This window comes from Ursus maritimus, unplaced genomic scaffold (assembly GCF_017311325.1).
Source record: "Ursus maritimus isolate PB19 unplaced genomic scaffold, ASM1731132v1 scaffold_3, whole genome shotgun sequence".
Lineage (NCBI taxonomy): Eukaryota > Metazoa > Chordata > Mammalia > Carnivora > Ursidae > Ursus > Ursus maritimus.
Window position 1 is genome coordinate 90,078,646 of NW_024425563.1, and position 144,179 is coordinate 90,222,824.

Consider the following 144,179-nt stretch of genomic DNA (forward strand, 5'->3'; position numbering starts at 1 on the left):
CCTGTCATGAAAGGAAAGAATAAAGCTCTCCTCCATATGGCCTATACTTCGACTACACGGCCAAAGTATAACGAATGTTTATGGGCTAAATATCCCTGTGAAAACTCAGCTCATATCACAACACGACATATATACATACATATATAGGACATGGGCAACTCAGATATTACCAAACTACACACATACACACATGATATGTGTCAGTGTGTGCATGCATACATATATAATACAGATCTGTTCAGGGGACAAACTTGTAATAAAGTGATCCAAAAGTTAAAAGTAGGGGCGCCTAGGTGGCACAGCGGTTAAGCGTCTGCCTTCGGCTCAGGGCGTGATCCCGGCATTCTGGGATCGAGCCCCACATCAGGCTCCTCTGCTATGAGCCTGCTTCTTCCTCTCCCACTCCCCCTGCTTGTGTTCCCTCTCTCGCTGGCTGTCTCTCTCTCTGTCAAATAAATAAATAAAAATCTTTAAAAAAAAAAAAGTTCAAAAGTTAAAAGTAACAGGCCACATAATTTAATATCAGACAAATACAACTAAAAAGGACATGGGGATGACAATGTTGACATCAGATATACACAGACTCAGAAAAGAGATCACTCATAAGTCATCACTGGGAAACCTGAAGAGCTCAAAACTAAGAGGTAAGTTAAAACTAGAAACACAATATGGGCAAGACCAAAAGCATAAGGGTCCCTGTGCATGCCAACATCAGTTAAATACATAGACCTCAAAATACATAACTATTAAAAACATGATTATAAAATCTAAAGGAGAAGTTTTTAAAAAGCCATGAAAAGTGATTTTTTTAATTATAACTCTCTGTATCTTTCCTAGCCTACCCCCAATGTCCCCTCTACCAACTTAATCTTAGTTAGTTCTTATTTAATCTGGACTTACAGACACGGTTTACTACATAATTATTACTAGGACACGGAGCTGCTTAGAATATAGTGTTTGAAGAATTTTTAATGAAACTCATTCATTTATTTAATATATATTTATTGAGGATTATACCAGGCAAAAAGGATAAGACAGTTAACTAGGACACAGTGTCCCTGCCTCAAAGAGCTTATCAGTCTAGTAGGGAAGGCGGACAATTAAACATTGATAATATAAGGTAGTAAAGACCATAACACATGTAAGAAGGACAATTAGCCAGAAAAAACTTCCAAGTAGGAGTGAGATCCAATGTAAGTAGCCTTTGATGAAGGTGAGGTCTGCATTTCTAGGCAGAGGAAAAATTATTTGTCAAAGGCCTGAAAACGGATTGTGTGCAAGTGAAGAGTGGCAAGAAATGAGGCCGGGATGCAAGCAGGAGCCGAGCACATAAAGGCATTTGGAGTTTACCTGGAGAGCAATCAGAAGGTAGTCCAGGGAATTAAGCAAGGGATCGTCCTATCCATTTTGCTTTAGGAATAATGCTCTGACTAGGGAGAATGGATTGGAAGAGGGACAGGACACGAGGCAAGGGGGACCAGTTAGGAAGCTGTTAGAATATCCAGGTAGGACAGGGTAGTAGCCAGGGAACCAGGGAAGTGGCAGTGGGAATGAAGAGAAATGGACACAAATGTACAACGCGGTGAACGAGCAGATGCAGGGGTCATTCAACGAGCTGCACAGCCTCTCAAACTTGACACAGCATATGAATCACCTCTGACCCAATAGGTCTGGGATGGGACCAGTCAGAGCAGCAAGGCTAAGAGGAGGAAGGACTCTGGAAGAAAAAAAGAGATAAATTCAGATGTAATGCACTGAAATCCATATGGTAAATTTAAGTGGAGATCTGGTCCTGTAGGTAGAGACATGAGTCTGACATGCAGAGAAGAGCTGGGCTGGAAGCAGAGGTTTGAGTCACCAGTAAAAATATCGTGGAAGTTGCCCCCACCCCCTCACTCTCATTTTAAATGGAAGAGTGGGGTTGGAAGCCAGATGGCAGAGGGTTCCAAAGTGAAAGGTACAAAGGTGGAGACACAGACTCAAGAAACTAAGTTGTAAAGGGAAATGAAAGCATAGAGCAATAGCCGGAGGACAGTGTGGAGTTGAGAAAGGATTTTTTTTTTAAGATAAGACTGACTTGAACATGCTTAAATGCTATTAGACATAGCTGTCCATCAGTAGGCCGTTGGGAAGATCAACCAGCTTCCTGTCTGACATTTCCACTTCATCCTTTCTAATATTCAACAAACATTCCGTATTGGACTAATAATTTCCCTGCTAGCTTTGACAGCTATATTAACTCCAGTCTCCTATAGACACAGTACTATAAAATAAAGAAGGCTCTTTCTCTAGAAGCCATATATTGAATGTTTTCCTATCATTTTCACCACGAACAACAATTTTATTTTTTATATTACTGTTGCATATATTACATTTTATATGCCCTTAGAGCAAACCTGACATAAGCAATTGAAAGACAGCAACCAAGGGTGCCTGGGTGGCTCAGTTGGTCAAGCGTCTGACTCCTGATCTCAGCTCAGGTCTTGACCTCAGGGTCATAGGTCCAAGCCCTATGTCAGTCTCCATGCAAAAACAAAAACAAAAACACGGCACTCAAGGACTTAATCACTGAATACCACTGAGAATCGTAGAACGTATAAAAGTTTAGAAAGGACAAGGAAAAGTGGAAAACAACTTCGCTGGGCATATGGAAATTAGGAGTCCTGCTGGCTGGCTGCCAGAGACTTAATGATTAAAGCCAGTATGCCAGAAACTCGGAACAGAAATGGAGAAAAGGTCTGTGCCCTCTTAGAGTTTATTACACTAGCTACAAAATAGCAGTTTGCAAAGGCACAAATAAAGTGTGGAAGACTGAGATAAAGAATGAAACTTAGCAAGAGATGGGGAATAGAAGGACATAAAAAAGAATTGTTGAAGGCTTTGAAAGAAAAGACAAGGATGAACGATAAGCAGAAGAACAGGAAAAGAATAGAGTGAATCCTAAAGGTTGACCTCATCACAGAGTATTTATATAAGAGATAGGGAGCTGCAAGATAAATACTTTGAGTAAGTTCACATTGTGACACCAAATTTATGCAGATGTCATTGTTATTTACAGTTCATTAAAAAAAAAGGAAAAGGATAGCTATTTTGGGGGGAAAAAATGAATCACACACTTGAAAGGACCTTGAAAGATCATCTGGTTCTTGACAAAGGAGTACAGCTGTCAGCCTCCAGCTGTTAGCACCTACAAAATCTGTCTCAGACTTCCAGCCAAGATCACACTCTTCCAGGGCATCGTCCAGCCCATAACTGGGCACGGCAGGGCTACCAAAGTCTGGCCCTGCGCACCTAACCAAAGCCTCCTCTTTGCCCTCGGCTCCTGAGGTCCCTTCTATGTTGTCCAGGACTCTGTGAGGTCCCCGTATCTCACACTTCCTATCACAGGGATCAGATCAACATCGCTTTGCATAGGCTTTCTCCACCTATTCATGCCTGCTCAGCTTTTTACCTTTCACAGGCATTGTGTGTTCCTAAGCCCCCAGGAAATTTCATGAACTCCTAACTCTGCCTCCATGGCTATCTCCCGATGGATAATGCAAAGAACATATTCATAATTCACGTATCTGACAAAGGACAGACTCTACAAAGAATCTTTGAAATACAATAAGACAACCCAATTTTTTTTTTAGATGGACAAAGACTTCATTTAAAAAGATATGCAAATGGCAAGCAAGCACAGGAAGAGATGTTCAATATCATAAGCCAGCTGAAAAATGAAAAGTAAAGGCATAGTCAGATAGCACTACACGCCTGTCGGAATAGCTAATATTGAAAAGACTGACAATTCCAAGTGAGAAAAAGGATGTGCAGCAACTGACATTTGCATACGTTGCTGGTGGGAGTATAAATGGTACAATCACTTTGGAAACCAGTTTGGCAGCTTCTTATAAAGTTAAATTTGTATTTATCATATGACTCAACATTTACGCTTCTAGACATTTACTCCAGAGAAATGAAAACTTGGACACAATGCAACTTGTACAAAAATGTTCACAGCAGCTTTATTTACAATCGCCAAGAACTGGAAATAATCCAAACGATAAGTGAACAAACAAATTACGGTGTATCCAGTCCATGAAAAGAGTACTTTGCATTTAAAAGGAGCAGCGTACATGCAACCACGTGAATGAATCTCAAAAACACTGAGTCGAAGTGGCTTCTGCGTCAAAGAAACCAAATACTTAAAAGGGCTTATATGATTCCATTTCTATGAGGTCCTAATACTGGCAAAACTTATCTTGGTGGGGGCACCTGGGTGGCTCAGTCGGTTAAGTGTCTGCCTTCGGCTCAGGTCATGACCCCAGGGTCCTGGGATCAAGCCCCGCATCAGGCTCCCTGCTTCTCCCTCTCCCTCTGTCCCTCCTCCTGCTTGTTCTCTCTCTCTCTCAAATAAATAAATAAAATCTTAAAAAAAAAAAAAACCCTAATCTTGGGTGATAGAAGCTGAATCAGAGGTTGCCTCAGGTAGTGAGGGACTGACTGCAAAAAAGTACGAGGAAATTTCCTAGGGTGATGGAAATTTCTATACCTTGATTCAGTGGTGGTTACACAGAGGTATATATTTATCAAAACTCATCAAACACTACATGCAAAATGTATGCATATTACTGCATGTAAATTATACCTCAATAAGATTGATTTTTTTAAATGTATTACTGCCATGTATAAATACTATACTAAATACTAAACAAATATATAAATACTATATCTAATAGTATCTGTTGGTATTGCAAGTGGAGTATTTATCTCATTTACATTTAGATGGTTATTGCTAGAAAATAAAGAGGCTGTTGGTCTGTTTCTTTTTCTTCTAGCCGGCGGCATTATCAAATTCCCTTATTCTGTTGTTTTTAACAGAATTCCTTGGGTTTCATAGGCATAATCATATAAACAGCAAAAAGAAATAACTTCATCTCTTATTATCCAACATTTTATAGATTACTTTGTTTACCTCTCTTATTGCATTTACTAGTCTTCAAAAGAACATTGAATTATAATGGGCATCACTAGATGGCCCTTCTTTTCTCCAGCTTCAAGGAAATATCTGAGTGTTTAGACTACTACTCGCAGTTGGATTTTTTCATAAAGTGTTTATCAATTTGTAGTTCCTTTCCATTTCATTTTATTTTGCTAATTTTTTTCAAATGACTTTGTGGCTTAGATAACGGCTGTTCTGCTTTGAACTGTTGATTCCAATGAAATATGCTTCTAGATTTCCTAATATTGCAAGTTTGCTTCCCTTGAATAAAACATCTTGAATTACTCTTTTGATATGGTACTGGACTCTTATTTTTAAGGTTTTATTTATTTATTTGACAGAGAGAGAGAGCACAAGCAGGAGGAGTGGCAAGCAGAGGGAGAGGGAGAAGCAGGCTCCCTGCAGAGCAGGGAGCCCAACCGGGGGCTCGATCCCACCTGGGATCATGACCTGAGACAAAGTCAGATGCTTAACTGACTGAGCCAGGTGCTTTTAAATACCTATTCATAGTTAACTTGAACTGTGGAATTTTTTTTATACTATCTTTATCAGATTACTATAAAGCTGGCTTCATAAAATGATTTAGGGAGTTTCTTTTTCTTTGCCCTAAAAAAGTAAAAAATATATAATTATGCATTGTTCTTTTTTTAAAGATTTATTTATGTGAGAGAGAATGAGAGAGACAGAGGGAGGGAGGGAGGGACAGAGGGAGAGGGAGAATCTCAAGCAGACTCCCCATTGAGCATGGAGCCCTCCGTCTCAGGGCTCGATTTCAAGACCCTAAGATCATGACCTGAGCCAAAGTCAGAGGCTTAACCAACTGAGCCATCCAGGTGCCCCACCCATTTTTCTTTAAAGTCTTCATGCTATTTTTTATAGTGGATATTTAATCTCCAATTTTTCTAGGGTTATTAGTCTCTTTGTGTTTTCTACTCATTGGGTCAGTTTTATTAGAAAGTCTTTCACATCTCTTAGGTTTTCAAATGTGTGGCTCTTGAATTTTATTTACTATAGTACTTGAATTTGTTTCTGTATCATTACCTCCTTTCTCATTTCTACCTTGTATAATTTTGTTCTTTTTTTTTTTTTTTTTTTTTTTTTTTTTTTTTTTTTTAATCACGGTCGAAAGAGGATTATCTAGGGCTAGGTGCCCTAGTTGGTACAGCATGTGACTCCTAATCTCAAAGTCAGGAGTTTGAGCCCCATGTTGGGCATAGAGCTTATTTAAAAAATAAAAAGTAAAAAATAAACACACAGACACACACATGGGGCACCTGGCTGGCTCAGGTGATGGAGCATGTGACTCCTGATCTCAAGGTAGTGAGTTCAAGGCCCACGTTGGATGTAGAGCTTACTAAAAAAGAACCAGCTTCAGGATTTATTTATGTAAATTTGGGGATTTTCTATTAATTTCAATTGGTATTTTTATTGCTTTTCTTACTACTATTTTGTTACTAATTAAGATACATAATAAGTATGTCTTTTTTTCTTTTTTCTTTAATTATAAAGACATTTAAGCCTATAGAATTGCCTCAGTACAACTTTCATTTGGCCCCATGTTTTCTGGTAGGAAGTGTTCAGATTTTAATTGCTTATTGTATGCCATTTTAGTTTTTATTTCCTTTTTGATCCAAAGAGAAATAAGGGGATTCTAACACCCAGTGTAATAGTTTAAATTATTGGAGTCTTTTATTATTATTTATTACTAATTCTGTTGGATTGTGATCAGAGAATATGACTTATAAAATATCTGGGTTTTTAAGTTTAAGATATTTTATGTGGCGAAGTATAGAGCGTTTTTATACATATTCCATGGATCTACCAAGTAAATTATATACATACATATATATGTATATGCTATATATGTAATAAACATATATGTTTAATTACTATATATATATATATGATGCAAAATTCTGAGCATTTAAAATTATCACCTAAACCACCCACTCACCCTCACACGCATGCTCATGGTTCCCCTTAACTTCGCTTATTTTTTTTCATAGCATGTATCCTTCATGACCTTGTAACAAACTATGTAATTTACTTATACAGTGCTTAATTGTTTATCCTGTCAATTCTACAGGAATGTAAAGCGGAGGAGAGCTGCTAAGTTTTGTCTGCCATTCATTGATGTATCCCAAAAGCTACAACGGTGCCTAGCACCGAAAATACATTAAATAATAAATCATCATTACCACGTGACCACACAAAAAGCAAAACAGCAATATTACTGGTGTCCATTCATTCACTAACATCTGTTTCAACATCTGCCACGTGTCAGAATCACGCTGGTGCTAAGTATTTGTAGATAAACAAGTCCCCGTCCTCACCCAGCCAATAGGGGATCTGAAAAGGAACGGGAGCCACTGAAAGATACCGTGAATCAACGAGAAATGCATTCTTTTCATAAAAGTACTCTTTGTACGTACTGATCTCAAAATGGCTGCAGTGGCTACCTTTTCGACTCTATTGTTTCTTTGCTACTAACAATTAAAAACCACTGGCTGTCAAATCCCTAAAATGTACTGAGGGGGCTTCTAAAAGAGAGACGTTGGTCAGTAATCACCCACCCACTGAAATGCCTCGAATGGTTTTCCCAAGGCGCGGGGCTCCAAAGCCCACAACACTGCACAGACCGCGCCGGGAATGCAAAGATTTTCACTGAGCGTCTCAGCTGCCCTCCGTAGAGATCAAGGTCGGACCGGCCCCGCCAGCAAGGAATCCGCCTCGCCCACAACAGGCGCTGGCCAACACTCTAGGTCCATGGGGGGAGCCCCAAACACCAGGGAGGAAAAAGCACAGTCCGCAACCCAGATTCACCCGGCAACACCCAGCAACAACCGACACCATACACGCACGCGCATAAGCCGCCGCCGCGCGAGCCCGACTCGCAGCCTTCGCCCCGCCCCTCAGACCGGAAGAAGTTGCCGGCGCTTCCGGCGCCCAGCAGCCCTGTGGTTGCCTCGGTGATGTCGTGGGTTCAAAGGGCTCCCTTGGTCCGGGGTCCCGGAGAGGAGGGGGACGTGTTTGACGAGGAAGCGGACGAGTCGCTCCTGGTGCAGCGGGAATGGCGGAGCCACATGCAGAGACGAGTCAAAGTAAAGCTGCGTGGCGGGTGCGGGGGAGAATATCCAGGGTTGCGGGGAGAGGGGCGCGGCGCTGTCAGGAGTCAGGGTCGCGAGAGTAGAGGCCAGAGTGGTCCCAGTCCGGCCCGGCGCTGCCCTCCCTACTTCTGCCGCCCAGATCCTGCTAGGATTTTCCACTTGAAAGCGTGTGAAACCACGGGGCGCGTTAGACGCTGGAAACAGAGCAGAATAAAGTAGGTCTAGACTGCAGAGATTGCAGTTTGATGAGGATTACGGAGAAGGTGGGGGAGGAACATAGACACTGAGTATACTAATTATGGCTGTCAAAGGACGTGTTTACACGGGTTGCTTGAACGGGTGAAGAGCGTAAGGTTAGGAGTGGTATTAATCGAGACATCCGGAAAAAGTGAACTTAGGAATGTCTAAGAACAATAAAGGAAAGCTACTGTGGAATACTGGTGGCTAGGTGAAGGAATACCAAAGTTGGTTTCTGATTTATTAGTTAGGTGTGAATTACCCATCTACTTTGTCTCACTATTCATTGAAACTAAGCTTAATAGCACACACTCAGTTTCCAGTTGGAGCACTCAGAGCTGAGTTCCCATGGTGAGGTCCGCTTCCACTTAATATCCTTGCCAACCGTTATATTGCGCCCGATCTGCCCTTGTTTGTTTCAATAAAATGTTTGCTTAGCCCAACAACCGTGTTATCAGTTTCAGAAATGCTTTATGTGAGGCGGGGGCTAGACCAGTAAATGGTGATCATCTTTGGCGTGCTGTGGCACTGTGGGAGATGCAGGACAAAATCCCTGCCCACAGAGAATTTGCAGTTTATTTGAATTTAGATATCAAGTAGAATTTCTAAAACCACACTTTTCATCTTTTTACTAACACATCTTTCTCCCTACTTGAGTTGATTATTGAAGACCTTTTATAACCTATTTACTGCCCTGCCTTCTCACCCACCCACATCAGTCAGTGTTGCCAAGGGGCCAGACATGTAACTCTCTCTGTTTCCTTTCTGTAAAGGCATTGTTAACACAGGGTTTTTAAAAACTATGTAAGAATCAGTATTTTCACATGTGCCAAATAAGTCGACTTCAAAAGTAGGATATGCCAATAATAAACCTTTATGAAAAGCATAGTCTGCTTTGGTTGTGTGGCTGGCTATGCCATTTGTTGTAGAACCATTATGTTAAACAGTAAATAGTAAGTAGTAAAGGCCTATTTCATCCATTTTCCAGATTGGTTCTATGACTTTCTAGAAAAACCTACAGTGGTTTACTTGGTGTTAATTACAGCTGCAGTTCTTCATTACTTATTTTCAGGAAGGTTATAGAGATGGAATAGACGCCGGCAAAGCAGTTACTCTTCAGCAAGGCTTCAATCAAGGTTATAAGGAAGGTGCAGAAATCATTATAAACTATGGACAACTCAGAGGAACATTGAGGTAATTTTTTAAACTTAAATACTGAGTCATTTTAACCTCAGTACTACTGGAGGACTTTTATAAAAATAGTATGTAAAAATAAAGCATTTAGACCGAAGTGCTTTTTCTGGTGTTAAATCCACAAAAAAGTACCATGGAGCATAAAATAAGATTGCCTTCAAAAAGTCAAAATCATCAGTTCATCCACTTTAATATGTGAGTCAGGTGTTGTCCTTCATTGCAAAGAAATGATAGGCGGTGTATATTTTTTGCTACCTGAACTACCACTAATTTGCATCTCAGGTTTTGATTAAAGCTTTTAATCTTGCTCATGTGGCAGAACACAGTATAACAGACTTCTAGACTAGAAGTGTATGCTGAAAATTATAACTGTAATAGAAAAATGATTCCATTTACTTTAGTGCTGAATATTGAATACCTGTCTAGATTCCATAGTAATAATGGCATATATCAGAGCCAAGTGGTCAAATGGCAGAAGGAGCTCGGAGCATGACAGGCTTGTCGTCTTTGATGCTTTATACCTTTTAAATTGCACTCTATAGAAAAACAAAACATAAAACAGTTCAAAGAATCACTAATTTTTTTTTTAAAGATTTTATTTATTTATTAGACAGAGATAGAGACAGCCAGCGAGAGAGGGAACACAAGCAGGTGGAGTGGGAGAGGAAGAAGCAGGCTCACAGCGGAGGAGCCTGACATGGGGCTCGATCCCATAACGCCGGGATCACGCCCTGAGCCGAAGGCAGACGCTTAATCGCTGTGCCACCCAGGCGCCCCAGAATCACTAATTTTAAAAAGAGTAGGAAACAAAAAAATTCACTGTTGGAGGTTTTAGAAAATTCAGCTATCAGAAATCAGAATTTATAGTCTACAGTAAGAAAATGATCAAGTGTTCATTTTACATCAAGTTAAATCTTTTACAAGCTCAGAAAGTTTATTGCTAAATCTTTTATATCAATTGATTCCATTTTTAAAACATGATTACTTTTCAGGGCACCTGGGTGGTTGGGTCGGTTAAGCATCCGACTCTTGATTTTTGCTCAGGTCATGATCTCAGGGTTGTGAACTAAGCCCTGCGTCAGGGTCACCACTGGGCATGGAGCCAGCTTAAGATTGTCTCTCTCCCTCACTCTTTCTGCCTCTCTGTCCACCTCTCTCTCCCTCTCTTTAAAAAAAAAAAAAAAAAAAAAAAAGGATTACTTTTCACAACAACCATTATTTTATATCATGATTACCTGAACAATCTGAAATGTCAGAAAACAAAAGTATTGTCTGTACTAGAAAAATAAAGAAAAATATCTATTAGGACTAGAAGAATTCTCTACTTCTTCAAGAAAAGTATTAGCGCAACAAACAGAGAATACTCTATAACAAAGTTGGGAAAGAGAAGTTGCCACAAAACTTTTTCTTCTAGCCTTTAGTTTTGATGACAAGTAACTGTATTGGTTAGAACAATTGTTTTCAAACTTGGCTACGTCTTGATATCAGCCGGGAAGCTCTAAAAAATAATACCCCCAGAGATTCTGGTTGCATTGGTCTGGAATGTAACCTAGGCCTTGACAGTCTTAAGAGCTGCCCAGGTGATTCTAATGTACACCCAAGTCTGAGAATCACTAGTCCAGAAGCTGTGTGATGTCCTTGAAGGAGAAAAATCCCTCTTCAGCGGAAGCTACACAGTCATAAAGAAAAAATCTAAAATCAAGAAAAGTGGATGTAGAGTTGTGAAGGAGGTGTTAGGAATATAAGCAATTTATATGATTACTTCCAGTTGTTTAATTTGTATCAAAAGATAATATCTTTATATACTTTAAAATCCATTTTAGCATCATTACTTTCCTGATTTTGACTTGCATTATTATTGATTCATTTTCGCATGGTGTTATCTGGAAAAGAAACATGTAGGGTTTAGCATCAAAAATTTGAAAAGCCTGTGACTGTGTAGTTTTTTTCCTGTTTAACTCTCGTTTATATTTTCATTCAGTGCTTTGCTCTCCTGGTGTCACCTTCATGATAATGGTTCGGCTCTGATCAGTAAAATAAATAATCTTCTGGATGCAGTTGGCCAGTGTGAAGAGTACGTGCTCAGACATCTAAAATCAATCACTTCTCAGCCCCATGTGGTAGATTTATTGGACTCTATTCACGATATGGACCTTTGTCCTGTGGCTCCAGCTGAGAAAAAGACGGATGAAGCTAACGATGAAAGACTCTGTGAAAATCATGCCGAGCTTCACGAAAACTGCAGCAAGAGTCTTGGTGAGGCAGGTTGTTCATCTTTAGAATGTTGTAGGGTGCCAGAGCACGGACATTCCGAAAACCCAAGCCTCGCGTGGATTTTGGAACAGACAGCTGGTTTAGTAAAACAGCTGGGGATATCACTTGACATATTACAGCACCTCAAACAACTGTAAAAATCCTCTTCACTTGTCTAATGAAAGTAATGTTCATAACAGTTCTTAGAACATTTTGTTTCTTAACAAACTAACCAAAATTTGTACCAGTTTCTACGTTGAACCCATCACTTGTCGGTTATCCTTCACGGAAATTTGCAATATCTTCACAATTAACACTATTAAATGTAGTAAGAGCTTTTCTTTCTCTGTCATTGGTAATTTTTATGTCGTTTAAGATACGCTCAGAAACTCAAGTTGCCGTTGTCCTTTTCAAGTTTCTGATCAAAATCAAGCATTTTCAGACTCATTAGCAAAAGTGAACAAGAATCAAACACATTTTGTAGGGACCTAACCGTGCTTTCTGCTCTCGTCACCGTCAGGTGGTTAGGACCTTACCACCAACTAATCAGACCAAAGGTACCATAAATAACCTAGTGGATAACATTGTAAATAGACACACACAGATATACAGAAATATATATATATTGAAATTAAGAGGCTATAAGTGTAAGGAACTGAAGAAACGTTTATACTGATGATTAAAAACAAAATATTGAAATTCATTTTTGTTTTTGTCTCTTTTATTCTCAATCTCTACACCGAGCATGGGGCTGGAGCTCGCAACCCCCAGATCAAGAGCCGCATGCTTGTCCAACTGAGGCAGCCAGCCGCCCCATAAAATTCATTTTAGTTTTATGTTAGAGGCAAGGACATACAATTCCATAGAAAATACAAAATACATTTCATGCTCAAGTACCTGGTTTTTCCACGTATGGAGTTAGTAGTGGTCCCTAACAATGTGCCGGATTATTCCAAACTGCAGTTTTGTTTCACATATTCACATGGGAATAACACTGAAGCCACTGACTTCTATATTACCTTGGAGCAATATTCTTAGTCTAGCATGGACAAAATTAAGATTCAAGCTTTTGCTCTAGGACCTAAGTATATGAGAACAGGAAAGGATTTTTCAGCGCTTTCTTGGTTAAAATACAAAGTTTTAGGAGGTGCCTGCCTTCAGACCAGACCTTTTCTCTAAAAGATAGACATACTAAGATAAGAGAATCTGATAAGTCTTTCAAGAGATTCATAAAGTATTCTGTGATCTCACAACGTCCTTCAAGTTCACAGAACATTAAAAGGCGTGCCTGGCTGGCTCTGTCAGTGGAGCATGCGACTCTTGATCTTGGGGTGGTGAGTTCGGGCCCCAGATTGGGTGTAGAAATTGCTTAAAAATAAAACCTTTAAAAAAAATTCACAGAACATGAAGAAATTAGAGCAAGTTTGAAGTCAGAAGATCATATACTGGGGTGCCTGGCTGGCTCAGTCGGAAGAGCAAGTGGTTCTTGGGGTGGTGAGTTTGAGCCCCACACTGGATGTAGAGATTACTTAAAATCTTTTTTAAAAATTAAAAAGAAGACCACATACTGTTTGAGGATTTCTGAAACATGTTGACGATATCAAATGACATTTGACAGTTACTTTTAAAAAGTGGTTACGGGCACCTGGATGGCTCAGTTGAGTGTCCCACTCTGGTTTCAGCTCAGGTCATGATCTCAGGGTCCTGGGATTGAGCCCCACATTGGGCTTTCTGCTCAGTGGGGAGTCTGCTTCTCCCTCTCACTCTGCCTCTGTGCTCTCCCTCTCTCTCTCAAATAAATAAAATTTAAAAAAATAATCTTTTTTTTAAAGTGCTTATATCTCTCTAGGTATAAACACTATTTCAGATATTTACTAATTTGTCTTGATATATATATTTTTCCACGTTTATGGACAGCCAAAATTTCAAATCTACATGGGATATTAATACGCAGTCGCTAAAGTCTTAAGTGTTGTTCTGCCCTGCGTATTAGATATGAAATCTCCATCTCTAATAATGTGTCTCAAGAAAGTCACACCCGGAGTGGAAATTTCACCAGTGCAGTAAACCTTGAGATTTTATCTGGGCTCACCCTGCTAAAATTCTCTGAAGATAATACCCCTTGCCACCACTGAAAGTGTGTTTTTGTGCAGATGTTCACAGAGCAGGAAATCAAGAGAATTAGCTGAATTGATGAGGCTATTTGGTCGAACATATCTTTTAAATCTGCTCTGCCTTTTAAAGAAGTTTCTGGACTGCAGAAATGAATGTTAATGGTATGCCCATTATACCTGTGTCTAATGAACACAAGCCCCTACTAGAACCAGCAGGAGCGAGGGAAAGAAACCCCACTTGCCGTGTGTCTTTTGTCCTGACTCATGCTATAGGCCTGTCGGCTGTTACCACAGAAGGACCTAGATGAGCATAAAGGTAAAGCAAGACTGTGCCAGAGCAAGCGCAGAACCCACACATGAGGCCTGAGCGGTGTGGCTTCCTTACAAACAGAATTTTCACCTTAAATAATTTCTAGGTGCTGAAATCCCTGGAGCTTATTTGTTTGTTTTAATGGGAGGAAGAGTCCACAATACTCTGCTTTTTGGACATCTCAGTTGCTGGAGCTGCTGAGGCCACCACAATGTGTGTGATAGACAAACAGGAAATGGGCAGCTGCATTTACCTCCCCGCATCCTTATCTCATTTATATCCTTAGCACTGCTTATGAACTGCTTTCTTGGAACCAAGTCCAAGTTGGGATTCTCACCCATCTTCAAACTAAAGCCGAAGCTTTGTGTTCGAGTCTAAGAGAGGCATATAGATGTATACAAGAAAGGTCCTTATTTTACACCTTTCTAATTTCAATTAAATAAAAGTGAAAATCTTACTAATTTCAGACCGATGGATGAAGCAAATGTCATATGCTATGTTAATAAACTACCGATCAGACTTCTGGCTAGACGGAAATTCTCAAATCTCCACCCTGATGGTACTTGTCCCACAGTCGGCCTTTCTTGCCTCTTCCCGACAAAGTACCAGAAGAGGAGCCTGCTGTCACTCTCAGATTGCTTCCTGCCCATTCACTCCTCAGCGTCAAACTGCTTCTTGCTAAGGTCACCTGTGGCTGAGGTTCCACAGCAGCCCCTCCCTGACTTGTCTCCCCCGTCGCTGGACACGGTGACCATCCCCGACTCTCACAGTCCCTCCACTTGCCTTCTGCAGCAGCACGTTTTCTTGTCCTGCTTACACTGGTCTCTCACGGTTTCCTGTCATTTTGCTAAGTCTCCCCTCCTCTGCCTGCCTGAGGATTCCGCACTTTCATCCTTGGACCTCTTGTTTTGTACTCTAACCAGATCGTCTCCCTTGCTCCCACAGTTTCAAATATACTGACTATCCCAAAGCTGCTGTTCCCACCCCTCTTTCTCTCCCAAGCTCTAGACCTGTATTTCCGACTGCAATTGCACCTGCCTGTCTCCGGGCTTCGCTGCAGAGCGCGTCTAAAACTGACCGCATTTCCATCTTCTCCCCTCCCTCCCACCCAAACCGCTTTGCCTTTTGTACTTGCAATCTTTTCCTGTCATCTCTGTTCACTCAAAGCCAGGAACCTTTTTTAAAAAATTGAGATATAATTGATATATGACACTGTATTAGTTTCAGGGGGACGGTATAATGACTTGATATTTGTATATATTGCAAAGCGGTCACCACAATGAGCCTAACTAACGGCCATCACCACAAACAGTTATGATTTTTTTTTCTTGTAATGAGAACTTTTGGGATCTACTCTCTTAGCAACTTTAAAACATACAATGCAGTATTATTAACTATAGTCACCATGCTGCACATTACATTCCCATGACATTCATTTTATAAGTGGTTTGTAAAAGCTAGAAACGTTTAAGTCTTTCTCTGCTTTTCCTTTGCTATCGTACCCTACTTCCAATGGGGAGTTTATCCGTCCTACTTTACAACATGTCTTGGGGGGGTGCCTGGGTGGCTCAGGTTGGCTCAGGTCATGATCCCAGGGTCCTGGGATGGAGTCCCCTATCAGGGGTTCCCTGCTCAGTGGGGAGTCTGCTTCTCCCTCTCCCTCTGCCCACCTCCCCGCCCCCACACTCATGCTCTTTCTCTCTCAAATAAATAAATAAAATATTTAAAAAAAAAGCATGCCTTGAATCTGGCCCCCTTTCATTCTAACCACCAGATTTTAGTTAGCCTTTGCACCAGCCTCGTCACTAACGTCAGTACCTCCAATCTGGGGGTCTTCCTGTCCAGGCTCCCTGCCACCATTATCTACCAAAACAGGTTCCTTCTAGACTTTAAAGCCTGTATTTATTCCCTTTTTTCTACTGGCTAAATTATAAACTGGAATTTCATTCCTGGCCCCAAGCAGCATTGTCAGTGTGATTTCCCATCCTGCCCTCCGCTTCCCCGTGCACCCCACGCTTCTCGATGCTTTAGGGACACTTCCCAACTTCGACTTTTATTCATGGCTGACCCTTCTCCCCAGATTATTCTATTCCACCTCCTTCCTTCCCAGCAAATTCCTGCTTACCCTTCAATCCCAGCTCGAATTTCAACTTCCTTAGGCAGAGTTAGCTGTTCCTCCCAGTATTCCCTCCGCATCATTTTGAGTATCTCAGACTTCACATTTATTCAGGGAAGAGCCTTATGCATAGTTAATCCCCAGCACTTAGCATCATACCTATACTTACAGGCATAGTGTTTGACTCAAGAATAAGCGAATCTACTAGACAAAAGGAAAATAAAACCAGAAATTTAGGATTCAAAATACATCACGTTCTTTTGTTTTTGAAAGGGAAAAGGAACCTTTGTATTTAACTTCAAGAAAAAATATTCCTTTCATTTTGCATGTTAATAAAATCCACATACCCAAATTGTGTCATCGTCTTATACCAGTAGCATTAAGACGACACTACTTACCAGGGCACCTGGGTGGCTCAGGCAGCTGAGCGTCCAGAGTCTTGATTTTGGCTCAGGTCGTGATCTCAGGATCCTGATCTCAGGGTCGTGATCTCAGGGTCCTGAGATCAGGCCCTATGTGGGCTCTGTGCTCAGTGGGGAGTCTGCTTGGGATTCCCTCTCCATCTGCCCCCACCAAATAAATAAATAAATTTTCGGAGGAAAAAAGGCAATACTACTTAGCAATCATTTAAAATTGCACTAATGAATAAAATTACAGTATAATTTTTAAAGATACAAAATTACATTTGGAGTACAGTTTCAGCTATTAAGAAAGGACAGAAAGAAACCACAAGAGAAAAAAATGGAAAGAAACAAAAATACTTGTTTCTAGCAGGATGCCTGGTGCCTAATCTCTGATAGCAGCAAGGAGCTGGAGGAAATGGAGGAGTGGGGGAAAAAATAGTTAACAAATACAGTATTCATGATATACAAACACTGTTCCGAAAACTTTGCATATATTAATTGTCTTATTTCTCACAATAACCCCCTGCAACAGAGCTAATAATTATCCCCATCCCAGCGACGAGGAACCAGGGCAACGAGAAGACAAAATAACTCTTCCAAATCACCATTACTTACCTGGCCCAGATGAGATTTAAAGCAAGCAAAGCTAGCTCCAGAGCCTGTGCTCAGGGTAGATGTGCACTGAGTAATAGCCCAGTAGCAGGGGTTGTGTTTGGTAGAGGGACTATGAACTGTATTTTCCCCTCACTGTTCATTTCTACTTTTCTGCATTTTTCAAATCTTCTCCAGTCAAGTAATATTTATTTTTAATAAAATGTGCATAATAATCAGCAACTAGAGGGCACCTGGGTGGTTCAGTCGGTTAAGCATCTGCCTTCAGCTCAGGTCATGATCCTGGGATCCTGGGATCGAGTCCCATATAGGGCTCAGCCCCAGATGTCTCCCTGCTCAAGGAGGAGTCTGCTTCTCCCTCTGTCCCTGTGCTCTGTCCCTGACGCAAATAAATAAAATCTTTAAAAATAATAACCAGCAGCAGCTACAAAGAACGATGAATTTACCAGAAATGTGTTTGCTATACCCTAGAAAAAGAAAAATACCATTCCCTACTGGGGGCCGGGGGTGGGGGGGTGGAGAATCTGTCATGTAGGGACTGGTACAGCAAGGTGCACTTCGCATATTCAGAAATTAAATTCTCCTTGGACTCCTTAGACTTTCTACACTCCTCATGGAGAGGATAATTTGTGCCACCTATTCTGTGATAATATTCCTTTAGCTTTCATAAATTTCTACTGAAACTTTCACAAGCAGAATGTTAGCTCACGGCTTACAAATATATGCATTCCTACACGTCTGCCAAAAAGAGCCAAGAGTCCTTAACGTACACAAAACTCCATTTCCTTGCCCTATAAGTAGTCTGATCTTTCCAGAAAGAAGGTGAGCAAAGTACAACAAGACCTACCTGTGATGGATTCAATGCTGCGGAAGTTGAGAAGTTGAGTTCTCGGTTCTTTCAGGCACGTGTGTGCAATTCGCGGCCGGCAGAGAGGCCGGAGAGAGGCCGGGAAGGTCTGGATCCTGTTTATGTTCCCAGGAGCTGTGGAGTTAGTTGGCCACTGGGTGGCGCTGCTGCCTCCCGAAATGTAATGTGCTCTTTGGTCACAAGGACAAGAAGCCAATGATGATGCCTAAAGCTATGCCAGACAGATTGAGTCGTTTGTAATACTGGGAAGGTTGGGGAGTCAAGAAACTCAAGAAATGGGGATGCTCCCCTTTTTAAATTCTAGGCTGGAAATTTTTCTAAATCAAAATAACCAATCCTACAGAAACCTGTTCACAAGAAAAAAGCAGCTTTTATTCTCCAAATCCCTGATGCCTAAAAATAAATACCTAGAACCCAAAGAATACGGCCTGTAATGAGAAGTGATATAAAATTATAATTTCACATGCTTGAAGCATCTCTATTTTGTCAGGCGGGACTATGGCTAAAGTGTTTCAAACAATCTTAATCTCTCCCTCTCTCTCCCTCCCTCTCTCTCTTTTCCTCTTTCCCTTCCTCTCTCTCCCCCCCCTTCCTCTTTCCCTCTATCTCATCTCTATCTGCATTTCTCTATTTCTCTCATACACAAACACAATTTCTCAGGATTTAAAGGTAAGGAGAGACAACAACTTACTTTGCTAACCTATCCAATATGTCACAACCCTTGTCTTTTTCATCAACGAGTCTTCAGCAAGAGCTTTTCCTCACATCAGATACGACTCTTTCCAGCTACTATTAAGCCTGTTTCCTTGGGAGTTGCACAGTCACCGTTATGTAATTTTTAACGTAAAATATAAATAGCTTGTCAAATCTTTTGTAATGATAAGAGTGATTTGACAACAATAAGAGTGATTTGACAGTCCTTGCCAATAAAGCAAAACTGGACTGCAGTGAGGGTATAATGTAAATAACCTGAAAATAAAAGACCTTTCTTTTTCTTCTTTGGAAACACTACAAAACATTTCTTTCAAAATCAGATCCTAAAATAACCAGGGACTCTCATTTGTGATTATAAACTATACCATAAAACACTAAATCATACTTTAGGAACCTTCAGTGATGAAGTCATTTACTTATTAAAAACTAACCACAAATGTTTCATCTGTACTGGAAATTATGGTCATGGAGTTGATTATAGAAGGAAAACTCATTTAATGCACTTAGACATTTAAATCCCAAGCGAGAGCCAATTAAACTATTGTCATTTGAAATCACTTTGTTTTGCTATTCAAGATGCCAAATAATATATTATTAGTCTGTGTTTTAATCTTCTTATAGGACTGTATGAGTTTCCCACAAGGTCTGCAATCTGGCGTTGTTCATTACGACCCCATTTGTCAGCTCAGAGACCATTTTTATTTCTGTCCATATGCTAGAACGAAGGACTGCCTTCGTGAAGGGAGCAGCAGCCCTGAGGTCAGAGATGTGATCTGTGTTCACTGAGCTGCTCACGGGCTCTACCTCTTTAGTGTGAACATGAGACTCCTGACCTCATCCCAGGTTACTGCTGTCTCAAGGGAAGCAACCAAGGGACGAGTGGAGAAAGGTCAGGCAGAGTCGATGGCCATGGACAGATATTGTTCAGTGGATGGAGAGAATGAGGAGAGAGGCTGACAAAGACGCGTGCTGAAGAACCATACAGCTTTCAGTCTGATATGGCGGGGTCTGTATCAAATCAAAGATATCCTGCTTCTAGGATTTGATCTAAAGAAATGATTGAACAGGTAATAAAAACTCAGCACAAAGATACTCATTGCCATATTCTATCTAAAGTGGAGAAGAATTAGAAACAACCTAAATGACCAGCCAGCACTAAAAGAATAGCTAAGGGGTGCCTGGGTGGCTCAGTTGGTTAAGCACCCAACTCTTGGTCATGACTCAAGGTATGATCTCGAGTTCATGGGATTGAGTCCTGCCCTGGGCTCCACGCTCAGCAAGGAGTCTGCTTGAGGATTCTCTCCCTCTGCCCCTCCCCCTGCACACGAACTCTCTGTCTCTCAAATAAATAAATCAATCTTTGAAAAAAAGGATAGCTAAGTAAATTATAATCCATCTATTCACAGCACTGTTACACACCCATTACAGGTTATCATTATGAGAAACAAGAGATACTTATGGGGTATTTTTAAGTGAAAGCTTAATGTTACATACCAATGTGGACAAATTATGTTATGTTGAAAAACGTGTACTTTACAGATAAAAACCGGAAGATTATTCTCAGATATGGTAATGTATTCATGTGGTAGGATTCGAGGAGTTTTTTCTTTTTCAGAATTTTCTTTTATGTTGTGCTGTTTTACAACAAGAAAAATATTTGGAAAACTATTCATTTTTAAGAAAAGGAACCACATGTGCTTTATCCTGAAAATCAGAATCCAGAAAAAAAGCAAATGTACTTAATTCAAAACAGTGGATCAGGAAAAGATCCCCAGACTGCTTACTATCTGGTGAGGATGCATACAACAATAAATCAAAAAAATTAAGTTTATAATTTTTTTCATTTATATCGAAACCTAATATTTTTCCTTGAAGTATACATAATCAACTTTAAACCCCAATGGAAGAGAAAGGGGTTTGGAAGAGAAGCCATTTCTATTTGCCTTTCGTGCGTTTTCTAACAGCCCTTGTAAGGTTTGCTTCAGCTGCCACTAACAATTATGCCAGCGAGGTGGTGCCCCACGAATGTGGGTACATTCTCAGTAGTGTAAGTAGACTGGACTTAACAAAACAAAACAAAACAAACAAAAATTAAAACTAAAAAGTGTTTTATTGGATTTGTCACAATATTGCTTCCATTTTAAAAGAGAAAGATTGGTTCACAAAATTGGAATTCCTATTAGCTCAACTGAGTTCTTTTTCATTGAGTCCCAGGGAAAACCAATATCATACATATGAATCACTGTCCGCAATACATCGCACCCAATAATAAGATACCCAGAACCTCGGGGCGCCTGGGTGGCTCAGTCGTTGAGTGTCTGCCTTTGGCTCAGGGCGTGATCCCAGAGTCCTGGGATCGAGCCCCACGTCAGGCTCCTCCGCTGGGAGCCTGCTTCTTCCTCTCCCACTCCCCCTGCTTGTGTTCCCTCTCTCGCTGGCTCTCTCTCTGTCAAATGAATAAATAAAAAAAATCTTTAAAAAAAAAAAAAAAGATACCCAGAACCTCAAAAAATCCAACAAGAAGTGACTGACTGCTAAGTTAGATTTGGAAGAGAATATATACATTCATATCATTTCTTTGGTTCTCCATGTTGATTGGATTAGGGCAATAACTGGTCAAATCTGCCATTATTTTGTGCATGTTAATAAACCGTAAGCAAACATACCTACTATGCTGTTCTGCTTCCGCAAACACCTGAGCCTCCTAATTCCCACATCTGTAAAATGGAGGTAATGGTAGCAAGTTCACTGTTTCTCTGAGGATCGCCTGCCGTAACATAGGCAAGTAAAGTGCTTACTCGGTGTCGGATGCCCAGGAAACGCTCCGTAAGGACAGCTGGTATCCCGGGTGGCTGAGGATGGCAGATCGTCCGCTCTGAAGCTCCATCATTTGCAAGTTCTTCTGCCTGTTCCTTCAGCTCTGAAATAATGGAGCCTACGCCATAGGGTTGTCGAGAAGAATAAATGAATCTGTAAATGTGCAGCACTTCGGACAATGCCTGGTACACCTGCGATGCTCACTACACATTCGCTGTTTATTTTCTGTTCTCCTGAGCATCGTACCTGCTGTTTGGATAAACTGCAACAAGAGCTTTAGCTGTCTTTAGACAACTTCAGCTATCATGAAATTCCGCCATGGTTCAGACGCAGCCACGCTTCCCACTGCCATGGCTAAAGGTAATTAGCAAGATTTCTTCCTCTCTTTTCTTTTTTCTTTTTTCTTTTTTTTTTTTTGTTTGTTTGTTTATTGGGGGTTGGGAGGAGGGATGGTTACAGAGAGAAAAGAAAATGCATATTAGTATAAAATTAGTATATTAATATAAAATTATACCTTAAAGTGATGATTGGTGGGTAGTTTTTGGAAACTTTGGGGACTTGTTTTTGGTTTTCGGAGTGATAGAGGAGGGTGCCACTGGCAATAGTTGGAGGGAGAGGGTGTTGTACGTACTGCAAAGCCCAGGTCAACCCTTCACGACACAGGACTGTCTTGCACCTCTTGCGACGTTCAAATGCCCCAGGCGACATTCGTGTAAATGGAAAATCTGTTTATAATGATCTAACCCTAGAATCTAACTACTTATTAAATATGAACACAAATAGGTTTTTCTTTGTTCTAACATTATCGCTTTTCCAAATTATAAAATAATTAGGTTCCTCGTGAGGTGTTTAAACATTACAGAAACAGCGTAGAAAATATTATTCAGGAAAAGTAAATCTGCCATATTGCTACCTGTTATGGACTGAATTGTGTCCCCCCGAANTTCCTGCTGGAACCTTATTCCCTAATACCGCAGAATGTGACTATATTTGGAGACAGGGTCTTTAGAGAGGTGATTAACTTAAAAGGAGGCTGCTAGGGGGGCCCTAATCCAGTCTGACCAGTATCCTTATAAGAGGAGGAAACTTAGACATCCACAGAGACACAGAAGAAAGACCATGTGAGGACACTGGAGAAGAGAGTTGTCTGCAGGCCAAGGAGAGAGGCCCCAGAAGGAAACATGCCTGCTGACGTCTTGACCTTGATCCAGAACTCTGAGGAAATCAATCTCTGTGGTTTAAGCCATCCAGTCTGTGTAAGCCTACGCAAACTGATAAACCACCCCTCCAGATTCCTCCGGGATCTTTCTAGGTACACACTAGCCAATGGCACAATTTTATTTTATGAAAATTCATTGCTTCAACAGATACATATTAAATATGTGGTATTTTCGGAGAGGATACTTTGGTGTGCAGAACAAAATCCCTACTAAAATGAAATCATACCAAATATACGAAAAACAGCTTTATCTTTTCACTGCATCATACATCCTAGGTATCAGCTGTGTCTGCAGTGGTAACTATCATTTACCGAGGGCTTCGTATGTTCCAGGCACTGGAATAAACACTTTGCTTACAACCTCTTACTCCCTGTTCCTTGAAGCCAGATGAGATAACATACTTGAGAGCCCTTTGGAAACTCTAAAGCTCAAACAACATGTAAAGGATGTCTCCCCAACAGTGACTGGAAACCATCAAGCCTAGAAGGAGATTCAGTAACCATACGTGGGAGGAAACTGAGACCCAAGGGAAATGGCACGTGTCAGAGCTCATGGCTAGGATGCGTACAACGGTTCTGGTCAACGGAAGCCCCAAAAATCATTCCTGGCGGGATCTTGGGAAGCCAAGGAAGGACCAAGCTCAGGAGGTTGAGGAAGTGAGTCCACAGCTCGCCGACCCCTGCAAGCCCCCAGGCAGCGTGGGCTCTTGTGTCTGCCATTTGCCTCAGCAACACCACTGCCACCTAATCCAGGACTACTCCAGGGTTTTCGTCCACTCCCTTCAGATTCTAAGTCCTAGGCAAGAGTGTTCAGTTCATTGTTCTGTCAGGGACAAGCAGAAGCACTGTGTGGCGCCTCACATTGCGGGGGAAGAGCTGTGTCTGCCAGCAAGCCTCAGACGGTGGCAAGATGCCCCAGCAAGGACGGAGCCTGAGATGCTGGGCACAACATGGCCCGTGTGCACCACCAAGAGGAAATTCAGGCTCAGCATCAGGTGACCTGACTTTCAGTTCAACTTTTGTTCTACAACCCCTTCCTTTACTACCCTGGTACCATGGTTTCTTTAAAAACATAAGATACCTTGTGTGTGTGGGTGTGTGTGGGTGTGTGTGTGTGTGGGTGTGGGTGGGTGTGGGTGGGTGTGTGTGTGTGCTGTTTAGTACACACAGAATTTTTCTGGGACTACAGCAACTACCTAAAAAGAAAGAATGTTGTAATAGGTTGTGTTTGAAATTTTGCCAACTGACAACCAGCGGCTCCGGGTATCAAGTCACCAATGCTGCTAACTTCTCTGTCACGTGGCCCCTCTCAGCTGCTGACTGTCATGCCTTGGACACGTAGTGCCCACACACTCACATCTTAAAATACTGATGTTTTTGCGTTAAGTATCTTCTTTTACTTCTCCTTTATGTTACAATTACAGCCCTGTAAAAAAAAAAAAAGAGATTTTACTTCTTTATTTATTTGAAAGGGGGGGGAGGGCAGACGGAGAGAGAGAATCCCAAGCAGACTCTCCATGCTGAGCTCTGAGCCCAATGCAGGGCTTGATCCCACAACCCCAAGATCATGACCTGAAGAGTCGGAGGCCCAACCAACTGAGCTACCCACGGGCCCCCATCACAATTTTTTAAACTATGTCTGTAGGTAAGTTACTATAAATTTCACTTCAAGGGAGTCAAAGATGCATTACGACCTATTACTCATGGCAAAGTGAGCAGACACATGGGTCAACGTGGGTCTAAATACCAATGCTTTATAGGTAGCAACTTAGGATAAAATCTGGAAAACAAAAACTTTTGTATGTATCTTCCTCACTACTTTTTTTTTTTTAATTCAATTTAGTTTTTTTTATTTCCTTTTCTTGGCTAATTGGCTCCAATTTATTCTTAGTCTCTTCTGGTTTCCAGGGCTTCTTTTATTCTTTTTTTTTTTTCCAGGTCTTTTTAAAGCTCCAGAACTATATCTGTCTCTGAGAGATGTTACATTTTCTCCAGTCTTTCTTTTGCTCCAGCCTAGATTTAATTAACATGTTACTGTGGACTTTCTGGTTTTGAAAAGCTGGTGACACTTGGTCCTTTGTACATGGAGGGAGCTTGTAAACTTGGCAAAGCCTGGAAGAAGGAAAAATCACAGCTACCCCCCACACTGCCCAGCAGGGACAGGAATTTCCAGTGTTCGTTTTCTGGCAATAAGTGTCCTCTCAAAGGAGAAGGCTTCCCCACTCCTACCAAGTATGTGGCTATTTGGTTGGAAGCTGTTTGCTGATTACATCCACTTACTTGTTCTTCCTAACACACCGGCTTCCTGTTTATTCTCTTGCTTGCTTCTGATTTCTAAAGACATGACCCTCCGTTTTTAGAATTTACTTGAAAAACGAATACACTATGCAATTTTAGTTTCAGTTTAGTGTAAAATAAAAAAGTTATAAAGTCAGTCACTTGTGGTCGTTTTAGAAGCAATAGAAACTAATTTACCTTGGAAATTTGGCCTCAAGAGTGTGTGGATTTTAGGATCTGAAATCTGAAATTGAAGCTATTTGTTGTTTGGGAAGAACGTCCCTAAACATATATACAAAGAAGGACTGGTGTTCTACTCATGTTCCAAAACTGAAATGCGTCCTTCTGGTGGGATGTCAATTTTGCAGCATCGGAATTGCTTAATTAGAATACAGTAGTGGTCAGACTTACTAATGTGTATAAAAATACTTACAGATAAATTATCTTTTCTTATGCAGTTGAGGACCCCAAATCCTACTGAGTTTTAGTAAAAGTCCCCATATTCCTTTTGATAGAATATAAAATAGCTCAAACTTGGTTCTTAGGTGTGCAGGAAACCTGATTTTCCTCAAGCTGGTGTTGAACCAGCAGAGTCTAAATCCGACCACCCTCCCCCACCCTCCAAAGGCAGTATTCCCTTTTGACTCCCAAACACCTGAGGAATCCTGGTGTAACAGAAAGCCTGTTTCCTACCTATCTGGTAAGGCAACCGTTAGACTTCAATACGTAATAGGCTACCCTCTCTTAAAATCTTGTCCGTGATTTAGACTATCTCCTGAACTCCAGGCAGAGACAGAAGTCTAAGGTCTAATAAGAGATAAACATATCGAGTTAATTGTTCGCTGATTGTTTAGATGGATTTGAGAAAAAGGAGAATCAACGCAGACATATTTGTTGGTATGTATCCAATACTGTCCTAGGGGGAAAAAATTTTCTTTAGCTGAGCACTCAGTCATGCCCAGGGACAGATGTTAAATGCATTGACTTTAACTTCCACTGCCTTACCATTTTTGCCTGTGCTATGGGAATACTGTCTCAACTTCCCTACTTACTTCCCATAGTCCCTCTGCCCTGCACAATATTGCCAGAAGGATCTTTCTAAAACCCAGGTTTGATCATATTGTTCTCTTCCATGTGTCTCCATGACTGAAACTACGGTCCCAGCCTTCCTTTTCATTTCTTTTTTTTTTTAATTTTTTTGATTATTTAAGTAATCTCTACACCCGACACGGGGCTCGAACTCCAACCCCAAGATCAAGGGTCGCATGCTCTTCCCACTGAGCCAGCCAGGCGCCCCACCTAGCCTTCCTTTTCAGTGTCATCTCCTGTTAGCACAACAAAGCCTCACCCACCAGTGAGAGTAACACACGCTCTTCCCTAAGTACCCCGTGTTCTTCTAAGTATTTATTGCTGTGCCTGGAATACATTTTTTCCACTGTCTTCTCTTTTTCAACTAAAGTACCATCTCGAGGAAGCCATTACTCATTCTGCCAGGGCTAAAGTAATAACTTTCTCCTCCATGCCTCCCTGGGACCTCCTACATTGCCACATCACGTGTCATAATTAGTCCTCAGGGTTGCCCCACTGGTCCGTGCGCTCTTACAGGGATTGAACAGATTTCATTAAAATCTGGATCCTCAGTGTTTAGTGCGCGGCTAGACATCCAGTAAGCACTCAGTCTACATGTATTGGACAAGTAACATTCCACAGGATGAGTCTTTACTCTCCCACTGTCTAGATGACACTTCCTTAAATTCATGCAAGTCCCCTTTATTTTCTGGGGAAGGATATCTTGGACGTCTATGAGGATTTTGCCCACTGGGAAGGTATTAATGCATAAAGTGACATAATTGCTCTGGTGTGTTTAGGTCTCTTGAATTTATAGTGTCTATGACTCAATTTGCCAGAACTTGATTGCTCTGAACCGAAGAAATAGAATTGCTGAACACAGAGTAAGTAAGAGCTTATCAAGCACCCAAGGGAACCCACCAAGACATAGCCCTTGTGGGAACATTCAGATGACTGTTAGATTTTCCTCTTTTATTTTATTCCATCCCTAGAATTTTGTCTTATTAAATCTGGTGGCTATCTGGATCCATTTGGGATTGCTTGTTGGTGCATGGGTTTAAGTTTCCAATGGCCAACATTCCTTGACTCTTCTGTGCCATTATTGCCCAACCATTTTCGTGGTAGTTTTTTTGATTATGTGTCATGTGTGACTGTTTCTATTTTTGTTTTTCTTCTGGTTTTGGTCAATCATTTTCCAAATTGGAAATAATTTGCCAATCCCTGACTCCTCATCTGGGATTTGACTATGTCTTTGACATTTGCTAAATGCTGGGAATTGTTTTTATTCATTGTTCTTTCATAATTTATTCCAGATATTTTTGTTGATTGAAATAATTCTTTCAAATGTAAAAGTAGTAATTTTTTTAAGATTTTATTTTTAAGCAATCTTTACACCCAACATGGGGCTTGAACTCACAATTCCAAGATCAAGAGTCCCATGCTCTATGCCACTGAGCTAGTCAGACACCCTGAAAGTAATTTTTTTAAGTGTACAGTTGACCCTTGAACAATGCAGGGATTAGGGATGCCAACCTCCCGCAGAGCTGAAAATCCAAATGTATAATTTTGACTCCCCAAAAACTTAATTACTAATAGCCTGCTTTTGGCTGGAAGACTTACTGATAACATACAGCCAATTAACACATAATTTATATGTTTTGGGTATTATATACTGTATTCTTACAATAAAGTAAGTTAGAGAAAAGAAAATGTTATTAAGAAAATCATAAGGATTTACATTTACAGTACTTTACTGTAAAAAGAAAAGGTGCATAAGTGGACTCACGCAGTTCAAACCTGGGTTGTTCAAGAAATAATTGTATGTTATTCACAGTTGTGACTCCCCCACCTAGACTAGTGCTTGGTGATATGTGAGCATAATAAATACCTTAAATGAGTGAGTGAACATTTTAAATCAAATCCTTTTTTTTAATCTCCCAGTTCCTAGTACTGTTTATAAGACACACACAAATTGATTTTTCCCCATCATTGAAATCAATAAAACGTTTAACATGATTTTAATAGAAACAAAACTATTAAAGATGTGTTTTCGACATTCTCTTAAAGAAGAATTTTTTTTTAAAAAGCGACTTGGCTCAGGATGCCTGGGTGGCTCAGTCAGTTAAGCATCAAATCCCACATCAGGCTCCTTGCTCAGTGGGGAGACTGCTTCTCCCGCTTCCTGCCACTCCCCCTGCTTGTGCGCACTCTCTCTCTCTGACAAATAAATAAATAAAATCTTAAAAAAAAGAAAAAGTGAATTGGCTCTTTCAGTTTCAGGTGTGTGACCTGAAAATTGTTTTTTAAAATGTGAAAATAGAACTTCTGTATTTAAATTTTTATTCCTCTTAACTACTGCTTATGAAAGGATAATCCGTTTTTGATCACTAATGCTGTTATGAGCCTGTATGTTTTCCATAACTGAAGGTGATTTACTTACGTACCTGATACCGCTGTTACAAAGTACTCTCGTGTTTGCCGGGAATCACCATGAGGCCCATCAAGGGCGATTCCAGGAATCTGGCCTCGGCGTCTGGACAGCAGCAAAGCCGCTGTGACCAGTCAGCATTTAGGGAAATGCAGCCTTATTTCAGGAAGCCATGCTCGGAGGGGAGGCAGCAGGCAGACAATAAGGTCATACATCATGAGACACCGAGACGGTGACTCACCAAAAGTCCCTTTCCAAACCTTGGGCCTTAGAGGAAGTAAACACCTGACATGTGTCACTGATAAAATATGTGTTATACTTGACAGTATGTGATTGTTAGAAGCAGGAAACTCAGAACACAAGGGAGTGTAATTGCAGTACAGCCCAGCCCCATCAACATGAAAATCACATGTGTATGTAAATGGATTATCACCGAATAGATACTATGTATTTAAGTATTTAGTATATTAAGTATTTACTAAGACACTATGCTGAACACTTATAAACCACAATGCTGGAGTTAAGATTCTCAACACAAATTTTAATCATTTCAATAAATGGAGATATTTTAAATGGAATTATCATCACTTACACTAATCTCACAGAGTTGTCATGAAATGATTATTTAGTATTTATTTAGTATCTATTTATTAAATGATAAAATCATCATAGCACCTAGATTATGTCAAACACTGGCGAAGGGTTTCAGAGGGAAACTGTTATTTTATTCTCATTAAGAGCTAATGTTATCCCTGTTTTACAGCTAAAGGTTGAAGCCCTGTCCGCCTGGGGGCAAACGTTGTCCCCCTAAACGCTGTGATCTTTAGCAACGTCCCCTGGGGCCTCTCCACCGGATGCCCCCCTTGCCCGTCGCCCACGGAGCTTCACAGTACACCTTGCAGTGGCGGCCCCTGTGTCTTCCCCACTTTTCTACCGTGTTCCCTGGGACCACCACCCACTGTGTTCGTCTGCTGGGCCTGCCATAACAGACTGCAAGAGTCTGAGTGCCTTACCCAACGGAAACGTGTTTCCTCATGCTCCTGGAGACGCGAGATCTGAGATCAAGGTGTGAGCAGGTTTTGTTCTTTCTGAGGCCTCCATGGGAGGCTTGCACATGGCTGCCTCCTCCCTGCGCCCCCCACGTGGTGTCTCTCCGTGCACCCACGTTCCTGCTGTCTCTCCCCATGTCCATGTCTCCTCTTCTTATAAAAACTGCAGTCATATTGGGTTCAGGCCCACCCTGAAGACCTCCTTTTAGCTTAATCACCTCTTTAAAGTCTTTATCTCTAAATACAGTCACGTTCTGAGGTACCAGGGATTAGGCCTTCAACTTATCACCGTGGGAGGGACCCAGTTCAGCCCATAACCTCTACTAAATACACTACTTTGACTGAAACTTCGTTCCATTCCTGGCTTCTTGGGAACACAAACAACTACATAAAACTTGAAGGATACTGTTTGACACACAGTCCCAAATATTTCTTCAGCGTTTTTTGTAAAGTGCTATTGTACGGCAATGGAGTCTCTTAGTTTTCATCGACGTTAAAAGGCCTTTATTTCATTTTTATTCTTGAAGGTATCTTTGCCAGATGTAAAACTGTAGATACTTTTACTAGATATAAAATAGATATAAAGTTCCAGGTTGGTTTTTTTTTTTTCTTTCAGCCCCTAAAATATGCCATTTAATTGCCTTCTGGCTTCCGGTAAGAAGTCAACTGCTGTTATGTATCATTGCTGCCTGTTCACAATGTGTTCTTTTTCTCTGGCTGCTTTGAAGATTTTCCCTTTAATTGTGGATTTCGGTAGTTTAAGGAGGATGTGTCTAGGTGTGGTTCTCTTTGTACTTAACGTGCTTGGGAGTTTGCCAAGAGTCTTGGATATTTCACCAAACTTAGAAACATGTCTCTCTCTCTCTTTCTCTCCTTATAGGACTCCATTTACACACAATGTTAGACCTCTTAATATTGTTCAACAAGTCATTGGAGCTCTGCTCATTTTTTCCCAGGCTTTCTTGTTTTTTCAGATTGGATAATTTTATTGACCTATCTTTAAGGGTACAAATTCTTTTCTTCTGTTATCTCCAATCTGAAGTTAAAGTTATCCAGTGCATTTTTTATATCAGGTATTTTAATATCTAGTTCTAGAATTTCCATTGGCTATTTCTTTCTTTCTTTTTTTGAGTACCCTCCACACCCAGTGTGGTGCCCAATACAGGGCTTGAACTCACTACCCTGAGATCAAGGATCAAGACCTGAGCCAAAATCAAGAGTCAGACACGTGGGACCCTGAGTGGTTGAGTGTTCAACTCTTGGTTTCCACTCAAGTCATGGTCTCAGGGTCGTGAGATCAAGCCCCATGTAGGGCTCCACGCTCAGTGCAGAGTCTGCTTGAGATTCTTTCTCCCTCCCCCCTCAGCTCCTCCCCCCATCTACCACTCGTGCACGCTCTGTCTCTCTCAAATAAATAAATAAAATCTTTTTAAAAAAAAAAGAGTCAGATGCTTAACCAACTGAGCCATCCAGGTGCCCCCATTTGGCTATTTCTTTTTAATTTCTGTTTCTCTGCTGGGACGTCCTATATGTTTGTTCATTGCAATTATATTTTCTTTTATATCCTTAAGTATGTTATAGTAACTATCTTTGAAATCCTTGTCTGCTGATTATAATCAGAGACATCTAGGGTTGGTCTCTATTGATTATCTTTTTCTTTGAGTATTGGTCACACTGTCCTGTGCCTTCTTCATTCTAGTAATTTTGGATCTTGCGCTGGACATGTTGAATGATACATTGTAGAGACTGAACTCCAGTATGTTCTCAAGACTATCAATTTTTGTTAACAGAAGACGGTTAACTTGGCAGAACTTAGGCTCCAAACTCTGACTTTCCTGTGTTGGGCAGCTTCGGAAATCTCTGTTCAGTTCTCTTAGCATTGTAGAGGCTGCTTGGATTCTGGCCTCCACACACGTAGTGCAGGGATCAGCCAGAAGTTCATGCAGAGCTTATACTCATGAACTGGAGCCCTCTCTATGGCTCTCTCCTTTCTGGATTATTCGCCATCATGTTTCAGCTGTAGTTGCTCCAAGCACTGGTTCTGAATATTTAACCTGTGAGATTACAAGCTTCCAAGCCTTAGCTACACTGCCTGATGCTGACGGCAGTAGAGTCGTCAAAAATGGAAAGCTCATCTAATGTCCTGCCCTTCTTCCAAGTGTCAACTCTCTCCACTTTCTGCCTGCTTTGGTCACTTTTCAATGCTTTCATACAGTTGTTTTCTTATATTTTGCACAGAGCTTGAAAGTGTTACCTATGGAATGGTTGATCTGATACAAGCTACTCAACCATTAATGGAAGTGGAACCTCATTTTTTTCCTTTAACCAAGAAAAATCTGCTCCATCTATAGACATCTGTATTGTATTTATTTATACCAACCCTGTTGCTTGCTACCAAAATATGCTTTGATTTGTTTTCTCACCTTTTAGACATGAAATATTTGGAAAGAGGACAGCCTCTCCCCTCATCTTCTGGTGCTGCTATTTCATTTCTCTGCTGGAAAGAAGCTGTCAGGCTACTTTTTCCCCAGAACCCACCTACTAATATGATTTTTACTTGTCCTGATTTATCCTTCCAATTCTATTCCTGTGGATTAGTGAATAGAAACAGTATAGATGGGGGATTATTTTCCCAAGGTTGAGGAAGTGCCTGGGAGCATTTCCAAGCATTCCATTCAGTTGTTCTCTTTCTATTGATAAAAACATTTAAGTAGAGTTTTTCTAGAGGATTGTACAGTCAATTTCTGAATTAAGGGGATTTTGAGTTCATATCTAATGGTCTAACCATGAAAGGAGAAAAGATTTTCACATGTGCCAAGGAAGATGGAGAGCCCTATAGAGGGACAGAAGGAGGCCATATAGTCTATTCAATTTAAGAAACATTAAAGGAGGGGGAGGAGTTGGAGGAGGGGAAAGGGAAGGGGAAGGAGAAGAAAAATCTTTATGTGCCAAACTATGCTGCTGGTCTCATGGGGCTGGCAGTGGGGGATGACATTGGAGCACACTATAAATGTCTTTTTAAAACAGTTTTTTGGGGGCACCTGGGTGGCTTATTTGGTCAAGCATATAACTCTTTATTTCAGCTCAGGTCAAGATCTCAGGGTTGTGAGATTGAGCCCCATGTCTCAGGCTCTGTGCTCAGCGGGGAGTCTGCTTCTCTCCTTCTTCCTCTCCTTCTGCCCCTCCCCCAGCTCTCACTCTCTCTCAAATAAATAAATAGATATTTAAAAAATAAAGCAACTTTATTAATATATAATTTACATAGTGTACTATAAATTTTTTAAGGATGAATAGTATCTGAATAAATGAATAAAAAGTTTCTAAACAACTTCTTCAGTAACTGCTGTATTACAAAAGGAGGGGGAAATGGGCCCCTCACCTCTGACTCTCAAGTACAATTATTGTTGCTATCATCACACTTACTCAAAGCTGCGTGTGGCAGCAGTAAACAGATATACGTGGCCGACTTTCAAGCCTAGAATGATTGGGCTTAAAGATGGAAAGAACAGAGATTTGGTATCTAAGGAATGCATTTGGAAACTGTCTCACATTAAGCCCTCCTGAAATGAGAAGGAATCATACCTGCTTTTTTCTGGTTAAGACCATAAATGGGATATTTCTTCCTCTAACTCAAGCAGTTAAGCTCCTGCCCAGTTGTTAATTTTCTCCATTGAATACATCTTTTTCTTAGTGTCTCTGGCCTTCATTAATTGAGATAGAAAAGACAAAGGAAGTCACACATGGCTGAATTCTCCATCATCAAAATAATTTTCTTTTTTTTAGAGTTTGCAAAAGGAAGGCACTTATTATTTGGGACACTTGGGAACTGGCAAAATTGAGTTTAACAGATCTGGCGATCTGTAAGTCATCTCTGACAATAGATATTACTCATTGAGTTAGTTTAACTGTTTCCGTCTCCTGGACCACTTTCCTGACTCCACTCACCTCACAGCCTGCCTTAGGTTGTGGCTTGGGGGCTCCCCATACTTGCGTCCTATCGCTTGCCACATTGCACTGAAATGCCCTATTTACCTCCCTGTCTCCCCTATTCGGCAATCTGCTCCTTGAGGATAAGGCTCTTATCTCTCACTTTTAGGGGAGATACGAATAAATGAATGTGCCCAAGACACAACTAATGTAGGGAAATCAATTAACATTACAGTAAGTAGATGGGTCATGTCTATGCAAATTTCAAGGGAAAGATTTGGAAACAAATATGATTCTCCATCACTGGACTTGACCTTCTTTCAGTTTGTGCTTCCAGTGATATTTAGTACCTAAACTTTAAAAGACATTTCTGGAATAAGTCACAGTAAGTGTGGGGTTTGCCATCATTTAACAGATTGGAAATGCAAGGCTTGTCCCTGGAAGGGAGCTATTTTTGAACTGTGCCTTCCTCACAATAGAAAGGATCCTAGTAAAGTCTTTAGGAAATGCAAAAAATACATATAGAGAGAGAGAGAGAGAGAGAGAGAGACTAGATACCCTTCTTGTATTACGCACAATGCACTACATAATCAAACAGAATAGTTTCACCCTCAGAATCATGTCACTTATTAGAAAAGAGACAGTGGAATGTATGACTGGGCACCTGTTTAATTTATTATGCGTTTAATTTTGGAGACTTATCAGCTCAAAGAACCAGGTGGCCTCAGCTTATCACATTTTGTTTTTCTTCACAAAGGTGCCGTTACTGAGTTGTTTTTGCTTTAAATCCTGGGGAAAAAAAACACACCTCTGATCAGCCAGCAACCCCTTATCTACTTATCAAAGAAACCAGTGTCAGCAGTAGCACTAAGATGCTGGGCTTTTGATAGAGGAAGGGGTGGGATCAATAGATACACTCTGAAAACAGGATTGTTTTTGATTCTGGAAAGAACTGAATTCCACCCCTCCTCTTTCCAAAAGGTTTATCTCTAAAAGGTAAGATGCTCTCTGTTCTTTGTCCTAGAGTAGTACGCCAACTACCTTCCCATTAAACTTCTCTGTACAGAACCTGGATTTAGCACACTCTGCAGTGCAAACTCACTTTCTGGGTAGAAAGGAAAGCCCTCTAGGGAAAGGGGGAAGAAAGGCGAAGTAAGATACATAGGAAGAAATGCTGACAAAAGAAACAAGTGGATTTGTGCATGTTGACAAGTCAGAAAGAAAGCAACAGAGAAAGAGAAGAAATTCTAACCCTACCCTGGATTAACCCTAGGTATTACTTTACACACTGTTCAAAGGTGATGGAAAGACATGTTCTCAGGGCCACCTGGGTGGCTCAGTCCATTAAATGTCTGCCTTCAGCTCAGGTCATGATCCCAGTGTCCTGAGATTGAGTCCCACATTGGGATCCCTGCTCCAAGGGGTGCCTGCTTCTCCCTCTCCCTCTTGTTCTCTCTCGCTATTTCTCTCTTTCTCAAATAAATAAAATTTAAAAAATAGAAAGAAGGAAAGGAAGGAAGGAAGGAAGGAAGGAAGGAAGGAAGGAAGGAAGGAAAGAAGGAAGGAAGGAAGGAAGGGGGGATGGGGAGGGAGGGAGAGAGGAATAAAAAAAGAAAGGAAAAAACAAGAAAAGAAAGAAAAGAAAAAGACACGTTTCAATTCTTCCCACCATTACCAGATGTTATGTAAATGTAGGGATCAGGTAGCAGGAGAATCCAGCTCAGGTGCCAGACCATCAGGTTAAATTCTCCCACGGCCATCTGTTAGCCCTCCCAGAGCTTCAGTTTCCGTATCTATAAATGGAAGTAGCAGTTCCTGCTTTGTAGTGTTGTTTTAAGGGTTCAATGAGATAATTTACAGGGCGACACTGCATGGTGTTCAATGAATATTGGCCGTTACTATTGCTCTTAGCTATCCTGCCTTATGGTTTATGATCATTGATAGTCCCTTTGCGCTTTATTTCATTTCCCCGGAGGTGAAAAGGGGCACAAATCCATGGACTAAAGTTTTTTGAGGGCAAGGCGTGTATCTTTTTTATTATGTTATTCCCAGTATCTAGCACAGTGCTTGGCACACAAATGGTAAATATTTGTTGAAGGAATGGAGGAACAATTATTACAAAACATGATTTTAATTACAAGCGTTAAGGGTAGAATTGTGTCCCCCCCCCAAATTCTTTTTTTTTTAATTTTATTTATTTTGAGAGAGAGCGAGAGAACAGGGGGAGGGGCAGAGGAAGAGGGGGAGAGAATCTCAAGCAGACTCCACGCCCAGCACGGAGCCTGACACAGGGCTCCATCCCAGGACCCTGAGATCATGACCTGAGCTGAAATCAAGAGTTGGACACTTAACTAACTGAGCCACCCAGGTACCCCTCACCCCCAAATTCTTATGTTGAAGTCCTAATCCCCGGTTTGTGATCTCATTTGGAAATAGGGTCATTGCAGATATAATTAAGATGAGGTCATACCAGAGAAGTGTAGGCCCCTAATCCATCGTTACTGATGATCTTATTAAAAGGGTGGATTTGGGAACAGACATATACACCAGGGAGAACGCCACGTGAAGATGACGACAGCTGTGGGGTGATGCATCTACAAGCCACGGACCACCCACGATTGTCAACAGCCCACCAGAAGCCACAGAGGAGATTCTCCCTCACAACCCCATCCTGGCAGAAGGAGCTAACCCTGTCCACACCTTGAACTTACACATCTAGCCTCCAGAACTGTGAGGTTCTCTTGTTTCAGCCACCCAAGTGTGTGGTACTTTGTTACGGCAGCCTCAGGAAATGAATTCAATAAGTTCGTTGCATCATCATCTTTAAAACAACTGTGTATGTTTATTTACAAGTGTAGCTCTTGGTGGTTAGAATCTATTCTGAAAGAGATGCTTTGGTTAGTATTATTTTGCATAAGCAAACATGGTTCAAACCAAACACAATCAAGAGCAAAATGAAATTGCTTTTGGGGTAGGCACAATTCTAAAAAGTTATCTAAGGTTTTTTGGAACTGGCGTCATATTACTAAACTCTATGCCACGAGCGTGCTCAGTATCTAACATTACAGCTGACTCAGTCGGTAGCTACAGTAAGCAGACTGAGATCAGCAACAGAATAAATCTCATTGTTTAATTTTATTCAAGTTGGAGTTCTGTCATCACCTCTACTACTTTTATGAAAACACTGTAAAATGTTTACAGAGCCAGGCAACACTAGTAAACAAATCTGTGTATGGCACTATTTCTTTTGATTCTCAAGAATAGCTGACAATGAGTGTAACAGTGAACTCTAAAGAAGAGCCCAACTCCCTTGACCTCACTGGTCTTTGTTGCGTTGAATCCCATTTGAATTCTTAGGAGGAGCATTGTATCGATTTGACACTGATATGAAATCACCGGAGTTTGAAGTATAGTCATGAGTATTCTAACTTCAAGGAGAGTAATGGTGAGGCATACTCAGCATATAGAAAACAATAAATATTAAATGAAGGAATGAATGACAAAATGAATGGATTAAGAGAGCCGATTACTTTTGAAAATGGAACCACTAAAGAGTAACTAGTGGGATTTTTTGTGGAGAATTAATTGGTCCTGGGATCATGCGTGCTACCTCCATCCTTTCTAGAAGCAGACCAGAGGGACTCAAAAAGACAGCCGGTCAGAAAGGAGACCTAAGAGAATATCTGGTTAGAGAGACATGGTTAAATTTAGACCAGACTAAGCATGTACAGTTTCTCCCCGAAAATTCACCAATCTGCTACTGCCAGAAAGACACTGCATCCCAGCCCAACCCATACACCGCTGAAACAAAACCAGTGACATCGTTGGCTTCCTTGATACCTAAGAGACTTGCAGAGAGGTAGGTAGACAACACATTTCTAAGAGTTTTTAAAAGCCAAGTTTTATTTTACTCAAAGTTTTACCATAAGTAGAAATTGGTGATGAAATGAGGAATTCCCATGCCACAGAGGTCTTTAGCAGACAAAAAGATTCAAGGTTTCTGAGAAGATTCACTTTGCAAATGTTCTCACATAGTCCCTGTATTAGCATTCTTGTAATGCTAACCCTGGGGGGACATATTCTTTAAAACTCACAGTGACTTTGGGGCGCCTGGGTGGCTCAGTCGGTTGAGTGTCCAACTCTGGGTTTCAGCTCAGGTCATGACCTCAGGGTCGTGGGATCAAGCCCTGCATCAGGCTCCGTGGTGGGCCTGGAGCCTGCTTAAGATTCTCTCTCTCCCTCTCCCTCTGCCCATCCCCCTCCCCCCACTCCACTCACGTGCTCTCTCTCTCTCTAAAATAATAAATAAATACAAACAAACAAATAAAATTCGCTGTTACTATAGCTGTTTCTTTCTTCCAAGATGAAGTGGAAGAATTCCTATCAGTGAGAACATTACTCCGTGTTGCTTCCTTCCTTTGGCAGACACTCATAGAACAGGATGAACGGACAGACTGAAGTTTTCAAGTATCTGCCACCTTTTCCATGTTCCCAAAAAGTAAGACCCAAAGTAAATGGTTCTTAATTTAGCAATGCATGTAATGAGTTTTGATACGTGAAGTTAAATCCCAGTCCCTAAGTAGATGGAAAACTAAATTAATCTGAAAACAAGGTCTGAGAATTGTGAAGAAGTGCTTCTTCCTGAAGAGATTAGCTTGGAGATTGAAACCAGAGACTACTACGGAAGGTGATCAGTGAAAATTTCCAATAGACAGAATTCCTGAGGGTGTTTAAAAACAAGAATGTCTAGGGGCGCCTGGGTGGCACAGCGGTTAAGCGTCTGCCTTCGGCTCAGGGCGTGATCCCGGCGTTATGGGATCGAGCCCCACATCAGGCTCTTCTGCTATGAGCCTGCTTCTTCCTCTCCCACTCCCCCTGCTTGTGTTCCCTCTCTCGCTGGCTGTCTCTATCTCTGTTGAATAAATAAATAAAATCTTTAAAAAAAAAAATAAATAAAAACAAGAATGTCTAATAATCCATTTTAAGGTGTTTTACTGGAGTAATGTAAATTCTATTCCCTTATCCTGAACCTTCAGTAAAGTTTGGTGCGTGCATGTGCACACACACCCACCCACACACACACACACACACACACGCACACACACACAGAGCCCTGTGTGTCTGACATGAATGGATTTTTTTATACTGAGTAAAAGAAGTCATGTTCCACGGCTGGATGAACACAATGCATAAGGAAACACTACGCCAGTGAGATGAGATGAGTGATCAAGAATTCAATAGAATCAAGAAGTTGGACTTGAAGAATGTCAGTCTGAGGAACTTCAAAGAAATATCGGGAGGATTTTGGATTTTCCACCAATGGTGAGATGAGAGTTAACTCAGTTTTTGAAATAGATCAAGGGCAGAGTTTGTCAATTAAGATGACTTTGGATACAAATAACAGAGAACCCTGGTTCAATCTGACTTAAATGAGAAGGTAGTTAATTATCTCATATAATGGCAAAAATGAAGGAAGGGCAGAAAGTATGGAGGAGGGGTTGGTTGACATTAAGGACTTAGGTGCTTTCAATATCTTCACTCTGACATTTCCAGCTGACGGCAAAATGCAATTCCTGGCAATACATCCTGATATAATATCCAGAGGCAAGAAAGAGGCCATTTCTTGGAATCTCCTTTTTATGAATGAGGAAATCTTTCCAAGAAGCAACTGCAGCNCCCTACACATCTAATTGGCCAGAACGGTATCACATGCCTGCTGTTAAACCAATGTCCTGATAAGGGAGACTGCTTCCATCCAGAAACACCCTAACTGGCTTAGACCAATCCAGATTTACTCCTGGGTTGGGTATGAGTCATCTTCACCTGACTCACAAGGCAGGTATAGGTTGATACCTAAAAAAAATCAGGATTTTAAGAATACAGTGTGACTTTCACAGGTATTTGAGTCTCAAGGAAAATGATACATTGCAGGATGTGTAAGAGGTATACATACATCTACATATATAGTTTGTAGTTTGTGTATATATATTTGTATGCACAATATATATAGTATATACTATATTAAGGCTAGTTTAATTATTAGTCATAAATAATGGTTTTAGTGGAGTTGTAAATAATGGCTTTAGTGGTTCTCACAACAAGAAGTTCCTTTTGTTTTATGTGAAGAATATAAACAGAGATTCAAAGTTGATTTTTTTTTTCAGCATAAGGAGGTAGAACCCATTTAGAAAATGTGTTCAGTTCAAGGCATCATATTTTATGAAACCTGAGAAAAGTAGAGTGCATCAAAGAAATCTTGTACTATTATGAGGATTAGAAGAATAATCTGGGGCTATTTAATTTGGGGGGGGGAACACTTGGGAGACTATAACAGGAGTCTTAATTTATTTGAAAAGTTAGTATGTGGATATCGTATAGACCTATTCTGAGTAGTTCCACAGGTTAGAAGTAGGACAATTGGCTGAAATTACAGTGAGACGCCCTTCAGGTCAAATGAACATAGCCAGGTTACAGCAGTGCTATTGAGAGATTCTTGCTTTGGTGGGAAACCAGATCAGGTCAAAATGACTTTGTAACCTACTGTAAGTTGGCACCCTACCTCATGGGCTATGATGGTGAACTTTATGTGCCAATTTCGCCGGACAACAGGGTGCCCAGATTTTTGATCAAACATTATTCTGAGGGCGAAGTGTGGTATTACAGAAGCTAAGCGAACAGATTGCTTCAAAAACAAAGGAATGCTCAATGAATTCATACGCTGTTGAAACATTAAGAAGTTAGAGATATCATGGGGCACCTGGGTAGCTCAGTTGGTTAAGCTTCGACTTTTGATTTCGGCTTCTGTCGTGATCTCAGGGTCATGAGATCAAGCCCCGTGCCTGGCTCTGTGGTGGGTGTGGAGCCTGCTTAAGATTCTCTCTCATCCTTTGCCTCTGCCCCCCAACTCCCCTCAAAAAGAAAAGGAGGTAAAAGATATCATAAAAATAGGAATAATATTGGTGACTTTATCAGAGTAGTTTCAAAGCAGTGTTGGGAATGAAAGCCTGGTAACAAATGGTTGAGGAGTGACTTGGAGGCGAGGAAGGGGAGATAACAAGCACAAAAATTCTCTGGAAATTTTTCTTTAGCAAAAGGAAGGAGAATTTGGGTAGAAGCTAGAGGGAGGGAGGATGTGAGGTAGATACTTTTCACAAATGAAAATACTAATGGCAAGGAACAGGTAGAGTGACAGTTTGAATACACAACAGAAAGAGAACAATTGATGGAGCTAGGTCCTCCAGTAGAGAGGAGTTGAGATTCAGAATACAGACAGAATGATGGTCTTCTATGGTGGAAAGAATGAAGAAGGGATGGATATGGTTCAAAAGATGTGGGTTTGATTATAATAACTAACATTCACTATCTCATTTAATTTTAATTCTTATAATAAACTATACAGTATAAGTATTTTTTTTTTAAATATTTTATCCGTTCATCCATTTGAGAAAGAGAGAGAGCAGGAGCTGGGGGGAGGAGCAGAGGGAGAGGCACAAGCAGAACCCTCGCTGAGCGCAGAGCCCAACCATGCTCCCATGATCCTGAGATCATGACCTGAGCTGAATTCAGGAGTCAGATGGTCAACTGACTGAGCCACTGTGGCGCCCCTAAGTATTTTTTTTAAGACTTTAAGTAATCTCTACATCCAACGTGGGGCTCAAACTCACAACCCTGAGATCAAGAGTCACACGCTATATCAACTGAGCCAGCTAGGCGCCCCCAGTATAAGTATTTTAAAAGGCAGAGAATAATAGGACTTGTTCAAGTGTCTTGCTTATTAATACCATTTTCTCTGACTTCCAAGACTCAAGGCACCTAGATTTATGAAACCTAGCCAGGCATTCCTTCTTTGGTAAGGTACCTGCTACAAAGTCTGAAATATACTAAATATTCAATAATAATTCAATAAATACTAATTTAATTCCTTTTGTTGGCTGACTCTGGACTCTGGTAGTCAGCTGCTTCACCACTAACAGCATCTAATTCTCCCTTCCGGCTTCTCAGATCTGTACCTTCTGGTCTAATCCTCTCTACCTACCAGGTCCCTCCTGACTTTATAAATACCTTCTGTTACGGTCTATCCCCACTTCTGGAAAGGTATAGCATAATTCACTTAATGAAGTATATTAGACTAAATTCATATTCTGCATGAAGATGTGAAGGCATTCTGTGTATGTGTATGCCCCCCCCCATACACAAAGGAATACAGGAGCCACTAGAAATCGCTGCCAGCTATGCGATAATTCCTCTGAAAAGTAATACAACTTATAAAATTGAACAAAAACTAAGATGGATATCAGTTTTTATAGTCACAGATGCTGACCAAAGGCACACTTTCACAGACTTTCTCAAAATATATCATAGAGCCCTTAAAAATATCAAATTGGGCTCTTCACTCAGGATGAAAATGTACAATTTTATTTATAGTTAACAAGTATAAAAATTTGTTCAAGTTTGAAAGACTACAAAGAAACCTTGTAGGGACACCGGGGTGGCTCAGTCAGTTAAGCGTCTGCCTTCAGCTCAGGTCATGATCCTGGGACCCTGGGATCGAGTCCGCATCAGGCTCCCTGCTCGCAGGGAGCCAGCATCTACCTCTCCCTCTGCCTCCCGCTCCCCCTGCTTGTGTGTTCCCTCTCTCTCTTTCTCAAATAAATAAATAAATAAAATCTTCAAAAAAGAAACCTGTGGAGAAGTAGAGAAATTAATAGAACCAAGTTTATGTATTACCTCGTCCCAGGGAATTATTTCATTTGACAGGTCAATCCAAGCAGCCAATGGCTTCTAAACAATGAATACTTGATTACACAACAATAAGAATCGATTTTGGAACTACTTTAGTGATACGAGGACAATGTAAAATATAGTACATCATCTCATGTGCCTTAACTATAACTGTATCTTAAAGAAAATGATATGAAAATACTACACAGCTACAAGTCCAAAACTGTATTTAATAGGTATATTATTAACATTTCTTTTAATATGTCAAGAAAGATTTAAAGAAACAACATAGAAATACTTTCAGCTATACAAATTCAGAGGTTCCATGACCCCCCCCCAAAAGACTGAGGATTCCAACATTAATTACATACATTTTTTCTACACAGAAAATGTCTCTTTCTAACATGATTTTACCAGTTTTAACCCTGGGCAACGGGAGCACTATAATTAGACAACAGACTATTATTTAACACTTACACTACTAGTCACATGCCAAGTGGCACTCTACATATATAAAGCACTCTACGGGTATGAACTCATTTAATCCTAAAATCACATAACAGAGGGGCACCTGGCTGGCTCTATCCGTAGAGTATACAACTCTTATCTTGGGGTCGTGAGTTCAAGCCCTATGTTGGGTATACAGATACTTAAAAAAATAAAATCTCTAAAAAAAATAAAACCATGTAACACAATATGGTAAAAAAAAATAACTTAAAAAAATTGAAATTGCTATTTTTTGTCTCCTACTTCGTCGTATGTAGTCAGTTAAAGGACAGTAAAGGGTCAGTGAAAAGATCTTTAACTAGGACTTAAAAGATTTGAGTTTGTTTCTGGCTCTTTTTACGGTTGTGGGTGACCTTGAATAAGTTAATGAAACTAGAGCTTCCCAAACCTGATGATCAGAATTCGAAGGAGGGTGTTATACACGCACACATACACACCTGTTTTGGAGGTGATTATATATATGGGTTGTTTTTTTCTGATTCAACTGATGATCACAATATACTTTCTATTTTCATCCCTAAAATACTTTGAGTATTTATGCCCAACATCATGACAGATACACAGATGAATACAACAAAGTTTTTGGTGAAGACACAGCCATAAACATAAGAACAGCAGCTTAAGTTTTAAAAATTTAAGTCTGGCTGAATTTTAGATTCTGCAGGCAATCAATCTAAGCCAGAAATGTCCATATTATAAATACATTCTGGCATTACTGTCCTATCAAGCTGGTAATCGCGGTATCAAGTACTACAGGGAACAGTGCATTGGAGAGTCTCAAAAGTTTGACTTTGACTCTGCTACTCGACAATTTGTAGCAAGTATTTAAGCCCTCTGAGCCTCTTTTTTTGAATAATGTGTGCCTCACAAAGTTGTGAAAACAAAATGAAGTAATATAAATGTTAAGGTACCATGGGTATTGTAGATAACATGTATTTTGAGTTGCTTTTCCAACAATAGTGACAAATTGCTAATAACCACTGCTTTCTTATCTGGCCAATACACCCAAAGAGGCTTTTGTTGTTACTATTGTTACTATATGTGTGGTTAATGTACATTCACATCATATTAAATTGGTACATAATAAGTTATGTGTATACAAATATGCACATTATATAGCCATGAATATGTTTAAATGTGTTTATGCATATATCTTTCAAAGTAGAAATACTGAAGCCACTAATCTAATAGGCAACATTTCATCTACTGTAGGGTAGATATTGGACAAAACTTCACAGGCCCATACATTTTATTTTGTATTTCTGATTAAACAACGATGGGAATGACTGAAGATTCACAGGAATGCTTCATGTGTCAGATAAACATGTAATTGCAGGCAAAATTCTTATTATTCTATAGGGACATGAGTAATGCTTTCATAGACAATTCCAGTAAACTAATTTCAGTAAACTAATCATTAATTCTACAAGATTCTGAAAAGCATACTTACCTATACATCCCCCCAAAAAACATAGATTAGCTGTAACAGCAGTGAACATAAGAATTGTAGTGACTAAAAATTTCTTTTACTTTTTACTCATACTATATTTAATACACAAGGTTTGATCATAATAAAAATCAAACTCACAAGAAGAAATCTCTTTTTTTTCCTTTTGTAATCTAAGCCTATTTTAAAAACAGAATCCTTCATGTTCTCTGAGTCGCCCAGGCAGCAAATTTAGGAACGCTCATGAGTTCTACTGGATATTAGTGCTAATTATTAATGATATGTAGTTACAATTATACCCTTTCATCCAAGTACCTCAAAGAGCTTTTAAAGCACTAATTTGTTATTTCTTATAATATCTCTGAGAGGCAGGTCAGTAGAGGGTTATTATTATCTCTATTTTACAAAGAAACTAGGGCATGGAGAGGTTAAGTGACTGTGCTAGGGTCGTATGGTGAAGTAAGAACAAAAAAGGGCCTTGAGATCATTGTTCCCATTTCCAGTTCAGTATGGTATCCATTACACGGTTTAGTACACCTACATGTATTTCTACTCCAGGAAAGCTGAGAATAATGTATTTGAATAATCTGTGAACTAAAGGTGAGAGTTCCTTATTTTTTATGTTCAAAATGCTGAATAAAAACTAATAATTGGTTTGCCACTGTAGCTCTTATTTATAGGGCTTTTGTTATTTGTAGCTTTCTGAAGACTCGCTCAAAATGATCCATTCTATTTCTGACTGCTTTCAGCTAGGTAAGCGTGGCTATCAACAGGCAAAAAGCAGCTGAGACAGGCTGACTAATGAACTTGAGGTTGTCTGTCATTGTGTTCCCATTGCTCACTCTTCTTGAAGTCATCCTCCTCGTTCTCCATTCAAGAGATATTTGTGCACCCTACTGTCCTCAATCCTTTGTGGCTGCTTTAAAGAAGCTGTTTATTGCAAGGATTAAACCCATAATTTTTTAAAATTAACAATGATATTTCATCTTCTGAGTTTGTGCTGCTATACTAGTTATCACTGTCATACTCGGTTTTTTGTAAGCCTGACCTTCCTGGTCCTTAACAAGAACATTAAACATTTGAGTATTAGCATGTGCACGGGCATACGTATCACCACGTGGGGACTTTAAAAATGTAATATTTCAGCAATTTTCCCAAGAAAAGGTAGGGAGAAAGTGGTTTTGAAACTGTGCTCAATGAAGTGAGACTGCAGTGGGCTTGGATGTGGTGAGACAAGCCTGTGGTGTTTCTAACTTCCCCCCAGAATTTCCCCAGAGCTCTAGACCCATGTAGCAACTGCCATTAGACAGCACCACTGGTACTTCAAGCTGGCCAGGTCCAAAATCGCACTCGTTTTCCACATCCCTTCCCCATCCCATCCCGGCCATTCCCTATCTCATTTGGTAAATTACACCTTTACCTTCCCCTAAAAGCGAAACAAGGCATCATGTGGCCACTTCTATTTGCTTACCCAGAATCTGCCCCCAGCGATCAATTACAATTATGATCAGTTGATTTAGCATCCTGATATTTTAGGAATCCCTCTTCTTTGAGTGCTCCCTGACACTCGTGTAATGGTCCTTACCCTTTCTCTTGATTTGTCACGCCCCTTGTCTACAAGCCCTCTTATCCTTCTCCTCCCCTCAGCTAATGGCCTCTACCAACAGCCTAAATTATAAAACTGTCCAGGGTCATTCCTCTATTCATTGCCTCACCAAGGAGTTCACAATTTGGTTCCTATCTGCTTCTCCAGATTCATCTTTTTCAGCAACTCAGGCTTGAACTTTAAAGTCCGGTAATTATTATCCAGACTTCTAAATACATATTATTTGTCCCTGTGCTGCATGTCCTTTTTGTTAGGATCTGGATTTACCATCCCACCCCCTTAGGTTTGTGTGGGAAAATCCCTTATCTTGAAAATCTAACGCAGGTACGAGTCATTCACTCTTTCCTCTGTATACCTCGATATACCATACTTCCAATCATAATTATTTGCTCTCACGTCTGCCCATTAGACTGGGCACTCCTTGAATGAGTTGTGCAAAGCAGGGAGTTGGTACTCAACAGTGGGAGGAGATAAGGGGATAAATGTAAGACTCTTTAGTGCTAACGGATGTTAGGCAAACGATCTATTTCCAATCTGTGGAAGGACTCAAATAAAGCAACCGATTTAGTGGAACTACTTCTAACTTAAGCTACCAAATCACAAGATGGGGGCGCCGTTTGGTCTCAGCGCCGCACCAGACAGCAGACCTGCGGTGTCCGGGAGGCTTGAGCCCCCTCAGTAAAGGATCACAGACCACCCTCGGGGCCGAGTTCTCCAGGGATCAGCAGTTAGACACGAGGCCCAGGGCACTGCCGAAACTCTCCCGCCAGGGCAGGCAACTGAGCACACCATCTCCAAGGATTCGGCCCGCAACGAGCCACGTCGCCAGCTCCACTCTGGAAAACCCCGGCCACGGGACAGAGTGGCCTCCACCCTTGGACAACGAGGGAGAAGCAGCTGCCCCCCGAAAGCAAGATGGCGGCCTCCGCTTTTCCCTCCTTCCCCGAGAACCCCCTCCTGGTCCCCAGAAAGAGACAAGGACGTCGCGGCGCCGACGCCGAAATCCGGGAACCTCCGCGAGGCTTGCGGCAGCGCCCGGACCCCGGGAGACGACTCCACCTCGCCCGGCGCGAGGAGCCGTGGGTGGGGCTGTCCATAGGGCAGTGCAGCCAGCTCTCGGCACGCAGCGGGTGGACGCCGCCAAGCCCGCGCACTCGTGGCTATTGTTCTCCGGCCTCGGCCCCCAACACCCTCCTCTCCGCCCACGGACAGGAAGTTGCTCCCCAGCCGGCCCCGCCCCGCTCCCCCAGCGCCCCGGAAGTGATCTGCGGCGGCTGCTGCAGAGCGGCCAGGAGGAGGGTGGATCTCCGGAGAGCGGAGCGCCCCGAGTCCTCCTCCTCCTCCTGCCGCCCAGGCTCCGCCGCCGCCCGTCGGACTCGTCTTTCTGCCGCTCGCGGCGGGGAGCCTCCCAGACGACAGGGGCCAAGCGCTTTCCGACCGAAGCCAGCTCAGCCGCGGCTTCCGGAGCCCGCGGGGCGGCGGACCGGCTTGCGGTGCAGGTGAGCAATGCCTGCCCGGGCCGCCCCGGGAGGGGTTGGGGCCGCCGGGGTGGCGGCGGCGGGGGTGTGTCCGGGCGGCGGCTGGCCGAGGCCCAGGCTCAGGGCCCGGACGCCGAGATTGCACATCCCGCGTTCTACCCGGGAATGAGCTGCGGGACGAGCCCGGGCTGGAATCCGGGACGCGGTGTTCGGTGCTGTGCGGGCGAGCGCACCCCCGAGAGCCGGCGGCTGCGGCGCGGTCCTCCGAGCCCAGCACCTCCTTGAGTTGGCCTCGTCGGAAGGTCACCCTGCATCTCTGCCCCGCCGCGCCGAGGTCCCCGCCTGGGCGGTGCCCGCGACCTGGGGGGACCCGTCGCCACCGCCGCAGTCCCCGCGCTTCACTCCGCCCCTCTCCCCTCCTTTCCTTTCTTCCACTCCTCGCCTGTACTAGAGCAGTTGCTTTTTAAGCATCTCCGCCAGGGTTTTGTGCCAGTTAAAGGAATGGATTTTTCAGACTGAAATCATTAGATGCTCTGCATTGAACTGCACAGGTTCACCCATATTGGGGTAATCTAGCCTCTAAAGAGAAAGAGAATATAGATATTTTTTTGAGTGAGGGGGTAATTCCTCTGTGATTTGTTCCTTATGGTTTTCCAGGAGTGGAAGATGTGATTTGTAGGTTTTAGCCTGGGTATATGTGTGTAAGTGGGCAGGGATGACAGCACAGAGAGGTGGCAGTGTTGTTTCAAGGTTTAAGGAGAATTAGGGAGTTAACTGGCCTTTGCTTGGGAAACCTGAATGGCCAGACTTGTGAGAGCTTATCCAAGTGTCTTTGGGATTGTGTGAGAACTCCAGTGCCACGCCCTACGTGTCAAGCTGAAAAGCACCCAATTTACAAATTGTGTTTGGTGTGTGTTGTGGGGCGGGTGGAGTGGGGAGGCCTTTCTAAAACATGTGTCATAAGTTAATTTTTGTCCTGAAAGTACATGACAACTTTAATCATGTTCCCAAACTCGGATAACAAAATTTGTTAATACTAACTGGCAGTAGAAGGCCTTTTTTTTTTTAAGCTTGTTTGTTAATATATTTAAATGTATCTTACTAGTTTATGTGTTTCTGTGTCTATTAATACAATATTACTATAAAATGACTCTTGTGACTCTTCAGACATTATTTTTAGACTGAATATTTTCAGGACAAGAACCATGTCTTATGCGTCCCTGTGTTCACAGTGATGACTGGAACATAGAAGTTATTCCCATATTTCTTCACTAAATGAATGAATGTGTAGGTGATCCCACAGTTGCCTTAGGAGTCATTTATTTTGTTGGTTTTTTGTTTGTGTTCCTATTTCTTGGAACATACAGACTTTGCTTTGTCTTAATGTTTTTTTAGCGTGGTAAAAGGACAATTCAAGAAGAATCATTTTCTGTCCTTCCAAAACTATCCTCCCTGAAAGGTTAAAATTATATTTGGGGTATTGTGATTGGCATTAAAATAACTTGTATTCCAGTCTTCAATACTTACTACTTAAACATGATTATCCAGGGTTATTAAGAAGAGATTTCCTAGTGATAGGAAGTTTATGTTTGGGGTTGATAACCCTACCATATCTTATAAAAAAGAGGAAATTGGGAATCACCACTGTTCGGAAAACATGATACATCACAGAATTGCTTATAGTGGCTTATTTCTCCCATGGGTACATGAAATCCTCTGACATCCTGGTATGACCTTGGCGTGATTTACCAGTAGCCACTTTCACATTTCTTTGCAGAGATCCAGATGTTCTCTAGTGTGTCTGCTGAATGTGCAGTCATCTGTATCACGTATTTTAAAGTAGTTTCATACAACCCTTTCTTTACAGGGCTTTCAGGGAGAAAAGGGCTAATTATAGGGAAGAAGCTTGTCTACCATTTGTGTGGGGGAATAATTTTTGTCTATAGATGGTTGGGTTATTTTCACTTTGGAGAGGTCCAAAAAAAAAAGTGCTGATGATATCTTCTTTCCTCTCCAAATGTCTGGTGGTGGTCCTGCACCGGTTTTCCAAGCCCAGCTGCTGCAGGATATAAATGAATGTACCAGAATCACTTCTTGTATGCGTGTGTATCACTGTTATACACACTTGTAATCCTTATAGATGGGTGACAAGGACAGTCATTTTAAAAATAGTATGTGTTTTTCATGAGGAAAAAGATTATGATTTGGAAGTAGTAGGGAGACAGTTTATGGTTTTTATTGTTTTATAAGATGTTTTAACTCTTAGACACTAAAGAGAGGGAAGCCTGCAGTTTCTTACCTCAGCAACATCACCACTATACAGAGGTCAGATCTCTCTTTTTTAATTCAGCAACTCTCTTGGTAATAACAATCCGTATACATTGATTGCCTGCCAAGCACTGTGATAAGAGCTTTAGTTATATTATTTTTAATCTCCACAGTACCTCTGTAAGGTAGTTTTTCCGTACTTTACTAAGCCTAAGTGAAGCTGTTGACTAGAGGCTAGTACTTAGTATTTAGGAGAGTCTGGATTTGAAAGTAACGATTTCCGAGAGCATTGTGTGTTGCAATTAATCCTAAAAAGCTGAGGAAAAACAAGTTTCTGATTGAACTGAGCTCCAGGAACATGAATCTAATGATCTCAGCACTCTTGGCCATCAAGTGGGCCCTGGGGTTACCACTGGTTATCTCCAGCGTGCCTGCAAATACGGTGTTATCATCCGCTGTGTGTGCCATGATGAAGTGGTTGGGTAATGTTCAGATAAGGGTCCTGGAGGAGTAAAGTTAGGAACCAGCGGTGGTGTTGATTGATTACTGCTTTTTACCTCTAAATACCTGAATAATCCCTACTTGAGGGGACTATGGAAAACCTATTTTGTAGTGTCCTTTCCTGAAATCTTGTTTTTTAGTTCTTTCACTAAAGAAGGTAGTGGGAGAATGTTGGGGAAGAGGGGGCGGAATTGGGAAGAATGGTAGAAGAGGCAGAGGTATCCTGGGTCTGTTTTTACCGTTTCAAACCATGTATCGTTTTCACTTTGGTTTTAATATAGAGGCTTAAAGGTGGCAGGGTTCTTGTAAGGGTCTAATTGCTATTCAGTACTGGTAGAACTCTCTTTAACCTTCCCAAGCCTGTGCAGTTTTTTTGAAAAATGCACTTTGAATGGGCTTAATTTGAAGGATGTGTTCAAACAGTATGTAGGTCTAAGTAAAAAATGGCTCATTCCCAGCCCCCATTAGGAACCATTACTCTTTGTTTTTTCTTTGGCTCTAAGGCACCTTTCTTAACTACCTTACTACACTCAAAAGGATTTAGTTACAATATAGAAAAAATGAAATTAAAGCTCTATGAGTTTTAAGAGTCATGTGAGTAAATTTTAGAAGAGAATTTGAATCTTTGATGTAATTATACCTGAGGTATAATTCCTCAACATCAAGAGGGTAGTCTGTACAAGCCAAAAACAGCAAGCTTACATAAAATATTAGGATACTATTCTTAAAGTCCTTCACAGAATTCCCTATTAGATGCAATAGACCTAACGCTTGACACACAATCTTTTTGAAGTCTGGGATCCAATTGGGTTGCTGAATTCACTTACTGAAACTAAATGTCAGGGTTTGACAATGTCATGTTGGAGAATAAAACATAGCAACATTATGAAATGACTTCTACTCCCAGATGCATCGTGAAGGGCAGGCAGAGATCCCCAGCTTCCACAAAGATCACGACTGTAGTTGTCTAAGCCACAGGATCCCTGCTTTCTAGTGCAGTTGAGTAGCTAGCATAGTAACTCATTGAAAATGGAGGTCGCCCACTACTGATTGCAAATGTTTTGGTTCAGCTGCCCTGTCTAGATCTATTCTGGATTACTGCAGCAGCCTATTAGCCTTTTGCTGCCCACCCCACCCGGATCTGTTCTCCACACTTGGTTAGAGCAGTCGTGACACTCCCCTGCTTAAAGCCTGTTTGCAGCTCCTTCTTGCCCTTTAATAAAATCCAAACTCCTTTCATCCTTAATGTCATATACAAAACTTTCAAGACCTGCTCCTTCCCTAACTCTCTAGCCTCATCTCTCCTCTTCTAGGATATTCTGTTCCAGCAATACCAAGCTTCTAGAATGCTTGCGTTTTCTTAGTGCGCCATTCCATGTTCTTCTAGTGGCAGCCATTCCTCCTTACCCCCATCTAGTATATGCCTGCTTGTCTTCCAGCACTCAGTGTAGCTTGTACCTCTCCAAAAACTGTATCTTGATTAGATTCTTTCTCTTGATCTCAACCCTCAAAAACAAGAAACCAAAAAACCAACAAGTAAAAACCTCAACAACTTTCAAGACTGGGCTAGTTGCTCTTTTTATGGGCTGCCATAAAATTCATCATAGCACTTTGACCACTATGGGCAGTGCCTTCATTAGTCTATTGTAAATTTTGTTGACCACAGTCCATAGTACCTACACACATAACTCATAACTACACACATAAATACACTCTTAAAAGCCTTCACAGGCCTTTACCAGAAGTTCCCAAACTTTCTTAGTGCATGGCATCCTTATATCAATTTTTTCACAGCATCCCTAGATCAAAAGAGACACCTAACGGTTTGATTTATTAAATAGACCCAAGCAACTTAATAAGTATTTAAGTCCTAAAAATTTAGTAGCTATTTGAAAAAAGATACATGTAAATTAAAATAAATAATTTTCTTTCTTAACTGCGTAGTACTCCATGGTTTATTCAACCAGTCTCCTGTACTTGGACATTTAAGTAACTTCCAGTATATTTCAATTACAAATGACGTTATAACGAAAATCTTTACGTACATGTGTCTTTGTATTGTTGGAAGTAAATATTGAGGATAAGTGCATATATAAGATTTGTTAGATATTGCCAAATTCCTCTCCTTAATGAAGCTATACTATTTTGAATACCTACCAGCAGTGTGTAAGAGTGCCTCCCAACAGAGTGTATTGTCAAGCTTTTGAATTTCTGCCAATCTAATAGGTGAGAAATGGTATCTCAATATAGTCTTAATTTGTGAATTGAACATTTTGTATATTAAAGGGCCATTTTTCACATTTTAAAAAATAATTGTTCACGTTATTTGCCCACTTTTTATTTTTATTTTATTTTTTTTGAAGATTTTTATTTTTATTTATTTGAGAGAGAGAGAGAGAGAGAGCACAAGCAGGAGGGTGGCAGAGGGAAAGGGAGAACTAAGCAGGGAGCCTGACGTTGGGCTCCATCCCAGGACCCTGGAATCATGACCTGAACCAAAGGCAGATCCCTAACCAACTGAGCAACCCAGGCACCCCATCAAATATATTAATCTTAAATTTATTACATCTGGATTTTTAGTTATTATTAGAGAGCCTTTCTTTATCCCCAGGTTATAGAGGAATTTACCCATGCCTTTTAATACTCAGTATAGTTCCATTCTCCACTTTTAGTTTTCTGATCCATTTGGAGTACATTTCTGTATTTGGTGTGAGGAATAGATATAATGTTATCATTTTCTACATGGCTATCCAGTTGTCCCAATGGCATTTATTTTTAAAAAATGTTTGCTCCCGGGGTGCCTGGGTGGCTCAGTCATTAAGCATCTGCCTATGGCTCAGGGTGTGATCCCAGAGTCCTGGGATCGAACCCCGCATCGGGCTCCTCCACTGGGAGCCTGCTTCTTCCTCTCCCACTGCTTGTGTTCCCTCTCTCACTGGCTGTCTCTCTCTGTCAAATAAATAAATAAAGTCTAAAAAAAAAAAAAACAACAACAACTTTGCTTCCTTTATCATATACTAGATTTCTATATGTAGTTGGGTGTATTTTATTCTGTTGGACTGTCTGACTATTCATGCACCAATAACACACTGTTTCGGTCATGGAGGCCTTGTATATGATTTCATACCATGTAGGACTAGTCCCCATTATATTCATCCTCTTCATTGTTGTCCCTGCTACTGCATGTTTTATTTTTCCATATGAACTTTAGCATCAGTTTATCTAAGTCCATTTATTAAAAAGCTTATTGCTATTTTTATTGAGATTGCATAAAACTTATGATTTAACTTAGAAATAATTTCTTGATGGTTGGAGACATCTTAACCTAGAATAAGCAATATTTTTTCAAAACTACTTTTATGTCTTTGTGGAATGGTTTATAATTTCCTTCATACAAGTTTTGAACATTTCTTGTTAAGTTTATTCCTAAGCATTTTATCTTTGTTGTTGTTGTTGCTATTATAAATAGAATTTTCTTATATATTATTATGTTCTAACTGGTTATTACTCATGTATATGAATATTACAGATTTTTGCTAAACTCAACATTTGAATTACTTTTATCACTGCTTCTTTTAGGCTCAGATACTATTATATCACCTGCAGAGATTTCAATCCTTTCTTTTCCAATGGTTATGCCTCTAATTGTTTTCCTATCTAATTGTATTGATTAATATCTTCAGGACAGTTAAACTGCAGTTTAACAGTGTCTTTAATAAGAGATGCTGATTGCTTTATTATTTTTTTCTGTGGATATATACATATTTTTTTCTGTGTCTTTAATAACAGATGCTGATTGGTTTATTATTATTTTCCTGTGGATATACCCAGAAGTCCCTTGTACATTGTACTAGATATTAACTTAGATATGGAAGAGCATTTCAAAGACTGCAGTCCTTCACTGTCTCTGTGATTATAAATGGAGATGCATGTGGTGAGAGGCAGGAAAGGTGGACTTTCTTAGCAGGCAAAGTACAAAGATAAGCACAGTAAGGGCTGATGTGTAGTTTCCCAGTTCATGCAACTAGTCCTAAGTTTTGTTCTTACCTTGCCGCACAGTTTTGTCGAACTTCATTGTAGTTTTTTCTCAGCCAGTCATGGATGCCACAGGGTGACCTCCTTTTCCCCTCTAGGCCAAAGCTGCCATGTGTCTATGATGATCTGAGGGTGCCCTTCTAGGCTTTCGCAGTCTCAAGTGGTTTCTTTGCATTGCAAAAAGATAAATTAGGCTTACCTTGTATTGATGTGGTCATGGCTTGGGTTCTTGGGGCTACAGGCCATATGGCTAGGCAGGTTTGTAATTAGATGAGTTTATCCACCTAACGTACACAGATGTGGGGTGGTTCCAGACAAGTCTGTAGGGTCTGGATCATCTGTTCTTTCTCCAGAATTCATTTTCTTTTTTCTTTTTCTTTTTTGTTTAAGAATATGCTTTGTTTTGTTTTTAAGATTTTATTTATTTATTTGAGAGAGAGTGAAAGCGAAAGACAGAGCCTGAACGGAGGGGGTGGGACAGAGAGGGAGGGGGAAGCAGACTCCCCACTGAGTGGGGAGTCTGATGTGGGACTCGATCTCAGGACCCTGGGATCACAACCCAAGCCGAAGGCAGACGCTCAACTCACTGAGCTACCCAGGTGCCCCAGAATTCATTTTTCAAAGACTTAGTCCTCTAGCTGGAAGCAATATGGTTGTGTGGAATCAAGTGTTGGGCGTCCAGCGCACGTTCCATCCCCATGTCAGTTATGGATACACACCAGTGCTGCCTCCCAAGTTCTAGACGGTGCTTTCATTTTACTGCCATCTAATTCACCCAGAAAGTTTAAATAGCATGTTTTCTGTAGATTTCTTATAATTTCACAATTATCTAGGTCCATTTGTGAACTCCCAATCCACATCCTGTTGTCTTTGTCATTCTAAGTATTTCCTTTCCCAGGAGTGCTGGGTGATAGGATATTTATTAATTTCTTGCCCCTTATTCTGAGGAGCTACTCCCCAGAAGTCCTTCCAAGTCATAGTCCATGGCCTGTTGTCCATCTTCACTGTCTCAGGAGCACTGGTGGGTAGAGTGTTTAATAATCTCTTCTTGTGCCTAGGTTGAAGAGCTCTCACTCACCAGCTAAGTGGTCCATTTGTCCAACTCCACTTTTCCTGGGACCCATGTTGCCTTTTTCTCTCTGAGTCATGTAGTTCAGTAGAACTCACTGGCATGCAGTTCAGCCTCGACGGGGTGTGGGGACTGCCCTGCCTTGAAGACCCTCAAGTCCCACCCTCTGGTACATTGATGGCACCTTGATGGCAGAGCTTGGGGAGGAGGCTGATTTTTTTTCTATTCCTGTTTTTTTCCCTTACTTCACCTACCCCCACTTTTAAGGCTGAGGACAGTCTGTCTCCCCTCATCCTTCTGCCTAAGACATTTTGTCTGTGACAGAAAATCCCCATTCCCTGAGGTCTTTGGTTGTCCCAGTCTTAATGCCTGGATTATTGGTTAACTTTCCCACTACCTTGTTGGTCTCCACAGTCTCCTTATTTCTGTGTCTCTGTGCTACAGCTAAGATCATTCTCTGTGTCTGTTACTTCATTTGTTCTTATTTGCTGCTTGTGGGTTTTAGTAGCTTTCTTGATCCCTCAGAATAAATAAAACTTGATCATTTGGTCTGCTTATCTCTTCTTATTCTTTGCTTTGGCTCTTTTGCTTTTATGAGATCATAAAACTCACTCTTTATATTTTGTTTTGTTTAAAGTTTATTTGGGCACAACTGCTTAAACTCTTTGTACAGTAACTGGTCATTTATATTTTTTGTTCTGTAAATTGTCTTTTTTTTTTTTTTAAGATTTTGTTTCTTTGTCAGAGAGAGCATGCACACAAGCAGGGGGAGTGGCAGGCAGAGGGAGAAGCAGGCTCCCCACTGAGCAAGGAGCCTGATGAGGGACTCATTCCCGGGACCCTGGGATCATGACATGAGCCAAAGGCAGACACTTAACCAACTGAGCCACCCAGGCGTCCCTCTATGAATTGTCTTTACGTCATTTGCTTATTTTGGGTGAATGGAGGGGCTGGATTTAAAAAAGATAACAGATTTATTGAGATGTAATTCACATACCATAAAATTTACTCTTTTAAAGTATAATTCAGTGGTTTTTAGTAGTCACAGCATTGTACAGTCATCACCACTGTCTGTCTGATTTAAGAACGTTTTCATGACCCCAAAAAGGAACTCCATGTTCATTAGCTATGGCTCCTGATTCCCTCCAGCCCAGGGGAACTACTTATCCACTCACCATCTCTACAGATTTTCCTGTTCTGGACATTTCTGGATTCCATAAATGGAATCATACACTATGTGGTCTTTTATGTTTGGCTTCTTTCACTCAGCATGTTTTCAGTGTTCATCCAGGTTGTGGCATGTACCAGTACTTCGTTCCTTTTTATGGCTGAATAATGTTCCATTGGATAGATATACCACATTTTGTTTATCCATTTTTCAGTTGAGGGACAGATTTGGGTGTTTCCACTTTTTGGCTTATATTGAATAATGCTGCCATGAACATTGATGTGCATGTTTTGCATGGACGTGTGTTTTCATTTCTCCTGGGTATATATATATAGGAACGGAATTACTCAGTCATGTGGTAAGTCCATGTTTAACATTTTGAGAAACTGCCAGACTGTTTCCTAAAGCACCTGCACTGTTTTACATGCCCAGGATCCGTGTATGAGGGTTCCCAGTTTCTCTGCCTCCTCACCAACATTTGTTACAGTCCTTCTTTTTAATTACATCCATCACAGTGGGTGTGATTATCTTCTTTCATCTGCTAGAATACTTTGTCTGAGCTGCCCTGTGAATGTGAAGTAATGACATCTTAGTATATCATGTCTTTTTCTTCTTAGATATTTTACTTTGAGGCCCGATTGCAAGAATGTTTTCTTTATTGTAAAAACTATAAACGTGGCTTTTTGTTTGAACTTCCAAGTGAACTTTGCTTTTGATTCATAACAAGATTTCTGTTTTACATTAGTGTGTTTGATGAGTTTCAAGCTGTTACAACTTTAAATTGTTAAAAGCACACTGTCAAAAATTGTGGCATAACAAGTAGAAAGAAAAAATGCCTAAGTTACAGAGTGAAGGGGAATCATTCATAATGAACACAGACAGTGTTATGAAGATCTGTTGGTGCAGTGTTGACTACAAAATTGAGGAACACCAGTTATACGCAAGAGTAACCAAAAATGATGCTAGGTTTGATCCTATGTTTGTGTTCCTATTCTTACCAGGAAGGTACAAAGTGTAAGTGACTAAATTTTTTAAAATCGAAACAGCACTCTTGTGTACACGATCTCATTTGATCTTTGTATCAGCCAAGAGATGTAGGTGGAATGGGTGCTTTTTGGGATGGGAAAATTTATTGGCCTTCATTCAACAATGTTTTCTTGGCTATACCTATAACTTAAATATTTCCACACCAACTAATAACTATGTTGCTTTGTCTTAAATGATTATTTCAGAAAGTATTGGTTAGTATTAGCATGTTCATAAAGCTCTACCTTGCTAAGTCTCTGCGTAACTATTTTATACTTTTAGTTCCCATATGTTCCCTGTTATTATCTGTATGTTAATAAAGATAATATGCCTCTTTATGTTAATAAAGATAAAACTATATGCCTCTTTGTGAAATACATAGAGAACTGCATTGGTGATTCTTTTACATTTGGTTATATTTTGAAAGGAGAGTGTTCTTTCCCCGCCCTCCCCGACTTTGTATTTTGAAATATTCCAAACTTATAAAAAAGTTAAAAGAGTATTGAACACCTGTATTTCCCAATCACCAATTACCAATTATCATTTTGCCCCATTTACTTTATAAGTACAGATGCTTTTATTTTTCTCTGCTATTTGAAAGAAGGCTGGAGACAACATGAAACTTCACCTCTATATACTTTATCTTGCATCTTCTGAGAATAAAGGCATTCTCCTGTATAACCTTAATGCTATTGCAACACATAAGGAAATTAGTAATAATTTTATAACATCATGTAATACATAGCCCAGGTTCAGATTTCCTTCCCTCCTTGCCACCCAATGTTTTTAATAGCTGTTTTTCCTCTGATCCGGGGTCTGGTCAAGGTTCATGATTTCTATTTGCTTATTATGTCTTCTTTAGTCTCTTATTTCATTTTTTCTAATTAAATTTTTTGAAATATAATTTGCATACCATAAAATTCACCCATTTAAGTTTACAGTCATTTTTAGTAACTGATTGCGTAACCATCACCATAATCCAGTTTTAAAACATTTTTATCACTTCAATAAAATCCCTTTGCCCATTTCTAGTTAATAATCTCCATTCCCACCTCCAGCCCCAGGCAACCATTAACTTACATTCTATCTCCACAGATTTGCCTTTTCTGGGCATTACTACAAATGGAATCATTCCGTAAGTAATCTTTGGGGGTTTTTGTTTGTTTGTTTGTTTCTGGTTCATCATGTTGTGGCATGTGTCCATAATTCTTTTTATTGGTGAATAGTAAGTAAGTACTCCATTTTATGGATATGCCACATTTTGCTTGTCCATTTACCAGTTGATGGACATTTGGGTTGTTTGCCCTTTCTGGTTATTATGAATAATTCTGCTCTGAACATTCATGTGCAGGCCTTTGTGTGGTCATATGTTTTTATTTCTCCTGGGTATATACCTAGGAGTAGAAATGCTTAGTGGTATGGTACAGTTATGTTTAACCTTTTAAGGAGGGACTAAACTTTTCCAAAGAGGCTACACGTTATTTTGCATTTCCACCAGCAGGGTTTGACAGTTCCCATTTCTCTGCATCTTTAAGAGTGGTTATAGTCTTTTTAGAAATTATTATGGCCATTCCAGTGGGTATAAATTGGTATCTCATTGTGATTTAATTGGATTTCCCTAATGGCTAATGGTGTTGAGCATCTTTTCATGTGCTTATTAGCCATTCACAAATTTCCTTTGGTGGAATGTCTACTCAGATCTTTTTCCTATTTTTTTAAATTGGGCTATCTATCTCGTTACTGAATTGTGAGTTCTTTGTGTGTTCCAGGTACAATCCTTCATCAGATATGTGATTGGCAAAGATTTTCTCCCAGAGAATGCTGTTTTGTTTTTGTAACGATGTTAACCACGAGCCTTGCTTAATTTTTCTCATTTGCCATGGGGCGTTTTTAGACAATTGGAATAAAAGCTAAATCTTTTCTCAATTCTTCCATATGTCGAGCTAGTACAGAAGCGGAGTAAATAATTAAAGACAATGATAGTCACCTTCATCTTCATTCTGCAATTAAGCGCTGAGAAACTTCCCTCCTGAACTGTGAGAAGCCGAGATACTGCAGATATTAGGGCTCTTTCAGTTGTGAGAGCCAGAAATTCAGTTTAGACTGTCTTTTTTTTTTTTTTTAAGATTGTATTTATTTATTTGACACAGAGAGAGAGAGCATGCACAAGCAGGGGGAGAGGGAGAAGCAGGCTCCCCACGGGACTCGATCCCACGACCCTGGGATCATGACCTGAGCCCAAGGCAGTCGCTGAACCAGTTGAGCCACCCAGGCGCCCCTAGACTATTTTAAGCAAAACAGAATGTTGGTGTTTTTCTCTCCCTTCTTCAGCTCTGATTCTTTCTTCATTCTTTTGGTGGACTCCTCACATGGTGGCCACTTTCATCCCCAGATTCAGTTCTTCCCAGCTCAGCAGAAAGAGCTAGTCTTTCTCTGTAGCCCAGGGAATGGAGCACTCTGGCCAGCCTGGGTCTCTTGCCCACTTTTGAGAGGGGCGGAGCATCCAGATTTGCAGTACTGTTGTAATGCAGTAAGTAAGGAGAGGGTGGGTCCCTCTAGGAGAAGGGATGCTAGGCAGACAAACCATATGTCTGCTGCTTTAGGGGTGTCGGATCATTTTTTGCCCACCTTTGTGAAGTTAAACCAAGAGTAATACATAGAAACTCAACATCTGGAGTTTTTGAGAAAAAAATCACATTTGTTATCTGATTAGTTTTAATGCTAAATGAGCCTTTACTAGGAGTACTTTTCCTTATCTAAGCAAACTGATGGATATTTGATTTAAACTAAAACATTCCACACACCTCTTTCCCCCTCCCATGAAGGTGAGGAGCAACCAACGTTAACAATGGTAACAACTTGGGAATTGTGGCTGATTTCTCTGTACTTGTCTTGAGTGTTCTTTCATGTAGTTTTCTTTAGCTCTCTGAGTGGGGGTTATATCCAACTGTCTTGGAGTTTCTACATTCCTACAGATTGCTGAAATCAATTTTTTATAATTAGTTTCCTTCCTCTCCTCTTTCATTTACTTGGGTTCTCAAGCTCTGTCAGCGTCCATATGTTGTATGATTCATCTCCGAAGTGATTTTTTTTTTTAAAGTAAGGATAGTTCCCAATTCCTTTTTGTGACATCGAGTGTATGATGCGTGTGGTGATAGTGATGATGCTGTTGATGTAGTTGTGATTTTCCTGCTCTAAAAAGGAAATTATTTTTATCGCTTAAAATGTTTCTTATCTAAAGTCTTTAATAGATAGATGCAGCTGCTGTATAAATACTGTCCCTGAAGTTGAACAAATAACTCTGGATACTGTGTGGCTCTTATGTTGCTTGCATACTCTTCCAGTACTCTTTAGGATTTGTTTTCAATATGAAAGTGAAATGCAGTATGAAAATGAAATGCATAAAATGTATCATCTGTCACTGAGTTAGAAGAATGGGCCTTGAAAGGTTTTCTAATGTATTCTTCGACCCTTTACAAAAATCCCTTCAAAACTACCCAGCCACTAGCGATTGCTTAAGCACTTGCGGTGATCTTGTGGAAATCTGGGTCATTTTTGGATGTTTTCATTTAAAAAATCATTCTTGTTTTGTCCTGAAGTGTATTATCCTGTGACTTCTCTTTGTGGCTGGTTTGCTCTCTGAAGAAGCACTTAGTACACAAACATATTTTTGAGCCCTCGTTAAGCAGTACATCTGTTGACAGAATTGAGAAGGCATTTTACAGATACCTTTCTTCAAGTAATTGAAGATGGCAGTGATACAGCTCCTCTGCCAGCTTCCCTAGTGTCTGCCTGTTCAGGCCAAACATCCCTCATTTCTTTAGTTAGTTCCTAACTATCCTGATCACAGGCTTCCAAAAATAATGCAGTAACATTCGTTTATTTCGAGGTGAAATTTTACAACTTAAAATATGAAACATACTTAAAGAGGAAGGAGGAAACTAGAATCTGTATATTCCCTTCTGTGGCCAGGCCCTGACTCTAAACAGTTTCAGATTCATTATTTCCATGTAATTGTCCAGATTCAGCCAGATGAGGTAGAAGATGAGGAAACGTAAAAGCTATTAGAGTCAAGAAGTAAAGTTTAAAAACAAACAAATAGAAAAAACAGCATACCTTTGAACATCCACAGTAGAAAAGCAAGGTCCTAGCACTGAAGGCTATTATGCATCTGATACTCAAGAGAATAATCATGCCATCTTTCAGAACTCTTACTTTATATCTAATTACAGTAAGCCTAGTAGTTTCTGTCCAGACAAGTTTTAGGCGTGCAGGGGTGCTGCTGAAGGCAAGCACATAGGCAGTAGTGATCAGCGAGGGACAGCTATGAAAGGAAGGCAAGAGGCAGCAAGATACAACATAACCATAGGAGAATTCAGAGTTCCACATTCTAAGGCTACTGAGTCCAAGGAAAACTGCCCTGAATTCATAATAGCCTCTAACAGGAGAATAGTTGCTCATTATGGTTCTGGGTGACCAAGGAATTTTTTAAAAACTATTCGGTTAAGTTGAGGAATTTGTGAGACATATAATTCTGAACTCAAAATCTTCGTCGAATGCACCTCAAAAATTAAAATACCATCCTATCTGGATACTGCTTCTGGTGGCTAAATCGCTTGTTTCTCATCGATTATCATCTCTTTACTAAATTCCCATGATGATGATTTCTTTTAACGTATGTTAAGCATTACGTAAAATAAGGTCCACAGTAAATAGTAGCTGTTCACTTGTTGATGATTGATTGCAGAGGGCGGGTAATCTGTACAGTTAGAATTTGTCATTTCCTGTCATCTTGGCTGTGTTAAGGTTTATTATAGCTTGTCTTCCTTTTGTGTGCTAACACATTTGGTCCACTTCCCCAGCCATCAGTTGATAAATATTTAGAGAATGCTGTTATTAGACTAAGCAAAACAATTTAAATTTTCATATAAAAATGTATGTGAGTACTTTTAAAATTACCTAGTTAGCAATTGCTTTCTTTTGGATTGGGAAGTAAAAGTATAAGATTGTATTACTCCAGAAATTGCTCTCCTTTTCTTCCAAACCCCAGGTGTTCATTTGGTTGCTGTTTTGATGTAAGTAGTCAACTGCCCTTTATTCTTGTAAGTTTCAACTCTCTAATATTATTACATCTTTAAGTCTTTGATGCACATATTGACAATCTTCAATCAAAAACAGATTAAAATGTATAGTGCCAGAATATTGATGGAGTCTGTTTGTTTGTTTGTTTGTTTGTTTTGGTTGTTTAAAACCTAGCAGTAATCTTGTCAGAGCATTGCTACCGTTGAGGATTATAAAATAGTAAGCTTATCTGTGCTTTCAGTGAAATTTTAGTAAATTTCATGTTAAGAACAGTTTGTCATGCAGTATAGAATTACCTGACAGATTTGTGAAAAATGTAGGAAACCCACCCTCTGCTTATAAATTGTGATGTTTCTTTATGTTGATAGATGAAGAAGTATGATACATTCAGACTTTTCAATGACTTCCCTTAAAAGTGTGAAGTGCTCTTTGGCTTAAAGTACTGAGACTGTAATTATAACATCATTTGGGTTCAGAACTCAGGACTCAGTTTTTCAACTTACTGTCAGTATAAAATATTTTCACTTACATTAAAGTATTTGGGCCAAGGATAAACAGCAGCAGGTTTCCTTTTTGTAGTTTATTTTTGCTAGGTTAGTCAGTAAACCTGTGTTTTAGGGCAGGAGGGTTCAAAAGGAAGCATTCCGTGTTTTTTGAATTTTTTTGAGAGCGAGAGCACACACACACTTGGGAGCGGGAGTGGGGGATGAATAGGGGCAGAGGGCGAGAGAGAATCTTAAGCAACCCAGGGCAGAGGCTTACTTGGGGCTGGATCTCACGACCCTGAGATCATGACCTGGAGCCGAAATCAGGAGTTGGACACTTAACCGATTAAGCCACCCAGGCGTCCCAGGAAGCATTCCTTTTTAAGGCAGTCATATGAAAGTAATTTTCAGATGAAAGTTGTTACTAATGTGTGTTTTCTTCATTCCAAAACTTGGACATGTTGGCAATAATGTTTCATAAATAAGAAAGGGAAGCTTGATAGTAGTTGAGGGAGTTTTTTCCCTTTAGAAATTATCATTTGTTTTGTTTATTCTTTAATATTTGAAGCTGATAGACATTCATTTATTTGTCAGTAGAATGAAACATTTTTAAAACAAGTATAGAACATTTTGGGGGAGACAGTGTGGTATGGTGACATGAGTGTAGGTTTTGTTTAATAAAATGTTTGTTAAATGAATAAGTGCCTGTTGTGTGCCAGGTTCTGTGCTGGACACATAAAAGGACAGGCACTTAACCTAGGCTTAAGGAACAAGGAGAGTTTTCTGGAAGTGACCACCAGGAAGATGAGTAGGAATTTGGTAAAAGAAATCAGGAGGGTTTAGGACCAGGGAATCAAATTCATGCCATGAATTTAGAGTGAGTGTGGTATATTCCCGGGGGGTAAGGAGGGGAAAACGCAAGGCTCTGAGGAAGATGGTTGGGAGGGTTGTAGACAGATCATAAAGCCCCTCATCTCAGGCCGTTGGGGAGCCATCAAATAAATTTAGGAATCGTTATGATCAGATTTGTGTTTTGATCATTCTCTATAGCAGTGCTCCTGAAATTAACTTTGGTGAAGGACTATTTTTAAAATTTTCATTTCGGGGGCACCTGGGTGGCTCAGTCCGTAAGCTTCTGCCTTCAGCTCAGGTCATGATCCCAGGGTCCTGGGATCCAGCCCCGCCTCGGGCTCCCTGCTCAGCAGGAAGTCTGCTTCTCCCACTCCCACTCCCCCTACTTGTGTTCCTTCTCGCTGTCTCTCTCTGTCACATAAATAAATAAAGTCTTTAAAATAAATACATAAATAAATAAAATTTTCAATATATATCAGACTGAGAAGTTTGTAAAATATAATAAAAATGAATTACTAGAAAAATGAGATTTTAAAAACAGAAAACAAGCCCATTTCAGAAGTTAGATTGAATAGACATAAAATTACTTTTAAGTTTCTCTGTAAGTTTCTGAATGTATACTCTAAAATTTGTTCTTTCCTGGTCATTAACTAGTTAGACTTTGAGTACCTCTGCTACAGAGGAGTGATCTTTTGATCATTATGCCCCGTCACTACAGAATTCTAGAAACTCCCATTTTTTTTAATCCCACATATATATACTGCTGTGCAGTTATACAGTATACATTATAAATCATAAAATGTAAATTAGAAAATAATGGGAGGTTATATAAGCTATTTTAAATTTAAAAATTTTAATAGTATAAAAATTTTTCATTGGCACTAAGACATTGTTTAATGAAAGCCCTGTAATCAAATGTGGTTTATTATCACTTTTACAAGTCTTGGTTCATTCATACAACAGATAAATAGTATGTTAAATCATCATGTTGTGTACAATTTCTGCAAATAGAAATTTGTCAATTTTACCTCAGTAGAGCTGGAAAACAGTAAGTTAAAAAACAAGTATTATTTAGGCCCTCTTATAAGTGCCGGGGGCTACAGTAGACCATAATATATACCCAAAAAAAAATCTCTGCTTACATGGTCTTCATTCTAGTGAAAGTTAACACTTTGTGAAATGGTGATTCAAAGGCTTGGTTTTAGGTGCAATCTGTTTTATATTTAATGCTTGTCACATTAGAAATAGATGCCTCATTAAGATATAGATCAAAAATGGGAGAATGATGTTGTTGATTGTGTTGGCTTAATGATAGTCTTCAGTTTTTAATTTTATCTAATAAATAAGGACAGATTCTTCATGAAATTTGTCTTGCTGATTTCCATTTTCTCTGATGTCAGTCAGTTCTTGCAAATTCATCAAAATGTGTTTCCTTTTTTGTGTGTATTTATAATGTTTTCAAAATCCAGTGAAACTATAGATTTAAACAGGTTAGAAATTAATTTTTAAGTTGGTGTTCAGGTGAGATTATCTTTTAAAGTGGGGTACATTTACATTCATAACAGTAAAAACTTGCCAGCTCCCGGTGTATCCATTCACTGATGTCATACTATCTTAATTACTGTAGCTTGAAAAAGAAGTCTTTATAGTCAGTAGAATGGGAGTCAGCAAAGGTTTTCTCAAAGGGCCAAAATATCCAATGTAGGCTTTGCAGGCCATATGGTCTCTGTTAAAACCACTCACTTCAGCTGTTGTAATAAAAAGCAGCCATAGTCAATACATAAACAGATGGGATGGCTATGTCCCAATAAAACTTTATTTACGAAGAGAAGCATTTTGCCATAAACCTAAAACCGCCCTAAAAAAGTAAAGTCTATTAAAAAGAAATGTGGACAGAAGAAACAGCATCACTTTTGTGTTGGTCCTATGGAAGATAATATAATCTGAATCTAATCATCAGACAAAACTCAATTAAGAGACGTTCTATAAAATAATTGGTTAGTAATCTTCAAAATTGTTGAGTTCATGAAAGTCGAAGTATGAAGAGTCGTTCCATACTGAAGGAGGCCAAAGAAAATGCAACATATGATTCTAAGCCAGTGCAGAATCTGGGATAGGGTCTGAGGATTCTATGATAGGACTATGTTAATGTTCATATCCCAGTGGTGATGACTGTATATTGGCTTGTAGGGGATTGTCCTTGTTTGTTGAAAATAAACTGAGAAGTATTCAGGTGAGATGAAGCATCATATCAGCAACTTAGTCGTCTTTTTTTTTCTTTAGAGAGAGAGAGAGCAGGGGAGGGGCAGAGGGAGAAAGAGAATCTTAAGGAGGTTCCACGCCCAGCATGGAGCCAGGCGCCCAGCTCAGTCTCAACCCCGAGATCATGCATGACCTGAGCTGAAATCAGGAATTGGACACTTATTGGGTGCCTGGGTGGCTCAGTCGTTAAGCGTCTGCCTTTGGCTCAGGGCGTGATCCCTGTGTTCTGGGATCGAGCCCCACATCGGGCTCCTCTGCTGGGAGCCTGCTTCTTCCTCTCCCACTCCCCCTGCTTGTGTTCCCTCTCCCGCTGGCTGTGTCTCTCTGTCAAATAAATAAATAAAATCTTAAAATAAAATAAAAAATAAAAAGGAATTGGACACTTAACCGACTGAGCCACCCAGGCGCCCCAGCAACTTACTCCTAAATGGCTTAGGGAAAAACCTTTCTGTATTGTACTTGTAACTTTTCTATAAATTTGAGATTGTTCCAACATTTGAAAAATACATATCATTAAAAGTAAGTAAAATAAATTTATTATAGAAAAAAACCCAAGCAGCCTAGTTTACCAACCACTGGGTACTTTGATGACTGTTCTTCACAGTTGGTCTTGGATATTATTGGTGTTACTGTTTCCATACAAATTTTTTTTTTAAGATTGTATTTCTTTATATGAGAAAGAGAAAATATGAGTTGGCGGGGGCGGGGGGGAAGCAGACTCAGTGCTGAGCGTAGAGCCTGAGACGGGGCTCCATCCCAGGACCACGATACCATGATCTGAGCCGATGGCAGATATTTAACCAACTGAGCCACCCACGCGCCCCATGTTTCCATACAAATTTTAAAATCAATGCCAGGTTCCACCAAAAACCTGCCGGGATATTGATTGGGATTGCATTAAATCTGTAAATAAATTTGAGGAGAATTGACCTTTTTTTACAGTAATGAGTCTTCCAATCCATAAACATGAACTAAAGCATTATTTAGGTCTTCTTTAAATTTTCTCATCCCTGTTTTATAATTTTCTTTTTAAAGTTTTCTGTGGTCACCATCCTCCAAATTGCCCACCAAAGATTGTTGCCTCTTTGTTCCCTTTCACATTGACCAGGTGACATTGTGTGACTTCCAAAGACAAGGTCATAAAAGACGTTTTGTCTTCTGCCTTGCTCTTCTGGAGAAAGCAGCTGTTATGTTAAGAGAACATTTAGCAGACCAGCGGAAAGGCCCAAATGGTGAAGCGCTCAGAGGCTTTCTGCCACAACAGGGATGTGAGTGAGCCATCTTGTAGGCAGATTCTCCAGTGTGTAAGCCTTTAGATGATTGCAGTTTGATGGTGTCTTGACTGTAGCCTCAGGAGAGTCTTTGAGCTAGAACCACCTAGCTAGGCCACTTGAACTGTAGCATAATAAATGTCTGTTATTTTAAGTCACTAAGTTTTGGGGTAATTTGTTGTGCAGCAAAAGACAACTAACAGTCTTATACATACTTTTAAGTTTTCATTCTCAAATTCTATGTAATTACTGGTTTTGTTTCCTTTTTTTGTGGTAAAATACATATGCCATTTACCATCTTAACCATCTTAAGTGTTAGCGGTATTAAATACATTCACGTTCACGTTGTTAGGCAACCGTCACCACTGTGGTCCATCCCCGTAAGTCTTTTCATCTTGTAAAACTGAAACTCTGTACTCAATAAATAATCACTTCACATTCTCCCTTCCCCTTAGGCCCTGAACCACCACTATTCTTGCTGTCTTTATGATGTTGATTGCTCTAAATACTTCATATACATGGAATCTTATAAGTATTTGCCTATTTGTGTTAGCTTACTTTGCTTAGCATAATGTCTTCAAGGTTCGTGCATGTTGTAGCCTGTGTCAGAACTTACTTGCTTTTTAAGGCTGACTAATATTCCATTATATGTATAGACCACATTTTGCTTATTCATCTACCATGGACAATTGGGTTGCTTCCATGCTTTAGCTGTTGTGAATAATGCTGCTCTGAACACGGGTGCACAAATATTTCTTCAAGACCCTGCTTTCAATTAATTCTTTTGTGTATAAAGCAAGATGTGGAAGTGCTGGATCCTGTGGGAAGTCTATTTTTTATTGTGGGGGGAACTGCCATACCGTTTTCTACAGTGGCTCCGCGATTTCTCATTCCCACTGCAGCGCACAAGGATTCTGATTTCTCCACATCTTTGCCAGCACTTGTTTTCTGGTTTTTTTGATAGTGGTCATCCTAATGCATGTGCATGGTATCTCCTTGTAGTTTTGATTTGTATTTCCCTAACACTGAGTGATGTTGAGCACCTTTTCATGTGCTTGTCAGCCACTTGTTTATCTTCTGTGAAGAAATGTCTGTTTGTTCGTCCTTTGCCCATTTTTAAACTAGGCTGTTTGGTGTTTTGTTTGTTGAGTTATAGTTCTCCCTGTATGTTCTGGATATCAATCCCTTATCAGATATATGGTTTAAAAATATTTTCTCCTGTTCTGTAGGTCGCCTTTTTAACTCTGTCAGTAACATCTTTTGATGCACAAAATCTTCTAATTTTCATGAAGTCCAGTTTGTCTATTTATTCTTCTGTTACCTGTGCCTTTGGTGTCATAGCCAAGAAACCTTGCCAAATCCAATATCACAAAGATACTTTTGTCCTTTTTTTCTTCCAAGGGTTTTATTGTTTTAGGTCTTACATTTAGGTTCTTGATCCTGTAATTACTTTTTAAATACTGAAATATAATGTTGCAACTTAGGACCACATTTTCAGCAATTTTGCTAAATTCACTTGTAAATATTGATAATTTGATTCTTTTGGAATGTTGCCTATGAATAATCTTAATTTTGCTTCTTCCTTTCCAGTCTTTTGCCTTTTATTTCTGTTCTTGCTTTATTGCACTAACTAGAATTTCCAGGACTTTACTGACTAGCAGTGATGATAGTAAGAAGTCTTGTCTTATCCTTCGTCTCATGGGGAAAACATTGGCTAGTTTACCTGTAAAGTTTTTATAAATATTATTTATCGGGATAAAGAAGTTTCCCTCTGTTTCTCGTTTGCTAATAAGGCTTTTCTTACGAATGAATGTTGAATTTTGTCAGATGCAATTTTTTGTATCTGTTGAGATAATCTTATGATTTTCTCCCCTTTTATGAATTACACATCAATTTGTGAATAGAACCTTGTATTCCTCGAATAAATCCAGTTGGATCATGATATATATATTTTTTCAGTATCGTTGGTTTTGGTCTGCTCATATCTTTAATGTTTTTACATCTTAGTTCCTGAGAGATTGGCCTGTAATTGACTTTCTTTTCCTTTTCAGGTTTTCATACCAAGATTGTGTTGGTGTTAGAAAATGAGTGGGGTTATGGTCCCTCCTCTCCTCTGTGTTTTAAGGGTCTTATTTTTATATAATGAACCATATTAATGGCCTAACATTTTGTGCACTAGCTGTGAATTATGCAGAGAGTGAGTTTCAGATGTGGTGCTACCTCTATGTGCTTATCCTAGAATCCTCCTCCTATCATCCAAATAGCTCCATCAGTGATGCACCTACATAGTTTTTCCATGTAGCACATTGTTTTTATGAAAGAAGTAACTTACTTACAGAGATCTCGTCTCTGAAAATAAAAAGCAGCTCTTGTGTGTTATGTTATTCTAGAATCCAGCAAATACTTTAGCCGACACGTTAGAAACATTTGTACTTTAATCTACCTGTCCAAGAATCTTGTTAACCTAAAACCTATATGGTTTCCAGCACTGTTTGTTGTTAGTGAAATTCAGTTGTGTCAGTGAAATTGTTGTTAGTGAAATTCAGTTAGTGAAATTTTGCCTTTTGTTTTCTGTGTTACTTCAGGCGTTTTTACCATGGCAGGAAGAACAAGTGTTAATAGAGTATAATGTGGATTTTGGTATTAAGTAAGAAGCCTTAAGATGCTTATGAACCTTTATGCTTAATTTTAGAGTAATTATAAAAGTTTCGATTCAGTATTGCATTACTTTAAAGATGACTAAAAAAACATGGAAATTTGCTCGTTCTAGCCCTTAGTTTTTAAATACCTTAATAATTCTAATCGTCTCATACTACCATTCCATAATCCTTTTATCCAAAATGGATGTGTTTTAGGATTTGGAATCCTTAGACTTTAAGAGAGATAATTTTATGCATATACTAAGTATTTCATCATTTGTGGCAGTATCCATTAATCAGATAATATTTCTACAGCAAAATGTATGACTGTTCACACTAAATAAATCAATAGTACAAAGAGTCTCTTGTCTGTCCAGTTCAGGTTTTGCCTCATATCAGTTTGTACCATACTTACCTGGAAAAAACTTCATCATTCAGACCTTTTTGTGTTTTGGTGCGGTGGCTGACTCTTGGTTAACAATGAGGAACAGAAATGAGGGTTATTGTTTGTACGTTGGAGACAGCTGATCTCAGTGTTCCCCTTCTTTTGTAAATGAACTTCCCGGATACTAGCAGGGTGTGCCACTGCCCAGGACAAAGTCTACAAATCCCCAGCTCCCTTACAGTTAACCATTGTTCAGGTGACTCTTTTCTGGCCAATGGGATCAAGGTGAAATGATTTGTGAAACTCCAGGAAGGGCTCTTAAAGTTGAGAGGGTTGCACACCTTAAACTTACTTGTAATGACTGGGGATCCTCTGCACCATGGGGACAGCTGCGCCCTAGAAAACTGGAAGCATGCTGGTTGCTAGATAACTTTGAAACCATGGAGCCATGTTGTCAGCCCTTGATTGCCCATCTCTGTTATATTTCCATCATCGTGGAAAGTAATTTCTGTTTTTAACTGTTAGTTGGGGTTTTCTGTCATTAGCAGTGAGACCTAAACCTAACACAGAATTAGATATATAAATCCACATTACCATTTCCGTCTTTCATTTCAATTTGGCCTACTTCTCAGAACTGATGTACTTTGTCATTGTTTTCTTCCATGAAACTGATGAAGAGCTTATCCTAGAAGCAAAAATGAGTTGACGCTCTGCCATTGTCTTGTTGCTCACCTGCGCTTGCGTGAATCTTTTCAGTTCATGGTTTCTTTTCAGGAAGCTTATTAAACTATCTATCTTGTAAAAATGTTTTAGGTAAAACTTAGATTATATTTTTTATATCTATCTACCCGGGTCACGTAAACTAAAATACACCCTAATATCCTGACAGTGAACCACTCTCCACCTCTCTCAGATTGCTCGCTCTCCTCTCAGGTCCGACCCCTCAAACACCACATGGACCTTCTCCCTTTGACAGAGACCCAGTGAGGATGCCACTGTCAGTCAGCATGTTGGCTATTAGTGAAGTTTAATTTCTTTCTCATTTTTTAAGATTAGAAACATATGTAAATACAAGTTCTGATATTTTCCCCTATTCCAGTGGCTCATTTTCTATTCATCCTGGAGTGCATATAAGCCTACTCTCAAGGTCAGTATTCTAGAGGATGCACCGGAAGAGGTCAGGCTATCAGGCGGGGATAATATGATTCTTAGAACAGCCCAGGCTGATAGGATAATGTCCTAAATAGGATCAGGGGGATTAAGAAAAGCAGCTGATTTGAAATACTGAGGAGGTAGAATGTGTACAGCTCAGAGTGATTAATTACACATGAAAAGTTAAGGAGAGGCATCAAGAATAACTGAAGTTTCAGGTGTGGGTCTGTGAGCCTGAATGGGATCATCATTTGAGTTTCAGTTGTCTGTAAATATCCAAATAGATATGAGTAGTAGCACTGGGAAACAGATGGACTCTGTTCACATCTCCAGTCAGCTTGTTAGTATCAAAGATTTCATAAACCTGTATTTGAATAAATGGCTCAGCCATTTAATAGCTGTGTGACCTTGGACATGATACATAACTTTGGGGGCTCATTTACATGGTCTATTACAAAAATCTAAACAAAGAAAATTCCTGGGGTGCCTGGGTGGCTCAGTTGGTTAAGCATCCAACTTCAGCTCTGGTCATGATCTCAGGGTTCTGGGATCCAGCCCCACATCGGGCTCCTTGAGGAGTCTGCTTGCCCCTTCCCCACTCATACTGTCTCTCCATCTCTCAAAGAAGTAAATAAAACCTATAAAAATAATAAATAAACCAAGAAAATTTCTATCTACTTTCCAGCATTATTATTGTATCTAACGTAAAGCCTTGGACACTTAAAGCCCTTAAGTAAGTGTTTCACGTCGGTGTCACCAACGTATCAGCTGCTCTGCCACTTCTCCTTATATAGCATGACATTTTTTCCAGGAAGTCAGACTTAATGCTTCCCTATCAACACACCTTTATAGAGGCTGTGGTCAGATGCCTGTGGGCTTGAAGAGTATCTGTCATTGCATAAGTCTCTGAAGTCATGTACAGTTTTGGATGTTGGTCAGTTTTGAAAGGGTCCCAGTTTCCTAGTGCAGTCCTCATTTTACATATGTGAAAACCATGGTCATTGAAGAAAAACTAAAGACTTTAGAGGCTGGTAAGTGGCAGAACCTAGACCAAGGACTCAGATTCTAGTCTTTTTTACGCTCTAAGTTACAAGGGGCTTTGATTATATTTTAAAAACCACTCAAAGTAGGAAATGAGAACAAAGTTAACGTACCCAGTTTGTTTTACCAGTAACTTTTCCATCAACTAGAAAGTATTGTTTGTCATTTTTCACAGTTAACTCATTCATTCCACAAATACTGCGTAAGGATCTACTATGTGTTATGCACTATATAAAGTAATGGAGATGTAACAAACAGTAAACCAAGAAAAGTTCCCTGCCCCCACGAATCTCATATTCTACTGAGGGGAGTCCTAAGTGATGTGAGGGAGTGAGCCATATGTTTTATCTTCTAGTGGAAGGAATGGCAAGATAACTTAGGACCTTACATTTCATTGTGAGACTGTGTTATTCCGGGTAACATGGAAATTCTTCTCAGGAGTAGATCTATTTTGAGGGTAGAGCTTACAGATTTGCCAGCAGATCAGATGTGGGCTGTGAAAAAGGAGGCAAAAATGACTCAAGGGTTTTGGCCTGAGCAACTCAAAGAATGGGGTTGCCGTTTTACTAAAGTAAGGGGAAAACTGAGAGAGAGGTAGGTTGAGGTAGGTGATACGAGGAGTTTAGTTTTGGACAGTTTGGAGTTTGGAACACAACCAGTTGAAGATGTCGAGTAGGCAGCTGACTCTAAGTCTGGCCTTCATGGGAGGGAGGAAATCTGGAGGTATAAATTTGGGTGTCGTCGCATTGAGAAGTATACTGAGTGAGTTTATGAAGAAATGAGTATAGACAGAAAACAGAGCTTCAAGTCGAACCCTGAGATCCACCACACTTAGAACAAAGGGGATCAAAAGGGAGCAGCCATAGAGATTTGAGGAAAACCAAGTGATTATGGTATCCTGGAAATAAAACAAGGTATTTTAAGAAAAAGGGAGTGATCATCTGGGTCAACTGCTGCTGCTAAATGAAGTATAATGGAGGTTGAGAATTGATGGGCTTAGCAAACTGGAGATCGTTGATGATCTTAACAAAAGCCTGATAAGAGTAGGCTTCGGGAGGAGGAGGGGAGGAAAATTAAGAGTGAGTTGGAGAAATGGAAGCAGGGTTGAGAGTGTTTATGTTGGTTTTGTTTTGTTTTTTGTTTTTGTTTTGTCTTTAGTTTTGCTTTTTAAGAAAGGAGAGAAGTAACATGTTTATATTCAGAGAGGGACAAATTGATGCATGGGTTTTCTGGGCTTTCTGGAGCAATATTTGGAATCAGCTAGAGGGAATGGGATCTACTGCATGATTTGGAAGCATTGATCTTACTCGTTTTCGTTTATAGCATGTTGGCAAGGCACAGTTCTGGAGCTAAAATCAGCCCACCTACTGTTATTGAAATAAAGCTTTATTGAAATGCAGCTGTGCCCATTTATTTAGCTGTTGTCTATGGCTGCTTTCAAGCTGTAGTGATGGCTGCTACAGAGAAGCCTAAGATATTTCCTATCTGGCTCTTGCAGAATGGGTTTGCTGACACTAGATTCACAGTAACTGAAAGAGGAGATGAAATATGAGTGGGAGAGGAGAAGTAGAGGCAGTTCTAAGGAACTGAGCGTTTTGAGAAAGGTATTCACATGTCTTTTCTGGTTTGGGTCAGACCAGAAGGAAATCAGAACCGTGAATTTAGAGCAAAAGGAGTTACAGCCTCGGTGCTTTTTCAAGCTAAGGTGGGTTCTTAGAAGGACTGCAGTCTCCAAAGGTATAAGCTAACCATATAATCAGCCATTGCTATGTTACAAATGACCCCGATTTTAGCGGCTTTAAACGACCAGCAGTTATTATCTCACAGTTTCTGGGGGTCAGGAATCAGAAGCAGTTGAGCGGTATGGTTCTGACTCAGTCTCTCATGAAGTTGCAATCAAGGTATCACCCAGAACTCCCGTCGTCTGAGACTTGGCTAGGTCTAGAGACTTGGCTAGGTCTAGAGGTCTGGCTTTCCGTCTCGCTCACATGGTGCCGGCAGGAGGCTTCAGTGCCTTGCCACAGGGGCTTCTTCATGGGACGACTCACAGCAGGGCTCCCCAGAAGCGAGTGATGAGAGCGAGTGCCCAGGACAGATGCCTTAGTCTTTTATAACCTAGTCCTGGAAGTGAGATGCCTTCACTTCTGCTGTATTGTAACCGTCATACAGATCAACCCTGGTGCATTATAGGAAGATACTACAGAAGGCTGTGAACACCAGGAGGTGGGGATTGTTGGGAGTCATCTTGGAGGCTGACTACACAGACTCACTTGCACGTCTACAAAACTATGTTGTGTACCTCCAGCTTTGCCGGGTAGGGACCAGTGTTTTCCTAACTGCCCACAGCAGCTATTACTGACAGTTTGATTATATTAAAGCCCAACCACAAACACTGTTATAAATATTTTTTCTTTTTTCCTAAGCTTTTTTCGTTTCTGATTACAGAAGAAACATTCGTGATAGAAAACTGGAATTCAGAGAAGTAAAAGGCTCTGGAAATTAAACATTTTTCATGTGCCTCTGTTTAGATTACTCTTACTGAGATTTTATTTTGCTATCTGATGTTTTTCCTGTTTGTACTAATATGTAATCTGTTTTCATATTTCACATTATTTGTGAGCTGCTTTCACATATTTTGTGAACATTTTTCAGTGTCCTTCAGTACTCAGTGTCATTTTTAAATAATTGTTTTATAATCCCATTTTATGGCTATCCATAATTTAATTCATTTTTTATTATGAGTAATGTTACAGTAAGTATCCTTGTTAATTCTTTGTGCAACCATGATTATGATAGTCTTTTTTTCAAGTATCAGTTCTTACTAATAATTCACGTACAAATCCAACAAAAGCAATAACTGTAGGTATAAACTTTGTGATATTTATATTAGTTTTAATAGTTATAATAGGACGATGGTGAGGCTTCTGTGTTGAGGGGTCCATAGACGTTATTAGGTTCTCAAAAGTGACTGGGATGTTCACATCCTCAGTTGATTTGCAAAAATAGGTCAGTGACTATAAACTTACCTTACGTAAACCTCTTGGGTTGGATATAAGAACGTAGCACATCTAATGTCCCCCAAACTCCTAAACCTTATAATACATATGTAAGGTAAGAAGCAAAAAATGTTTGTAGAGATTTGCCACTTGCTTTAAGTGATCTTAGTAAATGATCTCATTATCAGAAGATTGAATTGCTTTGTAGTCAGATGTTATATAACATTGACATGGTTATATTTATTTAGAAAATTGCATGAAGTATCTGCTGAGCTTAGAATTATCTCTGACTATTCCATTTAATTTTTTTCCTGAGGCTTTTTTTGAACTTTAGTCTTGGAAAAGCTAACTTAGCTTCTGAGACCGGTGTTTAATTTGTCCATAATGCATAATACATTGTAATTCCAAGTAATACAACATCACATTATCAGATGTGGGAGCAGCCTGACTGTCTCTGCTGCTGGCTCTCCTTTCTCTGCCCATCCCCTCAATCAGCATTTTCTTTTTCATTTTTTTGACTGAGAGAGGGAAAGAGAGAGCATGAGCAGGGGAGGGAGGGAGGGGCAGAGGGAGAGGGAGAAGCAGACTCCTTGCTGAGCAAGGAGCCTGATGTGGGGCTGGCTCCCAGAACCCTGGGATCATGACCTGAGTAGAAGGCAGACGCTTAACCGACTGAGCCACCCAGGCGCCCCTCAATCAGCAGTTCTTAACTGGAGTTCCTGTTCTGGTTGGGGGAATATCTCAGGATTTTACCAATACTGATGACCTGTTCTCCAGTCATTTTCCAGAGTTTGATTTCTTTTTCAAAAGTGTATGTATGTTATTTGCTAGATACCATGCTAGATGCTGGGATTTCAGAACTGAAAAAAAAAGCAGTTTGCTATTGAAAAGCCCCCAGTAATTAATGTGGTGTGAAGCACTGGTAGAAGTTATGTCCAGAATGCTCTAGAACCACCAAGGAAGTAGCCACTCAGGCCCCAGAGAGCAGTCGGAGGCTGGACATGCTTCACAGAAGAGGTTCTGTTTAAACAGCTTTCTTTACGTATACATTTCGCATACAGTGTTTTCATTGAAAATGTTTTGATCAAGTTGTATGGATCAAGAACTTTTTTCACCATTGATTTAATATGGTATCAAATATGCATTAAATTAGTCATCTTAGAAATAGCTAAAAAGTACATTTATAGAGTAAGAAGTAATTTAAATTTAATTACCTGAGTCTCTACCACCCTCTTTCCTACTGTTTGAATTCTTTATTGGGAGCTTATAGACAGCTCATTCATTTTTTACCATAAGTAATCAGAAAGAATCTGCCAGTGAGCCAAAATTTGCCTTTTTCTTTTTTATTATTTTTTATTTTTTTTAAAGGCTTTTTAAATCTATTTATTGGAGAGAGAGCACAATCAGGAGGGGCAGAGAGAGGGGGAGAAGCAGACTTCCTGCTGAGCAGGGAGCCCATTGCTGGCCTGATCCCAGGATCTCGAGATCATGACCTGAGCTGGAGACAGCCTACTAACTGACTGAGCTGCCCAGGCACCCGTTTTCCTCAGTATTTTTAGTTTTAATTCTAAACATTTTCTCCCAGGCTGTAGTTTATCCTTTCATTTTCTTTTTTTTTTTTCCAAGATACTATTTTAAAGTAATCTTTACACCCTCAAACATGAGGCTCAAGCTTACAAGCCTGAGACCAAGAGTCACATGCTCTGCTGACCGAGCTAGCCAGGCGCCCCTCATTTTATTTTTGAAAGGGAAAAAAATTTTTTTTAATTATAAACTTAATCCATTTGATTTATCTCAAAAGATGCAATACTTTTCTTCATTTATCAATAGTAGACGTTAGAAATTAGCTTTAAAAAAACTCAGCAAGTGGCAGACAAATCTCCTTGGAAGTCACAGTCACATACAGAGTGCATTCCAGAAAAGAGCAGGGGCAGGTCAGCTACCACCTGCTTTTATGAGTTTCATCAAATAGTGGACCTATTCAAGGGTGGACAGAAAAGTCAGCTCTCAAAAAGGGGTATGTTACCACAGGAGGCTTTTACTACACACCTTCCTAAGAGCATGTTTGGGGGCCGGGGGGTGCAGGGGTGGGTGGGGAGACATGTTTTCTAAATTAGATCTAGGACGTGGAATCAGTTTGTTGTCTACACCTTAAGGGCTATCCACTGGTTAATGACTTTTTTTTTTTAAAATAGACTAAATAAAAACAAACTAAACACACACCCCCAAAATGGAAAAGAAACAAATACCAGTAAGATGTCCCTGCTTACTCTCTGGAGTGGAACCATGAAGCAGCTTCAGTCCAGATGAGTCTGTTACAGAGTCCTCACAAGACCACAAGCATGCCTTGCTTTTAAAACAATAACAAAAACATTTGGTTGTTTTTGTTTTTTTGAAACAACAGATCAAAAGCTTGTACCAATCACTTTTCCGACAACATAGAACTCTGCAGAATTAACCAGTACTGGGAGAGGCAGGAGGCCATACCGGTGGGCCTTGTGTCACACAAGCACATGTGGGAAGGTGCAGGGCATTTGTCGTCATTGGAAAGACAGATCTTATTTTCATCTGTAGCTTGAGTTAAACATTGCTTTTAGTACGGTGCTGACGCCAGCTGTGGGGAGAGGGCTCTGGCGAGACGTTCACAGCAGCACACACCTGCAGCCCTTCCTCGGGTTCCCCGCTGTGGGGCAGCCAGGATCGCGTCATCAAACACGTTCTTCAGGCCTTTCTGTATGAGTTCAAAGCACTCCACATACTCGATAGCCTTCAAGCGGTCTCTGGAGTGATAGGCTTCTATTTGTTCTGAAAGCTTCTCAGTAGGAGAGGGGTCATCTCTGAGATCAGTTTGGGTCCCAACAAGCAAGAGAGGAGTCTTTGCACAGTGGTGAATTATCTCAGGCACTCACTTTTCTTTCACGTTTTGAACAAGGACAGAGAAGACAGTGAAAAACACAAAAGTCCAAGAGCATGTGGCTCTCCACCAATCATAACCAGGACTGCATAGTTGTCAAAAACAGTTGGTACATAATTCAGATGGAAATGTGTGGTGTGGGAAGTCGGGAGACACATTTTACCAGCGGCACCATCACCCACTTTATTTGTCGGCAGCGCTGAGACTGTTTTGTATCTTTTTGAATATTTCAGATTTCGTGTTGACCTCAGCTTTTCCACTGGGGCCTTTCTGTCCTTTCATTTTCTTCTTCTGTTTGCATCATTTTTTAAAAAATAAGCTCCACACCCGATGTGGGCCTTGAACTCAGGACCCCAACATCGAGAGTCTCATGCTCTCCCAACTGAGCCAGCCAGGCACCCCTCCTTTCATTTTCTTAACTGTCTTTCATTTTTTGAAGGCCAAAAATATGTTTTTAAAAAAATTTTTGAGTATGGCTGACACACAGTGTTACATTAGTTTCAGGTGTATAGCACAGTGATTGAACAAGTCTGTGTGTTATGCTGTGCTCACCACAAATGTAGCTGCCACTTATCACCATCAGGGAGTGAGTACATCACAGGAGTAAAAGGCACACCATAGGAATGTAGCGGATGATGGTGTAACCATTTACTTAACTCTCTTAAAGAGTAGGAGTTTTTAATTTTGACGTCCAGCTAATCAGTTTGTTCTTTTGTGGATTCTGCTTTTGGTATACTAAGAAATCATTACTTAACCCAAGGCCACATGACTAATTCTGTGCTTTCTTCTAGAAGTTTTTCAATTTTAGGTTTTACATGTAAGAATGATCCAATTTGAGTTAACTTTTGTATGTGGTACTTTCCTTTTTTTTAACATATGGATGTCATAATTGTTCCAATATCATTATTGAAAAGACTGTCCTTTCTGTACTGCATTGCCTTTTGCACCTTTGTCAACAGAGGTCAAAAACTATGAACAACCCACTTGTCCACCAGCAGGTGGGTGGATAAACGAATGGTGGTGTATCCATAGAGTGGAGTGCTGTGCAGAATAGAAGGAGAAGAAGGGCTGCTGATACAGGCAACAACAGGGATGTATCTCAGAATTACGGAATGAAAGAAGCCTGAGGAATACATATTGCATAATTCTAGAATGTCTCGAAAATGCTAATTAACCTATATAGAAAACAGTGTATTTCATTCAATGTATTAAAGGAGGCTGGCAATGGAAGGGGAGATTACAGTGGGTCAGACTTTCAAATAGGTGCAGTTTATTGTATGTTGTACCTCAAGAAAGCTGTTACAAATGAAATTCTAAACATATTATAGGATAACACAATAAACTTTTGATAGCTAAAATTTTTCTTTTCTTATTCCTTAATCTTTTCATAAAATAACCCCCACTTTATTATTCCTATTAAAAAATGGTGTGTAGATCTCAACATAGCATTCAGAAAATGTGATCATTGTAAACTCACTTTCAAGTATACCTTCTACTTCTTTATTCAAGTCCTTATGTCATGTCAGTTCCTACAGGGTCTGTTCTCTTTCCTTGGTACCATTGTTCCACTACGTACAACCCACTTTGTTATCCACTTAACTCAAACTCCCCCAAATGTCTAGACATATTTCACTAGTAGAAACTGAAAAATGCATAGGATCAAGATATATAAGGTTTAAGGGGAGAAGTGTAAAACAGGAAATGATCAGGGGCAGATGTCATAGGGAGACAGTATTACAGAATTTAGATTTCAACCTAAGAGCACTATCGAGACTTTGAAGAATTTTAGCTAAGCCGTGTCAGACTAATGTCCCTTTTAATGTGATAGGTTGTGGTTACATAAAGAGGCAGGCAATATTAACAAGGAGGGGCTTTGTATCAGTCTCTTTGGTATTTTAGTTAATACATAGTTTTTTTGGGGGGGGGTGGCAGGGTCAATACTCTTCTTCTGATACTTTATTCCCAGGCTTTGTACATTATAGTTGCATCCTGTCAAATGAAATATAACTAGCAATTCAAAGTTCAGAACTACTTGAATTTTCTTGCTTCTGCTTCTTGGATTTGTGAGAATGACAACTATATTTAGGCTTAAGAATTTAGTCTACTGGAATTAAATACAGGCTTCATGTATGTATCCTTGCTGTTTTTCAGTATGAAATCTTATAAAATGGTATGTAAGTGGTTTTGGTATTTTATTTTTCTTCCTTTCAAACCTGTAGGGTCAAGGTTCACTAATTTGGGATTAGTTATGATTCTCAGTAAGGCCCTACAGATGCTCGATGACAGCAAGAGATGGGAAGAACCCAGAAAGGAAAAAGGTGATTTAGGAGCAGCGGCTGGTTTTCTGGCAACGGGAAGGCTCTGTTGTTAAAATGAGTTTCTTGTTAGAAGTTTCTTTGTGTTCATATAGCACCTGTCACTGCCTTAACCAAGACCATGTTTTTCAACACCTGACATAACATGAAACTACTAGATCGTATGAGACCAGTCCTTCCGGAGGTTAGTTGGAGCCTGTGGAAGCCCATAATAGTAAAATAAACATGCTCAGCCCATCGCTTGAACTGCACCCTGGGTTTGGAGATAGAGCAAAAGAATGAGGATAGGGGCACGGGCTCCAAAGGTCATGTGTGGGTACTCAGTGCTTTCACATCTGCTCTAACTACACTGACAGATACATGGATTCTGCTGGCTGGTACCATCCTGGGTCAGTCAGTTCTAGTTTTAACTTTACCACAGCTTTCTGCAGAATTTCTTGCAAGTGACTGAACTCATGTCTAGCCCTTATTTCTTCTTATGAAAACTGAGAGGATGGACTATTTTAAGACTTCCTTCTGTAGTTCTTCAGTGACATTGTATTTACTTGACTTAACATCTTGCAGTGAAACTTCTAGGTAAAAATGGAAATAACTTGTTAAATCCTATCACATGTAAAATTGGAAGAAACAGGCTAGTATACCGAAGGGTATATTGTATTGAATGAGGTCCCTAGGTAAATCTCACTTTCTCTGCGGTCTGGACCTTCCAGATGTTATCTCCAGATTGTCCTCTATACTGAAGCCTATGAGCCTTACATGATAATGAGGTGCTACAGCTTTGCTGCTAACCCCCCAGTTTGAATTTAGGTGCACATGTTTAATGTTTTCATTTTAATATATGGTTGGCTTTTGGTGATGCAGTTTAAAGAGATGGGAAGCTTCCTTGTGCATGGGCCTGCTACTCAGCCTATGATTCCCAACCATTCCTGATGAGCCCTGACTATCCCCAATCAGCACCTTCTACCCACTCGCGCTCACCGCACCCACCCCCCAACTCCACTTAGAGTAATAGGACATGCATCCTGCTCTATGTTCTGGCTGTTAGACATGTTGGAAATGACAGAGGAGGCTTGTCCCTCCTTGACCACACGGACATTTGCTGTATGTGGGACTCATTTTAAGTTAATGTTGTCCAGTCTCTTCTTCTGCCTCCATCAATCCGTCTAGAACCCCAGTGGTGCTTATTCCAGGCATAATGATGATTTACCCTGTGGTGTCATCCCTGATTCCGCTCCTCCTTTTCTCAGCTGCCTTTCTTTCCCCCTCACTTCCCCATACAAAGTCCAGGTATATTTTTGCCCACTTCTCGGCTAGTGTTAGGAAACTTGCAGCAACAGGTGTGCAGAACTTAGTGCCTGGTACAAAGTAGTATATTCAGTAAATGGTAGCTGTTTTTAGTCTTGGCCACCTTCTATTAAATGAATCATATGGAATTGCTGTTTTGTAAGTAAAAAAAGAAATCTAATGTTGGCAGTTTTATATCTTCAACTTTATAGATACGCGGAGTGATGGTTTTTAACCAGGATGCAAATTCGAATTATCTAGTCAGCCTTTTACAGTATGTAAATATACACTGCCCTCAACCTAGCCCATTGAATTAGGATCTTCATGCATGGGTCCTGGATAAGTACTTTTTTGGGAGGGGGAGAGGGAGCACGAGCAGAGAGGGGTCGGTGCACAGAGGGAGAGAATCCCAAGCAGGCTCCACACCCAGTGTGGAACCCAATGCTGGGCTCAATTTCACAACTCTGAGTTCATGAGCTGAGTCGAAATCAAGAGTCTGGCACCCAACCGACTGAGCCACCCAGGCGCCCCCTGAGTAAATGCATTTTTTAAAAATATTTTATTTATTCACAAAAGACACAGAGAGAGGCAGAGGTAGAGGGAGAAGCAGACTCCCCGTGGAGCAGGGAGCCTGATGCAGGACTTGATCCCAGGATCCTGGGATCATGACCTGAGCCAAAGGCAGACGCTTCACCGACTGAGCCACCCAGGCGCCCGATGGTAAATGCATTTTTAAAAAGCTCCCCAGGGGCGCCTGGGTGGCACAGCGGTTAAAGCGTCTGCCTTTGGCTCAGGGCGTGATCCCGGCGTTACGGGATCGAGCCCCACATCAGGCTCCTCCGCTATGAGCCTGTTTCTTCCTCTCCCTCTCCCCCTGGTTGTGTTCCCTCTCTCTCGCTGGCTGTCTCTATCTCTGTCAAATAAATAAATAAATAAAATCTTTAAAAATAAAAAAAATAAAAAATAAAAAGCTCCCCAGATGATTCTCATTCATATGCCTGCTAAAATACCTGTCAGATAATCTTCCCTTCAGGTTGTTTTTCTTTTATGTACAAGTTCTTTTATACAGACTTGTATGTTTTTCATGTAATCCATTATCTGGTCATGAACTGAAATTTTATTTTTATGACTCCACAAATTACTGTCATTTTTAACTTTAAGATATGATCAAATCTCAAATTAATATTTATCAATACTCAACCTTGGGAAGGAAAATCTAGGTGCTATAAGATGTTTTCATGATTTTCAAGGAACTTCCAAGTATTTTTTCCCCCAGTTATGAAAGATCACTTCACATTATCTTTCATACAACTTAAACTTGGGATTTTGCACTTTTCCAATATAGTTTTGCCTTTTCATGCAAAAGAGAATAAACGGTAGTAAGCAGGCCACAGTTTAGTTTAACTGCCTTGACTCACCTGACTCACGATGGCAGCTTACCCACATAATTTTAACGTAGCCAAGAGAAAATGGAGGCAGATTCTTTGAACAGCAGCTTTCTCCCCTTCACTGATAGTAATTTGTGTCTTGTTCTTTTATTGTTTTGTTTTTTAAAGATTTGATTTATTTATTTATTTGACAGAGAGAGACAGCCAGCGAGAGAGGGAACACAAGCAGGGGGAGTGGGAGAGGAAGAAGCAGACTCCCAGCCAAGCAGGGAGCCCTATGCAGGGCTCGATCCCAGGACCCTAGGATCACACCCTGGGCCGAAGGCAGACGCTTAACGACTGAGCCAGCCAGGCTCCCCTGTTCTCTTACTGTTAACCAGTGTTTTGAAATCTCTGGGTAAGTGGATTCTAGACAAGCCCAAAATTATGGGCAAAATTTTTCTGTTCGTTCATTGACAGCTATAGACAAGAATATTAAAACCCAGAAAAGAGAAATCTGAGCTTTTTTCTACTTCCCGCCACCATGTTCTCTCTGATTTGCACTCCTTAATCCTTTAGTGGGCTGGCTTTAGTGGTATATGTACTTTCTTAAAAAACAGAGAAGGTTTAGTTTCATGTAGCTCCTGAAGAAAAAGGACTCTCAAATTTGTGAAGCATTTCATTAAGTCTATGTAAACACTAAACAACATGTACTCTTTGCTGGTTACCTCAAAAATGTTTTAGCAGGAAGGAATATTGAATTTTGCCTAATGCCTGTTTCTTTTCTCTTCTGTTGATTATATGGGTTTTCTCATTTGGCTTATTCATGTGATTAGATCGTATTCTAGCATTCTTAATATTTGGCTGTTAGTATTTCTGGGATAAAACACATTTAACTGTAATGAATTATTCATTACTAAGAGGTAAAAATCGGGTATTTGTATTTTATGAAATGTCTGTTCTTTAATGAAATTATAATGTGGCCTTCTTTTTGGTATGATTACTGCTATTTTGGTACCCCTGGCTTCTATTACCCAAACGAAATGAATGGGGTAGCTTTTCTGTGCTACCCATGAGGATTATCTTTTTATGTTTAAGAGAAATCGCCTTTAAAACTGTCTGGGGTCTGGGGTATCTGGGTGGCTCAGTGGGTTGAGCTTCTAGCTCTTGGTTATGGCTCAGGTCACGATCTTGGGGTTGTGGGGTCGAACCCCACTCTGCTCAGTGCCAAGTCTGCTTCAGATTCTTTCTCCCTCTCCTCCTCCTCTGCCACTCCCCACTCACACTCTCTCTGTCTCTCTGTCTCTCAAATGAATAAATAAAATCTTTAAAAAACAAACACTGTCTGGGGCCTGAGCCCTGTAGAAAGGTGATTCTTATCAGTTTCTTCCATAATGGTAGTAAAGTTTAGATGGTAAACTCTTAGGATCTGGATTCTTAAAAATCCTGGCTTCACACAAACAGTGTAACTTTGGTCACCTTCTAAAAACTCTGTGTGGCTGAGCTGTAAAATGTGGGTTATAGTTTTAATGTCCTTTAAGAGTTTCTTGAGATAATCAAGTAGTTGAAAAAGTGTCCAACTTAAATACTCAATAAGTGAACATATTTATTTACCTCCAATGTTATTGTCTTATCTCCGGGTATTTTTTTTAATTTTCCTTTTTTACTTTTTCCTGCTTTCCTTGGGATTTTTCTACCAGCTTCTTGAACCATATGATTGGCTGAATGCTTTGTATGATAGTCCTAGTCGGGTAGCTGGGTGGCTCAGTCAGTTAAGCAGTTAAACGTCTGCTTTGGATTCAGGTTATGATCCCAGAGTCCCAGGATTGAGCCCTGCATGGGTCTCCCTCCTTGGTGAGGCATCTGCTTCTCCCTGCCCCCCCCCACGCCTGTGCTCTCTCTCTCTCAAATAAATAAATAAAATCGTTTAAAAAAGGTAAGATCGTCCTAGAAGAAAATAAAAATTCAAAAATATTAACATTAGGTAAGAGGACGACACAGGCGACTTTCCCCTTGTCTCTTTACTCTCCAAGTTTTATATGATGAGTACATGTTACTTTTTATAATGATGAAAAGTTAAGTGAGGGAGGAGCGCACATCCCTTGCGCATGTGTGTGTGTGCGTTGTGTACGTGTGTGTAGGTGGTTGATCAACACTAATGATAACGTTAAGACTCCTCAACAGCCTTCAGCACAGCCTTCGGAAATGAGCCGGTGGTAAACACATTTGCGAATTTAGTTGACAAATACTCAAGTTGTTATTAAACATAAGTTCAGATTGTCTATTTCTTATATTCATTGTTAGAGTTTTTAATTAAAAAACAGTGATATTTCCTGTCTTTGCTGTGCCATATGTCTACAGTAAGCATCATAGACTACATACCAAACGCTTAATGGGACTACGTGGATGCCTGGTGCCGTGCGTGATAGCAAGTCAATTTCAGAGGTTACCGGTTTCGATATTCTTTCTTTCCGTATTTTGAATGATTCCCTGTTATTATTTAAAAAGAATTGGCTGCTGGCCCTCCGCTCCGCCCCGCAGCTCCCCACTGCCTTCTCTGCGCCCACCATGTCCCTGCTGGGTCACAACCAGGTGCGCTGTCTGGGTTCGTTGCCGCCTTCCTCCCAGTCCTCGTTATGTGGCCTCTGCCAGAGCCAGCTCCTGGTGGACCTGTGTGGAAATGGGGCCCCCAGATCCCATCCTGGGAGTCCCAGAAGCCTGTCAGAGAGACACCAACAGCAAAAAGGTGAATCTGGGAGTTGGTGCCTATGGGGATGGTAATGGAAAGCCTTATGTGCTCCCCAGCGTTTGGAAGGCAGAGGCCCAGACTGCTGCCAAAATTTGGACAAAGAATACCTGCCATCATGAGACTTGCTGAATTTTGTAAGGCAGCTGCAGAACAACCAAGTGCTGAAAAGTAGCAGGTTATGTCACCCTGGAGACCATTTTTGGAACTAGGGCCTTAAGGATTGGAGCCAGTTTTCTGCAAAGATTTTTTAAGTCCAGCCAAATGTCTTTCTGGGGAACCATCCTGGGGCAATCACACACCCGTCTTCAGGGACTCTGGCATGCAGCCACAAGGTTAATTGATACGATAACCCCAAGATGTGCAGCTTTGACTTCACAGGCACTAAGGAGGACATTTTGAAAATACCACAGCAAAGTGTTCTTCTCCTGCATGCCTGTGCCCACAATCCCACGGGAGTGGACCCTCGCCCTGAGCAGTGGAAGGAGATCACAGCGGTGGTGAAGAACAGTTTCTTTGCATTGTTTGACATAGCCTCCCAAGGCTTTGCCCGTGGTGATGGCAACAAGGATGCCTGGGCTGTACGCCACTTCATCGAACAGAGCATCCGTGTCGGTCTCTGCCAGTCCTGTGCCGAGAACAGGGGCCTATCTGTGGGAGCCTCCAGTGTGGTCGGCCAGGGTGCTGGTGCAGCCACAAAGGTGGAGTCACGGTTGAAGATCCTGATCCGTCCCATGTGTTCCAATCCTCCCTGATCAGTGGGGCCCACATTTCCTGGACCATCCTGACCAGGCCCATCCTGACCAGCCCTGACCTGTGAAAACAGTGGTGGCAGGAAGTAAAAGGCGTGGCCCACCGCGTCATGAGCGTGTGGACTCCGCTGGTCTCCAGCCTCAAGAAGGAGGGCTCCTCCCCGGCAGCACATCACTGACCGGATTGGCATGTTCGTTTCACAGGACTAAAGCCTGAGCCGGTGGAGAGGCCTAGGAGTTCTCCGTCTGCAGGACAGAGGACGGCCGCACTTCTGTGGCAGGGGGCTACCTTGCCCACGCCTTTCGCTAGGTCACCAAGTTATTTCCCTGGTGAGAGGGAACAGAGACAACCTTCCCGTCTACGGCCTCCTCTGTTGTGAGATTCACATGGAGGAAGAAGGAGGGTGGATGGTGGCCAGCAGGTCATTGCTTTCCACCACAGGACTTAACACTCAACCACTGAATGTGTTTCTCAGAAAAGAATGTGTAGTGAAATAGGGCAGAGGCATTTGTGGCGGGTGTCTGAAACTTTGTGGCTCGAAGCCAAACTCCTGCTCATCCTTTAACTCCAGCTGTTCCAGAAGAGTCTGCATGTACAAGAAAGACATAGCCCCCCCCCCAAAAAAAACCTGTCGGTCATGCCATTGCAATGTTTCAGAAGCTTTCACTGCCACACATGATGGCGTTGGGGGCACCTCTGTGGGTCCAGCGTGAGAATACCACCTACAAGAGGCATTGCGGGAAGGCCTGGCTCTGGCATTAGCGGGCAGCCTCATGTTCTCCCGTGATCGAGCAAGCTCATCCGCAGACCTCGTTACAGAAATCGTGTTGCGTGAAAACCAGCAAGGGTGCTGCCACTACAGCAAGGAAAAGAAAGATGCCGTTTCCTGTCTTATTAATTAAAAAAAAAGGCAATTTAATGTTCTAGTCTTCTCTCTTAGTGTTGCTGTTCTTTTCCTTAGGCACAGAGATCTATAACTAGCCTAGGTTTTCATCCTTTGCTACTGCTCGATTGACCTTCAACCCCATCCTGTAGGGCTTAGATCAGAATCCTCTTCAGTGATTGTTTGTCTCCTGTCAGAATATTGTCTCTGCCTGGTCGGACCTCTTCCTTCATTCAGGGCAGTAGTTCAGTCTCTCTTCTCACATCCTGAGTGGGCGATGGGGCCACAACCAGGAAAGGGGAGTATCCTGGCTTTGCTTGTAATCTTTGTGTGCCATCAGCTGGACTCAGGCTTTGCCTTTTGGAAGGATAACCACCACCTGCTCCAACCATGTAGACTTATTACAGCTGGGTTTCTCTGTTGAAGTTTCTATCGAGCACCCCCCTCCTCCCCAAAATAAAAATAAAAAGTATTGGCTATTCAACCACATTTCCATAAAGTAGAAACTCAGCAAGTGGCCTATAAAAGAGCTGTAGTAGAGGTTAGTTGGTACAAAGGGATTTCTCTTTATTGCTGTAGAGTTAATCTTTAACTTTAAATTCCTGGTTTATGGGGAGCCGGGGTGGCTCAGGCAGTTAAGCATCTCCCTTAAGCTCAGGTCACGATCCTGGGACTTGGAGGATCCAGCCCCTTGTGGGGCTCCCTGCTCAGCCTAGAGTCCGCTTGTCTCTCTCCCTCTGCCCCTCCCCATTTGTGCATGCTCGGTCTCTCTCACTCTGTCTCAAACAAAGTCTTTAAAAAAAATAAATTCCTGGTTTATAAAAAGAGTTTCAGTACTTAATTTGCAGAGTATGACTGATCAGTATGGCCCTTTGTAAATTCTTAGTTAGCTGACCTGTCTCAATTCTATAAAGAAAATGGTTTTTTAAAAATCACTTCAACACTTCTCTATAGCAGCAGTGAAGACTACTGGCTCTCCTTTCTCTTTTCTCCCACTTGTGCCTCACTCCTACTCCTTTTCTTTTCTTTTCTTTTCCTTTTTTTTAAGATTTTATTTATTTAACAGAGAGAAACAGCCAGTGAGAGAGGGAACACAAGCAGGGGGAGTAGGAGAGGAAGAAGCAGGCTCCTAGCAGAGAAGCCTGATGTGGGGCTCGATCCCAGAACGCCAGGATCATGCCCTGAGCCAAAGGCAGACGCTTAACAACTGCGCCACCCAGGCACCCCACTCCTACTCCTTTTCTATGTCAGATATTGCCTAATCTTTTTTTCTGTATTTGTGATTATTTGGTCACTCATTTCAGGAAACCTATTTTTTCTTAAAATTGGTAGTGGATAATTGTATTCTTTAAAACTGAGGCATTTCGGCACCTGGGTGGCTCAGTCGGTTAAGCATCTGCCTTTGGCTCAGGGCATGATCCCAGGGTCTTGGGATCAAGCCCCGTGTCGTGGTCACTGCTTGGCGAGGGGTCTGCTTGTTCCTCTCCTTCTGCCCCCCCACCTCGTGCCCTCTCGCTTGCTCTCTTTCAAATAATAAATAATCTTAAAAGATAACTGAGGTTAATTTTAATTAGATTATCTTTGAGATTTTCATAGTTCCTGAATTTGAAATAATTTGGGATTTCAAGTAAGTCAGCTAAGAATATTAACTGAAGTTTGTAGTGAAAGCCAATAGACTAACTCCTCTGTGTCCCCGACTCCCAGTGAAATGACAGAGGAAAATAAAATTTACAGACAGAAACTTGTAAATTCATAACAGCACTGAGAATGGGAACAGATGGAATGGCCATCAGCAAAGCAGAGACTTTCCAGGTTTTAGAAGACAGAAAACAGATGGCACTGATGGATGAACTGGGGTGGAGGAAGCCCCAGGCCAGCATCCCCTTGAGGAAAGGCTGCAAGTGGAATCTCTTCTTCCCCAAAGATGGCTGAAGAGACTTCAAGCTGCGTCAGTAGGAGCAGAGCAGAAGAGATGATGGGACATGGTATCAATATATGTCTGTATTAAGAGCCAACTGGATATCCTACCCACACACCCAGCCCATACAAATGTTGCAGCAACATTGCTTCCCATGCTATTTTGGAAATCTACTTTCAAACAAAGTTTCTTTTTAATCTCGGAGCCTGAGGAGGACTAGGAGTTCCAGTGAAAGTGCTAGCGACCCAAGATAAACTCTCCTTGTTTTGATATTTGGAGAAGAATCCAATTTGTCATCCTGTTCCTTGGCCAAGAACCTTGAAGTGAAGCGTGTCTGTTAAAATGCCAGTGGACATGGAGTGTCCAGGTCTGTAATGGGAAGATCTACCTGCCACTGGTGACATGATATTATATAAAATTAGTATAATACTATTGCCAGATTAGTACAGGTTATGAATTAACAATTCACAAAATAACTGAATGGATGGAAAAAATATTCATCCTCTTCATGTAATCAAAGATGAAATAGAAATAACAATGAGGTCTTTTTCCTGATACATGATTAGCAAATTTTTTTAAAGAATACCAATCGCTAATGGGAATGTTGTGAACAGTTGTACAGCCCTTTTGAAAAGGAGTGGGACATTATGCCTAATAAACCTTAAACAATCCATTCATTCATTTCTGTTTCTTAGAATCTACCTCATGAAAAGCATTTTAAATATAGAAATAGATAGTCATTCATTGTTATACTGAATAATTCTAACTGGCTGTAATGTCTTCTATTACAGGACTTGGTAAGTAAACTGCTATACATCTACAGAATGACATATTAAATAGCCATAAGAATTACATCCAGGAAGTCAACAAAACAACACAGAAAAACAAGTATAACTTAAGTGGAAAGGGATACGGAAAGCAAACTTGTGTGTTACAGCTTAACCTCTTCCCACCATGTCTTAGTACTTGATTGTGGGATCCTTGAAGTCAGGGATCCTGACCTGCTTATCTCTGTGCCCATCCACCACTGCCCCCCGATGCCTAGCATGGTACCTGACTCTCAGTTATTATATGGTGACTCAGAAGATGGGCATAGGAAAAAGAAACAGGAAGGAAATCCAAAAATAAGCCGAAATATCAGAGAAGCCTCTTTACACAGAGCTAACTTACTAATGAAACATGCGTTAAAAAGTAGAATCTAACAAATGTCTTCATGTGAATTTAAATTCCTTAAAAACATTTCAGGTGCTCATGACTGTTTACTGTTATACTTGTCAGTATTTCTTCTAATATCTAGGGTTTTTTTTTTCAAGATCGACTTACTTTAGAGAGAGAGAGAACACGGGGAGAAGGGCGGGGTGGGGGGAGAGAGAAATTCAAGCAGACTCCACTCTGAGCACAGAGCCTAACACCAGCCCGATCCCACAACCTCAAGATCACAACCCTAGCTGAAACCAAGAGTCAGTTGCCTAACAGACCATACCACCCAGGCGCCCCCCTAATATCTAGGTTTCATATAAGTCTTATTTACTTGAATAATATTTAAGCTGAATCATTCAGACATGATTAATTCAATTATTTTTTCTGTCTGCATTTTTTTAATTAGCAGAGCTTTCCTAGACAATATGAAGTTCATAAATCTATCAATAAGAGAAACTGTAACAGTATATATGTATATATATGTATATGTATATATGTATGTATGTGTATATATATAAACTTAATTAAAACTCATACACAGTAGAACCTGAAGCCGATACAGGTTATCCAAATTATACTTTTTTATTTGATCTCTTAAGCATCCAGTCTCTGAGTATTGTTTCTTTATCCAGTTTTGTAGCTGGTAAATTCAGTAAATAACACTTAATGTTTTTAATTTTCAAATAAGTAACATTCACATGGTTCAAAATTCAAATGATTACTATCTCTTATGTACGTCCTTCCAGAGTTACCATAGCAGTACAGAAGCAAAATATATATTGTTTATAATTACTAATTATTTACTGTTTTTGTAAACTACATAATTTTACTTCAAAAGCACATTTAGGGGTTCAGAGACAAGTGTTAAAATAGCTGTAAATAGTAGTTTATCGGTTTTTTACTGTTTTACCTTTCGGGTTCCACCCTGTTATTTATTTCTCAACATTATTGAAATCAAGTCATAAAAGGACGCCTGGGTGGCTCAGTTGGTTAAGCGTCTGCCTTTGGCTCAGCTCATGATCTCAGGATCCTAGGATTGAGTCTGGCATCAGGCTTCTTCGGTGGGGAGTCTTCTCTCTCTCCCTGCCCCTCCCGCCTACTCATGTGCGTGCTCTCTCTCACACTCTCGCTCTCTCTCAAATAAATAAAATCTTTAAAAAAAAAAAAAATAAAGTCATAATGTGGTAACAAAACCACTGAGGCCGGGGTGAAAAAAACCACTTATACTTAGGCTATACTTAGATTCTTGTTTTGAATGGTTTTGATCTATTTAAAAGATCAGTATTGATAACTTCCATTATTTCCTTGCATGAACCCTTCTCACCACCTACCCCTCAGCGCCGCCCCCCACAAAAGGCTGCTCATTCCTCTTCTTTTCCTTACCCGTGTCCATTCTAGCCAGAAAGTTGGGTGATTTGGCTTGAACTTCCTCCTTCACCCCTCACATCTAACCTGTCCCCAAATTGGTTGAGTGTCTCTTGAATCCATCCACACCTTCTCCCTGGTCCACACTCAAGTCCACATGGCCCTCTAGCCTTCCAGCCGTTCTGCCTGCCTCTGAGTCATAGTCTCTCGCTTCAAAACTCCTGGTGGGTCTCCACTGCTCTGAGGACAAAAATCTAAATTCCTGGTACATAAGGTTCTATTTCTGGCCCTTTTTACTTCTGGCCTCATCTCTCCCCCTCCTGGGCTTTCCAGGTAGCCTAGTGCTTTGTCTTTTAAGTCTCAGCCCTCACTTCCTCATTTGTTCTAGAGAATTTTTGTTAGCTTTAACTGTGGCAAGGGCTTTACCTTTGTGCCGCTGTTAGTAATTTTGCCCTGACTGGCGGCTGAATACATGCTGCATAGAAAGGTAGGATCTTCTAAAAAGAGCGTAGAAAGATGAATGTTTGTATTACCAATCCTTACCGTATTAGACATCTTACTTGTGCTGTTTAATTCATGCTAACCTTGGCTTTACAAACATGCCGAGACCCAAGAAGATAAAGTAATCCGAGCCTTTGTGATTTTAAGTCTGTGCTTTGATATCTGACATGTTTGGCAAGTCCTATAAAGAATTTTACTATTCAGACAAGGCAAAATGTTAGGCCATCATTAAGTGGTTTCCAGCTACTGTACCTTTAGAACAGTATTACTTTCCTTAGTTCAGTCTTTATTATAATTTTGTATTCTCCTTATTCAGTGCAGCTCGAATAATTGGAAAATAGTATGTTGTTACATTTCAAAAATAAAACAGTGCCTCAAAAATAAAACTTTCCGACTTTGAATGTTGCTCATATAGCGCTTGCTCGTGTACTTGAAAGTGGAGGAAAACCTCCTAAGAATTTCGGGTGACAGTTACTCCTAATGTTATGTTTCACCTGGACTTCTTTCCACCTTCTCTTTGTAATGACTAATGAAAAAGGCTTCGTTTATAAATATTCAAAACAATAGTTTCTTTGTCACTTCATATTCGTCAAAGATTTGTTGGAATTCCAAAAGTATGAAACAAAAAAATGATGAGTTGGACTTTGTCAAAATTAAAAGCTGCTCCTCTTCAAAAAACATGTAAAGAAAATGAAACACGAAAAGATAAGGCACAGACTGGGAGAAGACTTTTTCTGATAAAGGATTTTGTTCCAGCAAATATAAAGAACTCTTAAAACTCACTGAAACAACAAACAACCCACCGAATTTTTATAAGTGGGCAAAAGATTTAAACACCAAAGACGTAGATGACAGAACCACATGAAAAGATGCTCAACATGATTAGCTATTAGGAGAATGAAAACCGGGTACAAAAGGTTCCATACAACATGGTCCATTTATATAACGTTCTGGAAAAGGTGATGGGAGCTGTAGTTGGATCAGCGGCTGCCAGGGGATGGGTTCGTGGGGGAAGATTTACTGCAAAGGGGTAAGAGGAACCTCTTTGGAGGGATGGAAATGTTATGTATCTTGATTGTGGTGGTGGTTATGTGACTCTGTACATTAATCAAAATTCATAAAAAGGGTGATTTTATTGTATGTAAACCAAACTGCCTTTAAAGAAAAAGTTAAAGCCGGTTTTCAACATCAGAAACTGTCTTCACAAATTTAAGGGTAAAGAAAACTCAGGAGATAGATCTGATGACTCCCTAAGTCAGGTCCCTTGTCTTTTGACTCAGTGGTGTTTGTGTTTTTGGGTTTTTTTGTAAATAAATTCTTATATATTATAAAGTAATAGTCTTTTTTTTTTATTACAGGATTTTGTGCCTTAACCAATATACGATCTTCTTGCCCCCAAAACAGTATCTTTCTTCATTTATTTGAGTCACTCTTTATAAAGTTATCTAAGTTCATTATTAAACTGTTTTCATGGATATCTTAGACAGTTCGTGTTAGTCTTATTCTTTCTTATGTACCCTTTGTGAATGCTGTTGTAAATTCAGTCTTTTTTCCATTTTTCAATTATATAATATATAATATTATGTATATATGTATTTTTTTTAATTGTTAGACATTTGGTTGTTTTCAGTTTTTGGCTACTATGAATAAAACTATTAACATTCTTGGGGCGCCTGGGTGGCACAGCGGTTAAGCGTCTGCCTTCGGCTCAGGACGTGATCCTGGCGTTATGGGATTGAGCCCCACATCAGGCTCCTCTGCTATGAGCCTGCTTCTTCCTCTCCCACTCCCCCTGCTTGTGTTCCCTCTCTCGCTGGCTGTCTCTATCTCTGTCAAATAAATAAATAAAATCTTTAAAAAAAAAAAAAACTATTAACATTCTTGTTCAAGTCTTTTTGTGGACATATATCACTTGGGTAAAGTGTAGGAGTAGAACTTTGGGTCATAGGGTATGTATATGTTTAGCTTGTTGAGAAATCGCCATTTTTCAGAATGATTGTACCATTTTTATACGCACATCAGCAAGGCATAAGAGTTCTGATAGTTCAACATCTTTGCCTACATTCAATGTTGACTTTTTAATTTTAGTTATTCTAGTGGGCCGGAAGTAGGAAATCCTTGTGACTTTAATTTGAATTTCCCTCTAATGTTGAGCAATTTTTCATGAACTTTTTGGCCAAAGAAATATTTTCATGAAGTGCTTATGAAGGTCAAGTATTATGCCCAGTTTTTATTGGGTTGCTTCTATTTTTTTTTTAATAATTTGTTGGAGTTATTTATATATTCTGGATGCAAGTCCTTTGACAGACATATATTGTGAATATTTTCTCCCAGCCTATCGCTTACCATTTAATTTTCTTAACAGTCCCTTCTGATGAGCAGAGGATTTTAGTTTCGATAGTCCAATTTTTCAGTTTTTTTTCTTTTGTGCTTCATGTATTTTGTGTTCTTTCTAGGAAGCCTGTTTATCCCTCAGGGTCTCAAAGGTATTTTCCTGTTTTCTGAAAACTTCATATGTTCGTTTTACATTTGAGTCTATCATGCATATCAAATTAATTTTTTGGTATAGTGTGAGAAATGCGTAGAGGTTCTTTTCTTCCAAGGTTGTTACAGTTGTTCCAGGACCATTTGTTGAAAAGATTGTCATTTCCCCCATTTAATTGCTTTGGCCCCTTCTTCCATTACGCATTTAACTGGCTATGTGAAAAGAAATTCATTTTTTATATAACATATTTGTTAAGAACCATATACCCTTTGAAATCTCTCGTAATAGCAATTTTTCAATTGATTCCTTTGGCCTCAGTATGAAATTATATTATCAGTTAATAATGATCATGTGCTCATTATTTCTCTTTCTGATGTCATCAGTTGCTACTTCCAGAACAATGCTAAAAAGAATGATGATAGTGGGCATTCTTACTCCTGACAAAAACATTAGTGGAAATGCTTTTATTTTGTCGTGAAGCATGATGAGATTTCTAGGGTTTTGCTTTTAAAGTCACCAGTTTCTGTACTGAGTGAATACCAATAAATTTCTACTTTATTAAGGGTTTTTATAAGTGGTGGACTTCAAATTTTATCGAAGATTCTAGATCCTATGATGATACTTATATGATTATTCTCATCTATTAATATAAGGAATTATATTGACTTCCTAAAATATAAAGCTGTTCTTGCAATAGCTGGTTGAATCCCACCTGGTCACTTTGGTTTACTCTTAATGTGCTGGATTCTATATGCTAACATTTTTTTATTTAGAGTTTTTGCACTGTATTCACATGATAGGTCAGTTAATCTACATTTCTTCTAGTCTCTTTTTAGGACTTTGTTGATGTTAAGCTAGCTCTCTGAGGAGAATTTGGAAGCTTTTTCTGGAATAGTAAATAGTATTGATAATACCCGTTCTTTAAATGACTGGAAAATTATACCAGTGATAATATTTGTGCCTGGTAATGAGCCTAAATAGTCTTAAATCCCTTTCAAAAAGAATAGTGTGTCTTGTTTCCTTGGTCAAATATGCTCTAACTCTTCTAAAATTGTCAATTTTATACTGAATTCCTGGGGGGGGTGTTATTGAGCAAATATTCTTACTGCAGATAGGGAGTGTCATGGGTGAGTGTGCCTGTGTGAAATACTTTACATTTTGAGAATGAGTCACCAATTTGGCCTCTATCTACTTGTGATTAGTAATAGTTTGATAAGAACTATACTTGAGTGATCATAAACCTTTAATGCACTATTGATATTGGAGGGGGTGAATGCTTCATTTAATCTCTTTATTACAAGGAATCTCTCATTAAGAACTTTTACCACTAATAATAAGTGCCTTTGTTAGGAAAGTCTAAAGACAATAATGAAGTGGGAAATATGAAGATTATTGGGATTTTTGTTTTTGGTGGGCAGGGACTGTTTGATATCTTACTTGATAGGGTATTCCTTATTCAGTATTGGAGAACTAGACTGATCATTTGTTAGAAAGTTTCTTAAGAGAGTTTCAAATTTGGATTGAAGATTTGTAGTCTGAAGCATCTTGCCCTTTCTGTGTGTGGCAGGCTGAATAACGGCCCACGATATCCAGGACCTAATCCCTGGAATCTGTGAATGTTACTTTCTGTGGCAAAAGGGACTTTACAGGTGTGATTAAATTAAGGATCTTAAGATGGGATGCTTATTCTGGACAATCTGGGTGGGCCTTAAATGTAATTGTAAGTGTCCTTTTTAAGAGGGAGGTAGAGGAGGGAGGTTTGACTACAGTAGAGGAGAAGGCAATGTGACCACAAAAGCAGAGAGTGTAGGGGTGGAGCAAGAGGATTTCATTCTTTTTGCAAAGGAATTTGAGACTGTTTAAGGGCCAGGAGAAGCCAGTCTCTAAAAAGTGGGAAAAGCCAGGAACAGATTCTCCCCTGGAGCCTCCAGAAGGAACCTGCCCAGCTGACACCTTGATTGAGCCTGAAGACTCACTGGGGATTTCTGGCAATCAGAACTGTAAGACAGTAAACACGTGTTGTTTGAAGCCTCTGTAGGTTTGTGGTGATTTGTCACAGCAGCCACAGAACACTCATACAGTGTGGCTACCCATCCACTAAACAGCACAGCAAGGCCGTGGCCTGTGGAGTTCATTCAACTCCACAGCCCCAGCGCTGGGAACAGTGCCTTCGTGGATGGAGAGAGGGAAAGAAGGAAGGCAGAGAGGGAGGGGAAATCAGGGAATTCATATGTTATGACTGTTTTGAGCATGGTATAGGTGTCTAGTTTCTGAATGAAGCAGAGAAAAACTGTAGGGTTGAAAACTTGAAGCCCACCCATAACCAAATAGGTTCTATAGTATTATTCTAGGACATCACTTTAAAAAAAATTGAAGAGTAAAAGGTAGAAGATAATTGAGAAACCAAATAAACCAAACCATTTGAAATTCAAGAATCCCTGTCTCATAAGTTGAGGGGAGAAAGCCATGCACACACATGGAGATGTCATATTTTAATTAAAATGTAGATTCAGTCCTCCAGTTCCTAGTTTGGATGAAAGTTGGAACAAGGTAGTTAATTGCACTTTTGCCAAGTGAATGCAAGAAATAAACAAGCTTATATTATTAGTTTATTTTATGACTAATTTTAATTCTTTGTTGTTTTAAAGCAAGTTGTATATGCACATGATAAAAAAATCAGAATGCAAAAAATGGTACACAATAAAAAGCCATTGTCCCACTTCTATCCACCAGTGACTTCATTTCCGTCCTCACAGGCAACCCTGTGTTACCACTATTTTATATTGTTCCAGATACAATAAACAAGTGAATTCCTAAATAGGCCTCTTCCTCATCTGTATATGGGGTTCATAGCATACAAGATACATTGTTCTACATCTTGTTTTTCTTGCTCTAACACTATGTTGGGGCCCCCTCCGAATCACTGGGTAAAGAGCATCCACGTGTTTTGTGGTTGGGGTTGTTCCGTGTATCCAGCTTACACTCGCACTCTGGTGAATGGACATACCCATTTCTTTACACCCAGGATAGATAAACTGTAAAGGGCTAGAAGTTAAACATTTTAGGCTTGTGGGCCACATACATTCTCTGTTGTATATTCTTGGTTTTGTTTGGTTTGTTTTGTTTACAATCCTTCAAAACATAAAACCATTGGTAGCTCACGGGCCATACAAAAAGCAGGCCAAGGGGCTATAGTTTGCTGACCTTTGCAAACAAGTGTTATCAACCTGATGGGTAAAACAATGGTGTCCCAGTGTAATTTTTTTTTTTTAAGATTTTATTTATTTACTTGAGAGACATAGAGCATGAGCAGGAGGAGGGTGAGAGGGATAGAGAGAAGCAGACTCCCCGCTAAGCAGGGAGCCCAACACGGGACTCGATCCCAGGGCATCGGGGTCATGACCTGAGCCAAAGGCAGCTGCCTAACCAACTGAGCCACCCAGGTGCCCCTCCCAATGTAATTTTATTTGTATTTCTCTTATCAGCAAAGTTGAGCCGATTAGAGCCATTTATATTCCCTTTTCTGTGACTATTCGTACCTTTTGCCCATTTTCCTATAATTGTTGATTTTATTTATAGTAACATTTTATATAGGGAAATTATCTCTTTGAAATGAATTGCAAATATTTTCCTCAGTTTTATCTTTATCTTTTTACTTTGCTTGTAGAAGATTTTGTCATATAGAAATTGTTTTGAGTAGTAAAATTTGTCAGTTATTTGATGATGAGTATTATGTAATACTTCATGCCCTTCCTAGTCTGAGATTATCAAACAATTCTTTCAGGTCCCCCCCCAACCCTGGTGCTTTTGTGATTTTTTTTTTTTTTAAGATTTATTTATTTATTTATTTATTTGAGACAGAGGAAGAGCATGAGCAGGGTGGGGGGGCAGAGGGAAAGAGAATCTCAAGCCGACTCCGCATTGAGCGAGGAGCCCGCCACAGGGCTTAATCCCACAACCCCGAGATCATGACCTGAGCCAAAATGAAGAGTTGGACGCTTAACCAACGGAGCCACCCAGGCACCCCAGTGCTGTTGTGATTTTATTTTATCATCTAAGTCTTTGATCTGCTTACGGTGTAGGTATTGGTGTAGGGAGAATGGATCCAACTTTATTTTTTTCCAGATGGCTCACCAGTTGTCCTGGTACCATTTATTGAATTATCCTCCATGCTTCCCTCCCCACCTCCATTTGAAATGCCACCCTTATTACGCACTAAACTATAGTATGTATTCAGATCTGTTACTGTATATTCTGTTCCATTGATCTATCTAGATAGGCTTTGCTTTTGAATTATAACTCCCTCACTAAATTGGTGTGTGATCATATTTCATTGAGGAAATATAGATGCAGTTAAATAAAGAAATGATCAAATCTGTCTGCAACCTTCACCTATACCCCTGTTCTTTGCTTTACCTCACCTCCTGTTAAAAAGAAAGAGATGGCCTTCCTCCTTCATGACCTGTCTCCACTCCTCTCGCCCACTCTTAGAGGTACTTTGCTCCTGGAAGCACCCTGTCTTCTACATTTCTCTTTTATTTATTTATTTTTGAGGTATAATTAACATACAGTGTTATGTTAATTTCAGATATACAGTATAATGGTTCAACAATTCTGTACATTACTCAGTGCTCATCACAATAAGTGTACTCTATTTTTTTTAAGAGAGAGAGTATCGGGGGCTGGTGGTGAGGGGCAGAGGAAGAGGGGGAGAATCTTTTTTTTTTTTTTTAAGATTTTATTTATTTGAGAGAGAGAGAACCTGAGCGGGGTAAGGGGCAGAGAGAGAAGCAGACTCCCCATTGAGCAGAGAGAAGCAGACTCCGCACTGAGCAGGGAGTCCGATATGGGGCTCTATCCTGGAACTCCAGGATCATGACCTGAGCCAAAAGCAGATGCTTAACCAACCGAACCACCCAGGCGCCCCAGAGGGAGAGAATCTTAAGCAGGCTCCATGCCCAGTGTGGAGCCACATGCGGGCTCCATCTCATGACCCTCAGATTATGACCTGGGCCAAAATCAAGACTCAGGCACTTAACCAGCTGAGCCACCCAGGTTCCCCAGTAAGTAGATGCTTAATCCCCTTTGCTTATTCACCCATCTTTCCACCCACCTCCCCTTGGGCAGCTACCAGTTTGTTCTCTGTATTTAAGAGTCTGGGTTTTTGTTTCTCTTTTTCTTTGTTTGTTTTGTTTCCTAAATTCCATCCATCTATGAGAGAAATTATATGGTATTTGTCTTTCTCCTACTGATTTATTTCACTTCGCATATTATACCCTCTAGGTGTAGTCTTGTTGCAGATGGCAAGATCTCGTTCTTTTTATGGCTGAATAATATTCCAGTGTGTATATTTAGCACATCTGTTTTATCCATTCATCTGTCAGTGAGCACTTGGCTTGCTTTCATATATTGGATATTATATATAATGCTGCAACGAACATAGAGGTGCTTATCTTTTTGAATTGGCGTTTTCCTTCTCTGGGTAAATTCCCACTTCGTAGAATTACTGGATCATATGGTAATTCTATTGTTAATTTTTTGAGGAACCTCCATACTGTTTTCCACAGGGGCTCTGCCACATTTGCATTCTTACCAACAGTGCAACAAGGGTGCCTTTTTCTCTACATCCTCGCCAGTACTTGTTTCTTATGTTTTTGATTTTGGCCATTCTGACAGGCGTGAGGTGATACCTCAGTGTGGTTTTGGTATGCATTTCCCTGACAACTAGTGATGTTGAACATCTTTTCATGCGTCTATTGACCATCTGTACGTCTTTGGAAAAATGTCTGTTCGGGTCCTCCGCCCATTTTTTAATCAGATTGATTTTTTGGTGTTAAGTTGTATAACATCTTTGTATGCTCTGGTTACTAACCCCTTATTAGAGATATCATTTGCAGATACCTTCTCCCCTTCAGCAGGTTGCATTTTGTTTTGTTGATGGTTTTCTTTTGCTTTGCAAAAGCTTTTTATTTAGGTCAATCCCAGTAGTTGACTTTTGCCTTTGTTTGCCTGACCTGAGGAGGAGACACATCTAGAAAAGTGTTTCTACAGGTGATGTCAAGGAGATGACTGCCCGTGTTTTCTTCTAGGAGTGTTGTAGTTCAGGTCTCACATTTAAGTCTTTAATCCATTTTGAGGGTTTTGTGGGGTTTTTTTTCTGTTTCGAGTTTATTTTTATATATGGTGTAAGAAAGTGGTCCAGTTTCACTCTTTTGCGTGTAGGTCTCCAGTTTTCCCAGCACTGTTTGTTGAAGAGACAGTCTTTCCCCCTTTCTGTATTTTTGCCTCCTTTGTTGAAGATTAATTGACTATATAATCATGGGTTTATTTCTGAACTGTCTATTCTGTTCCATCTATCTATGTGTCTGTTTTTGTGCCAGTACCATACTGTTTTGATTAGTACACCTTTGTAGTAAATCTTGAAATATCCAGCTTTGTTCTTTCTCAAGATTGCTCTGGCTACTCAGGGTTTTTTGTAGTTCCATATAAATTTTAGTATTATTTGTTCTACTTCTCTGGAAAAATGTTGGTATTTTTATAGGGATGTCATTAAATCTGTACATTTGTAAACCTTCAAATTTTTATGTCCATCTCTACCCTCACTCCTGAATTCCAGACTAGAACATCCAATTTCCTTTTCAATCCCCAACAGGATATCCAATATACAAGCAGAGCTTAGGATTTCTTTCCCAGACCTATTCCTTCCTGTGTTTTTCCATGTTAAATAGTGGCACCACCACACATTCAGTATTTTTAGAAGATACTCTTGTTTCCCCCCCATCCATGTCCCCCGTGTCAGCTGTTTCTCCAGAAGTACGCCAGATAGCATTGGGAAGGCCAGCCTGCCTCAGCTGTCTCTCCAGAAGTACGCCAGATAGCATTGGGAAGGCCAGCCTGCCTCAGCTGTTTCTCCAGAAGTACGCCAGATAGCATTGGGAAGGCCAGCCTGCCTCAGTTTGAGTCCTGACTCGGCCTCGAGCAAGTCAGCTTCTGTGATCCGGATTCCTCAGCTTTCAAATGAAATTAAAATAGTACACGTCTCATAGGACGGATCATTCATAACATGTGGTCCCCAACGGAACTGTTATGTGTGAGGTGCTCTGAACAGTGCCTGGCACTCGTGAATGCTCGGTAAAGGTTTGTCGTTGTCCCCAGTATTGATAGTATTGATAGTTACGCAAGTACTAGTTATGGGGGACTCGTACTATTACCATTTGGGCTGCAGCTGCTGTAGGCCAAGCTTCTGCCCTCTCTTGCATGGGCTATGAGACAGCCTCCTCTGCTCTCCGCTCTTGGGCCTCTACCATCCACTGTCCACACACCAGCCAGGCTAATCTTTTTAAGGAGAGAAGTTAAATCCTGTCACTGTCTTGCTTTAAAAACTCTCCAGGGGCTTCCCATTACAATTAAAATTAAACTCTGACACCTTTCTATGGCCTGCAAAGCTTTTTGTCAGTTGGCCTCCTCTACCTCTCAGTCTCACCTCCTGTTACTCTCCCCTCTGTTACTCCCAAGGCTTCATCCACTCTGGACTTTACCTGGAACACGCCAAACTCTCCCATATTAGGTCTTTGCATTTGTCATTCATCTGGAATGCTCTTCCCTCAGAGCTGCCTGGTTCTCTCATAAAATTCAGGTCTCAGCTCAAATGCTCCCTCTTCAAAGGAGTCATCCTTGACCGTCCTGGTTAAACTAGCCCGTCCCCCTACTTTTCGGCCCCGAGCCCCTCAACGTCTTTATTGCACTTAAATTAGCACTATGGAATTTTCTTATTTATGTATGTGTTTGTCTGAAGTTCCAGGTAGGCAGGGGCTTCGGCTTGTTTACCATCAGAACAACATCTAGACTAGGGATTGGGGCTAAATTGTGGAATGCCAAGTTTTTGAACTGGGGAGAGAGGAGTATCTCCTCAGTGGAAGCTTCTCCTCCTGCATAGCTTCTTGAACGTATGGGATATGCAGCTCATAGGTGTTAGGGACCTATTGCACTTTGGAAAAATGTCTTTGGGAATCTGCCTTTTTTACATCTAAGTCACAATATTTTACAATATTTAAATATTTTATATATTTAAATATGTATATGAAATAAGTATAATGAAGATATTTAAATTATATATTTACAGATATTTAAACAGTATTGTAAATTGTTCTGGAAGGAAAAGTGTTCTTAACCCAGTTGCTATAGCTGCTAAATGTTTTGCTTTCAAAACACACACACAGAGCTCTTAGAGTATACTTACTGTTTTAAAAATAAGACAGTAGTTACATAGTCACGAAGTGATTACAGCTACCAGCAAGTAAGGATCATAATGGGGAGAAGTCATTTCCTGATTCCCGTAGGAACACCAGCAACATCATGTTCCATAAACTGCTTAGGCTGGGAAGACTTCAGGCGTTTAGTTCCTTATCTGAAATATGCTGTTATTTTTCAGTATTTCTGAGCCGTGATAGTCATTCATAATCTAATGATCATGTCCTTGGTACCCAGGAAAACGGGGGACTCAATTCTTGTTTGTTGAGTTGATCAAATTGCTAGCCTCCAAGTATAGATTCTTTACAGGACACTTCACAGGGCAAGCTGCTTCTGCTAAACTGTTTATGATACACAAAAATGGGATCAGAAACTGCATATATGTCAGCTCAGGGTAGGCTCCATACAGATTGAAAGCAGTCTCAAAGTATAACATGTTCATGTTGTTACATGGATAATAAGATTATGAGTGGTGGTTGGTTTTTTTTCTTAAGACTTTTCTGTTTGAGGGGGCGCCTGGGTGGCTCAGTGGGTTAAGTGTGGGACTCTTGGTTTCAGCTCAGGTCATGACTTCATGGGTTCTGAGATCGAGACCCTTGTGGGGCTCTGCGCTCAGGGGGGAGTCTGCTTGAAGATTCTCTCCTGCCTCTCCCCCCACTCACACGCATGTGCTCTCTCTCTCTCTTTTTCCCTCTGTCTTTGTACAACAAATAAATCAATCTTTAAAAAAAAAAAGACTTTTCTGTTTGGGCAAATAGTCATATAGGTGTGATTTCTGGGCGCAGCCTGAGAATTGCTCAGCTCTCGGGTGCCCGTAAGCCAGTGTGTGAAGCACAGACCCACAGCCGACTGACTGTCCTTGCCCAGACCTGTGATAGAATCTCTGGTAGCAATGGCTGCTTTATACCAGTGCCGTCTCAATCACTCCCCGAGGTTGCCAGACTGAGCACATTTATTTGTTCATTCAACAGGTTTGTACCAAGTGGCTGATTTTGCCAAGCCGTGTTGATCCCATTAAGCATAAAGTAAAGCAAGTAGGCGTGGCCCCGTGCACTCGTCGTTTCTGGTGATACTAGGGAGGAAGACCCAGAATAAGCAACTAACACATTCACGCAGTTGCAACTTGTAATAATGGTTATGAGGGGAAGAATCAGATGCTGTATGAGAGCACAGGGCAGGGAAGAGCCTAACTAATTGAGGTTGAGAGTTTCAGGTAAGGCTGAGACCCCAAAACTGAGAGGTCTTAGCCAGATAGAATTCAAGAGTCTGCCAGACGCAGGATACTGCATGGCAAGGGCGAAGAGGCACCGAAGAGTACCTGCCGAACTGAGGGAGGCCAGTGGGGGTCTGATGCAGCCCAGCTGGGAGACACTGGCCCAGAACCCGGGGGGCGGCGGGGGGGGGAGGCAGGAGGCGGTGTGGTCCTGTGAGCTGCACTTTGGGAAACCTGTACTGTGATCAAAACCAGGCAAAGGATGCTGAGAAGGAAGGGTGCTGCAGCCCGCTCAAACCTCCAGTAACAAAAAGGCTTCTAGCTTGGGCTCCACGTGGGCTGTTGGTTGTGCTGTCACAGCCTTGTTTTCTAAGGCTGGGTGCTGGGCGCCGAATGTGTAGAGCAGCGTCCGGCTTCTGGAGGAACCTGGTCCTCCCACCCTGAGCACATACAAGGAGTACACAAATGCGTGTTCTGAACAAAGTGAGGGCACACCGGGTCCAGGCATTTAAGTTAGATCGGCCGTCTTCTCCATGATGTCCCTTGAGACGTGTGATAAGATGGTGTTGGATTCTATCTCTAATTCTGCTACCAAGTTACTGGGATGAGGTTTCTTCATTTATAAACCGACAGTGAGTAAGCCTTTCAGTCGGCAACTTTTTTTTTTTTTTTTTTTGCAGCAGGGTAGGAGGGGAGTCAGTTGTTTCTTACTAGAATTAGAAGAAACATCTCTTTAATTATTGCCGATAAAGGCTAATGAGAGAACAAAGCGATTGTTGAGCCTGTTTTCATCATCCGTGTGGTTATATTCTAGTACCTGTAATGCTCCGTGATTGTCAGCATTTTCACTTTGGGTCACAGCTCATTACTGAAAACGAGCTGTTCCAGGAGAAACGCCCTTGACTCCTCTACTTGCTGTATTGTCCTGGTGCTCTCTGATAAGGGCTGCTTCCTCTGAATGAGCATACTTCATTGGCCATCTGTTTAAATTCACCCCAGTGATTTCGTGAAAATGAAAACGAGTGTCTTGAAGCCCAAGGACACTGTATCTCTTTCCTACACTTGGAATTCTGAAGAAGAATGTACTGACCATTACTTATTTTTTCATTCTTCCTAGATTCTTCTTACTCCTTTGCTGCAAACTCTGTGACACAAGATGGCTACAAACAAGCCCAAGGGTCAGAATTCTCTGGCCCTGCACAAAGTCATCATGGTGGGCAGTGGCGGTGTGGGCAAGTCCGCTCTGACCCTACAGTTCATGTATGATGAGGTGAGTGCCCGTTTTATAATGGATAGCAAAGTTTGGGCTTTCAGAGAGGATTTCTGTGGCTTCGTCTTGGTGCCGTTTTAGATATATTCCTGAATCCTTGAAAGATGCTCATCGTTTTTTCCCATTTTTAAATTCAGAGCCAACATTTATATGCATCTTGATTTAACAACTCAATAACTCAAGATCCTTAAAAACGTTAATACTTTAAAAAAAAACAAAACTGGAAATAGTACCTATTTTTAAGCAATCTAACTTTGGCTTTTTTGTTCTAAGTGTTTAATGGAGGTTCCCTCTTTGAATTAGTAGAACCGGTAGATATAGTACCTGATTGGGACTTAAAGTTAACTTAATAAAGTGTCCTGTGATAATAGTAATAATAAAAATAAAGTAATTTTAATAATAGTGAAAAAATCAGTTGTAGTATCTGGCATGGCGCTGCACTCAGCATTAGACAGGTGAAGGCTCTGTCCCTAAAACATAATTACAAGAAGGCTACAGATTTGTGTGCCTGTATTTATATCAGACTTCACTGCCACAGAGTTAAGGTCTCAGCCCATATACAGCAATATATTCTTTTCCCAGAAGACCCTTATCAAGCCTAAATGATTTAAGAGTTGATAATCCAGTTTAAGCATTTATCTCAATTCTTCTCCAGAGAAGCAAGGTTTTATGGTTACTCTTTCTTACTTAATCCTTATAACAATCCTGCATGGTATGGTAGTATCCCCATTTTACAGACGAGAAAACAGAACCTCGGAGAGGTTTCTCAGCCTGCCCAAGAGGAATGATCTCCGATGAGTAATGGAGCATGAAGCCTGGTCTGCTAATAGCAAATCCTGCACATCCTTAGCACCCGATGGCCTGCTCATCGGCATTTCTGTCACAGCAAACGGTTTAGATCCAGCCATTGTCTTGCTCATTAAGGGCTATAATAAAAAATTTGGAAAGAAGAGATTGAAATGGTTTTTAAATGAGATTGCTTATTTATCTATTCAATCTGTTTTCCATACTGTTCATTTTAATAGCTCGTCTTTCAAACTAATCTCTAGTCTTTCAAACTAATCGCTAAATCAGGCCCCTTCTTAACGATAAGGAGGAGGTCAAAAGTAAGACTATTCACGTACCTGACATTTGATGAATGGTTAAGCTCTCACTTAGTATTCATAAATATTCATATTCACAGTAGTATCTGATGTGATATCTGAACATTTGTATTAAAATCTTCATAAATATTTAATATGTAATAAAAATTAGCATGGAAATATGGTAGAATGTTCTGTAGCCTTTGTAGTTACAAATTCCCTGTGTTCATTTCTTAAATAATTATGTATTGAGTATCCTCCATGTACCAGACACTGTTCTAAGCCCTGGGAGCTACAGTGATGAGTAGTATAGTCAAGGTCCCTGCTCCCAGGGGTTATAATCTCATAGGGGGATATAGACACTGAGCAAATAAATAAGAAAATATCAGATAATGAAAATATTTATAGGAACTAATTTTAAAAACCCGGCAAAAGTATGTATGTATACATACACACATGCTAACAGTGATACACTGATGAAAAATACCGAGGTGAGATGTACAGAGTTGAAGATAGACGTGGGAATGTAAAGTTGTTTAATTGTATTATTTAAAAGATCAGACATTTAGAGAGAGATGTCAAAGTTCGTGATTTGCCTTTCTGCTGAGTAGTATAAGCCACTTCATTGACTTGGTTCATTTTAGAGAAGAGATTTCACAGCCACTTTCAATACTTACCTCACTATTGACGCACTTTCAAGTTATTTCCACAATTCTGGCATGAAAATTTATATTTAGAGTCACATTGAAAGGAGTTTTTATATATTTGATGAAATAGATGTATAATCGTTTTTGCAGGTAACGATGTTTGCAGGAAGAAGGCACAGTTTCCAAGCCGTAAACAGTCTAGACTTGATCATTCAACCATTGCTTTTTGCAAAACTGGAAGCCACTGAATTATCTAAAATGAAAATATAAATTAATGTAGTGTTTACCATTGGGGAACACGGAAGGAAGAGTGCATGGGACCTCTCTGTACTGTTCTGACAACTTCACTTGACGCCATGTTTTATCTTTTGTAGTTTGTGGAAGACTATGAGCCTACCAAAGCAGACAGCTATCGGAAGAAGGTGGTGCTGGATGGGGAGGAAGTGCAGATCGACATCTTGGATACCGCTGGGCAGGAGGATTATGCCGCAATTAGAGACAACTACTTCCGGAGCGGGGAGGGTTTCCTCTGTGTCTTCTCTATTACAGAAATGGAATCCTTTGCAGCCACAGCCGATTTCAGGTATGGTGGGGACTGGCGCCTTTGCGCTGACATTCCGCACAGTAGTGTCTCCCCCCGAAACAAGCAGATAACTAGAGGTGGTTACTTGTTAGTCTTTCACTCTGTGTAATTCTGTTTATTCCCTCTCTGATGGCAGTCGGTGACCCATCCATGGTGTACTGATGCTCAGATACTCGGCACACCTCGCATAATCTTACCGCTGTCCCAGTGCCAGCTCTATTGGAGCGTGACTTCGTGACAGCCTCAGTACCTGTTACTGAGGTGTTTCTCTTTGGAGCATACTACTGCTGCTGCCGTCATAGTTGACACTTGGCTCCCATCATGGAGCTCTGCCCCACATTTTAGATCTCTGTGTTCATCACCGGTGACAGTGCCTGTGGAATGCTCAGCAGGCCCATCGCCATCGTCCTCACAACATAGATGCCCGCCAGCACACACTGATTTTTTTAATAGAAATAAAAATACTATAGATTGGCACACGAGGTTGTGTTATGTAATATTTTTTATATCTTATTTGCTGTTTGCTTAATCCAAATCTGTCATCCATTTGGTTTGCAGGGAGGTGGTTGGTGAAGGGGGAGAGTTTCTAAGAGAACTACGGCATAAATAAGTTCTTGAGTAGTCTCTAATACTGCATGCATAATCAAAAGTATTCTTTTTTTTTTTTTAAAGATTTTATTTATTTTAGAGAGAGTGTGAGCAGGGGGAGGGACAGGGGAAGGGGGAGAGAGAGAATCCTAAGCAGACTCCGTGCTGAGCGTGGAGCCAGACACAGGCCTCAATCCCACCACCCTGAGGTCATGACCTGAGCCAAAACCAACAGTCAGACACTCAGCCCACTGAGCCATCCAGGCGCACCCAAAAGTATTCTTTAATTATATATTTTTATTTCTGTGTTACGAGTTTGCCTTGGTATGAGGGACGCAAAAGAAGCATGTAGTGTATCCTCTATTTCCAAGATACACACAGCTTAGTTGAAAGAGGCATGAAACCAAGAGCAAGGTAGTGACAAGGTAGGAGATGTGGACAGTGATCATTGCAGGGATCCAGGAGAGGAGAGAAGCTCAGAGGCCTTCATGAGATAGGTGAGCCTAAGGATAAGAAGGATTTCCACTGATGAGGAAAGAAGTTTTCCGGTGGTTGAGTGAAACCTGAACCTGGACTCATATAAAGCTTCCTTTTCATGTAGACTTGAAAGTCTCTAAGGAATTTAAGAGAGCATTCTTTGCAAAAAAGCATGTCATTGAGAAACTTTAAAAATGCAAATCATTGGGGCGCCTGGGTGGCTCAGTCAGTTAAGCGTCTGCCTTCAGCTCAGGTCATGATCCCTGGGTCCTGGGATCGAGCCCCACGTCAGGCTCTCTGCTCAGCAGGGAGTCTGCCTCTCCCTCTGCCCCTCCCCCTCATCGTGCTTGCTCTCTCACCCTCTCAAATAAATAAATAAATAAAATGCAGATTTATTGGTAAAATTAACCTTGTTGGTTTCTTTAAGGAAGGAGTTTTGTACGTGATAAAGTGCAAAGGGTGGCAGGCCCCGGTAACTTACAGTCTTGGGAGACATGTTGAAAGTTACATAAACGTCAGTGCTTGTTCACTCATTCAGCAAAGATTTGAGTGCTTGTTATGTAGCAAGTCCTGTTCTAGGTAATGGGATAATGTCACCAGAGGTGCCAAAGCCAAAGTGGTAACTCAAGGGAATGAAGTCTTTTGATGCCAAGAGTAAGAATCTTGGGCTACTGCTGTGACAGAGAAGAAGTGAATCATTCATTACTCTTCTGTTGTGCCTCCGACGTGTTGCCCTTCCCATAAATAAATATAGTCCCAGTGACTCAGCGGCGACAGGAAAGCATTTCTGAGACCGTCCGAATGGTTCCGCTGCACGTGGTCTGACCCACAGAGTCAGACCGCTCCTCGTAAGCCTTCCTGGGCCTCCCGCCTCCAGGGCAGAGCCCCCCGGCCCCCCATTTGCACACCCAGTGCGCTTGCGACGGTGCCACCAGCATACTTACTACACTCTCGGAATCCGCTTGATGGGCATGTGTTTTTCCTGAAGGGGAAAACTCTTGAAAGCAGAACCCATTTCTTACCCATCTGAGAATCCCTAGTATCCATATTTGGCACAGTTCCTGGCATGTATCGTACAGGGCATGCTTAGTAAAGGTTTGGTAGAAATGTTAGAAAACTCTTTTTTTTTTGGTTCTCATTTTCCTTATGTCAAAAACGAAGACATTGGACCAGTTTGTGAAGGTCCTTTCCTATTCTAAAATTGTATAACAGCCTCTAACACTCTTTAAAGGAGGCATCACATGAAGTAAAATGTGTATGAAAATTGTAGACATAGGGGCGCCTGGGTGGCACAGCGGTTAAGCGTCTGCCTTCGGCTCAGGGCGTGATCCCGGCGTTCTGGGATCGAGCCCCACATCAGGCTCCTCTGCTATGAGCCTGCTTCTTCCTCTCCCACTCCCCCTGCTTGTGTTCCCTCTCTCGCTGGCTGTCTCTGTCTCTGTCAAATAAATAAATAAAATCTTTAAAAAAAAAAAAAAAAAAGAAAGAAAATTGTAGACATAGCATTGCCTTTCTCTGACATCCGGGAAAGTAGCTCATTAAAACCAACTAATTAACTATAATGAATATTGTCTTCTCACCCCCGAGCCCAGTAAGTCCAGGCTTTCCATGGCCACGTTTCTGACAGCAGTGATGAACGCTATCACTGTATTTTCAGTATTGGTCTTCCTGAAGCAGCGACTCAGAGTACCTTACTAGGTGTTTATTAAGAAATAAACTAATGACTGTATATACGGATGACCAGAAGTACCAGAGTCACAAAAACCAGGGTCCGTCTCTGGTTAGTGAGATCAAGGGCTAAGTCCGTTGTTAACATCTTAGTTGAGGCTGTTGATCACAAAGGAAACCAGTTAAGAAGGTACAGCACATTTGTTGTTACGGGAAAAAGATTATCACTGACCGGTATCCTCTTCACAAGCACATCAGAAATGTAATAAGAACAATGGTGAGTGTTGACATGCTCTTCGCAAGAGCTCACGTGAGTGGTGGGAAACATCGCAGCCCTCGATCCTACACAGCTCAGCACGTGTCCCCAGTTACTGTGCCCCACTGACCTTGTTCCTTCCTAAAAGGGTGGCTAAGGTAAATGCAGACCAGCGGAAGACGGAGGTGACTGTCTATGTGGTCCACCATCTGTTCATGCTAGAAAACGGGGAGTGCGGGTCCAGAGAGCTGCCTGCAAGCACGGAGTCTGTTAGAATGTTTACGACAACATCGGTAATCAGATGAATGAAGAATACTAAAAATAACCCTGCCTGATACTCACTCAGTGCTCACCACACACCAGGCACTGCTCCAAGCATGAACAAGACAAGCTAGATACTAGCGAATTTCATACACTCCGGGACACACATTTTTTTGCATTTTGTCCTCTCTTAAACTCAGGGCCGTGTCTTATAGGAGGACATCTGACAGTTATAACTGGCAGCAGTTGTTTCTCAGCGGGGCATATAACGTAATGCGTGCAGTTAGTGCATTTAAAGCCCACGGCCCCTCGGGAGCACTCAGTAAAATGCTCGCGGCGGAGGTGGCAGTGGTGTTCAGGCGACACTGTCTAGGAAGCACAGAGTAGACAAATCGGAGATTAAGGCTTGGCGAAGATTCATATTCCATCTCAAACATCACGATAGATCCCTCAAAATCAGTGTCCTCTGCTGACCTGTCATTCTGATCACACCTTTAATTTTCTCATTTTCTCTTAATCTAGAATACCGTTCCTGTAGTTTCAGTGTCTCTTACTTTCAAAGGAGAGGCATCGGGAAGGTAGCAAGAGAATGTTGATTTTAGAAGAAAACCCCTTTCTCCAGTAGAGTACTAGTAATCATTAAGAACAGCTAACATTCGTTGAACATTGACTAGGCGTCAGGCACAGTTCTAAGTAAGCACTTTACATTTCACCCTCCTAGCAACCAGAAGGTTCTGTTGTTAGCCCCATTTTATACAGGAGGAGACCGAGGCAAAGAAGTACTTTGCTCAGAGTCACGTGACTGAGAGGGACAGAGAGCTGTCATACCTTTAAAACTGCTGACGGCCTGTAACTTCTCTCTAAACGCAAAATCTATACTCAAGAGATGTCTGGCCTGTGTGGGGCTTTTAAAAACATTTAATGGGACCATTGATATGAGGTAATAAGAATATGAGTAAGAATAAGAATGGCACTTCCTCCCTCTGTGATCTTCCTCCCCAAATCCCATGACCCCAGTTTAATCATGAGAAAAACATCAGACAAATCCCAGTTGAGAGATTTTCTACAAATGAGCTGACCAGCAAGTCTCAGAACTGTCGGGGTCATCAAAAACAAGGCAAGTCTGGGAGCTGTCAGAGCCACGTGGGATCTAAGGAGAGCTGATGACTAAACGTCGTGTGGGATCTAGACGGGATCCTGGAACAAGAAAAGGACATTAGGTAAAAACTAAGAATATCTGAATAGAATTCGGACTTCAGTTAATAATGATGTATCAAGATTGGCTCATTAGTTGTGATAAACGCACGCCCTCGCGTCAGATGTTACCAGTAGGGGAAACTGAGCGCAGAGAGTACGGGAACTGTGTACTGTCGTCACAACTTTTCTGCAAATCTAAAACCACCCTTCTTGTAAAAGTTTATTTTTAAAAAGCATTTGGAGGAAGTTGCGTTTGACACTTCCATTTTGTACCTTTACTTCCATATTTACACTCACCTCTGTGGCGTGTTGTTCCTTCGTCCACGAAGTGAATGTGTGATGCAAGGGATTGAGAGTAAAGTAAGGAGGACGTGACGCTCATTTCCCACCATGCGATGAATGAGCTCAAGAAACATGTAAATAAATGCTCATTGCAGATGGTATTTGTTATTTTGTTGGTCTGACACACGGGGGTAATACTAATATTTCTTTCTCATTTCCTCTTATCCAGGGAGCAGATTTTAAGAGTAAAAGAAGATGAGAACGTTCCATTTCTGCTGGTTGGTAACAAATCAGATTTAGAAGATAAAAGGCAGGTTTCCGTAGAAGAGGCAAAAACCAGAGCCGACCAGTGGAATGTGAACTATGTGGAAACATCTGCTAAAACTCGAGCTAATGTTGACAAGGTAAAGGGCGGCCCTCCTCACGGCTACATCGTGTTAACAATAAGGTTCGCTCTGACTCAGCTCCATTGTGTCTAGAGACTGGTGGAACTTTCCAACAGGGATTTAGTATGTGCTGATTTTTATCCGCCCTGATCGCTCAGGTACTTCACCTTGTCCTCAGCTTCCCAGGAGACACTGAAACACGAGACACCACTTTTTTTCTAGCACTGACAGGATTTCTGACCTGAATCCCTGCCCTTTTTAAATTTTTCTTTTTTCTTATCCTGATGGGCTGGGTAATTGAGAAGGCATGGCCTAAGTCCTCTAAGCTGACACCTGCCCAGCACCATGTAGGTTCTCAGAAGGAACATGCCTCCCAAGACAAAGGAGCCCCAGATGAGAGGGCTTTGAAATCTGTTACTGCCCCCACACTCCCCACCCTCCCCACCCTCACCCTCTGTTTTTTCCTCTGCCCTCCTCTGTATCTTCCCCCTTTGTTCAGGTGGCCCTTCCCTGAGTGCAGGTGAGGAACACCCTTGCCTCCTTTCTAGGAGCCGGCCCCGGTGCAGTAGTCCATCCTGCTGCCGGAGACCCACATCTTCTGTGTTCAGGAATGACTGCCCCCTGGGCCGAGGCGTGAGCTCCTCGAGCCCCCCACGAGGGGCTTTTCCAGCCATCAAGCACTACTCGGTTCTGCCGGTGCCTCTCAGAGTCTAACTGGCAGAATCGTCTTTGAAACTTCAGGAACATGGATTCCTGGGTCTGACCCCCAGAGATTTTGATTTATTTGCTGTGGGTGGAACCTGAGAATTGGCATTTCCAGTAAGCTTCCCAGTGGTGCAGACTGTGGCCCAGGGGCAGGTGGGGGCCACACTTCAAGTAGCACTGCGCTAGGTGGCCTCAGGTGTTAGCGAACCAGTCTGCTTGTGCCCGTAGGTTTATAACGCTGATCCAGAAATCATTAGGTTAAAAAAAAATTAGAGATTCTGTTCATTTACTGTAGGTTTCAAGACATTGTCATATACTGTCTTGAGCTGATTCGGTTTGTCACGTGGTCGGATTCCTGTAGGCCCAGGATAGCTGTACAAAATGAGTGTTACAAGATTTCTCCTTCGTGTACCAGTTTTCTCTAAAGCCACGGCAAGTATATTTAAAGTAGTACTGAAAATGTTTTAAAGTTCGGTGCGTTTGGAGTTTTGAGAGGCAACATTGAATATTACCGTCGTGTGTGTATTTCGTTTCCTTCTAATTGGTGTCTTGAGCGGGTTGTAGAGCACACACTCTAAAACCTATTTAAACTGGGGGGGAGGCGGGGCGAGGAGAGGCGAGCAGTAACCATGCAGGCCGTGAAGCTGTCGTTCTGACAGTCCCTGTGGTGTCATCTGCTGGCATGAATTTTTTGGCCAGATGCATGTATTTTCAGAGGACGAAAGGTAAAGGTGTAGGGCTATTTTACTTACTCTGGCTGTGTAACAAACTATACCCCAAAACTTACGGGGGAAAACGACCATTTATTATGCTCATGGAATCTCTGGGCCAGGAATTTGAACAGTCACAGTGGAGATGACTTCTCTCTGCTCCATGGCGTCTGGTGCCTCCGCTGAAAAGCTTCAGGTCTGGGAACTGGAAGCGTCTCAGCTTAGGTTCTAAAGACCGTTCACACATGTCTTGTTCAGCCGGTTGATGCTGGCTGTTGTCCAAGGATGCCTCAGTTCCTCACCATGTGACCTTTCCCAGGTGTCCTACGTCAGGCTTTCTTACAGCAGGGTGGCAGGGTGAGTGCCAAGCCAGCGTCACAAGAGAAGAAGAACCAGAAAGAAACCACATCACCTTCTATGACCTAGCCACAGAAGTTACGCAGCATTATTTCCACTTCGTTCTCTTGGCCTTGGTGGTCCCAAAGCCCCCGCAGGGTCAGGAGGAAGGGGAATCAACTCACCTCTTGATGGAGAGTGGCAAGATGCTGGAAGAACACATAGGGAGTATTGCTGTGGCTGGTTTTGGCAAAGGTAGTCTTTAGTCAGTGGTCACCTCTCCAGAGCAAAATCACATTAAATATGGCGGCTTGTAAACCAAGGTACAAGTGCATACTGAATACTATAATTGCGTGTACTGCTACACCCTGAAAAGTGTAAATGCCAGATAAAGTACCCCAGTGGCTAAATGAAAGTAGCTTGCAGCACCTATGCAGTTTCTAGAATTAGGTGATACTTGGTTTCTTGCTGAGGAAATAATATTAATAGTTAAAAGAGCTCCTATTCATTGATGTTTAGAAGACGCAGGCACTGTGGCCGGCACCAGCCATGCGTCTTTCACCCCGTAAAGCAGAAGTACTCTTCTCATGCTCACTTTTTAGATGAGGAAACTGAGATGTGGAGAGATTACATACCTGATTCAAGTTCAAAAGGCCTATGATGGCAGCTGCAAGCTCTGGGTGTGGCCGACGTGGTTCGCACGTCATCTCGCTGTTTCACTGTTGGTTGGCGTACCTGTGGTATCTCCCAGGGTGTATGTCACCCAGTCTGGAAGCCGGGGACAGGTTTTCTGGGGTCGTGAGTGTTAGTTACCACTGTCTCCTATCATATTGGGAAGTATCTTGTTTTGTCACAGAAAATAAACCCTAGCTCCCCTATGAGACATTAAGGGCTCATGCCATGTCCTCCACTGGATTCCAAGTAGACCGTTGCCCTGAAGTTTGAAAGAGGTAGATTTTGAATCCACCCTGTGAAGAGCTCCGTGACCATCTGAGTGATAAGCCGGGCCCATCCCAGAGGCCACGCCTGTCACAGAGGAGTCACCCAGAGGCAAGAGGACCAGCTGGCTAACCTGCTTGTGGACTCACGGGGTGCCAGGTTCATCTCGTGACCCTGTTAGTGGCCCTCTGGCTGAACGCTCTGGCTCTTTAAAGCGTTAACTCCAAGGTTGCTCCTAATTTTAAGGAACACCTTGGAGGAATGGCAAGAGGTTGAGCAAGTAGATGTCAAAAGGAGAGTATGATTTCTTACATGAAGAGAACCAATTTGCGAAAAGAATTTTAGTAGAAATACTGTATTTTTTTTTCATTAAAAACATGAACATATGCTTATTATATGAAGAAAAATTCTAAGTAAGGAGAAAGGGGAGTCACTCTTCACCCAAATTCCACTCCACTCCCCTTCCTGGCAGGTAACCACTGGTAACTCAGGTGTATGTTTCCAGACGTTTATCTTATTTAAAGACCAGTATATAGAGTCTAAGGGAAGGCTTGTGTTTCCCCCGTATAAATAGGATTTTTACAGTATATACAGTACATTTGTACACTATGTGTACATATATAGTATTTTTGTGTATGTAGATCGTGCATTTCTGTAGTTTGCTTTTTAAATTTTATAACGGGCGCCTGGGTGGCGCAGTCGGTTGAACATCCACCTCTTGATTTCTGCTCAGAATATACAAGTCGTGAGATCAAGGCCCGCATTGGGTTCCATGCCCAACATGGAGCCTCCTTTAAAAAAAATTAAACCTTCTTCTGACGTTCACTCCATAGTGATAATATGTGCATGAGGAAGCTGCAGGGAGTCCTCTGGCAGTACGTGTAGCCAGTCTGGAAGCTTCTTGCCTCGGCTGGCCAGCTGTGGACTCAAAGGCCAGGCGTTCTGAAATCACCCCAGGGAAGCGCGATGCAGCAAGTGGGGGCAGAGACCCCCGGGGTCTGTATCACCTGTGTGTTCCAGTCTCCTGCGTTCTCCGCGGGGTTTCTTTGCTCAGTTCTTCCCTGTCCTAACCATTTGCACCCCTTTGACTTAAGCCATTAGTCTCTAATCACTTCCTTGCCTTTTTTTTTTTTAATAGCTTCTTTGCTTTCTGACTTTTTGTTTCTCGCTCCCCATCAGGAATCCGCCATTTATCTAAGGACCACTGGTGTTCAGCAGCCGTAGCCTGAGGACAGATGTGCCCTCCGCTGTGGCCTTGTCTTGGCTTCCTGGCCTTTCAGTGAAGTGCTATTAAAAGAAAACAAGTCCTGAGATCATACTGTTACTTCTAGTTCAGTTTTAGCGTTCAGGACTTTCTCCCTCTTGGACTTCCTGTCTTCTCTCTCACACTGGAAGTCTTGGTTCCTAAGCTACGTAGCATCACTGCTCTTACACTATCCTGCAGCGTGCGTGTCAGATCGTTCCGGAAGAGCAATACCACTGTTGCTATTAACAGCTAAATTACCAAGTGAAGTTTAAGATTTGGCTTGTTTTGTTTTTTATTTGTTGAGGTTTTGCTTTTATTAAGCTTCTGCTCTGAGATGTATATTCCATAGGCTGTGTTTTAAAGTCTCTTGAATTCTTTCCTCTGTGTGACTATGTCACCAACTACGTGCTATTCATCTTAATTTGTTTTAGCTTGATTTTTAGTTTCTGGCAGCTGCTTTTTTGTGTTTAATTTCGTTTTTTTAATCTGTAAAACATTTACATTTCTGAAGTAGAAGTTGCATAATGAAGTATATTCAGAGACGCCTCACTGTTCTGGGTCCCCTGTTCCCTTCGTCCTGAAAATAATATTAGTGTTTGGTTTATCATTTCATCGTTTGTATTTCAAATGCAGGCAAATCCACATAACTCCTGTTCGACACCCATGCAGGTTAGCTGACTACCTCCCCTTTACAGCACCTCGCTCTTCCAGTCAGCCTTTCCTTTAGAGAGCTAGACGCACACCGGCCATTACGTAACAGACATTTGTTGACTTACAACATTCACAGTGCACAAGCTAACTAGAATTTTTGAAATCTTTGTTTTCAATTGAGTTCTTAATAAGTCGGTGTGGTGTCACTTCTTATTTTATGCTTACAAGAAAAGTAAAACAGAGGTAATAACTGAATTTTTTTAAATTCAGAATATGAGAGTGTAGACCATGAAAGGTATTCATCGGTCATCATACACATACTCACAACTGTGTGTACGGTGTAAGCTCATGTCCTTCTAGACCCTTGTCGGTCTGCCCTTGGACATTTGTTAATGATACTTAACTTTTGAGTTGTTACACTCACTAGTAATTTTTAAATTATGATGCTAATAGGTCTCATTTTCCAGTTTCTAGACATCAGAATTGATAAAATCTCAAATACGTTGCAACAAAGAAAATTGTCTTCTTAGTACCTAGTATCAAAATAAAGGAAGCACTTATTTTCCTCAGCTTTGTTTCTAAAAATGGAGCTGAAGAGAAGTTACTAAATATAAATTTTATTAAACATAAATTAATTACCTTTAAATATGAACTGGCAAAATACATTCATTAATTTTTTCTAAAGATTTTATTTATTTAACAGAGACAGAGCGAGAGAGGGAACACAAGCAGAAGTGGGAGAGGGAGAGGCAGGCTTCCCGCTGAGCAGGGAGTCCGACGCGGGGCTCAATCCCAGGACCCTGGGATCATGACCTGAGCCGAAGGCAGACCCGTAACGACTGAGCCACCCAGGCGCCCCTACATTCATTAATTTTATAAGCAGAATCCACTGAGTTGTAACTTTGGAGCTATCATTTGTAGTGCTATTGTCGTCTTTATCTTGAAAGTCGGGATGGGAAGATTAGGTTATATTATGTGAACAATTTTACTGAAAAGTGTAACTCAGAAAATTTCCCAATTTTCCCACTCTACTTGGAGAAGGAGACTTTGGTTTTTTGCAGTCTTCTCCCTATACTCCCCAAACAAGAGCTCTTAAGTAGTTATTCTTAGTTTATTCCCAAGGCTTACTGCTGTGGTTCCAAGGAGTACCAAGCTCATATTATCTGTTGACTTTATTTACCCTGTTTTCTTCTTTCTAGGTATTTTTTGATCTGATGAGGGAAATTCGAGCCAGAAAGATGGAAGACAGCAAAGAAAAGAACGGAAAAAAGAAGAGGAAAAGTTTAGCCAAGAGAATCAGAGAAAGATGCTGCATTTTATAATCAAAGCCCAAACTCCTTTCTTATCTTGACCATACTAATAAATATAATTTATAAGCATTGCCATCGAAGGCTCAATTGACTGAAATTACTTTAACAATTTGGAAATTGTTATGTATCACTAAAAGCATGAATTGGAACTGCACTGAAAGTCAAATTCACTTAAAAAAGAAATTAATGTGGCTTCTCCAAGAAGCAAAGTTCAACTTCTTTCATAATTGCCTACATTTATCGCAGTCCTGAATGTAGCGTGTGGGCTTGTGTTTCGAGGGCAGTCTTTCTGGAACTGTTAGAGCTGAGATGGGGTGGGGGGGATGGGAGGAAAGGCCACTTCCTCTGGTTTATTATAAAGCTTAAATTTTATATCATTTTAAAATGTCTTGGTCTTCTACTGCCTTGAAAAATGACAATTGTGAACATGGTAGTTAAACTGTACCACTTTTTTTAACCATTGTTATGCAAAATATAGAAGAAAAGTTATTGGCATGATTGTTGCATATAGTTAAATTGAGAGTAATTCATCTGTGAACCTGCATTAATTACCTGGTGATTAACGTGGAAAAGTGGTGTAAAACTTGTACATGGAAATTTTTGAATATGCCTTAATTTAGAAACCGAAAAATACCCGGTGACATCCTTCTGGGTGTGTCCTCACTAGTGCCATGGGCCCATCGCCCCATGTGTCCCAGTGAGAGAGTATCTGCCTGGTATGGAGTACAACTTTTGTATAGAAGATTCGTAAAAAAATAACCGTCTGCTAGGAGTCTGTCCAAATTCAAAATGTGTGCCATACTCTGGTTCTTGAAAGTAAGGTTCCAGAGCACCGTGATTCCTTTTAATTAACTGTAAGGTAGTTCGCAGTGAAGGGCCAGCATATACTTGTAAGATAATTTTAGACTGTGAGGACTCAGCAGTTACGTTTCAGTGATCCCTTTTTTTCTTTTAAGATGCCGGTCCCTGGAAATCCCTTTCTGCAGTGGTGAGCATGTGTTAGGTTGTTGGTCTCTCTGGAACAGGGCACAGGAAAAACGTCATGAGTGTGCGTGCATTTTGCACTGGGCACTTGGGGAAGGTGTGCGTGCTGGCCGCCTGTTAGTTTCTCAGTCTGTGCTCAGAGGTGACAGCTTGGCTCTGGGAGAGTTTTCGGGAGTCTCTGTAGTCCGAGTTCAGCACGAAGAACACCAGACCAGAGCCACATTGTCCTCAAGTTAACACCAGACAGTCCACCCCAAGTGTAGTGCAGAAAGCGTGTTTGGCAAACGCAGGCCAGACATGAGCTTGTGTCGCCGTTGTGTGGTGCGCCCACCGGAAGAATTCTAGCATGCTATCTGGGAACATAAATTCAACGGGAAATATACCGCTGTCCAGATTTTTCTTTCCTTCTCTGGAACGGGGCTCAGACAGTTGATTCAACTAAGTTCGTCTTTCTTTTTGCTCCGTCCTAATTTCAACAAGTCAAAGATGTGTTCAGGCATTCCAGGTAACAGGTGTGTACGTAAAGTTAAAAAAAAAAAAATAGGCTTTTTAGGAACTCAGCTCTTTAGATATTACATCTGACTTGTCATGCTAAATATTTGTCCTTAAAAGGGTTTGAGATGTACATCTTTCATTTCGTATTTTTCATAGGCTATGCCATGTGCAGCATTAAAGTTACCCATGTAATGCCGGCCCCGCGGGCCCAGCGATCTCCATGTGTACTCGTTGCAGTCTTATTTAACCAGGGGTCCTAACCACTAACATTGTGACTTTGCTTTAGACCTTTCCTCTCGTGGGTACTGAGGTGCTATGAAGCCAACTGACAAAGATGCGTCACATGTCTTAGGCTGATGCCACTACCCGACTGGTTTATTTGCAATTTGAGCCATTTAAAGACCAATAAACTTCCTTTTTTTTAAATGCTTGTGCTGTTACTTGATGTTTACTATATATATATAGATAGATATAACATGTAACATTCAGACTTATCAACCTGGGCATCTTTACAGGAGATTTTAAAACTGCTAAATCTCTGGGCGCCTGGGTGGCTCAGTTGGTGAAGCATCTGCCTTTGGCTCGGGTCATGATCCCAGAGTCCTGGGGTCGAGTCCCGCATCGGGCTCCTTGCTCAGCGGGGAGTCTGCCTCTGCCTCTGCCTGCCGCTCCCCCCGCTTGTGCACTTTCTTTCTCTCTCTCTCTCTGTCAAATAAATAAAACCTTAAACACACACACACTACATCTCTGGAGCTCTCAGTCTAGGGCTTTCTGTGGGGGAATGCCGGATTCCCTAGATGACAGCAGCATTGGGAGAATCCCGTGTGGTCATGAAAGTCACGGGTGTGCAGCACTTTAGACGACCACTGAAGTCCAGAATGACTAGGGGATGGCTTTATATTCATGTTCTAATCAGAATAATCCCCATGGGTCATTTAATTTCCAAATTGTGGCAGGAGTCACCACCCTGCTACCATCTCAGCAAGCCTCAGACCATTCATTCAGTCTCACATCGGATGTCTGGTGGGAAATGTGGCCTATTAACTCACAGTCGGTGGGTTAGAAACAATGGCCCCATTTTGACTGAGCACTATCTTTCAAAATCCAGTTAATATTAATTTCTTACTTAATTCATAAGCAGTGCCAGAATGAGCACGTTTAAGTTATAATTAGCATAGTTTAAACCTCACAGGACCCATTTTTTTAAAGATTTATTTTGGGGGAGAGTAAGCGTGTATGAGCGGGGATGGGGGCCACAAAGGGAGAGAAGCAGACTCCCGACTGAGCGTGGAGCCCTACGTGGGGCTCAATCCCACGATCCTGACAGATCGTGACCTGAGCAGACGCTTGACCAACTACTGAACCCCTGGGACTATTTTTTAACACCGATACGGGGTATGCTGTTAAATATTACATACCAAACAAAGGCTAGATTAAGTTCCAGTCTTAAAATCAGAATGTCATTTCTCAAAATTGTGCAACAAGGACGTAAATCTTAATATTTGGCAACCTTATATTACTACCTTTAGAGTAAAACCATCAAAACATTTACCAAAAGTTCCTGCAAAGTTTTCAAAATAATCCTTTTGATTGAATCCAGTGTTTTAAGTCTCCTTTAGCAAATTACTTTGGAAGTCAAGAGCGGCAGGTCAATAGAGGTCTTCATTCGTGCATGTCCTTTTCAGTAGATGTGGGTGCTGCTGAGACTATAACATGAAGGACAAACATGAGTTAGGGGCGATTACAGAGATTGACGCTGAAGAAAGGACCTCTGTGCCCCATGCAGAGGGAGGGGAAGTTTAAAAAAAAAAGAGATTAGGGGCGCCTGGGTGGCACAGCGGTTAAGCGTCTGCCTTCAGCTCAGGGCGTGATCCCGGCGTTACGGGATCGAGCCCCACATCAGGCTCCTCCGCTATGAGCCTGCTTCTTCCTCTCCCACTCCCCCTGCTTGTGTTCCCTCTCTCGCTGGCTGTCTCCATCTCTGTTGAATAAATAAATAAAATCTTTAAAAAAAATAGATTAAATCTTAATCTTAGTCTCCCTACTCTGGGCTAGACCTCATATTTCTTAGATTGTCAACATGTAAATTCATTGTAATAAGGGCAGCTGGGTGGTGGCTCAGTGGGTTGAGCGTTCGGCTCTTGATCTCAGCTCAGGTCTTGATCTCAAGAGCCCTGAGTTTGAGCCCCGCATTGGGTATGGAGCCTCCTTTAAAAAAAAATAATACTGTAATAGCAAGAGTGCATCCTATATGCCAGATACATATATATATATATATATATATATATATATATATATATATATATATATATATATATATATATATATATATATATATATATATATATATATATATATATATATATATATATATATATATATATATATATATATATATATATATATATATATATATATATATATATATATATATATATATATATATATATATACACGGCCGCTTATGCGCTGATGGTCTGGGGAAAGCCTGCAGAGCCTGCTGCGAGCCGAGGCGAGGAGGCCCCTCGTGCGGACGGCCTGGTTGCCAGAGAAAGATCAAGGGCCCAGACGGACAGTTTTGAGCGGAGCTCAACCGTGGAGTCAGGCCCCACAGCGGAAGGCCAGCCTTCGTCTAGCAGCCCGCAGGTTCATCCGAGAGCCCGCACACAGCTGCTGCGGACCGCCGCCTGCAGAGGCCTGGGGGCGCCGGGGGGAGCTCTGGCCGTCTGTAGCCTCAGTCTCCCCAGAACACCACTTCTGGGGGGCGGGCGGGGCAGAGGAAGGCTGTGAGGCTTGTGGGCACTTGCACTGCTAATCTGAGAGAGGATCGAGGAGGTGGCTTTTATGTAAAGGAAAACACACAGCTGAAATGCTTGGGTGGTCGCAAGCACCCAGCAGGAAAGGCTCCTAAGGGCAGAGCGTTCCAAACATCCTAGAAACAATGTGTTGAACTGAAGGGAGAGGAGCAGATTGATCTGAAAGCTAACACCTCCAAGGCCCCGCAGCAATCCCTCGTCCACATTGCAAGCGCATTCAGGCTGTAGCCCCGCCCGCTGTCCGCGGACTGACCTTGGCAAAGGATGCCCGATTTGGTGGAAAGATCCTCAGATGCATTTTCCAGAGTCCTAGAAGTCGGCTTAGAAAGGGCCGTAGCCACCATTCCCTTAGTTTCACACGCCGGAAAGGGGAGGGAACGTGCCCAAGGTCACACGAATTAGAATGCACGCATTGCCTTCTAACTCGGGTTCTTCCCGTTCGCCTTTCCAGCTTGCACACAGTGTCCAGGGTGCTTTACCTGCAGACAGGGCCCAGGGGAGACGGAGGCTCCCAGAACCCGGCCGGCTGACTCCAATCTGGCCTCTGTGGCTTCTCCCTGAGTGTAAAACAGGCATTCACTGCCTACCTTCTAGGAGGATTGTGAGGACGGCCCAGACAATATACTTTTTATTACAGGGCATGTGATTTTTAAATGCAGAGGAAGGTTCTAACCGTGCCTGGCCCCGTTCTTAATAAAAACCATGTCTGTGTGACATTGGACCACGTGGGCTTTGGAAGGCCATGCTGCAATGGTCAAGGTCTGCACGTCTCAGCAGCAGAGCTCTGTGCTTCTAGAGTGGAAACGTCCAAGCCGGGAAGCAAGTTCCTTTTGTTCCAAGACAGCCTGTTCCTTGGTTCATTCATTCATTCATCAAACATAATTCTTCATTCTTCTCCATCTTTACCATTCTCATCCAGGCTGAGTGATTTCACCTGAGCTGTCTCGACAGCCTCCTCATTTCTCACCGTAGACGCCCTTGCTCCTCTCCTAACCGCTGCACCCCCCGCCCCGCCCACCACGTCCATCCCGGATACAACAGAGCAAAGGTCAGAACTGATCAGGTTTTCCCTTTGCTTAAATCATCTCTTTAACTTCCAAGTCTTTTTTAGGATAAACACAGAACTCCAAAAAACGACAGAGTCGGCTGAAAAACACCCCCTCAAAGATGTCTACGTCCTCACCCCCAGAACTTGCGAATATGTTACTACCTTTAAGTGGCAAAAGGGACTTTGCAGGTGTGATGAAGTACGGCTCTTGAGACGGGGCATCACCCTGGGTTATCTCAGTGGCCCCGGTGTAATCACAAGAGTCCTTACAAACCGGAGGCGGAAAGGTCAGACTTAAAGTAAGGAGTTAGGACAACACAAACAGAGAGCCGAGCGATCCAGTGCCATGACCAGAGGACCTGGCCCACCCTGGGTTATAAATTCAATGAGTTAGCAACAACGTTGCTTTTCCTTACATCCCGTCCCCCAGGGCAGCACAGGGCCTGGTACACATGAAGCATTTATCGGACTGGATGAGGTTGGTGCGGAGAGGAGACAGGTCCTACAGACAGCGTCAAACAACAGAGGAAGTGCTATGGAAGAGTAAAAAAGTCCCATGGGAAGAAAAAGTGGGTGTCACGAAGTCACTCCTATTTAACTTTTTATTATGGAAAAACTTAGTCATTCATAAGAGTCGAGAGGAGTATGTCAGACACCCGCCCACACCCTGTATCTTCCATTCAGTCTCATTAAGTAGCAACATTTTGCCAATTGTTTTTCATCTTTTTCCCCAACTACATTTTTCTTTCTGGAATATTTTAAAGTAACCCCAAGAAATTATATCGCTTTACCTACCCCTAAGTACTTCTCTTTTGTTTCTGAATATTTTAACTTTTTTTTTAAAGGAGGTGTCCGTTTATATTTTATTTGTTTTTTAAGTAATATGTACACCCAACATGGGGCTCAAACTCATGACCCTAAGATCAAGAGTTACACACTGAACCAGCCAGGGGCCCCCCTTGTTTCTGAATATTTTAAAGCAAATTCCAGCTATTATATCATATCACCTATAAATACTTCAGCACGTACCTTCAATAGGTAAAGATGATTTTTGTTCATCAAACATGGTATCACACCTAACAAAATTAATAATAACCCCTTAATATTGTCTAATGCCCAATCTATATTCAAATTTTTGCTGTTTTCTCCCCCCAAATCTCTTTGTTTGTTTCTGTTGGGATCCAAATACAGTCCACACATTGTATTTTATTGCATGTTCAAGTCTTTTCTTTTACAAATTTTTATGTTACAATAATTTTAGATTTACAGGCAGTTGCCAAGGTCGGACAGAGAGTTCCTGTGTATCTTTCTCCCGGCATAACCCGGTCACACTTGTCACAAGGAATAAATTAACACTGGTACACCACAGTTAAACTAGACTTCATGGGATCTCACCAGTGTTCTCACGTTTTCTGTTTCACATTCTAATCCAGAATCCGCACTGGACTTAGTCTTCATGCCTCCTCCGTCCCCTCCAGTCAGTGACAGTCCCTAACAGAAATGAGCTGGAAGCATGTGAACACAGGCCCCGTGACACAGAAGGCATGGTCGGTGTGAGCTCCCCCCTCCCCCTCCCCGGCCACGTGTCTGAGTCCCACTCCTCTTCCCCGCCCTCAGACAGCCTCTTCTTCGCAGTTGGTAGGCAATCGACCCACCAAATAGTGGGTCTTACATTCAAAAGACATGTGGTTGTCGGCCAAGGCGTGGGGAAACACACACATCTTGGAGGGTGATTTGGCAGGACCTATTAAAATAGAAAAAGCACTGGGCACCTGGGTGGCTCAGTCGATTGAGCGTCCAACTCTTGATTTCAGCTCAGGGCATGATCTGAGGGTCATGGGATCCAGCCCTGTGTTGGGCTCCGCAATCAGCACAGAGTCTGCTTAAGATTTTTTCTCCCTCAGCCCCATCTCTAAGTCTCTCTCTCTCTCTCCCCCCTCCCTCTCTAAGATAAATAAAATCTTGCATATATATATATATATTATATATATGGCACACACTTTAATGTTCTCAACATTCCCTTTCTCTGTATCTTGCTAAAGAAACACTCCCACGTGTGCCCAGAGCCCTGCACAGGGCAGTTCACTGCAGCACTGTTCGCTGGAGAAGCCCTGGGAACCGCTTGGATGATTGCAGCCGAGGTGAGGCTAAACATAACTTAGTCATACAATGCAAGGCTTTACAACAGTGTGAAGGAACAGACCAGAGATATCTATCAGCATTAAGAAGCTCTCTAGAATATCCCTGATTCAAAAATGCATCTTGCACTGTGATACAAACAGTATAACTTTTTGTAAAACCCATATACAAAACAGCCCCATATACATTCTGTGAGTTTGTGCATCTTGAAAAAAGTTATTTTTTAAAAATCTAGGTGATATACCTCAAATACATAATAATGGTTATCCCTGGGGGATGGTGGAAAAGGAAAGGATTTGGGGGTTTAAACTTAAACTTATTTTACTATTTTTTTTTGTTTGTTTGTTTTTTTAAAGATTTTATTTATTTATTCGACAGAGATAGAGACAGCCAGCGAGAGAGGGAACACAGCAGGGGGAGTGGGAGAGGAAGAAGCAGGCTCATAGCAGAAGAGCCTGATGTGGGGACTCGATCCCAGATCGCCAGGATCACGCCCTGAGCCGAAGGCAGACGCTTAACCGCTGTGCCACCCAGGCGCCCCTATTTTACTATTTTTAAATAAAGAATGCATTCATGTGGGGTGCCTGGGTGGCTCGGTTGGTTGAGTATCTGACTCTTTTTGGGTTTTTTTTTTTTAGAATTTTTTTAAAAATTTACTTGTCAGAGAGAGAAAGAGAGAGCATAAGCACAGGCAGTGACAGGCAGAGGGAGAAGCAGACTCCCCACCGAGCAAGGAGCCTGATGGGGGTCTCAATCCCAGGACCCCGGGGATCATGACTTGAGCCAAAGACAAACACTTAACCGACTGACCCACCCAGGCATCCCGAGTATCTGACTCTTGATCTCAGCTCAGGTCTTGATCTCAGGGTTGTGAGTTCAAACCCTGTGTTGAGCATGGAGCCTACTTTAAAAAAAAAAAAAAAAAAGGAATGCATTCATGGCTACTTCCATGCTTGAAACTAATTTTTTAAGTATATGATTACACATATCCAACAAAGACCTCATAACCAAAATATATAAATAACTCTCGACAGTAACAAAAAAAACCCCAGAAAACAGGAAAGAGAGAAAAAGCATAAACGGGTCTTACACTAGCTGGCAAATAAACACATGAAGAGATATTCAGCATCCTTAGCCATTAGAAAAATGCGAATTAAAGACACAGTCAAGATAACGAAAAGACGAGTCACAGACCGAGAGAAAATATTTGCAAGAGACACAGCTGTTAAAAGACTGTTACCCAAAAATACGCAAAGAACACTTAAAATTCAATAAGAAAACAACTCAATTTAGAAATGGGCCAAAGACCATAGCAGATACTTCATCAAAGGCATAGGGCTGACAAAGCAGCGTATTTAAAGATGCTGCCCATCGTAGGTCAGCAAGGAAATGCAAATCGAAACAACGAGAGCCCACTACCCACCTGTTAGAATGGCCAAGATCCAAAACACTGACAACACCGAGATGCAGGTGAGGACTGCAGGTGAGGACGTGGAGAAAAAGAACCCTCATCTGTTGCTGGTGGGAATGCAAAACAGAACAGCCACTTTGCAAGACAGTGTGTGGTTCTCAGAACATTACATATACTGTTGCCGTACAGTCCAACAATGGTGTTCCTTGGTATTTACCCACAGAAGGTGAAAACTTACACCTACACAAAAACCTGCACTCAGATGTCTATAAGCAGCCTTATTTTTAATTGCCAAAACTTGGAAGCAACCCTGATGTCCTTTGGTAGGGGAATGGATAAATGATGGTACATCCGATAATGGGAATATTGTTCAGTTCTAAAGAATTAAATGCATCTCGCTAAGTGAAGAAAGCCAGCCTGGAAGACTACATATTGTATAATTCCAACAAAATGCTCTGGAAAAGGCAGAATTATGGAACTAGTCAAAAGACCAGTGGTTGCCAGGGTTGAGAGAGGAAGGATGAATGAACAGGCAGACACAGGATTTTTAGGGCAGTGAAAATATTCTGTGGGATACATCATGATGGATACGTGTCATTATAAATTTGTTCAAACCCATAGCATGTACAACACTGAGAGTGAACCCTAATGTGAACTCTGGATTCTGGGGGGTAAGGATGTGTCTCTGTAGCTCCACCATTGTAATAAATGTACCCCCCACTCTTGTGGGGAATGTTGATAAGGAGGCTATGCATGTGTAAGGTCAGAGAGTATATGTCTCAATTTTGTTGTGAACCTAAAACTGCTCTAAAAAATAGTCTATTTTAAAAAACATGGAGGGGCACCTGGGTGGCACAGTCGGTGAAGCCTCTGACTCTTGATTTTGGCTCAGGTCATGATCTCAGGGTCAAGAGATCGAGCCCCAAGCCGGGCTCCATGGTCAGTGCAGAGTCTCCTTGAGATTCTCTCTCTCCCTCTCCCTCTGCCCCTCCCCCTGCTCGTGTGCATTCTGTCTCTCAAATAAACTTAAAAATAAATAAACATTTTTTTAAATGCATGGGAAAAAACCTCTCTATTTGCAGATGACATGATTTTGTATATAGAAAATCCTAACGAGAGGGCACCTGGTGGCTCAGTGTAATTAAGTGTCTGCCTTCAGCTCAGGTCATGATCCCCGAGTCCTGGGATCAAGCGCCCTGTTGGGCTCCCTGCTGAGCTCACGCTCCTGATCTCTCTCTCAAATAAATAAAATCTTTAAAAAAAAAGAAAAGAAAACCCTAAGGAATCCATTGAAAACTATTACAACTGGTAAGTTCAGCAAGGTTGGAGAGTACAACATCAATATACAAGAATCAGTTGCATTTCTATATACTAGCAATGAATAATCTGAAACTGAAATTTAGAAAAATAATTCCAAAAAAAGAAAAGAAAAATAATTCCATTTACAATAGCGTCAAAAGAGTAAAATACTTAGGAATAAATTTAACAAAAGAAGTGCAAAATCTATGGTCTGAACACTAAAAATATTTGTTGAAAGAAACTAAATACGACTCAAATAAATGGAAAGACACCCTGTGTGTGTGGATTGAAAGATTTAATATTGCCAAGATAGCAGTACTTTCTAAAGTGATCTACAAAGGAATGCCTGGGTGGCTCAGTCAGTTGAGCGTCTGTCTGCAGCTCAAGTCATGATCTCAGGTGTTGGGATCGAGTCCTGCATGAGGCTCCCTGCTCAGGGGGGAGTCTGCTTCCCCCTCTCCCTCTCCCCCTCCCCACTTTCATGCTCGCTCGCTCTCAAATAAATAAATAAAATCCTTTTTTAAAGAAGACAAAAAAACAACAAAAGAAAAATATAGAGATAAATTGGACTTCATCAAAATTAAAATTGTGCTTCAAAGAATACTACCGAGAAAGCATAAAGAACGGAAGAAAATATTTGCAAATCATAAATCTAAGACACTTGTATCTAGATTATGTGGGGAAACTCTTACAACAATAAAAAGACAACCCAATTTAGAAGGATTCAAGTAGACATTTTTTCCAAAGAAGATATGCAAAAGGCCATAAAACACATGAAAAGATGCTCCATGTCTCTAGTCATTAGAGAAATTCAGATCAAAACCACAGTGAGGGGCGCCTGGCCGGCTCAGTCAGTGGAGTGTGTGACGCTTGGTCTCAGGGTTGTGAGTTCGAGCTACATGTTGGGTGTAGAGATTATCTAAAAATAAAACCTTTAGGGGCGCCTGGGCGGCTCAGTCGGTGAAGCATCTGCCTTCAGCTCAGGTCATAATCCCAGGGTCCTGGGATCAAGCCCCACATTGGGCTCCCTACTCAGCAGGGAGTCTGCTTCTCCCTCTCCCTCTGCCCCTCTCCCTTGCTTGTGCTCTCTCGCTCTCTCTGAAAATAAATAAAATCTTTAAAAAATAAATAAATGAAAATAAAATCTTAAAAAAAAAAAAACCACAAAAACCACGATGAGATTCTACTCACCCAGCCGGACGGCTAGAATCAGAAAGACAGCCAGTCGCCAAGTGTTGGTTGAGGATGTGGAGAAATCAGAGCCCTCATCCGCTGCTGGTGAGAACGTCAACTGGGACGGCTGCTTGGGAAAACAGTTTGGCAGTGTTACAGGATTTCTTTGCCTTTACTGCCCGGGGTTCTTGGTCACGCAGCTTCGAAGAATAAAGAGACCAGACGAAGAGGGGTGGGCAGCAAACCAAAGTTTACTGAGCGGTAAAGTTCATTGAGTGATAGCAGAAAAGTCCCCAAAAGGGAGGGGAACCGAGAGTGTTGCCCCACGAATTTCTAAATCTAAGGGGGTTTTATGGGCTTGTGGGCGGGCTGCTTTAATCTGATTTACCCTCCATGCGCACCCAATCAGGTTTTTGTCATCTACCTATCATGTGGGAAAGGGTGGAGGGCTCCTTCCAGGGTGGTGTAAAATCCTTTTAAGGGTGGTTTCCTCTTAGGGTGGGGGCCCCTCGTCCCTGCCTGCCTATCTTCCAACTATCCTTCATTAGCAGTTCCTGAAAAGGTTAAACATAGAGTTACCCTAAAGTCTGGCAATTCCATTCCTAGGTATATACCTAAAAAAATAAAAACATATATCCACACAAAAAACTTGTATGTAAATGTTCACAGTAACATTATTCATAATAGCCATAAGTAGAAACAATCCATCAATTCATAATAGCCAATCAATTCAATCAGTTCATCAGAGCCAAAAGGGGAAACAACGGATCAATGGAGAAACAAAGGTGCTTTATTTATTCCCTGGACTATTATTCAGCAATAAAAGTGAATAAAGTCCTGATTCCTGCTGCAGCAGGGATGAAACTTAAGGTCATCATCCTTAGGGAAAGAAGCCAGAATACAAAGGGCTAAGTAGATATGATTATAAATATTATATGATTCCATTTTTATGAAGTGTCCAGAACAGACGAATCTATACAGACAGAAGCAGATCGGTGGTTGCCTGGGGCTGAGGGTTGGGGAGAAATCAGGAGCGAGTGCTGACTGGTGGAAAGTTTCTTTTTGGGGTGACAACAAGGTTCTGACTTGACTGTGCTGATAGTTGCAGAACTCTTACTACAGTGAGAGCCACTGACCTGGGCACTTTGAATGAATGGTGTGTGAATTATATATCCCTCGAGCTGTGACCTTTCAGATGGAGACTGCATGCTGTACGAGTCCATTTATAGAACATTCCCCATCTAGAAACGGGTGGGTGTGAACACAAAGAGGCAGCAGGAAGTTCTCTTTCAGGGATGAAACAGATCTATATCTTAAATACAGGAATTTCTATGCAGATCTATACAAGTGGCAAACACAAATGAATACAGGGTTTTTGCAATTTAGAAAGTGATGAAAAGTGGGGCGCCTGGGTGGCTCAGTCGGTTGGGTGTCTGCCTTCGGCTCAGGTCATGATCCCAGGGTCCTGGGGATCGAGTCCCGCATCCGGCTCCCTGCTCAGTGGGGAGCCTGCTTCTTCCTCTCCCTCTGCCCCTCCCCCTGCTTGTGCTCTTTCTCTCTCTCTCACAAACAAATATATAAAATCTTTTTAAAAAAAGTGATCACAAGTGAGTAAGTGCTGTACTCTAGACCAGTCATGTGCCAGTGTCAATTGAAACTTCCTACCCCCAAATAAGATGTCACTGGTGGGGGGAGTGAGGCGAAGGGAACACAGGACCCTCTGTACCAATTGTGCCATGTCCGGCGAGCCCATAATGATTTCAAGATAAAAATTTTAGGATAAAATAGAATTTTCCAGAATTGGAATGCTCTCTCCCCTGAGAAATTATGATTTCTCCACTGCTAGAGTTTGAAAAGGTTGTGTGACTCTGTATCAAAATGGCAAAAAATACATAGTTTGTCCAAGGGCTGGCACTCAAAAAGGCTTTTCTAGAGCAAAATTTGGATCTGCGGCTGTACAAGCCAAGGGACAGCCCCCCACCCCCCGCCCCGGGTTCCCCACGCCTGCATGTGTGATCTGGAATGTGGAATTCTCCCAGAAGTATCTGGAAGGGCCAGCTGCCCTCAGGGCTCCGGGTGACCCAAAGCTCTTTATCTTCGAGGCTGACACAATACTTCGGTTCAGCTCTCTCTGAACAAACCCAGCCCCAGCCCCAGCTCTTATGTAAAGAAGCTGGGGGTAAACAGGGAGTGGGGGGAGAGGCTCTTTCCAGAAACATCTCTGATAAGAAACAGAGCAACTTCCAGCTCCAGGAGCCATTTGAAGATAGAGACCAAGTCTTACTTTTGAATTTTCCCCCAGTGCTTTGCCCAAAACAAGAGAAAAGGCTTCTGGAAGACCTCTTACAGTTTCCTCTAGTCCCAGTGGGTCTTGACTCTGGCTACTCCTTAGAGTTTTTAAAACATTTGCCATATCCAGTTCCACACCAGAGCAGTTAAATCAGATTTTGTTCTTGTTTTTCCTGCTTTCCGATTTCACAGCAGCCTCGATGTCATTCTTACAGCAGCCTCAGTGGCAAGCTTCTGAGGGATGTACCTTGCGATGACCTTCAACGGAGGTCAGCAGCTCAGCCCCCAGCAGGATTCACTGAAACCTGATGTCAACTCCATATCCAGTTTTGGGCTTACCTAAGCGTCCATCAGTTTATTGTCTCTATTTCAATACATGAGTCGCCAAGCCCTCTTGCTCAACTACAGACCCCAACCATTAAAATCAGTAACAGACAAGATGGCTTAACTCAGGCTCCCACTGAAACCCATGGTTCTTATTTCTCATGGCACTTTCTGGAGGCGCTGAAGATGTTTTGCAATGACTGGAACATTCCAGTTGCTAGGTGGGGAAAGCCCCAATAGCAATGGAATGCTTAGAAGACCACCCCCCATAGGTCCCCTTCCCTGCCCCTGAGCTCATGCTGAACACATCCCTACCACCCTCGCCTGGGATCGCGGGCTCTCTGCCTGCTCTGTTGCACCTGCCCTGGCTGCCAGCACCCGAAATAAATCTCTCCCTTTCTCTTTCCCAAAAACCTTGTCTGTTGAGTTATTGGCTTCTCTTGCGACGGGTTTATCTAAGTTTGGTCGGCAACAGCGTTGGCAAACCCAGCCAGGATCCATGGTTTCGATTTGTCCAGCCCCCCAGGTTCTCCGGGACAGGGCAGGTCGCCTTGCCCGGGCCACGGCTCAGCCGCTCATTTCCCAAGATAGCGCCCGTTCCAGGTCATTGGGTAACACGTACACATAGAAAGCATAAACCCCAAAGAGCAAAAGTTGTACAGTGAAAAGGAAGTCAGCTTCCCCACTTTGGATCCCCAGAGGCCACCCTTTGTACCAGCTATGTTTTTTCCTGGACAACACACACATATATTCTTAGTAAAGACACATCTTAGAAGACAGAACTCTCCTGTGCTTTGGTGTGTTGTATATGGTTCCGGAAAGGAAGATACATTTAGGATATGTGCACTCTGTCTACATCAAGGTGCATATTCGCATAGTAAAAGCTGTTTCTCAAAATTATTTCGAACGCAGAACACTTCTTTTGGGGGAGATTTTTTCTTTCTTTCTTTCTTTCTTTCTTTCTTTCTTTCTTTCTTTCTTTCTTTCTTTTTTTTAGATGTTTTATTTCTCCATTTGAGAGCAAGAGAGAAAGAGAGAGAGCATGGGCAGTGGAAGAAAAAGAGGGAAAGAGAGGAGTGGAGGGAGAGGGAGGAGCAGCCCCCCAGCACCCCCCCCCCAAGCCTGAGCAGGGAGCCTGATGTGGGGCTCAATCCCCGGACCCTGGGATCACGACCTGAGTCAAAGGCAGCCGCTTAACCGGCTGAGCCACCCAGGTGCCCCCTTGGGGGAGATTCTTAGAGACATCATCAGTACTGGCATTTTCTGACACCACATAGAGGTGCATGATCATGGGGCAGGAGCATATTTGATAAATTAGCCAGCGTGTCCTCACTCCTGGTCATTCCTGGGCCTTTGTGACCTTTCCCCTACAAGGGCACATAAGCTGTAGCATTCTGGTCTCACAACCCCAGAGAAAGGAGGGGTACAGCTGCAGAAAAATGTCCATTCTGGATTTCTGGCTTTCAGATTACATCTTTGAGACAACAGAATGAGAGATAAAGGTTTTGAGTTTCAAATGTCAAAGCCCCAAGGGACTCAGCGCAGGCCGTTTTTGGCAGAAATCATAGATTTGGATGAATGCAAGGGAGTAACTTTTTCCCTGCCCTAGGAAACCCTCTGAATTGAGGAAGGGAGAAAAAAGAGGAGCGGAGAGAGATGAGGCACTGGTGAGTGGCCCCGAGAAGGGAGGATGTGACAGAAACCCCAAGTTAGTTTGAAAACCTAAAAGCAAAAGGACCTGTGCTCACTTCCCCATGGCAACTCTGAGGGGAAACCAATCCCCATGGTGAAATCCCGAGTCCAGGACGGCACAAAGTGTTACTAGTTGGAACCGGGCTCTGCTGCTATGAGTACAATCTCCACAATAAAGGATTTATACGCTTTGAAATTTCTTTCTTTTTTAAAAAAAAATTTTAATTCCAGTGTAGTTAACATACAGTGTTACATTATTTTTGGGTGTACAACGTAGCGATCCGGCATTTCCATACATCCCCCGGGGCTCCTCACTGACAAGTGCCCTCCTTAACCCCTGTCACTGTTTCCCCCCCACCCCCTCCCCCCTACCATCAGTCTGTTCTCTGTAGTTAAGAGCCTGTTGGTTCATCTCTCTGGGGTTTTTTTCCCCCCTTTTGCTCATTCGTTTTGTTTCTTAAATTCCACATATGAGTGAAATCGTGGAATTTGTCTTTCTCTAACTGGCTTATTTCACTTAGCACGATACCCTCTAGATCATCCAGACAAATATGGAACACTTCACGAATTTGCGTATTATCCTGGTTCAGGGACCATGCTAATCTTCTCCGTGTCACCTCCAATTTTTAGTATATCAAAGCAAGCACTGAAATTTCTTTTTCTTTTTCTTTTTTTTTTTTTTTTTTGAGGATTTTATTTATTTATTTGAGAAAGAGAGAGCAGGGTGAGGGGCAGAGGGAGAAGGAGACTCCCCCGCTGAGCAGGGAGCCCAACGTGGGACTCAATCCCAGGACCCCAGGATCATGACCTGAGCCGAAGGCAGATGCCTAACTGACTGAGCCTCCCAGACGCCCCTGAAATTTATTTCTCTTTAAAGTAAAAGTCCAGGTTGGAGGTGTGCTCTGCACTATGAAGAACCCAGCTCCTCTGTGTTGCTGCTTCGTCTCCCATGGCCTCAAGATCAGAGTTCAAGTTCTGGGCGGCAAGATGGAGGAAGAGACAGTGACAAAGCAAAGGGAACCCACACGCTGTTTCCTAAGAAAGGGCTAAGGATGCTGCTGCGTATTTCTATCACAGTCACTTAACAGGAGCTTAGTCACCTGGTATTCTGGGTTGAATGGTGTCCCTCAAAAAGAGCTGTTGAAGTCCTAATCCCCATACCTGTGAGTATGACCTCATTTGGAAATAAGATCTTTGCAGATATAATCAGGTTAAGATGAGGTCATGAAGGATGGGCCCTAATCCAACATGACCCATGGCCTTGTAAGAAGAGAGACAGACACAGACACTGGGAGACACGTAGGGAGAAGACAGCATGTGATCCTGGGCGCAGACGTTCCTCTACAAGCCGAGGAACTCAAGGAATGTCAGCAAGATCAGAAGCTGGGAGAGGCAAGAGAGGACTCCTCTCCTAGTGCCTCCAGAGAGAGAACGGTCCCGTGACACCTTGATTTCGGAGCTCTCGCCTCCAGAACTGTAATACAAGAAAGTTCTGTTGTTTGAAGCCACCAAGTCTGTGGGACAAAGTGGACAATAGGGAGCCACTGTGGCTTCCAAGTGGGATGACGTGAGGAAAGTTGTTCTAAGGAGACTATCTCCCCATTGTGCCATTACAATACTTAGCAACTGGTATAGGAGCCAACAGGGGCCGGATCTTGAAGGACCCTGAATGCCAGGCTTCGGAGTCCTCCAAGGGTGGAAAATACCCCCCATGAGATGCCCTCATTTAGTCTTTGAGGGGATCCTGAGACAAGGTCATGCGAAGAGGGAAGGCCATCAGCAGACCTTTCTCTGCTCCTGCAGTCCGTGTCCTATATAAATGAGCCAAAACAAAGATGGCCTCCACGCATCAGTCCCTAGGCTGTTCTTTCTGTGGGCTGAAACCCACCAGCTCAAAAGCCCCCCAGGGCAAAATGCAAATTTTTACACATTCACTTATTTAAAAAGTAGCTCAAACAAGCAGATTTTTAACCATTTCGAGCCTGCCTGCTTTGCATACTTTGCAAGACACAGCTCACCCCGTGTCTGCGAGCCAGAGATAAGAGAGAGTCTGACAGTTATAAGACCCCAAGCTGCCCTTTGACTCAGACACTCCCCACCATGCTGCTGAGTTACAGGAGCTAGACCTGGAAGCCCCCTCTGTGAGTCCCACATCCCTGGGGGTTCCCTTGCCTCCCTCTGCCGGATGGTGGCTCACCAGCTCACCGTAAGCTTCTGATGGTCTCAGGCCCGGAGGGACTTCCCGGGTGTGTGATCTTGTTCAAGCCCAACTTTGTTAAAGCTTGTGTGCTACTGCCCTTCGTGGTCATGTTTTTCCTTGGCCGGCCCCCAAATCCCTTGAACCTCAACACCGTACCCCTTTTACTCCTTCCTGAGACCGCAGCTCAGGATAGGACTGAGGCTCGAACCCAGGTCCTATTCTTCCTGGGTGAATCTTCCGATTGGAGACCAAAGGGGAGAGAACAGACTGGGGCAGAGGGGATGAATACTACCCAGGGGCCTAGAGTGTTGGCCCTGAGGCCTCAGTCCTTAGCATGAGGGAAGGGCAGTTTTGGGATATGGTCAGGATGCCATCAAGAAAGGATACACTCCTTAGTGAAAAGCCAGTGAAAAACACATACTGCATGGTATCACTTATATGCGGAATCTCTGGGGGAAAAAAAGCCAAATTCATAGAAACACAGAGTAGAAAAGTGGTTGACAGAAGCTGGGGTGTGGGGGAAATAGGGACAGTTGGTAAAGGGGTATAAACTTTCAGCTGTAAGATGAATAAGGTCTGAGGAGCTGATGGAAAACACGGTGACCACAGTTGAAAACACTGTATTGTGTAATTGAAATTTGCTGAGAGTAGACGGTAACTGTTCTCATGAAAGAAGAAGAAGGAGAAGGAGAAGAAGAAGAAGAAGAAGAAGAAGGGGAGGAGGAGGAGGAGGAGAAAGACAAACATGTAATGTGATGACTGTGTTAATTAACTAGATGGGGGGAATCTTTCCACAATGCGTATATATGTGTGTGTGTGTGTGTGTATATATATATATATATATATAAAATCGCTGTGATGTACCCTTCAAATATCTTATAATTGTATATGCTGATTATACCTCAACGAAGCTGAAATTAAGAAAAGGGGGGTTACCCTCTTTTGGGCCATGTCTGGTCATGATCTCTTCACTGCATTGGACACAAAGGATCACTTTCAGAGCAGAGTCTGGGGTCTAGAGTCTAGAAGGCAGGCTCGAATGCACCCCAGAATGCCATCTCCTTGAGGGCAGGAACCTGGTCGTTGTGTGCACTACTGTATCTCCAGTCCTTGGGACAGGGCCTGGCTCACAGTGGCCCTTAACGCACACTGAGAAAGTGACTGAGGGAGGAATGATGGACTTCCCTCCAGGGACCCTCTCCAAGCTGGGTTGAGCCAGGTTCTGTGGCCTTCTAAGGAACAGCCCCAGAACCTTCTGGGCCCAAAGAATTCCTGACAAAGTCACCCCCCTTCCTCACCCCAACCACAAAGACCAGTGCGTAGACGCTTGCCGTATAGGGACGTTCACTCGGGCCTCCGCGGCTTGCAGACCCACATTTTTCACTGTCTGCTGGCCACCTCCAGCAGGAGGAAGCGGAGAAGGCTGGCACTCAGGCTCCACATAACGCCTCGGGCCAGTGCCCTCCTTCCCCCATGTGCACCTACCTCAGTTAGCTCAGCAAGCTTGTTTCCAGGGTGGCATTTCCATCCTGCACCCTCCCCAATTAAGAAATGCCTTCCTCACCCTTACCTCCCATTGCTGTCTGAACCCCATTCAACCCTTCCAGGCAGAATCAAAACTCAGCGACCGGCTTCCCTAGCGAAGCCTTCTCTGACAATGCTTCTCTCCCATCCGTCCTCCCCCACCTAGGGGCCACCTTCGTGGAAACTGAATTCAACAGGTTGGGGGGGGGGGGAGACGGGGAGGCAGGTGAATCCGGGGAGAACACGAGAGGAGGCGCCTGTGGGACATCCAGGAGGAGAGGAAGCTGTCACTCTTGGACTCCAACCTTATTTCTCACCCAGCACCATCCCTCCCAACCCCTTGCCCGAGGCTCCAGGCTCGGGCTCCGCTCTCGGCCAACGCCCACTTAGCTACCGCCGACGTCACAGGACTCCCGCTATCTCATTGGACGAAACCTCTCTCCCCCTTGCGTGGGAAGGAGGGGGAGCTGTGGTCCCGGGTGACGCGGGAGGCGGTTTCCGTGGCGACCGCATTCTGGCTGCGAGGAAGGAGCCAAGTTGGGCGTCCCCCGGCCTGCTCTAGGAGACGGCATCCCCCAGCGAAGGGGCGGCTACGTCAGTAGTGCCTGGAAACCGGAAGCCGGATCCTCCCGGCTCCCGCCCCGACGCACCTGCGCGGAAGGGAGGCGCGGTGAGGCGGGGCGGGCGCTCACCCTCTAGCCCGGCTGCGAGTACTCTCGTCTCCAGCTTTGTTCTTTTCACCGTAGCATCTCCTCTGGGCATGGTCTCCTTCTGTGCAACCAGGGAGAAGGGACTGTCCGCGCTGGTCCGCAGCTTCAGCGTCACAATGAGAGGTTCTTATTAACCAGGAGCCCTGCGTTCTAGACCCGGCGTTGTCTCTGGCCTCCGTTTCCTCATCTGTGAAATAGGGTTGAGATTTGGACCGCGGAGCTGGAGTGCAGGGGCATTAGAGCCCCCCTAGACCGGTGGTTCCAAGCCGGGGGTCTCTCAAATGCCAGGTGTCTTTAAGGGGTACAGGATGAAGGGACTTGCCCCAGGCCCCACAGTTAGACAAGTGGCTGAGCCAGAACATAGGTCATTTCCAGCGCTTCTAACCAGGAAGGCACTGGATGATCTTTCAGAGCCAACGTTTCTTCATTGTAGACAGGACTGCGAATCCCTCTTCAGCGGGGTGTCCCTAGAATTATGTGAAATCACGAGAAAAGATGCCAAGCATGTGGCTCTTAATAAATGGTCATTATAATGTTTTAAATAAATATTTAATAAAGGAAATGGATTTTTGTTAAATGTGGATTCTGTGTTGGGTGGGTCCCCATGCTCGTTCTGTTAACTATTTCCCCCTTCGGTGACTCTGGCTTCCGTGCTTCTCCCTCCCCCAACCTATAATTCTGTAATTCCCAGGGACTCAGCTGGCTTCTCTCTCCTCCTGATCACTTCACTGTCGCCTCCACCGTCTCCAAGCTGCTGTACCCTCGTACAGCCTGCTGTGATCTCGTAGGTTTACTATCTCCAAAGACAAGGCCACAGACGTGTAGTTTTTACTACAGGAACACACTTGGGTGCAAGAAAAATAACGAACCAATGCAATTATGAAGCTTAAGGAGATAATGGCAAGATGTAATGTAACTACTCTGCTAGGCACTTAAATATCGGCATCCCTCTGGCTACTGGCCTAGGCTCACTTTCCACCTCAAGCACATCTCTGCAGTCGGTTCCCAAGTCTCTGTTGCCAGCTCATATCTCTCCTGGCCTGTGGACTGAGCTGTATACTGTGTAATGTCCCATTCTTTCATTGGAGAACATGGACCTCCCCACTTCTCTGAGTGGGTCTCGGGAGGAATAAATCTGTGAAAGACAAGCCCCCACTTCTGATCTAACAGCCTGGAAGGGGGTGGACCAGGCGGGAGCCCACCCACCTCGGCCGGCAGGAATGGGGGATGCTGCGTGAGAGAACTGAGTCCCTTGTGCACATTTTGCTTAGTCTGATGCTTTGAGACCCATGAGATTCTAGATTCCCCACCTCAGGCAAGAGCTGAAAGTGGACCCCAGTGGAGTGAAGCTACAGAGAGCCCGTGGGCTGGCGAAATCTTTTGATACACCGTTTTCTCCTTTCTCCTCTAGTGAATTTAGGCCTTCTGGAACTTGAGGCTCACAAAGCCTTTTATGAAAGGGCCACCGCTTACCTATTTACTCCCATCTCTCATGGATCCTTTTCTCCTCAAAATGTACTTAGTGCATGCTTTTCTCCCTGTCTAGAACATTCCTGGCACCTTGTTCTGGCCGCCACCTACATCTTCACCAGGTTATTTGTGATCCATCCTTCTGATCTCAATCTAGATGCCGCTTCTTCTAGGAAGCCTTCCCAAACCTCAAAAATTGGTTAAATATAATTAACAAATGCATATCCCAGTATGTAGGAGTGAGTGACACAATGTCTAGGATTTGTCTTAAAATATGTTGAAAAAAGTAAAGAGGGATAAATGATCGAGAGTGGCCAAATTTTGATACTTAATGGAATTGGAGGATTGTATATAAGGATTCATTATACTATTCTCTCTTCCTTTGCATAGATTTGAAATGCTGCCAACTAAAAGAGAGAGAGAGAGAGAAGAAAAGCACATATATACACATATACAAAATCTTGGTTAGGAGTGACAAGGCCAGACATAGACCCTTTTGCCTTTGCTCAATGTCCTGTTCTTTGTCTCATGAATAATTAGCTTAGAACTGCTTGTTCCCTTGAAACTAGGTAGACAAAGGGGCGCCTGGGTGGCTCAGTCAGTTAGGCATCTGCCTTTGGCTCAGGTCATGATCTCAGGGTTCTGGGATTGAGCCCTGTATCTCTCTCTCTCTGTGCAGCTCCCCCTGCTTGTGCTCGCTTACTCTCTCTCTCTCTCTCTCTCTCTCTCTCAAATAAATAAAATCTTTAAAAAAATAAAAATAAATAAAAAATTTTTAAAAAAAGAAACTAGGTAGACACAGAGATAAACACTTCCTGTTTAAGACTGACTGAGACTTCTCTTAGCTGCAAAACAATCCCACTGTCAAGTCCCCCACACCTGTAACCTGTCTACCCATCCCTACAAAAGTCTAAGGCAAAATTGCCCTGTCTAGACACTCTGACCTTCAGGTCTGGGGAACTATCTCTAATGCAATTTACTGACTGACAAGATTTTATCTTTGCCCATGCTATGGTTTCATAGTATTCCTTTCCATCATAGGTGCTGTGCTGAACTGTAATTGTCTGTCTGTCTGTCTTCCCCAGTACTGAGTAAAATACCTGGCATAGAGTAGCTACTCAATAAATATTTGCTCTATGTCTCTTCTTTCTGGTCTGGCCAAGAGGGTTCTTCTATTCAGGTCTTTTTAGTTCGAAGGAATAATGTCTACCATATGTTTATTACAGCATGCTTATCTTTCTGTTCTCTGTAACAGGAAAATGAAATCCAGTCCATGTAGAAGTTTTATGCTTTTAATAAACAAATTGAAAAGAAGGGAGGGCCAGTTCATAGTTCTGTATTGGGTTTTCTAACAGTTTAGTTCCAAGACCGTTTTCGTGGAGGTCTCGTCTTCCCCTTTCCAGTCAGTGACAGACAGCTGACGGTGGATTTCAACTGGAGCTCACCTGGGAGTTTTAAAGAATACTGATGCCTGGTCCCCACCCCCAGAGATTCTGGTGCAATTAGTCTAGGGTGTGGCTGGCCAATGGATTCTTAGAAGTTCCCCAAGTGATTCCAGTGTACAGCCCCCACACTGAGAATCACTCTTAGATCTGAGGCAGCATTGGGGTCCCTTCCTGCCCAACTGGTGGAAGCAGCCTCAGTGGGACAATGGAGTGCCACCTCCCCGGGATTGGCAATCTGACCGGCAGTCTCAGTAATGGCAGCCCTAGTCAACTACAGACAACCCGGCGTCACCAATCTTGATGGGTGTCAGGGAGCCAGCTCTGGGGGGGATCAAGGTCTGGTAGCTCCGATCTGATCACCAAGAGGCCTGGTTGGGGGAGATTGGTGGGTAGCCAGACCACAAAATGGCTGAGCGAGCTGGATGATGAAGAGGAGGAGCAAGGCTTGTGTGGCCCAGTCTCATGGGCTGACAACCTCAGTGTTCTCACCTGAACGTTAGCTGCCTCATAAGTCATGATGGTGAATAAAGTCAGTCAGTGTAAATGCCTGAAGTGTTACTAAGTGGGGTGTAAGTCTTAGCTAGGCTGACTGTGGCTTGGAGAGGTGAGGAAACGGGGTCGCTGTTTCAGTGGATAAAATAGGAGGATCCCTTCCCCTGTCAGTGGGGTCTCCTCACAGGAAGGTGTTCACAGCTGACTTTGTCTCTAGTTCTCATCTTAATGAAAACGTGGCAATGCTTACACTATCACAGCATCGATGAACTTCTGTTTCGCACGTCACGTAGTTTTCATTTACTGACACGCTTCGTGTTCCGACAAGCTTCCTGCCCATCATTTCACTTTCCTCCTTCGGAACATCAATGAGGCCTTGGGGTTTACACCAGGACTTGTCGTGTTTGAGAGAGCACCTCTTAGCATGTTGGGGCATGGAGTGACGTTTGGGAAGGGCTTCACGTCTCCCTGCACCCCCCAAAGGCTGTGCTTGTATCTGTGGCCCGACGTCCTGGTTTAGCTTATTGGGAACCAGACCCTGAGGTGGCTGACCCTTGGGGGTGCCATGCCCTGTCTGTGAAGTCGCTGGGTCATGGATCCTGAATAGAGACATACCGTCAAGGAGCCCACCTGCTCTGCCCCAGGGATCTGACCCCTGCTGGCTCAGGGCTGCTGTGTCACCCTTTGGGCTGCTGACCCTTCAGATATCGAAGTTGGAGCACAAGTGTAGCAACTCCACCTGCTGACAGGGTTAAACGAGAATATTCTGTCCTCACCTGGCAATCCCGTTTCTTTCGCCCTCCTGAAGGAAAAGGTTCCAGGTACTGTCAACAATTTTGATCAATAGCTGTTAACACAAGGCAAAAACACAAGGCAATAAGAACAAAAGAGGCTGTAGACATTTTCTAATTCCCTGGAAAACTGAGCATCTGTTGAAAGGATTGTCGTATCCGAAATCCAAATTCTGAAATTAAGAGCATTGAACATAGCCGAAGCAGGGCGGCGACATCCATGAGTGTCTTTGGTGTGCCCTCCATGAAAAATGCTTCACATACGATGAAATATTTCAAATCCTCTAAACGCAATTATCTTCATTTTTGTTGGTCTGGAAGAGGAAGCTCTTAACTTGAGGCAACACCCCCAAGGTAGCATGGCTAATATGGTTGATCCTGGAACGCCATTCTGGATCTATCC

At 41.7% G+C, this 144,179-nt stretch overlaps 2 protein-coding genes, 1 non-coding gene and 2 pseudogenes across 6 annotated transcripts; 3 read left to right on the plus strand and 2 right to left on the minus strand.

Moving 5' to 3' along the window:
* Nucleotides 1-7,902: 7,902 nt before the first annotated feature.
* YAE1 (YAE1 maturation factor of ABCE1) lies at nucleotides 7,903-12,475 on the plus strand. Its single transcript, XM_008703508.2, has 3 exons — nucleotides 7,903-8,082; nucleotides 9,398-9,519; nucleotides 11,501-12,475. Exons 1-3 carry the CDS (start codon nucleotides 7,954-7,956, stop codon nucleotides 11,928-11,930), a joined length of 681 nt encoding a protein of 226 aa, XP_008701730.1. The 5' UTR covers nucleotides 7,903-7,953; the 3' UTR covers nucleotides 11,931-12,475.
* Nucleotides 12,476-47,280: 34,805 nt separating this feature from the next.
* Nucleotides 47,281-119,549, plus strand: RALA (RAS like proto-oncogene A). 4 transcript variants are annotated; one of them, XM_040644420.1, is made up of 5 exons: nucleotides 47,281-47,475; nucleotides 105,998-106,150; nucleotides 108,254-108,462; nucleotides 113,421-113,595; nucleotides 119,364-119,549. In XM_040644420.1, the coding sequence occupies exons 2-5, from the start codon at nucleotides 106,037-106,039 to the stop codon at nucleotides 119,484-119,486; spliced, it is 621 nt and encodes a 206-aa protein (XP_040500354.1). In that variant the 5' UTR covers nucleotides 47,281-47,475; nucleotides 105,998-106,036; the 3' UTR covers nucleotides 119,487-119,549. The 4 variants fall into 4 exon arrangements, with proteins under 4 accessions (XP_040500354.1, XP_008701728.1, XP_008701727.1 ...); XM_008703506.2 differs by lacking the exon at nucleotides 47,281-47,475 and adding an exon at nucleotides 83,843-83,984; XM_008703505.2 differs by lacking the exon at nucleotides 47,281-47,475 and adding an exon at nucleotides 104,749-104,880.
* LOC121105912 lies at nucleotides 78,083-79,736 on the minus strand (annotated as a pseudogene).
* LOC103674697 lies at nucleotides 85,888-88,508 on the plus strand (annotated as a pseudogene).
* A 16,140-nt stretch (nucleotides 119,550-135,689) lies between the features above and the next one.
* LOC121105990 lies at nucleotides 135,690-135,795 on the minus strand. Its single transcript, XR_005838718.1, has one exon. It is a non-coding gene; the product is annotated as a U6 spliceosomal RNA (small nuclear RNA).
* Nucleotides 135,796-144,179: the final 8,384 nt, after the last annotated feature.

What these genes read in the sequence shown, in the direction of transcription:
- YAE1 (XM_008703508.2), top strand. Translation starts at nt 7,954, where the DNA reads ATGTCGTGGGTTCAAAGGGCTCCCTTGGTCCGGGGTCCCGGAGAGGAG. An exon ending in ACATGCAGAGACGAGTCAAA is followed by an intron (nt 8,083 to 9,397) that starts GTAAAGCTGCGT and finishes ACTTATTTTCAG; the next exon opens with GAAGGTTATAGAGATGGAAT. An exon ending in CAACTCAGAGGAACATTGAG is followed by an intron (nt 9,520 to 11,500) that starts GTAATTTTTTAA and finishes ATTTTCATTCAG; the next exon opens with TGCTTTGCTCTCCTGGTGTC.
- RALA (XM_040644420.1), top strand. Translation starts at nt 106,037, where the DNA reads ATGGCTACAAACAAGCCCAAGGGTCAGAATTCTCTGGCCCTGCACAAA. An exon ending in TACAGTTCATGTATGATGAG is followed by an intron (nt 106,151 to 108,253) that starts GTGAGTGCCCGT and finishes TATCTTTTGTAG; the next exon opens with TTTGTGGAAGACTATGAGCC. An exon ending in GCAGCCACAGCCGATTTCAG is followed by an intron (nt 108,463 to 113,420) that starts GTATGGTGGGGA and finishes CCTCTTATCCAG; the next exon opens with GGAGCAGATTTTAAGAGTAA.